The following is a 144179-nucleotide window of genomic DNA, read 5'->3' as shown; positions in this document are numbered from 1 at the left end:
TGGATCTGTACAAATCTGAGCCTCTGCGATACAACGCATAAAAAGGTTTAAGGAAAAATCCTCCTTTTTATTTTAACATACTATTTACCTCCTTACTATATAAAATGTGAGAGTTTAGTCTCGGTTCAATAGTTAGTCTTGTTCCTTTAATGGGTAGATGTCATGGATTCCAGAAAATCGTTTACACGTGGCTATTGACCTCCTCGCAAGTAATACTGTCGGTTCGAGGCGTTACTCTCGTTCAAGCGGTCGCTACTCTTGGGATGGACAGAGTATGTTAATGCAGTACCTGGTGTTACCCTATGCGCCTTTTTAGATACTGAAAAACCAGGAATTACTGACAACCACTTTGGTTTATATGTATATTATATATTGATACCACTGTGCCTTTTGCATGGTCTTTCAAGTGATTACATTTAGAATTTTCAGAGACAACAATTGTGGACTTAATGAAGTGCATCTGATTTTATTAAGGTTGGAACCCAAAGCTGTAAAAATAATAGGCCACCAGGATGAGTTTGGGTATTGCTTAAGATGATATATAGCTCTCTTTGTTTTCTTTAGTCTTCCTGAGGTGACACACTACGGTAAAATCTGAGCATAAAAAAAAAAAGAAATTAACTCAGGGCCAGCTGGAGAGGTTCCAAAACAAAGCACACGAAAGCTGCATATCTAAAGCAGCCCTTACGTTCAATCTTGCATCAAGCAGAGTTCTGCCAGCCCTCTTAATTAAAGCCAGGTCTTCATTAGGCTCCCTGCATTAAAAAAAGTCAGCAGAAGACTACAAACACAGTGGCATGTGTGAAGGAGACTTGACAATGAGCCCAGGACTTGCTCTGAGGACTGAAGCGCAAATAACCGCACCGAAGGCCCGGTCAATCTCACGAGGAAGGGCAAATAAGCACTGCGCATTGTGTCCATTGACACTAGCCGAGCAAGGACCCGTTTGGCCATCTCACCCAGCGAGATCTTCTCCCCCGAGTCGGCAGGCAGCAGGAAGACCAGCAGGGCCAGCGTGGAGATGAGAACGCAGGGGATGAGCAGATTGAGGCCATAGTAGAGGGTGCGCCTGCGCATCACGACGGTGAATGTCACATCTGGGTAGGGCTCCTTGCAGCACTCGTAGAACTTCTCATTCCTGCGCCCAGGGACCTCTGCATGACACATAGGGAAGACAGACACATTGATCAGGCGTGCCGACGGCACAGCGACAGCAGCTCAAGGGTCGTCTCCGCAGGGCTGTATATCAGCGGTGACACCAGTCAGATACACTGCTGGCTTCTGGGAACAGAGACAGTGGAAGAAAGTTGGCAGCTATTCTTATTCCGGATCGTTGCTCATGTGGGAATTAAAGTGGCGCTTCAGTGCCACACACCTAGGCTACACATCCACGATAGAGAGCTGCCTCGGAATTTTTGCTTCCCACATCAGTTATTATTAAATACAGCAAATAATCAACGTTCTTGATCTCTGATTCCTCGTCATTAGAAGCGTTCCTAATAGTTGCGTACTTGAGCCGTCTCTCTGATCAATGCCACCGACGCACTGAGCCTCCCTGGTTTCTGCAGCCCCCTGTACCACGAAACTCGAAGGAAATGCAGAGAAAAGACGACAAATACCGTAGATGAGAAGCGTCAAAGTCAGTGAGCGGACGGCTCGGCTCCAGCCAATTTTCTTCCCATAATTGGTCTAATTAGTCAATTGCTGCACCACCAGTGTATATCAGGCCATGTTTGTGCATTTCCAAAAACACCGTCTCCCCATTTTTTTCTTGCAAATTAGTTATACATCATACATTAGTAATACATCAGGTCACTGAAATGCCAAGATACTGTTTACATACAGGACCTCCAGAGAGAATTTAATAAACCTGGTTTAGTTAACAGAGAACTCCTCACTAAGAACCGCACGAGCACCTGCTTTCTGACCTCACTGAAAGCAGATTTACCTTTCCTTTAGCATGCCACAGTAAAAACACAGTAACCCCTACTCTAGAAATAACTGGTGAAATAGAAGCTCTTTGTTCTGGCTTTGCTTGAAGCACACATTTTTGGACGAAACAGCTTTTCATACGGAGAGTTAAAGTGAAAGTTAAATTTGGGAAAGTGACAGTAATGATGCCTGATCCGAGGTGCCCCAATCGTTAAGCAAATCCAGGCGGATGCGGAATATTTTAACGTCAGCAACGAACTATAGGCGTATGACTCGCAATATAAGCAAGAGCCTCTTTTGCAGATGGGTTTCTATGCTCTGTCAGCATCCATTTGGCAAAGTTTTGAGGTGTCCGTTCTTGCGCTGTCCCGTAGCTTTCCTGGCCGAACGAACCCTTTCAAGCACTACGGGTTTGTGCTGCACTCATCATTACCCCGCAGACAGCAGTCCTCAGTCACAGCATGGCCTGCACTAAAGAACTGCATCAGTCTCAAAAGTGACCCACACACACACACACACACACATTAGAATGCCAGACAAGATGTGTCCAATGACATCCTGCCAGAGACTATACATATAAACCCGTCCATTTGTCATTACAGCTGTATAACCTCATCTAAGGAATTAAATTAGCCAACACGTTTACAGAGGAAAGGACTGGGACCTCTTTGGATTAGATCTGTGTGCAATCTCAGGATTGTTTTCATGTTATTCTTTCTTTTAATTTCTAAAATCACATCGCCTGCTGCTGATGTATTGGCCCACCATCCGACTTAGTACTCGATAAGAGCGATAACCCCGACAGGCCGAGAACGGGTAAACCGTATCTTCAGTAAGTGTCACGTCTCGAGCGTTGCTGATCCCTGCAAACTGATACATATCTCCCCTGGAGACACTGTCACAGCAGTATGTGTAGTGGAGACTGCTGGGAAATAGAATTTTAATAGCTCAGGAACACATACATGACAGTGATATTATTATAGTCCCTGAAAGCCCCTCTACTCCGCGTCTGCTTGATGGATTGGACCTCCCTGTAAGATAGCATGCAATATGTTTTGACACACATGAGGGAACTACTTACTGTGCATCTGAATATTCACTATTAGAGCACAGAGGCACTTAATAAACCATGAGCACACATTTACCGCACTCACACCAGTAGATCTCTTTAAAAAAAGTTTCATGACGGTAAGAAAGCACGCAGAATTACATTCGCTGCATAATACAGTCATTTGACACTGCAGTGAATGATGGCATCTGCCAAACAACCGATCAATTACTGAACAAAAATACTCGTCTTTGCTCTCGACTTGGCAATCCTTGCGGAGGGCACTTCATCATACAATGATGCTGACTGCAGACTTGCCTACAAGGTCCCACTCTCCATTGGGAATGTACCCGGTGACGTCAGCGTCCACCATCTGCAGGTCTAGGGACCATCCGCCGTAGGTCCAGGAGCCAAACTTAAGGTCACACCTTTGAACATCGAACGGGAACCATCGGACATCGATGTAGCAGGTGCTCTTAAATATACCTGATCAGTGTGGAGGTAAAGAGAAAAAGTTAATTAGTATGCACAAAATATCATTTTCAAGGTCTATTCTTCCTTTTCATTTATAAAAGTAAGACATAATATGAAGAACATATTATAGGAATATATAATAGGTAATAAGCAATTAATAGTTAATATTACTATTAATTATTAAAGCTTAAATGATGACATAACTATCATGATAGAATTATAATTAGGCATTAATACACTCTATATTAGGAATTCAGAAAATTCAGACTTGATCCCCTCTGTCTTCTGCTAATCTTTTCATCTTTGTCAAATCACACTTCTATGCAGGCGAGACATTAATAAATGACTTTGTGTATAAATATCGAAACTATTTATGCCAGTATTGATTCCTCTATGCTGAACACTTTGGTTTTTGCATAGTGAGGGAAACATAAATAGAACCACCGCTGGGAATCACATTTACTGGCATCTCTGAACATCAGCTCTTCATTACACTGGGTGGGAGGCGATGCTCAGTGCATTGAGAGAATGGCTGAGAATCTTAAAGGCCACATTGACAGCATCACTGACATGGAACGGACTGGATCATAACAGATTATTCACGTCCAAAACCAGTCCAGTCCAAATTCTTACTTGTGCCTAATGATACTTTATAACATAGCAAACTCTTAGGTGAAATCTAATTTAAAGCAAATGCACAAGACTTTTGCAGGATGTTGTAATGTTTCAGAGAAGCTGACAACGTACTGGAACGTCAACGTGAAGATGACACGTGCAGAATTTATAGCAAAATATACAGGTATATACACAGGTATAACAATATCTTACCTGGTGGTAGGTACTGGCAGTGTCCAGAGGAGTTGATCAGGATGTTGGTGTGAAAGGTAGCATCAAACCGCTCATCGGCACTGTGGAGGACATGTCAGCTGTCACTGCCCATGGATTAATTATTGCACATAATTATTGCACGTTACCTTGCATATTTAGTGGAAGACGCAACAATAAATGACATCCCAAGACATCCCCCGCAGCAGCTGAGCGCAAGACACTGGATCAAAGCTATTTAGCACTCCAAATAAAGATATGTTTCCTAAGTGTAAAACAAAAGGTCTGTATAAGAAGGTGCAATTGTCCATATGTAACAGCAATAAATTACTGGTAAGAACAAGAACAGCAGTTTCACTCTGCTAAGGGTGAAACATATTGCTTGTCATTGCTTCGATGTAAAAAAACAAAAACAGGTACAACAAAAGTAGGCTTTGTTAGCATTACTTATGCTTGCACATGACATAATGAAATAAAAACATGCATTATCAAATATGAACAGTGATTTAAGCCAAAAAACTCTGAACACAACAAAAACATTTTGACAGAAGAGAACAAGTCATTTGTAAGACAGAACACCGAAACAGGTAAACTTATTTCATCGGTGAGTCCAATTCTCGTGGGACAAAACACAAATTGGGGAAGATAAATTTAAGATGGAAGAAGTGACTCAGAGAGAGACTAAGTAATTCACTAAGCAACACAGAATATATTCTGGAAGACAATGACTAATGAGGGCCAGAACTACTTCCTTCAACATGCAGTGTATCATATTTGCATTTATTTATTGCCCCTTAAAAATTAATCAAAGTGCAGAGTAGGGCTTTCTCAACGTTATTATTTTAAACAAGCGACTTCGCAGTGTGACACTCAGCAGTGTGTACATGCAGGTACTCAATTTACAACGCAGACGGAAGGTTCTCCGTGAGGTGCTGAGAGCCACGCCGTCTACCTGTTATACAGCAGGATGTCTGGCTTCCATATCATGCTATCAGGAAACCTCACATTGGTCACACCAGGGTATTCAGAGATGTTCCACTGCAGATAGTAATCTTGCCAGTGCTAGGGTTGGAAACATCAACGTAGTTAAGGGTTATAGAACTTCGTACTAAATCCAAATATACTTGCAAGCACTGTTACCAATGTGGATGAACTGTAGAACATCACTGGAACAACAGTGACCACAACTGACACTTTGGAAATGTAAACAAAAAATTAAGAGCGCAACGATTTAGGAAAGACTTGATTAGTAGTAGCTGTTGTTATGGAAAGTAACGGCTGTGTCACAAAAATACAGAGACCTTATGTCTGCTATACCACCGAGGGTTTCTTTGTTTTAGACAAATGGATACAGAAATAAGAACACTGACTTCTATCAAATTTGTCATCTATTTATCAGTAAGTATCCTCTTATAATAACCTGTAATATTCTCATACCCTGTAAAAGTCAGTAAGCACTTGTAATGTCTCACCACACAATGACAGAAACAAGTGGATTGAACACCAAGCCACGTTATCACGGTTTACGTGTCCTTCTTCACGGATAATTTAACCTTGACTTTTAGAGTAGCCTCCCTGTTTCAGCTTCAGCGATGTGGGTTGAATACCCGAAGCATTTGAAAGGAGAGGTGTTTTACATAGTTGAGTGTCTATTACCCTGGGTGTCACTGAAATAAATTGGGTTGTAAAGAAGACAATTAGGAATAATTCACATTTAATTATTTAGCAGATGCTTTTCTCCAAAGCGACTTTCAATAGATACTATGTAGTGTTACCAGCCCACACATCTTATTCACCGCGGACTTACACTGCTAGATACACTACTTACACTGGGTCACTCATCCATACATCAGTGGAACACACACACTCTCTCTGTCATTCACACACTATGGGACAACCTGAACAGCATGTCTCTGGGAGGAAACCAGAGCACCTCAAGCAAACTCACAGAGACACGGGGAGAATGTGTAAACTCCACACAGACTGAGCGGGGATCGAACCCACATTCTGTGAGACAGCAGCGCTACTCGCTGTGCCACCATGCCGCCCCAACTCATAATTTACCATTAGCGTGACATGTGCATTGTAATCGATGGGTTCAAGGAAGAAAACATCTTTGAATTTAGACAGGAAGATGAGAACCTGGTGTTCAACCCCTTCTATACACTTAGCAGAGATTGCTTTGACACGTTTTGAGCTTCGTAACAAAAATAACACAGAAATTTAAGCAAATAAAATGAGGTGCTACTTCTCCACCGTGTCAAGTTTTCTTAGAAAGATCACACCATTTGGCATTATGGTTCAATTTTGCACTAATCCTTAATTTATGCGGCCTAAAGAAATGTTCCTTTAGAGTGCATGAATATTTTTTTCCCCACTCTGTAATTAAGCTACAGTTTAATTTTCGTAATGTAATGTACAAGCCAAGGCAGGAGGCTGGGGGGGGGGGGATCTAAGGCAGCCTCAGTCTCATAGCTGCAGACTTTTGCTCTGGATAAAGGTCAAGACCATCCATCATGCCTTGCTCATTCAGAGGGAAAAGAATTTTCCTGTCCTTTTAAATGCTACATTTTCATTAAATAATTCCATTATTAAAAAGTGTTTCTGCCTTAGGGTGTGTCACTGTGGCTCCAGAAGGGTACACCTTCACCTGCACTGGACACGAGCACCGAGGACAAGCGTCTTACCAGCTGTAACCATATGTTGGTTGTTAAAACTTGATTCTTTTCATCCTGCAACACACACAGAATCATTAGCCTGAAGCAGAGGGAATCTGAAACAAAAATTCTGCAGATAAGGGAATAGAACATGAGGCAATTTATCAAAAATGTAAAGACCAATCCCAGCAATGAGTCATCAGTCCAAAGGGGTAAACATGCAGAAACACATTTATAATTAATCATTTGGTTCCATCACTATGAATGTTACAGAACGGTTGGAAGTTTTTTAACATACGCCTATATATACGTATTAAAAACTGAAAGATATTATTTTAGAGTTACTTTCACTCAGTCATTTCACCCTTGCAGAATAACCACACCAGAGGTCTCGTAGAACAGGAAAAGGGCTAATGGAAGGTGACACCTGCCTCAACCCAATTTTCCCTTAACACATATTGAGGGTGAGACCTCTGCTGCTGGTTTCAGTGAGCTTCTCATGAAACGAAAGGACTGCCGTGATGGAGATCGTGATGGAGATAAGGGCCTTTGTCAGGCTGCTCCCTGACACACGCTCAGCGGCACAGTCAGGAGTCTCGGATGGTTGTGACCGATACCCTCGGAATGTAGCCTACTCATTCATCAGATACAGAGAAGTCAAGCAAAATAGGCCTATCTTCTACGGTGTCAAGGAGATTTACTCACCGGTAATCTAAAGGTGATACTTTTTTTTTGCATTCTTGGGTGTTAAATATTTTACAGGGATGTGCCACACTCATGTTGCGCACCATGGCCTTGTGATGTTCTGCCATAATGGCTGTGTGAATTTCACAGATCCATCACATCTCAGCATCCTTAAACACCCTTGCTGGAGCCAAAGGACCTGCTCTGCTAAACTCTGCTGAGTCAGACCTCAGGGTTAATTGCCCTGCTGGCTCCTCGGGTATCTCGCAAGCGTTGCCCTTGTCCTGCTGCGCTTAGTCACTCCTGGGGGCTCAAGCAAGACGCATTCCATGGATTTGCTCTGCCTTCCAGATTAACTATACGGTGACCTCGAAGAAATCTATGCTTCTGTTACTCTCAGCATATTCCGTGTGCATTCTATTCATGTGGAGAAAGGATGTTGTTAGGAAACAATGCTGAGGATGATGAATAATCACACAGTAAATGGCTGAAGCTCTCACACAAAGGTAATTTCCCTGCGGGGCAGAGCTACTGTACTGTATAAAGCTCATTTTCCTTCGTGCTGATGCTAGAAGGTTTAATCTGAAAGCACGTGTGTTTATGTTTATGCAGAGCTGTTTTTTCAGTGGGTTTTCCTATACGGACATATTTTTTCACGGTCTGCACGGGATTTATAACAGTCTTCGCCCACTGCTGGAGCTGATATATGGACGCCGTAACTCACCACATCCATAATCTGCATGAGGCTGAAGCTGAAGTAGACCGTGAGGGAATGGGAATCATTAAACACGGGCCTCTCCAGCGGGTTGTAATTCCTCATCAGATCTCTGTACAGCCTCCTCTGATGCTCTCCTTGTAGTGACACTGGAAGGCAGCACACAGACAGGATGCTTTACGCACCACAATTCTACAAATGGGAATGTGCGACACCATCGACCAAATGGCAATGAGCAGCTCATCTCAAGGTTTCTACAGCTCTGGCAAATAACATCTGCTTTGTCTTTTGGGGATTATTGGAGAATGAGATCCTTTGGACACTCTCCTTCAACCCGATCAAACTACTTTTAGTGCAAAATGTTGGGCACAAGTGGGGGGCGTGGTGGCGGCGCAGTGGGTTGGACCGGGTCCTGCTCTTCGGTGGGTCTGAAGTTCAAGTCCCGCTTGGGGTGCCTTGTGATAGACTGGCGTCCTGTCCTGGGTGTGTCCCCTCCCCCTCCAGCCTTACGCCCTGTGTTGCCAGGTTAGGCTCTGGTTCCCTGCAACCCTGTATGGGACAAGCGGTTTAGATAGTGTGTGTGTGTGTGTGTTGGGCACAAGGAACTGCAAGATGAGTGTGCTGGAAACGAAAGCGGAGATGAGAAAGCATAATGAAGGCACGATCGCTGGAACACGGTACAACTGGACTGGCTCAGTGGGAGGCTGAGAATCAGACAGCTCACCCAGGGGCTACCAGCTGCTAACACGCACAGATCACATCACTCTCAAACATCTATAGCTCTTTACTTTCATTCTTACATGAACTTTTCATGAAACCGCTGACCCTTTGCACATATTCCACTGCCTACCGCACTACTTACTGAGCTGTTTGTCTTTCTAAGGCTTATGTGGCGCAAAATCATTGCTGCGTAAATGGAGATCGCCGGCACCAAATGGCAGGATTAACATTTCTTCAGCTGCGCCACAGTGAAATTCTACATTCATTACGGCATCCGCCGGGACATCTACTTTCGTTTAATCTACAATGTGCTTTTTGATTAAGTTGCCCATTTTTTCTGGATTATAAACAAAGTACTTTATGGGGACCAGGAGGCTGACAACCGCAGCAGAGTACTTTGCTTTCATTGACTCGGATCCCAAAGGGGTGTTCTCCATAAGAGGATGATTTGTTACCGTCTCCCAGTTCGCCTCTAAAGCCACAAGTACACAAATCCCTGAGCGGCGTGTTGTGGATCTCTGCAAACCCTCACTCAGAGAAATTCGGAGACAAAACAGCAGGGCCGAGTCTACGCAAGTCTCAGTCCCGAGGCCAGTCAAAAAAAAACACAGTAAACAGAGCTCCCGGTACTCCTTTTTAGAAAATATAACAATAGAAACTGGCATGCTTGGAGTCTAGGACAAGGCAGCCTGTAAATGTAGTGGACAGCATTGCATGATGTGCTGTTAGTGGTACGGCGGGCGGATGAAAGACAAAAGTGGTGAAACAAACCGTTTCCTGAAATTCCTCGATTCTTTTCAGCCCCACAGGAAAAGTCTTTCGAGAAGTAGAGAAACTCTGAAGCCGGATGACCATCCCATCCATCATGATGTGGGATTACGGAAATGTGGCAGACAGCAGGTGAGCACAAACGGGAGAGAAATCATGTGTCACAGCATCACGGACGGGACTCGGGTTAGACACCAGAGTCCACGGTCACCTCCTCCTGGTACCTGCTGCTGTGTTCTAATGACAGCTGTGTCACCACTGTACGTGGTCACGGAGGTGTGGTGTGTGTCGCCCGTTCCCATGTCATGTCCAAAATACACACTCACACAGATCTTTTACCAGCCTGCGGTCCGGCCCGGGAAACACACCTGACTGCCGTGCTCCTCTATAATTATTTCCCCCGGCTTATTGCGATCGGATCTGCATTCTCTGCATGCGGTTTGTTTGTAAACAGGACAATCGAGAAAGGAAGACAGCTGCTGGATCATTGGAGAAGATGCGGGACGAGCCCGAGCCCGAGCCCGAGACACACACAGGCACGAGGACGACACACACAGTGTTAAAAAGTAGCGTATCATTTGTACGTGTTGCATAGAACACGCGGGCCTGGCGGGGGTGGGAGTGTCCGGCGCTAAACTAAATGATCATACTGTACGAAGCGGTGTGTGTGTGTGTGTGTGTGTGTGTGTGTGTGTGTGTGTGTGTATGTGTGTGCGCGCGCGGTGCATCCTACCGTGGAGCAAAGAGGCGCAGAACGCGAGACAGCAGGAAAAACTGCGAGTCCGGCTCCCCATCGGCTCGTTCGCGCGGCAAATCGAACGAATCTGTCGTCGAACACAGCACGGACGGACTGACAGACGCACGTCGGTCACTCAGTGCACATCATCATCATCATCATCATCAGCAGCAGCACACCTGGAGCGCGGCTGCAGTCCCGAACTCCATGGGCGGAGCGCGAGAAGGAAGGGAGGGTGGGAGGAAAAGGAGCAAAGAAGGAAGGAGCGGGACGAGGAGTGGAGAGACGAGCGTTTGAGTGTTTGAGCCGGTGAAGAATGTCTGAGTGTGAGTGTGAGTGTGAGGGGGGTGGAATGTGTCTGAGATGAACAATGTGCTCCAGGGCATCCTCCTCTTCCTCCTCCTCCTCCTCCTCCTTTCAGCGGCGGTTCTGACCCGGTCGGCGTGGGCTGGAGCGGAGACAGAGAGAGACGGGAGGAGCCCGAGCGAGTCGTCCGTCACGGCCAACAGCCACACGAATCGATAGGATGGGATAGGATGGGTTAGGATGGGTTAGGATGGGAGGCTCAGATGCCGGTTCAGTACCGAACTGTATTAATCAATAACCCTCGAGTTCTCAGGTCTCAGCTGCAGAAACGGGCCGAAACGGTCAGGCGGCTGTCAAAAGCTACCTGCTCACTTCACTTACTCTCTTTCTATCTTTCTTTGTCCTGCATCGGTGTGTGTAACTCCTCAGCCTCAGGGATGCCCATATATATTGATATTCTCGCATAAACCAGTATGACAATGAACTCACACAGTTTAAATCTTAAACTTCTAAAATGAACAAATAATTACGATGTACACACCTGATTCTTTTTACCTGCTGCTTCGTTTAGTTTATTTTATTTTTGCACCTGAACTACTTACTTGTGTCTTTCTGCTGCACACAATTTCCTCTAAGGCAACATATGGAATTGTTCATTACGCACCTTATCATGTCACACGAGGAAGGCTGGTTCCATTAAATAGCCATTTCGTGGTAAAACTAAGGGACACAATGGGTTCACATACTACTTGTCACAAGTCTTGTGTCACCTCTTTAAACAGCTTTCCAAGGCAGCTGCTTCTGCATTTTGTCTCCATACTGTTACTTTCAAGATGATATTTTTCATCTGTACCTTTTGCCATGCTCACTTGCTTTGTGGACAAAGTTTTTACTAAACATTTTCAGAGGACCGACGTCATCGTCCGCCTCTCAAAAATGACATGTCACTTTCTTCTCAGAGAAGTCAACACCACTAGGGTTAATTTGCCTTAGGGAATTCCTAATCCTAGGGTCATGAAAAAGTATTTGTCCCTCCCTGATTTTCTCTGGTATTGCAATTTTTTTCATGCTAAATCTTTTCAGATATTCAGCCAAAATCAAAGGGCATGAAACTCTTCCTGTATTTCAATATCAGTCCATTCCATCACTGTAGAGGAATTTTTGTCCACTCTTCACTGCAAAACTGCTTCAGTTCAGAAATATTGGTTGGTTTTCAAGGATGAACTGCTTGTTTCAGGTCCACCTCCGTTAGATTTACGTCTGGACTTTGACTCGGCCACTCCAGAATTTTAATTTGCTTCTTTTCAGGCATTGTTATCTGGACTTGCTTTTGTGTTTCGGATCACTGTCTCGCTGCATGGCCCAACTGCCCTTAAGCTCCTGCTCAGATATGGACGATTGGAAATTCTTTAAATTCATGGTTTCTTCAATTATGGCAAGTCATCCGCGTCCTGAGGCAGCAAAGTATCCCCACACCATCACACTACCACCACCATGTTTGACTGTTGGTATGAGGTTCTTACTGTGGAATACTGTATCTGCTTTACACCAAAAAATGGGACCCACTTCTGACTCATCTCTGTATAATCAGAGGCTTGGGAAACATCCAGGTGATTCTTGGCAAATGAGAGATGAAAAGTTTATGTACTTCTTGGTTAGCAGTGGTTTCTGCCTTGCTACTGTCCCCTGAAGCCTGTTTTGCCCAGTATCTTTCTCATTTTGAAGCCATAAACACTGACCTTAGCTGAGGCAAAGGAAATCTGCAGTTCTTTGGATATTTCTTAGGATCATTTATGACTTTCTGGATGATTTTGTGCTGCACCCTAAGAGAAATTTTGGCGGGGGGCACTCATGGAAAGATTCATTGTCATTCCAAGAGTTCTCCATTTGGAGATTATGGCTTGCACCGTGGTTCACTTAGGTCCCATAGCCATGGCAATGGCTTGTAGCCTTTTCCAGAGTAATATACGTCAACAACTTTTACCTATTCAGGACTTTTTTTTCCAACTGTGGCATACTGAGCTATAACGTGCTAAGGACTGATGATAAGGGTCACAATACGTGAGGTATATACTGAGCAGCACTGGCTTTCTTCAGTCTGTTGACTAATTGTCCCTTTAGCTGGACTAATGAAACCGGGAGCAAATACTTTTTCACACTTTGCCAGTTGGTGTTGGATAACTTGAATAGCAATGACGGGACAGCACAATTCAATCTTACCGAAAAACGTTTTATTCTTTGTGATGAAAATTAAATAAGTAAAAAAGTGTAATCTGTTAAGTCATTCAGTTGCCCTTTATCTAATATTAGATAATTTGTCAAAGACCTGAAAAGCAGTTTTGAATGTATGGTAGTCCATGACTCTCATTCCTTTTTTCTTTTATTATATATATAGTTGCTATACATTGCAATACAACAACAATGATTAATATAGTCTTAATTCTCCAGTGAAAGGGGCTATGACTACAGCAAACATTAAACATTACCATAAAACCTTAACACACTGTAAAATTAAATGTCCAAAATCCAGGCAATTACATGAAGTATAATTTGTTGATCAATTGTTAATCAATTTGTAATTGGTCAAATATATTAGAAGTAACTGACTAGAATGCTACCGCACCTAACAGATGCTTTAGTCACCTTGCGTCAATTGTGACTAAATCAAAACTTGACTAAACCAACACTGCATACATCTCTGTTGTAACAGCACTCCTGTAAGCTTGGGAGACAGCTCACTAGAATGCAAGTCTTATTCACAACTGAACAATAGTCCAAACTCACAAAGTAGAGTACCTGCTTACCTGGAGCAAGGGGAGACATAAGTTAAAAAAAGCTTACCTGTCTGGCATGTGGTGCTTTCACTGTTTGCGCAGACCTGACCTGCAGTCGCCTTCTTATTATTGTCTCTCACATGGGCTGTATGGCCAACCTGTCCTAGGTCCCCTCACATCCAGTTATAGTAAGCTGGACTCTTGGGGATTTGACATCGGCTGTTGGCAAGAAATTTGGGATGACAGTTTCTGAGTTGTTATGGATAGAAAATATGGTAATGTGGAATATATTTACAGTAAAAGGTTGGTACAGCAGGTACTAATTCTGTTTCACAGCACTTGAACTGTTTGGGTGTAGGTTTGAAACCAGCTCAGTCTGTATCAAGTTTGCATGATTTCCCTGTGTCTACATGGGTTTGGTCGCAAAGTATGCAAAAATGTTAGAGAAGGTTGGCACAGCCATTGACATGGTTAGTAAAATGATCTCCGTCCATTCGGTTCGGGTTGACCGGGTGGTATTCGTCCTTCCAGGTCTGAATGAGAGCATCACACAACTCCTTCCTCAATGCATTTTACATATTTAAATATTTTGCACAATTAGCTGTCACTCTGCATTCATTCATAAAACCTTTCTATTAAAAATAAATTTGCTTGCCAAACATTTATAACACTCTAAACCGTTAATACTGCATAATTTCATTATGTAGAATTCTATTAATACAATGATTTGGAAATTCCAGAACTAAATATCGTACATATCTGCTGAAAAAGAAATTCAGTCTAGTTCAATTAAAATAACTATCAGCTAATGAAATTTCTTGATCATTATGTTCACGCTCATTTTCTAATAAAATTTCTTCAATAAAATACGCATTTCAAAATATTCTACATTCTTCTAAAGTTCACATAAGTTACTAGCATGTTGCTTGGCAACAGCAACAAGGGCTTAATAATAAATGCACACCTACAAGTTGAGGTAAAAATAAAACCACAGCAATATGGAACTGATTTGTAACTCTTCCAGTGAAAAGCATGTTTTATGGATCCTTTAGGACATAGAGAACATTAGACCAATAAAATAATCTTAAATCTGGTATCAAATTGGGGAAGATATTTCTTTTCTTTTTCCATGTATGTTAAAGAACCTTTTACATATATGAAATGCAATATGTAGCTATTAATATATTTATTCAGGGGCTTTGTGAGAAAGAAATACAAAACATTGAAAAAAATACCCAAGAATGATGAATTTGTGTATCATTATGGACTAAGTATGCTATGAAAACTACCTGAAAATATTTGGTATAAATAATATATTCCAAATATATCACTACTACTACTATTACCACTACTACCAGTATAAACTCTGGGTTGTCTCTGTCAGTAAAAGTATAAATCATTTAATCCCTAGTCAGTTTTTAATTTGTCAAACAAACCCTTTAAAAGAGTTAATTAGGGGGTTGAAACCAATCTGGTCTTGTAAACACACACACACACAAACACACAGTCTGAAACAGCTTGTCCCATATGAGGTCACGGGGAGCTAGAGCCTAACCCAGCAACACAGGTCTTAAGGCTGGAGGAGGGGATACACCCAGAATGGGACGCCAGTCCATCACAAGGCACCCGAAGCGGGACTTGAACCCCAGACCCACCAGAGAGCAGGCACAGGCCAAACCTGCTGTGTCACCACGCCCTCCAGTCTTGTAAACAACTTACTTAAAATTATGCAAAAATATTATATCTACTTAAGCCTTCATTTTAAATGCATGAATGACCATGAGTGCCTCGAATACACCACTAAAGCCACACTTAGTCCGTAAATACACCCATATTTTTTATGAATAGCAATTTGTTCAACAACAATGCAAATATTTGTCTTCATATTTGGCTTTACATGCAAAGCTTTATATTTTCTGTAATCAAAAGCTCTTATATAACAGAACCTTCTAAGAAGAAAATCCCCAGGAACTTTGGTGTAAAAAGGAAGATACTGTACGAGACTGAAAAAGTACAGTATAGCATTGAGTGGCATCTACTGATAATACATGGGTATTGCAGCTTTTCATAAAAGTGCAAAATTCACACTTCAAACGAAACCATTTCAGCTGATGACATGCAGAGGAAGAATCAAACAGGAACAATTCAGAGTTCAGCTATAGTAAAATGAACACATGAGGGATATAGTATAGGTATACTGTATAAATAGTGATGATATAGAGTGTAGGAGTGAATACACACACACACACACACACACACACACACACACACACACACACACCTGCTGAGGGACAAGGCGGAGTGTTGAGGATGCTGATTGACTGTGGAGGCTGGGGGTCTTGCTGCTGTGTGCAGTATACAGAAGAGGTACGGTATATACGTAGTTCATACACAGTTCTTCCTCACCGCCTGGGGCTCTCATTGTGAGTCACGTTATACAATTTTTTAAAAAATGTTTGTAACAAAGTTCTACATATCAAAATATGAATGAGGACCTACAATACAGACACGAAACACGGAGACATTAAAATTCAGCAGAAAACCTCCAAGTCTGTTTTTTGTCTCTTTGACAACCGAATTCTTCTTAACTAGTATACACTCCGGCATATTGTTAAAATATTAATATGGCTCCCCTTCAGACTAGCAGTGATTACTGTCTATCCAGGTTGAACTGGACACTGCTTTTGCATGGGATGCCAAAATACGCATGATTGGAAGAGATTAATGTGTCAATGATACATTTAACCTTAGCTGAGAGGATAATGTGCTTATGAGAACAGGGAACAGATGCTCTGGATTTGACTTTTGTTGTAAAATGGTCTTGTACTGTTATTTGACACATTAATGTTTCTGAGTCAAACAGCAGTTTCACAATTACATTTCAGAAGAGTCAGAGTGTCCGGATTGATATGTGGTTAGATGAGATATGAAAATGTGATGTGATGCAGTCCTATAACGTTATTATTATACATGCAGGCGATCTTGTATAACTTCAATATGCATTTTTTTAATCAATTACCAGATAACAAGATAAACAAAAAAGCTAAAATCCAGAAAAAAACAGTTTCCCAATCCAGACTCAGCAGTGCAGAACAGTTGTTGGCGAGAGGAAAACATTGCAAAAAAAAAAAAAAAAAGCAATTGCAGTGTGCATCATAGTCAGCAACTTGGGTGTTGCTTCAAGGTCAAGACAAGAATAGTGGGATTAGCAAAAGGAGATTAATTACCATATTATTATACAGTATACTGTATACATTATACAGTAAAGTACCTTTTATAATGCTAATAAGAGCAAGCTCAGACTGGACCAGAATAAGCCATGACAACTGAAGAAGACATAAGAGCTCTGCAGAGTCTTTTGACAAGCAAGAGCTCTGTATGCTTTCATGCACCTCTGGGAGATGGAAAAGGAGCTCTGGGCCTTTTCCGCTACGAAGCACTTTCCGGAAATCCTGCAAAGAGAATCCACTCCGAACGCGTTCGCCGAGAAGAACCGATTATCCTGTCTTCGCCGCAGAAATGTGGCAGAGAGGTGAGAAACTCGATGAATTGACTTTGAGCGCGACAATGCAGCGCGTTCCACAGGCCTTCAGAAGTGTTGGCACCCAATCAAACAGCGAGACGCTTTGAGGGACGGACGGGGCTACGTGGACGGATTTTACACCTGGTCGAGCGAGATGGCATGTGAGGCCAAGTCCTGTGTGTGGAATATGTGATGGAGGAGAAGCAGCAGGAATCAAAGACATAATCATCCAGAGAGCCCGACAGACATGTGGACAAGGGTGCGGCTCAGCATAAGCAGGGGGTCGGTCTCCTGGCCGGCTCTCTTGACGCGAGGGAAGTGCTAAAGAGCAAAAGTCGGAAGGAAGGACACTGGGAGAATGATGGGGTCACAGCGGTACCATCCCTGGTAAATGGATATGGAGGATGCTGAAGCTTAAAAGAGGACGACGAGCACGTCTGGAGATAAAAAAAGACACGTTAAAGGAAAGCAAATGCTGTTTCAATCGCATTCTGGGATGGGTGGACATGCAGAGCAGGACACGTGAGCCAAGGTGGAGTGCTGATTCAATTTATGGCCTGCTGAGCACATCGCACGACGTGGGAAGCCACAAGTGCAAATGCAAAGCTTTACAGCTGTTATTTTAATAATAACTGGAGCGCTTGGCAACTACCCCCCATACAGAAAAATGAAACTAACAGACATATATAACGGTAGGGGGCTCCTGGAAGGCTCCTCTGCCTGAGATCTTTAAAAGCTGGTTTTGTACTTGTCATTCACTAGCGTTTTCCTGTTCCACATCTGAAGTGCCTGTTAATGTTCAGAATAAAACTCATGGCTCGATCCATGTGGCTTCGGGGCCCTGGGGAGCGGCGAAGTGCCGGCGAAGCGGGGGCTTTAATCCGGCTTTACTCATTCGGGCTTCCTGTAGAGCCAGCGGGCCAAAGAGTGTAGTCCACTCTGCCATAATAACAGGACATGAAACAAAAGAGTGTGTTCAGTAACGTGACGAGTACTGATAAAATCGTATTTTACAAGGACTTGGCAATAAAGGGCCTGCTCTCGATTGTGATGTTGACACATCAGCTTTATTACCTGGCCCAAAGCACAAAACAAGGCCTCATCTGCACCAAATGTTTAAATAAAAGGGGAAAGAAAAAAAAAAAAAAAAACAATTTCCTTTACTACACACACACACACACACTTTCTGAACCACTTGTCCCATACGGGGTCACGGGGAACCGGAGCCTAACCCAGCAACTCAGGGCGTGGGGGGACACACCCAGGACGGGACGCCAGTCCGTCGCAAGGCACCCCAAGTGGGACTCGAACCCCAGACCCACCGGAGAGCAGGACTGTGGTCCAACCCCTTACTACACTGTGAATTATTTACTATCACAAAAACACATGTGATGTGACTGGTGTTTCAGCTGAGTCAGAGACCCTGCGTGGAGGAAAAACACACACACGACACAACACAATCAGGCCTTCGGAGGGAGAAGGCTGACTGACGCTTGTGCCGCAGAGGTAACGCTGAGCAGCCGAACTTCGACGAAGGCGCTTCTTCTTGACGTGAGCCGTTCGAGGACCCACAACACGCTCCGCATGTGTTAACAACGAAAGCAAAGTAAACACGAGTACAATGGAAACAACTCGCTGTCCATCAGCGGGCTCTCACATGTGCCTCTACGGTAATGGGACCATTATTACCACCCAGGGCTGTAAACGTATCCGTTGTTTTACGAGGACGCCTTGGTTACCTTCCTTTGTGGCTGTTCCATTAGCGTCCCGGGTCAGATGTTGTTTTTCCGCACGCTGCCCAATTAAAGGCTGCACTCTCTTCTGGCTTTATGACAATTTAGGAGGAATCTCGTGATGGCGTGACTCACTCCTTTTTCTTACTTGTCTTTTCCAGCCACAGCAGCCTCCGTGCTCTCCAATCCCAAAGGTGTAATGCTTGAGCTCTATTCGTAATGACCTTTTTGCAGAGGGCAGGTGACAATGTTTCCAGGGTTGATGGCATTAAATCACAACATATAATTTTACATCACCCACTAGATCATTGATACGTTGAAATGGTTTTTATAAACATTATGACACTGGACTGGATGGTTGGATGGATGGATGGATGGATGGATGGATGGATGGTTGGATGGATGGATGGATGGATAATTTTCAAAAAGCAAACATCTGCTTAGCATGAGGGTATTTTCTCTTTTAAAAAAAGACACAAACATAAAAAGAGGAGAAAAACCAAGATTAGCAGCAGTTTCATTCAAAAAGATATCCTGTAAGACCCCCTAGAGGTGGAAGAAGAATACTATGCCCCGGGACCCTCTTCCTTCCTTCCTTCCTTCCAACCCAGAACACATATCTGTGGATAAACACAAAAAACGACATCTATAATTGGAAAAGATTAGCAGTTGTTTTATTTTTTTTAAAGGGATGCTGATGGAGTGCAACACTATACTTCCAGTAAACTGCTTCCAATAAATCTTTCAAACCAGACATGATAAACCTCACATGTTTGCACAAACGGTACAGGAAAATATTATATCTGGTGCAAAATTCTGGAAGAAATGTTCTGCCAGCCCGATGTTCTGTCCTGCAGCTTGCTCTGCGGACTAAGGGAACACACAGAAAGTCTCGCCCTGTTTCGTACACCTTTTTCAACTGCTTCTTTTCAGCTCTGTCCACACTACCTGCTGGTGCTCCATCATACTGCATTCTGAGAGGTCATCCTAGGACAGACCAAAGTAAAACTTTAAAACGCCTGATTCTTATTCAGAGCAAGTATTTCTTTCCAGCACATTACACACACCTCAGGACGCAACGCTGGGCTCATCACGGAGGACTGCTGCCGAAACCGATGACCGAAAGGCTTCCTGTGATATACGCGTGCGGCCATTAGATGGCACTTTTTACCCTTGCTACGCCCGCATGCTTTCCGAATGCATGCCATGATGTCTCTGCAGGTCGGGCACATTATTCCATCAGCTCTGAGGGCTGACGCCACACAAAGTTTGTTGAGCTGTCGCCTCTATCAGCAGGACGGAAGAAGCCTGCAAGGGGATGTGACTGCAAATTCATTTCTGGGTTTGGTCCAAAACAACCTCGTTGGATGAGAAAATTCGGAGCGATAATTACGCCGAGAGTGGTAGGTGAGCGCGGCGGCTCACCGGCAATCTCTCGTGGAGGTAAAGGCTAATTAAAACAAAGGACTCGACTGCTGGTTGAACACCTCGGGGATGAGCACACGGCCGTGTCTTATCAAGTAAAAAATTAAAACAGCATTAGTGCCCCGGCTTATAATTATACATTTGTGAGGGTCAAGGAAATGGGAAATAGGGAGCCTGAACAAGGAGAAATAGAAATTCATCCCTTTCAAGTGCAGCATAAAAGTAACAGGGGGGCCAAGGTGATGATTCGGCTGTAACGGTACTTTGGTAACCCACTGCAAAGAGCATGGTGCAGGGAACTTTTGGCATATCTGTAATAAAATTAGTCCTTTGGTCCACAGATTGTAAACCAGATGCTTTTCTCTTACGGATAAGCATGGCCCAAGTATGACAAAATATACAAATAATATTTCAGATTATAATATACATTACCATTCTTTTAGTCAATGTGGACTCATTCACTGTTCAGGTAAGTCACTGGAAACTTTCTGAGGAAAAACATATGAAGAGTTTCTTTACACTTCTTCACACACACACATGTTACTATGAACTTGAAAAGAGAGTACTCACCAACAGTATCTGCTGGTCACACTCAGGGTTGTGGTGGTCTGGAGCCCATCCAGGAAACACAGGGTGTGAAGTAGGGTACACCCTGGACAGGATACCATGCTATAGCAGGGTAGCCACATACACACACAACAGGGCAATTCTGAGTCCTCATTCCACCCGAAACCTGTGTCTTTGGACTGCGGGAGGAAACCCACACAAAAAAGGGGAGAACATGCAAGCTCTACATAGACTGTGCTGGATTTGAACCCAGATCCAAACCCAAAAACCGGAAGCTATGAGGCACCAGTGCTGCCTGCTAAGCCACCTTGCCTCCCCTTAGGAGGAGAATAACACCAAAAAAGTACAGACGACACATTACGAGCATCTGACCTCTGGCGAAATCCGGGGTCAGAAGGTTGGCTTTTCATTCGTGAACTGGACTCCGGTAAACTCTGAGAGTGTAAGACATGCAAACTCTTGTGGATTCAAGCTCCTGCAAAATGATAAAATGGGGAAGCTTGCCTTTTTTGTGAAATAAACCCAAGAAGAAGCTCTGCACAGATGTGTTAATGCTGCCTGAAGGCCCTCCTCCTCTGACAATCTAAAGAGTTTGCGCTCCGCCATACAGTCCTCCGTGACTCACGCCGTGATCCGAGGGCCCCTGAAGAGGAGTGGGGCCCCAGCTCTCTCTCACGAAGATCAACCTCTTCTACAAATCACTCGTCTCGGTGATTTTTATGCACAGCTGTATCCGTCAACTCGGCCCCAAGGTGTCAGCTGCCTGCTATTTGAATAATCAATTCCAAGAGAGCAGCCAGACGCCTGCGGTATAGTTCTGTCACCCCCTACGCTGCTCGGCCCTGCGTGATCCGTAGACCAACGCAGCCACCCGAGTGTGGACAATTAGAAAGCAGTGAAATGAATAAACAACCAGAAAAATGTAAATGAAGTCCGAATAGATAGAACCTTATCTTTTTACCTTGAATTTCTTACCTATTTGTACATGCATCCACGTAGAGGGAAATGTAAATGGAGCATATTACCCGTGTGTTGAACACCTTGGTGTTTGGAGAAAATCGGTTACACCAAGTGTCCAGCACAACAGCACTCACATGGGATGCAAACTGCATGGAGCCTTCAATCATTCCCAGCACATGGGGTAGTTTAATAACGCTGTTATCTTTTTGCATTCAAAGCATGAGCACTAACAAGATGCATATGTCATCTTGGAAGGATGTTTTGTGCTCAGTGTACATATATGCAGCAAAGCTCAGTCATATAAACATTTTGACAAGCCATGCTTTTTGGAGAGCCCATTACACCATCATCAGCATTATTAGTACTTGTATGACCTTTTGCAGGAAGAAACGGTCCATTTGCAAAATTAAACCAGATGCATGAAAGTTCATCTAAACAAAAACACATGTATTGTTTGTCTGCGATGAGATGCGTTCCTGAAAATAGGTTCAAATTAAATGTTTTTATATTGAAAGTAGGACTTGAATTTTATCAGTTTCAGAAATTCTGAGGAAAAACTAACTGGCTTAAAAATCTATTCAAAACATGATGACAATTCTAGCAGGTGTATAGAGATTTTTGAATATCAGAAAGTTTCAACAAGTCATCTAATAACTTACTACCTGAAGATATACAATATGTTGACGTCCCTATTAAATCATGTGAGAAAATATAAAGGAGATTTATAAAAAATTACGAACACTTTTATGCAACCCTCAAAATTCATGATGAGAATTGTAATTGCTGTTATTTATTTATTCATATAGCTGACACTTTGCTAAAAAGCCACTTACAATGATAGGCTGAGACACTCAGGCACTCAAGTAGTGTAAAGCGGGAAAAATGGCAGTATCAGACAAACTGCTCTGACAAGGAGTCTCTATGTAAAGCCTTTGAAAGTCTGTGTTCAGATGCACTTTGGTTTAGGCCTACTCCATGTTGCTCGTTGTTTAAAAAAAGAAAGCGTTCGCTAAATAAATAAAAATATCAGGGTAAATGTGAGGCTTGAACAAGTAGCCTTGTACGGCTACAGTGTTTGCCCCCATCTCCTTTACTTTAATACACAAATCAAGCTGCTAGCAGGCTGTGTCCCATAACTCAGACCTTGTTTATAGTCCGAGCTGTTGCACGTTATCCACTCGTCTTGAAGATGACAACCGGCTTCCGACAAAGGGGGTGCAGTTGGTCGCTCCAAAAGCACTGCCCACAGACCAGTTGGTTGCGATTCTGATTCTGGTGAGATTCTGCAGGTTCCTGTCCAGGTGGTAGCTCACTTTGTCAGTGGGTTGTACCAAAGATGCTTTTGCCAACGATTACATAAAATTAATTAAATATACAGCAATTCACATTGTTGCCTCATGCTACTTCTCTTTTAAAAAAAAAAAAAAAAAAGACCAGTGTCAGGTCATCATGAAAATATTTGGTATCTTCAGGTTCATTTGTGGTTCCCTGACTGAAGCTCTGCTATAGCAGAGAAATCTTAATTTCATCATTTGACAATGAGGGTTGGAAGGTGGAACAAACAGGTGTTAATGAGAATCCTATCCTAATCACAGGCTGTCTAATGGCACCTCTGGACCAGTAGAAACATGAGCGAAGTACAAGGTGTAACGCTACTCCTGTGGGAAAAATGCTTTGCGGAGCACCTCATGCCAAGATCGCAGCTCACCTTACTGTAGAAACTCACGCTGTAGCTATTCTCCCTGGGGTACAATATCATCCGGTACTGGAACATGCAGGCGGAGGAGGAGGAGGAGGAGCGGGCAGCCAAAGCCAAAACTGCTGACAGAGAGCTCATGACATTAAACAGCTTCCGTTCTGGAAAACCACCAGGATCTTGATTTCGGTTTGTGGAAAATGGACGAACTTTCCCTTTCCATCGTAATCTGACAAATTGCTCTAATCCACCCGCTCACATTGAAATCAATTTGCTCCAAAACACTGATTGCAAAGTTCTATTAAGATGAACAAACGATAAATAAATAAAAATGATTCATGCGTTCAATGAATTCAGTAATTACATTACATTTAAAAATAAAACGTATAAATAAATAAAATACATTCTCTGGAACAAGTACAGTACATGCAATGTCTGCCCAAGGTCGTTCTTCATTGTGATGTGCGACAGTCCTACAGTAGGTTGACTTGCTTAGAATCTTAGGCTGGGTGTTGGCTGTCTTCAAGTCAAGATGAATCATATTGCATTCATCACGTAACACAAAGATCGCAGAATCCAAGCAGTTTGAAGGAAACGTCTGAGGACTTATGGCATCTGTAAGTACAGCTGGCTTCAAAGGTTGCTTGACAACTGGATGTCGCATTACCCCCCCCCCCCCACTTCAGACGCTACTGTCACAATGACCCCTGCATATTAACAACTCAATTCAAGGGGACCCCTGCATGTGTACAGGTACGGCCTTATGGTCACAGCACATCTACTCTTATAAACGTGAATTATAAAGATCCAGCTGCAGGTCTTAGGGAAGAACTAATTGCCTTTGAAAAGTAACCAAAACACACAAAAGAAACCTCTGGAATGTTGGGAAAGGTATAACAAAGCCACGCATAGCACTGGGCCTCGTTCAGTTTTTGAAAAATGCTGTCATTTGTCTTTCCGTTACAGTATTTCAGCATCTTATTACCATTACGTTACTCTTCACTCCATTCTCACCATTCCCACTACAAACAATAAAAACAAACACTTCATTCACTTCTTATTTTATTCTCAGGACACATAAGTGAACATTAGTGGTGAGAGAATAATGCCTTTTTCATTATTGTTCTTTATTATTAGCAATTTCAATAGTTTCTAAACATTTACATTTAATTATGAGTGTGATACTAGCCACGTCACTACTTCCAATAGTCTGATATGTCTTTTTTTCCAGTTTATATGTTTTAAAGGGAAAAGTATTTGATCATGCATTTGCATCAACCATTCTGTCTCAGCTACAAAGTGTCACGTGAATATACAATTTAACATATAGACAGTGTTTAAGTCCAAAATAACACACCCACAGTATCGCTGAAGAGCCTTCTTCTTCCAACATATGACCCCTGTTCAGGGCACAGCTTCTTAGCAGCTTTATGAAGAAATTATTTCCAATAACCATCAGACCTGCAACCGCCGAGTCAGAAGGAATAAGGCGTGATGAGATGTGATTGCATCGCCTGCACTTTCATATTGAGAATCAGTCGAGAGTCAATCACCATTACAGACAATTGAAGTAATTCACTATAAATAGATTTGAAGCAATTTTGTTTTATTTGGAGTGGTATAAATACACAAGTCAAAAAAAAATTAAGTTCCGAAATCAAAATGTACTATTAATCAAAAACCCATTGATGGTATTTCACAAAAAAAAAAAAAAAAAAAAAAAAGTCTTATTCTCAATTTTATGCAGTTTAAAGACAGATTTTGTGTGCTGTGTGCTTTCCAAAGTGAACGCTGAATCCCAAATGATGTCACAAATGCGGTTTCACAATCAAGACATTTACAATCCCTCTTGTAGATGGAAAATAACAGGCTCTCTCAAGCAGGCCTATGAATACCTTCATGCCAGGCAGTAAAGAAGCCCGCTGTACGTGTTCAAACGGACCTTTAGGACATCATTTTCACATGGAAATGCATCTCCTGGTCATCAGCCGCAAATAGAAAATGGATCTCCGGGGCATCAGCCACACAAGAACAGGGCATACTTGTGAATTCAATACCAATCAGAGGGTGTCAAAAGGTAATCGAACCATCAGTTTCACCACTGCTGCTGGAATTGGTCCAAATTAATAACTCTGAGTAAAGTGTCCACCTGCCAAATATCGAATTTGCATAAGCCACTGCACACGATCACCTTTTTTGACCTGTATATTCACAGATTTGGTCCCTGAATTAAGAATGCTGTCCTTTCCACTACTGAAGACATTACTGTCTCAGAGCTAGGACAAATGAAACTACGCTGGATAACATTAACGTGACTCATCATTTATCTGTCAGTTTTTCTCCATGTTTCAAAAATGATTTTCTAATTAAAGAACAAATGGCTGTTTATAACTACTGCTAAGCTTTTCTTCAAACGGAACGAGAAAAAAATTGATTTCAGTATGAGACAAAAGTACTATCAGTGGGAATTAAGAGTATAAAGTGACTAAACTACTGCTCAGAAATAAGGGCTCAGAATTAATGATTAAGTGGTTTTAAAAGTGGACAATCAGTACCAACATGTAAGTACTACTTGTTCATTTGGTAGTTTTTGTCATTCAAAAATGACTCAATGTTTTATCCGGTATACGATTTTTTTTTTTTTAAAAAAAAAAAAAAAAAAAAAAAAAAAAAAAAAAAACACACACACAAAGCAGTTCTTCTGAGTAACTATTATTTATCTAAAGTTAAACATTAAAAGTGCTCATATCTGCATTTAGAACGTAGACATTAAGCACTTCCAGAATGCAATAAATGGCAAGATGCTGGATGACCGAGCATTGAATGCGCACGTCTATGAAGCGAGACCCTCCAGTACACGGACAATTAACTTGCAATTAACAATTAACTCTTCATCCACACATCATGCCCAAAACACCAAACACAGAGAATGCAACAATTTATCGTTGACATCCAAGCCATCCCTGAAGAAAAACACCTGTTAGAGGATACCTGGCTCCCAAGAAATATGGATGTAACTCAATTATAGGAAATACAGGAACAATGGAATAAAACACTTCAAGTACAACAAGGCACAGGGCAGCCAACATCTGACAAGAACAGCATGGGGCAGTCAACAGTTGACAAGGACAGCACTGGACGGCCAACACATTGTAGGGACAGCACTTGACAGCTAACACCTGACAGCAACAGCACAGGGCAGCCATTACCTGATGGGGTAGGGACAACATGTGGCAGCCCGTAGCACCCCATAGGAGGGCAATTATAGCCCCTGACTGACTGGGGGTGCAGGGTAGTCTCGATCTCGAGGGGGCAGGAGGGTGTGCGCAAGTCGGCCCACAGCACCTAATGGGAGGAGAAGGGGTTTTGGGAAGCCCATAGCTCATAACAGGAGCACGGGGGCACCAATAGCACCAAACTGCAGCATCACTTTCGAGAGCTGCTTCAGGACTTCTTTCCCAGGAGTACATTGGATCTGTAGCAGTAAACAATCTTTGCAGAAACAACTGAATCATCATGTCATTTGTGCACGACTTTGTGTAAATTGGATATTGAAATTCCTTCCCTACTGGAACTATTAACATCTTTTTGCACCTAACAGCTGATTGTGATCTACAGCTACGCTCTAAATTTCACTGCATCTGAAATTAAATTTTAGCGAGCAACCGGGTCTGGTGGTAATTCTGGAACAGTACCGTACTAGCTACTCATTTGGCATAGCTCAGTGCCAAGAAAACCGCTGTGAGTCATGCAGCGATTGTCCCAACCTCACCTTTCCGAAGCACAGAATAGGAAGAAAAACATTTCAGCATGTGAGACACCAGCAGTCACAAGTAAAGGGAACAGCATAGCCTTCCACGGGCAGCTTCGCAACACGCTGCAGTTGCAGGAATGGGTTCACCTCAGTACACGCAGCTGCCGCTATAGCAGGGATCAGATTTGGCGAGCCAACAGTAAACGAGAGCTGCTCTGTGTGTGTGTGTGTGTGTGTGTGTGTGTGTGTGTGTGTGTGTCTCAGAGAAAGACAGAGAGACCGTAAGTGCACATGCACACATGGGTCCTGGCGTAGGCCTCAACGACGGGAGGAGCGCTCGTTGCCGCGGGACATCTGACCACAGGTCCTGCAACACTGTGCGCGGACGGTGGGCAGGTGGCAACGGCCCAGCCACTGCAAGGTCTGACAGAAGCGGAACGTCAAACGGTCCCGCAGACACGTCTCACCTGATAGAGGGCGGAGAAAGAGGGAGAGACAGCAAGGGGGAGATGGACAAAACAAGAATGAGATTAATACAGCAGGACTGTCTAGTGCTTCCTAGTCAAACGCGGCTCAATCGCTCACCGAAAAGGACAGGATCACAGATTAAAATAAATAACCAACATCGAAGAAAGCGTACTTTGGCAAAGCGGCACACGTTCTCCAAAGTGATGAACCCAGCACGAGACCCAGAAAAGCAAACAAAGAAGAGCTGAACAAAGGGCTCCGGAATCTTCCGTTTCGTGCATCCTCTTCTTTGTGACAAGCAAGCGGGTCGGATGACTCGGTGCGTCCTGTTGTCTTTCAGGAAACGAACGGTCTTCGCCGAGGGAAGGCCCATGTCGGAGAGCCAAGCCCACCAGGCAGGGGGGTGCTGAGATAAGCCCTGCTCTTCTGGACCTCCATTAATGGCAGGAAGGCAGCAAATAACGGGGGACTGATGGACGGGCTTCGGCACCGCACTGCGACATAGGAGGCTCCGTTTGTGCAAGACATTTCAAGGACAGAAATGATTGACTTTGAGGCCAGTTTTCATCTTTCATGTGCGCCTGTATGGAGAGCTCTAATAAGCCAGTCTTGCCTTAACAATAACACCTTCAGTCTGCTCAGCTGTGGGTTCTTTTCAGACACAGTGGCTTGACCACACAGAAAATATGGGGTGAGGTATGACCAAACAGCAAAAAATGAAAAAAAAAACGTAAGAGCAACAAGTCCTCTAGCTGTATAAAAATCAACGGTAATGCAAATGTTAAGAAAGAAAAAATGAAGCTGGTATGTTGGAATCTGCGTTTTTGTACATCGGCAACTCCAGCTTGCGTTTCTCTAATTTTAAATTTGGAGAAAAGTGTCTGATAAATAAATGTAAAGTAGTTTTAGTTAAGCAAACACAAATGTGTGTGATTTCACATGTACAATATACAGCGCGCCTCTGGCCCTGGACCTACTACGGGACCCTCTGCGGGACCCTCTGCTTTCCTCTCACAGTCCATCAAGATGAGAACAGCTACACTGCTCTTCAGAAGAGCGAGTACGCTTGTCGAAAACTGTTCAAGAGGCGTCTTGTTGACAAATTTGACGAGGAAATGAGCTGACATGCCTTCTCAGCTCTTCTGCAGCAGTTCCCAAAGATGTAGGACCCTTCAGGGTTGCTTTGCTTTCAGTTCGACCCACACAAGTACTGCCCAGGTTGCACTTTCGACTTGTAACGTGCACACAGGTACACACACACACACACACACACACACACACACACACACACACACACACACACACACAGTTCCACGTTGTTTAAGAGAAGCCCTATGTGCTTCTGGGCTCTTGAAATTCACCTCATTACAAGCACCCGCATCCTGGCTTCTAACTATTTGAATGTCTTGCTGGGCAACAGATCAGTTTCCTTATTACAGAGTGCAGCGGACGGGGGGAGGGGGGATTTGAGTAATCACTAGTCGCTCCTCTGCGATTCCCATTACGCCCGGCGCTAAGCGTAAATCTCAGAGAGCACTCCAAGCAGGTCTGCGGAAACGCGGGGCCGTGGGGGAGGGGGCAGGGAGCCGTAACGTAAACCCATTCTTTGTGCCGGAAGGGAAGGGGAGCCTGGCTCGGCAACCGGAGCAACGAGAGGAGGACAGGCAGCGGCGATGATGGCTTTACCGTGCTGCTGCCGATTGCCACGGGTCAGGCTCCGCGTACAAGGCGTGCAGAAAGCAGCCCGCTCCACCCGGAATCGGCGATATCGTTTTACCAGAGCCGCAATCGTTTTTCAGTAAGGCTGGCCCACAATACAAACCGCTGATCTGCCCCGATACGCGCTTCCCTTTGTCGACGCAAAGGAGGGGATGAAACGGGATGAGACGGGAGGCTGGCGGTCCGGATGCGGATTGACGTAGAGGCCCCTGGCACACGAGGAGCCCTGCGGTACCTGTTACCGCTGCTCATGTCAGCTGTCTTTAAACTGTCCTCTTCTTCCTACCCAGCTCGAATCATTGCTGAACCTCCTCCATGTAATGATGGTTTTACTATCAGAGCTGCAGAAGGAAATGGTTTTTGCGCTTGTCTTGGGTAACTGCTAATGAACTAGGACCGAGACGCAGACTTGCAGAGACCTGCTGGTCTCTATTGATTTTTATTTTCAAATTTTAATGTGTCTGTGCATGTATTACGCGCGCACACACACGCAGCATACGGGTTCTACGTTCTGCAAACGATTGGTTTTCATAGAATTGTAATCCGTTAAATGATCCATTCATAGTTTTCACAATCCACGACATCGCTGGTTTGCTAACCAGTTTGAAGGTCTAATTAAAAGAAGGATGAAATTCAGGCCGTTTAACAATTCTTCAAAATTCAACCTCATCATGGCTGAAAATACGGCCACGTCGGCTACGTAGTTCTGGCTCTCGACTCTAACCGCGCAATTCTGAAATGAAGGAAAGCATATTTTATTTAAGATGAGAGAGAATCAACTGTGTACAAGAACAGAAAATATACCTGCAGCTCCGATTCCTTTTAACCTGGACTATCAAAAGAATAGCTGTGTGAGAACTACAGCTTTGGCAGACTACACAGCGTGAAACATTTTCACATGCTAAAAACAAAGAACAAAAAAGTCATATTTCATAAAACTGTCAAATTAAAAAAAAAAAAAAAAAAAAAAAAAAACAAATTTGTCTGAAACTGCAAATGTCTTCTGAGACAGCAGGCAGAACACAAACCGCTTCAATAAAAACTATCAGCTGCATACATGGATAATGCTGTTCGCAACGCCGAATAAAAGTGATGGATAATCAATAATAATTCAAATATAGCTTCGACATAAACAGCACCTTTGATCTTGCGACAAAGGGATGGAATCAGACATTGTTTAGACTGCCAGTCCCTCTGCTTCCCAGCCTGATCGCTGTGGCCAGTCTTTCCCATATAACCACTTCACAGGGCAGCATGACATCAGAGTGTCAAAGGTCGCAGCTGCAGTCGCGTCTCACAATGGGTCTTGCAACCCACGCGATCCTCCCATCTCCTATGTGCCCTCCACCCTGACTTGAACCACCATTCCCCCAGGACACAACAAAAGATGAGAGAGAAATGAGTTTCAATCAGTCTTCCTCCTTGCCTTGTATATCCCCATGGAAAAACAGTATATGATGTTATACCCCCATATATATCATCGATAATTTTGGCATTAAGTGGGCCCAGATCACCTCCTGAGACTCCAGGGCATGAGCTCACATGCGCGCAGCACCGCTCGCGTTTACAATGTGGTCGCGATGGTTGCGTTTGTGCGCCCATCGGTCGCGCCTTCCGAGGACAGAGGTCTCGGCAAAGCCGTAGCGAGAGCCGTTTCATGGCAACAGCAGGTCCGTAAAATAGCGAGGATGGAAACGGCGGAGCGGACCGCACCGATGAATTACGGCAGGATCGGAGGAGCGAGGCGAGAAGGGGGCCGCGCATCAAAGAAGAGCCTGCCCCGGCCCACTCGACACCGGTGGTCTACAGCATAACAATGATCCTCACACTGGGTCTAGTTCGAAAGGCGGAGCAACTACGAGGCACGACGCGAACCCGTGTTTGGACAGCGCGTTTTAAAAAGGAATCAAAGTCCTTCATCCAGTTGATACTCAATGATGCTGGCAAATGCGTGTGTGAGTGTATATGTGTGATCACCTTACGGTTGCTGCTAGAAAACCACTCGAAGGACACAACTCGCTACCCGACACCCTTTTTGTTGCACATTTCGCTACAGGTACCTTCTTCACAGCCCTTGCTTCCCAACTAACTAACTGATGGCATGAATTAGTACGTCGTGTTCTGAAGCTAAAGGCAGATATCAACTTGTAAAGAATCCAGGAAATAAGGACAGTAGAACACACACACACACACACACACACACACAAGTGAATGCTTGCAGGACCTAGAGAGCCTTCAGAGCTTAGGTCTTGCGATCACAGTAGGGATTTTACACTGACTCCCTCTTCAGTGAATTATTTCTACCCACCACCAGAACAGAACTTATATAAGAAATGTAAGCTAATGACAAAATTTCTGCTTTTTTTTTTTTTAAAAAAAAAAAAAAAAAAAATTTCAAATTTTATTTCACAATGTCTGTTTCTGAGGTTTACTCTGGGGGGGGGGTTATTTAAACATTTTCACTCAAGGGTCAACAAAACCAACCCCCATCTCCAGTATATATACACACACACACACACACACACACACACACAGCCTGTTCCTTTCCAGTCAGGACAACCACTTCCTATATTTACGTGAACTATAACAACCCAACAGTGACAGGAAACACTTGACCTCCAGGCAGTCTCTCTAGAGAGGAGCCACTTCCCTAACTTCCCTTTTCCAGGGTGACCAGCTGGAACAGGGTGGAGTTAATACGGCCCAGGTAGTTAAAACACACTCTCAGTAAACCTTACCTTATGGGCTCTGATTCAGCAGTGCTGCCTATCTTGGTGCAAATGAGCGAGCCACGGGAGAACCACCTCTTGCTGACACCACCCACACACACACACACACACACACACACACACACACACACACACACACACTGATGTGCTGCTACCTGTCCCCTCACTACCTGCAGGATCAAGGTGCCTCCGTCATCAGCACAGACCCTCCTGGCTGTTCCGGGCTGTTCCTCCTCTTATACTTCCCGGGTGGGATTAATGACTCGCTTCCTCAGAGGCCCAACAACAAGATGCAGAAGCTTCATTTCCATACGGGTTTCTCCATCCTACAGTCTGGTGCGATACCGACACGTGCACTTTTCAGACGGATGAAAAATGTAAAGTGCTCCAAGGCAGGTCCATCATTTTCCTTTAAAATATACGGAATTTTGCAGAAGAATAAATAAACGGATTCAATTTCGTCTTTAGATAAAAAGAACATCCTCAGCAACTTGACCGCCCTCTGGATGGACTGTGGCTGAGCTTCCTTCTGTGTCCTCTGCTGTAGAACAATGCGGAAATACCGTCGACACTTAGCAGCCAAGCAGGTGTGATGAGTGCACTCTTAATGGAAATAAGTTCTGCAGTTTGAAACGTTTTTAAAAACAAACAAACAAAAAACTTGCTATGGATCCCACATGGTGACATTTTCGTCTCCCAAAGCCGCACGGCGAGTGTTTTACGTGCTGCTCCTGAGGAGGAAAGGTCGCTGCTGCCGCAGCGGGTCACCGTCATCACCGGCATCTCGGCGACGAAGCTGACAGCCTGTAAGGGCTCTGGGCTCCTCCTCAAGCCCCAGGCTGGTGAGCACACATCTAGGGCACGTCCGGAGTGCCCAAAGCCAGCATGAAATGCACCGCTCAGCCTCCATAGCATCTCCAAGCAGAAAAAGGGCAGATATATAACTGCTGCAAACGGAACATGTGGAAGTGTCTTTATTTCAAAGGCAAAGCCATTCATCCAACCCGATAAACGATCATTCTGAATCCTTTCCCAGAGTTAACCGGCATAAGCACATTTTTCTATGAGGTAATGGCTAAAGCAACATGTCATTTATGGTATAAATCAAAATACCAGGAGGAAGCAAATTGCCCCCACACGTTTACACCTATGGCAGGCCCCGGCGTGACACCAAGACAGGTGTTAAGTTTGAGGAGATGGACAGCGATGCTGGCGGAAGAGCCGTAAATGTCATGGCGGGCGCATGTCCTTTGGGCCGACCTTTTGTGTAGACGGGGTGAGGGAGATAGAGTACGCTGCGGTGCTCCGTTTCAGAAATTCATTAATTTCACCGCAGCATTCAGACGAGAAAACTGCCCGTTTGTTGCGTCAGATTTCTCGGGAGGAGCTGTGGAATAGCGAGCGGCCCACCGCTGCCAAATCTGGGACTTCGGGAAAAAACAGAACATTTCTTCTCTGTAGATTTAACAGCTGTTTTTAAAAAATAAATGCGGGCAGTCTTGAAATTATATGATCAAAATGATGCTTTCAGATAATAAGAATTTATGTAGAGATACTACAGGGAGGACATTCATGTATTCATGGGTGTGTCGAGAGGTTCGGGTGACACAGAGCCTTTTTATACTTTACCATTCGGTTTAAAACTGAGCCAAGTTTGCACACGCTGGCATCCAGTCAAACCCGTGCTTCCGCCCCACAGAAATCTCAGAAACAAAATATAATGCTAGAAATAAAGTGTGGCCCCGTTCTGAGGCCTTCCGCGGAACAAAGCAGCCACATGCTTTCAGCAAACTGGGTCAACTATATTAAGGACCTGATGTCTGTAGCACCAGGATCTTGGCAAAGATGAAAAAATACAAGGGCTGGGGGGGCTGGAGCTGAGCCATAGAGTAAAATTACTCTTGGAAGAAAGAATTTGTTCTTACTACATTACCTTTGACATAAAACACCCCCTTTTCGCTCCCTACTTGCTCCTAGGCTGCTCTCTCTGGAACTAAAAGCTTTCTTATGAGCTGCGCACTCCTCATAAGGGTCATTATAAAGGCAGTCCGAGTTCACAAAAGCGCTGCGGTCAAGCTTAACATCCCCCTTTTTCTTAATGCTGTAATTTACAATTAAAAAGAAAAATAACTATACTTTAAAAAGAAGTTTTTTAGCCCCTCAAGCCATCAGACTCCCCAATACTCAGGACTGACACTGGAACTATTGTCCAGTTTTAGTAATTATTATAAAGTCAAGCACTATTTGCACAAATCTGGCATACGAACGGGAACTTCATGCAGTCTGTGTCGGTAACCGTGTTCTATGTAGCGCCACGGTCCTGAAGGAACGTTGTTTCGTTTCACTGTGACTGTACCAGCTGTATATGGTTGAAATGACAATAAAGCCTCTCTTGACTCTTGAAGTTCTTGAAGCCATTAAAACTAGACATGCAGACTATGTGGATTAAGATCCATTATGCTGTTTTGTGCTTCATCTGTGCAGTTGCAACAGCTGCACGGCTATAAATGCAGTCTACTCTTCAGCATCAAAAGCGGGATAAATGACTTTAAACACAAATACGTTAAATATTTACATGAGCATGAATAATGCATCATCTTTGGCGAATTAAAAAATGTATTTTTCCTCAAACACTGTGTACTGAAAAGGAGTGTTTACCATAAATGCTTACTTATCAAAGGATGAGCTATTTGCATTATTGAACGGCAGGCTCCAGGACATGCCAGTTAACACAAGCAGATGGTACTTTCTGATCTGATTCCCTCTTCCTTTTGGTGTCTGAGCACGACTGACTGCCCTCTTGGCGAAGGCCGCCGCTCTCTGTCAACGCCAGGCCTTTTGTCGGTCGCTCTCGGTCCCTTTGCCTCCGACCGGCTGACGCTTCACTCGCACCCACATCACAGACTGCACGAGCGGGCAGAGCTTCAGCAGCAACCAGCTGGGACAGCGTTTACAGTCTGACCTTACCGGCACGAGACCCTCTTGCCAGGGTACCTTCACTGCTCTTACTGCAGTACTGAGCCTTTCATCCACCCAGCAGAGAACGGTTTCATAGGCAGGACTCACACTGACCACCAGGACTTTTCTTCCCACCTTGTGGTTCCTCCTAAATAACAGACTGCATGCATTCCATTTTAAATATAAAATACTGAAAATGGCCATTTAGGCTTAACTTGCATCCATCAGCATTATCCTTCTTCACCCATTTAGACCATGCACACAGATTGACTGAAACCACTTGTCCCAAGTGGGGTTGCAGCAAACTGGAGCCTAACCTGGCAACACAGGGTGTAAGGCTGGAGAGGGAGGGGATACACTCAGGATGGGAGACCAGTCTGCTGCAAGGCACCCCAAGCAGGACTTGAACCCCAGACCCACCAGAGGGCAGAACCTGGTGAAAACGGCTGCGCCACCGCACCCCCCATTTAGATGAGTATTATTTTATACACACATCAGGAATAACAAACATGTTGAAATAGTCCCATCTATCATCAACAACTGGTTGTTCAGTTCAGGGTTGTGGTGGTCCAAATCCTACCCTGAAAGCATATGGCGTGAGGCTGGATAGACCCTGGATGGCACACCAGTTCATCGTAGCGCTATTGCACGCACACACACACACACACACACACACACACACAGTTTGACGAAACTGGTGTTGAATACAGGGAGGAGATGGACAAAGAATGGCGATCGACTGCACAGCCAAGGAGCAGTTACATGGTCCTTGCGCGCCGTATCAGATATCCTTACAGTAGCGAAATAAACCAGCACTGTTCTCTACAGAACTGACACAAGTGACCAAAAACCCAATTTTAATTGGATTAGAAAAACAGAGAGTAAGGCCCCACGGGGTTCTGGGGTCAAGGGTCAAGCAGAAACTGGGCTACAGCAACACTCTGCTGGCAGCAAGTAACTGAAACAATAAGAACGCCGTTGAGCTCAAAAACAGTATCTTTATGAAGGACAAATAAGGCAACTGGTTTCTCTCCCTCCCTCAAACTGGCAGGACAAACTTTCTTGTGCCAACTGCTGCGATCCGACAAAAGGACTAATTTACCTGCTGATTTAGCAATTAATCCATATTTTGTTCAACTCATTTATAGAGAAGAGCAGCTCGGAGAAGCACCAGTAAATAAACAGCATGTCTCAGATGCCCATAATGCAAGTCCTGCTTTTAATTTCGGCGCAAAGACTGGATAATTTTCCTTTGAATTTCCCACTGATAGCAAAGTGGAGAAATTTCAAAGCAGTGATGGTGGTAATTATTTGCCTGGGAGAAGCAGAGGACCTTGATCGTTTGCGAAAGCGCAGGAAGGATGTGACTGGAATGAGTTAAATGAGGCAAAGTGCGCAGTGGGCGGGGCAAGTGGATGGTGGGGGTGGGGGGGGGGGGTAGGAGCTCGGCAACAGGGATGCTGTAGAGCCAGAGAGGCCACATGTCAGCACATCACAGGGTCGTGTTGTGTTAGCTGTACAAACAGGACCTTTGGCCTTTTCGTCTAGCTACCAGCCAGAGCACTAAGTGCACACGCCATATATTTGTAGCTAAGCGGGGACGTCGAAATTAACAAAAACACACACACACACACACACACACACACACACACACACACACACACATTTTCAGAACTGCCTGTCCCATATGGGGTCGCGGGGGAACCGGAGCCTACCCGGCAATACAGGGCGTAAGGCCGGAGGGGGAGGGGGCACACCCAGGATGGGACGCCAGTCTGTCTCAAGGCACCCCAAGCGGGACTCGAACCCCAGACCCACCGGAGAGCAGGACTGTGGTCCAACCCACTGCGCCACCGTGCCCCCTCATTAACAAAAACAATTTTTAAAAAAAAAAAAAAACTAAGGAAATGCATGTCATAGGATCTACGTGCTTCGCGTTACGTTTATATTGTTACGGCTCTAATTTAGAGTTGGGCGATATTTACGAACAGCAACGAGTCTGCGGTACCAACCCAGGTAACTCCTAACACGGAAACCGCTTCTCCCGTCTCCAGCAGCTTCAGGCCATCATTCCCAGTAGTCTTTGAGGAAGGCTTGTCTGCTGTTATGGCATTTTATTTGCAGTTGGTTATTTATTCAAGCTGCCACTTTACTGCAAAGAGACTTATGATTCAATGGCTCACATTATTTATACAGCCAGGTCATTTTTACTGTATCAGGGCAGCTACACTCACCTCTTGGTGCAGTAGTTTTGTTTTGTTCGAGTACTTTGATCACGAAGACTGCACCAGGAGGCGAGATTCAAACCTGGGTGTTTCGAGTCGAAGGGAGGCACTCCAAGCGCTACGCCACCCGCTGCCCCCGTACTTACGCTGTCTATGCGAAGCACTACAGTGAGAGAGGATTCTCTGCATGAAACAGCCCAGCTAGATTCCTCTCCACAGGTTTTCTGCTATGCAACTTTTTAATTTTATCTGCATCGACTGGTTTTGCAAAACTCTGGTTTCAAAGTCTGCAAAAATAATGTAGCATCACAGCTCTTCTGCTCCAACTATTAAGTTATTCTCCTATTAAATATCAGTCACTTGGTACGACTTGTGAAGCAAAATTACCGTTTCAAGAAAAGTGCAGCGAAAACAGTTTAACAACAAAATTAAAAATATATGTTGACTCGGGACTGAGGCATTAACTTGATGCAGAGTAAGTGGCTATTTACTATAAATGAGTATAAATGGGCACTGACTGTTTTCTCTTTCAGGCTGAATTGTTGGAAAATTACTACTTAAATATTATTATACTACTTAACAGTGCTTTGAACAACAGACTTTTTCATCTTAAAGAAAAGAAGAGAAAGGAAAATAGAAAGCACTGCACTCCTTGCAGAAAGTCCAACGAAAACAGCGTCTGTACCAGATGAAGTTATGCGTGAGCACGTCTTACGAATACTCCACGTGACGTTCCGTCTGACCGTCGGTACTCACCGGTTGGGCTGCCGCACTCCTGCACGTTGCACTTCTCGGTGTTCTCCGGCCAGGCCGTGTGGTCGCACTGCGCCGGATCTTCCTCCGGCGTCCCCTCGGGCTCCGCCCGGACGTCCACGCATTTGACGAGCCGGCGCCGCACCCCTCCGCCGCAGGAGGCTGAGCACTGGGAGGGACCGAGCCACGGGACGGGTCACGCATAGCGAAGCTGGATGGACACGGTCACACCAAACGACGTGGGCGGCAAGGTGATCACCTCATGCACTCATCCATCCGGGCCTAATCAGGGCCTCCACCCTCAAGCCACTGCTCTATATAGTAGCACGCGCCCCCCCCCACACACACTCACAGACCCTTGGAGATGTTGGTACAACACAGTACATGAGGTGGCATCAAGGTGCCATCCTCCACTAAATAAGTTACTGGTCTCCCAGTGTTGAGACGCTGGCCATTGTGCCCAGGTTGACGCACACAACAGCCGGATGAGCCGCTCATGCTTCATGTTTGTTTACGTTTATTCACGCGTCTCAGGCCCGGCACTGCCCTCGTTCCCTCTCCACATACTGAAGAACACTCAATAATTAGGAGCTGTGCGGAGACGGAGTCTCACTCTGAAAGGATGAGTGCGCTCGAGGAGATTCGAAGAACTCGGATCTCTTCGCCATTCTCAGTTACGTCCTGCTCCCTCATGTTTTTCACACCGCAGTTGAAACTAGCTCTGGTCTGAGATAGAGCATTTTCTCCCACAGATGTACACACTTCTCAGTGACTTGAGGATGATTTCAGTGGGTTACATCCATACTGCACACGTGCGACCCCGAAGTGACCCACCTGGCCCCAGAAGCCCGTCACCCACTGAGCGCAGGGCTGGCTGTTGCACGTCTGGATGCGGTTGGGCCGGAGGGACTCCTCGCACTTCCCCGGCTCCGCACAGGTGACCAGGCGCTGTTGCTCCCCGCCTCCACATACCTCCGAGCACTGAGAGAGGACCGGTGGGGAGGGACAGATAAGGAGACACCGCAGCTGGAGAGAAGCCATTTGCACAAAGCTCCCAGGACTCAGATCACTGGCATATGGATACCCACAGGTTTCCGCAGTCTGCGGAGCACGACACTGGGCATTTTGTGCAGACACCTGCTGGGAGTCTAAATAAAGCTTGCCGGGGGGATATTGCATCTTACCTGTCCCCAGGAAGAGGCGTACCAGTCCATGCAGGCCTGTAGGCTGCAGAGTGCACGAGTCGGGGGCCCTGGAGCCACAGCCTGGCAGTGAAAGGGCCGCAGGGGCCTCTGGTCCCGAACGTCAAAACACTGGATCTCGCGGTGCTTCACCCCGCCGCCGCAGTTGCGGGAGCACTGTCATTGCAGAAAAGGCACTTTCAACAAGTCCCTCCACCCACATACACAAAAACCACAGTCAGCAGTGCTTTTCTCCCTATACCATGGATGCCGACATGATTTTTTGTTCCGTCAGACCAATAAAACCACAAATTACAGAAGAGGGAGATGCCAGCTGGAAACACACGGGTGCCGCAGTTAGGTTGATGGACAGCAGAGACGCCGGCGCTCCTCACCTTGCTCCACACGCCGGCCCTCCAGGTGGAGCAGGGCCGCAGGTAACAGCGTCGGGCCGGGACGGGCCGCTTGGACGCCGCGCAGTCCGAGTCCGCGCCGGTGCTGCACCGCACTGACCTCCAGGTGGCGCCGAGGCCACAGCTGGTGGAGCACTGTACAGAAGGGCAGCAGTGGGGATCTGAGGTTAAGGGTCAGGGCTCTGGGTCGCCATAGCAATGCTGGAAACATTGTACAACAAACTCACACAAGGACTTGTGCAACACCTTAAATTTCAAATGAACACTTTTCTTTGACAGTATTTGATACTTAAAGATTTTAATGTTGTACACACTTTATGGACAACATGTCATTGTTTATGTATATTACATAACTATTTGTTAAGTGCATTCATTATTTTGATTTATAATTCCCACATCAGACTACTGAGTAAGTGACAAGATGGGATGTTCCACCGGATACCGTAATATTTTCATCTCAAAGAAGTTACACTGCAAGCCATGACTGAATTATTTTTAACAGTACATTGTGGAGGAACAAAATGGAACAGTTATGTAAGCTTCACAAGAATGTCATGCAAGAGAAATACTTGGAAAACGTTCATATAACAGATTCCTGAAACAGCGTCTTTATATTACTTTAGCAGCTACGGCGAGAGCACACTGATGCTAATTATGCAGCAATGACCATTTCTTGTTCTACAATCAAATCAATTTTGCGCCAGCTGAATGTCAGGAATGCTTGATGTATAACTCACTGTGCTCCAGTTCCCTGTGGTCCAGAAGGCCGTGGGGTCTGGCTGTGCTGTGTAAGAGAGAACAGGTCGGTTGGGCCCGGCACCGCCAGGAGAATTGCCAGACTGCTCTGGGAGAGGATGGTCGGATCCTCCTGGCCTCAACATGGGAGGAACATAGACCTCACTGAAGTTTATCTTTGGCCACGAAGGATGGGGCCAAGGACCTTCGGGAGCGGTCTTTTCAACTGTGGTGCTCACATCCGGTGCAAGTGTTGTAGAAAGGCTGCTCGCAGTGTTTAAAATGCTTGAGGTGGTCGCGGTGTTGACTGCAAGGTCCCCCAGATCTTCACGAGATACGAGCTGAGTTCTATCCTCAGAGCAGAGGCCCAGGCTTTCCCCATTTCCTGTGGCTAGATCAGAAAGATCGGAAGGAGTTTGCACAGACCCCGGCTCCTGAGGGGAACGAAGAAAGGTCGCTCTGTTACCTTCATCGATGGGCCAGGAATCGGTACCTTCACTCTCAATTTTAGACTCTGTAGCATAATATTGATTTGATCCCTGCTCACCAGTGAAAATCCTAGCTGGAGAATCTTGAACACTGGAGGCTGTGCTTTGAGAACCGTATTCGAGCTCTGAATTTGCTGGAGTCCTGGGCAGAGCCTGACTCCACTGGGGAGGGCTACTGTGAAAGAAGTTGCCCTGGTATGTTTCAAAGTGAAACACGCTATCAGTGGGAGGAGGGGATGCTGGGGCCTCCACCGTAACCCATTCTTCCCGGATTCCAGGAGCACCTCCATCCCCGTCCTTCGGATCACGCCCACCTTGAATGGGCTGAGAAAGCTCCCTGTCAACAAGTTGTTTATCATCCCATTCTTCTCCAGTTATAATTTCTGGAATGTCACCGGTGTTGCTGTGATCAGCAGGCATTTTGTGATCGGCGCCTCCCCAATCGACTTCCTCGCCACCACCTGTGACACTCCCTTTGCCAGTTTTTCCGATGCTAGTTCCGTGGTTGTGTGTAAACACTGAGGCATCACGATGAGTGAATTTCACCTCTGAATCCTCCCCTACTGTGGCATCGGTCAGCCCCCTGCTGCTAGTTCCCAAGGAATGCTCTGTATTGAGGTCATGACTCTGGCCGACAGCACTATTAGACACTTTCCATTTCTTTGAGAATCTTGTGATTGAAACCAGAGGTTTTGGTGTGGCAGAAACGGGCAGAAAATGGTCTTCTTCATAAAATACATCTTCATTCTCTGTACCGCCTTTGCCAGGGTTCCCAGCTGGCAGTTGATCTTGAACTTTGATATTTTCCAGTTCTTCAACATCCGCCGTGATCAACTGATCGTTGTCAGCACCTGGAGGTAAGGCCCTGCCGTTATGCGTGTTTTTAGAAGAGGTCACAAGTGTGTATGAGGTAGTTGTAGGCAGATCTGTTGTGGATCCCAACGAAGCGGGTTTAGGCTCTTCTTTCTGGTCAAATCCCAGACTATCTCCTGTATCGACCTTGTCATCAAAGTCATATGACAGGTCTTCGTGAAATCTTATGAAATTATAGTCATAGTAGAAATCATCCACCAGCACCTTGTTTCTGATGGAGTTGTCTGCAGTGTTATCTATGTGATTGGAATGGGACAAATCTTCCTCAAAAACATTGTTGTGGTCTCCGCGGTGCCTTGTAGGATGGATCCTCGCAGTTCCTTTCTCCGGAATGGGCAGATGATTATCGTCGAGAACGGAGTTGATGTCATTGAAGATCTCTCTGCTAGATGAGCCGCTTCCGGACCAATCGCTGCCGAAGATGTCCACCGTCACCGGGCAGTCCTGGATGTAGCAGGAGAGGTCTGACTTCGGCCTCATCCGGGGATCGCAAGCAGCCCCCGTGTTGTTTGAACAGACCACGGTCCGGCTTTGCAATCCCGAGCCGCACGTCACCGAGCACTGTGAGAAAAGAGGAGGCATGATGTTGAAACCAGCAGCACAGCGTGCACCACACGGTGATTCTAATGCCCCAAAACATAAACTTTAGCTAAATATCACATTAATGGCACATTTTACGGAAGACAGCCACAACAAAGAACGTGCAGTATTTTACAGCGGTACTTTTAAAAACATTATCAAATTGTATTCTTAGGCAGTATTTTGATTTCCAGTCTGAAAATCTAGACTCGTCATTAATGACTCACCTGTAGAAATGGACACATTATGTCTCAGTACCTGCCTTAAGTGCATCCCTCGGGGTAATCATATTTCTTTTCCAAAGCCCAGCTAATGACACGAGGACCCTCGTTAAAATATCAGTTTTGTTCAAGCTGTATCGATTTTACCCGACAGAAAGAGGTTTGGCCTTTCAATTACTCCACAGATGTAATATTGCTTACGTATTCCTTTCATTCTGATGACCCAGGTGACAGTGCTGTTGAATTTCTTGAAAAAGCTGATAAAACAAGTCATGATTTTTTCAATGAAAACTTTTCCCACTGTGTGTGTAATATGAATTTCTAAGAACCCAAAAGGTGCAATACAAGGAATTATAATCAGTTTTTCATGTCACTCAGTACTTTGCCTGAAAGGGCCCCAAGTATTTCTTTTTTCTTAAAAACAATGCATTCTGCTTAAAAAACACATTTACGTGTCAAAAAAACAGCATAAAACGTTAAAGAAAAGTGGGAAATATTAAGTCCATTCATTGTAGGTTTGGCTGGAACTAATGAGGAAAACGGAGGAATTTTAACAACGTGAAAAACCTGTACGTTGTTGACGCTTAATCCGTGGGGGTTGGGGGGGTTCGGATGGAACAAATTCTCAGACTTAAAAATAAAGGGAACTAGATGGATCCCCCCCAGATGTCCTCACCTGCGACCAGTTGCCCACGGTCCAGTTCGAAGGGCAGAGCAGGTGCCTGTTGCAGGGAACGACCGAGTCGGGCCGGGGCATGTGCTGGCACTCGGAGGGATGCAGGGCTCTCTGCTCTTCCAGGCCGACGCTCTGGATACAAAGCACCGTTCTCTTGGCCAGTCCTGACTCCCCGCAGCTGGACGAGCACTTCTGCCACTCTCCCACCCACCATCTGGGCAAAAACGTCAGGAATCTTTAGTGACCCAACACCCCGATAAAAGTCAGCCTTCACAATAGCCCCCTTCAGAAGCAGGACAAAAAAATGGCTCTATTTGGCTTTGAACAGTTTCAAAGGACCTAGGAACTGTCGCTAAATCGGGCTCAAACCGCAGTAATCCAGCTTTCCGTCAGCCTGAATAAACCTTTGCCTGTAAAAATTCAGAATTCTTTGATGCATCTTACATACATCATGCATATTTTACCATTGTACAGTGAACTTGTGCCTCTTTTTCAGTCCGTCTCGGTTTAACTCACGTCGCCGGGCAGAGCTCTTCGTTACAGCTGGCCCGCTTGTCATCGGGGCGGGTCGCCGGGTCACAGTAGTGCTCCTCCACTATCCCAGAAGTCCTTTCCATGCAGTGAACGATCTGCCTCTGGACACCTGGAGGGAGCGTGCCATGGGACAAGCGTGGCTGTTAGCAGACAGCACGCACACACATGCAGGAATAGAGAAAGGGCACGTAAGCTTTGTGTATGCTGGCCACCTGGACAAGCGAAACACACCTGTGAGTAGAGGTGATCAGGTCAGACGCAGCACCTCGGGAGGTCTGGAATGCTGTTAATTACCTGACTTTTTATGTTATGAGGAGTGACGCCTTAGGGCTGGCAAACACCGACCTGTAGTCGCACCACATACTGACAAGACAAACGACCAGTTACTCAGGCCTGAGACATTGTCTCATTGTCAGGAGACAATCTGGCACTTTTCTCCCAGCAGCACTCTGTTGGTACCCGTCCGGGTTGCGGACCGATACACACGGTGTAGCAACTCATCTTACGTCCCCTGTTTTTATCTACTTAGGGTAACTGATGTAGCTAGACACACATATGGTAACAAAACCGAACATGTCACCGTGCACATGGAATTACGCATTGTTCCCTTGGTAAAGTCTGCTTTCTAATGGAAACGAGTTAATTGCTTTGCTCGAGGGAATGTGGATTGAAATGGAATTCAAAATTGGAATGCAGAAGGAAATTATGAGCTTCAGCGCTCAGAGCTGCGGGAGGCGAAGGTGCAGACACCGCAAGCCCTGCAGGACGAGCAGAGGATCTTCTTGTGCCTCCGATCACCATAATCCCCCAGAGATGCCCTCCTTTCTCTCCGAGAGTCTGATCCGCTCAAGTCAGCCTCTGAGGTGGCCCTTCTCTCGAGTGCCGCATCGTGTTGGGGCCTCGCGCCTCAACCGACCGTCCTGCGTGGGCGCTTTCCCAGAAACATTCAAACGGCCCGTGTCCCTCAGGGAAGGACGCCGAGACGGATGAGTGACTCCAGCGGCAGCAAGCAGGGAAGACGGAAGACGGCTGGACGGCGAGGCAGTCCGAGGGGAGGACGGATGGTGGGAAACCGCCCAGGGCCCTTGTCATCAATACTATAATTGCTCTTATTTTGAGGGACAGCGCGGCAATGGAGAAGGTCAGCAACCAAAGCTCCAAATTCCACAGAAGCACAAACAAACCAGCCAGACTGTACGGACACGTGTTAAAAAGTTTTCCATCCATGACGGCTGCACACTGACAGTAAACTGACAAAATATCGCCATGTCGTGCAGTAAAGTTTCCCTACTTAAAAAAAACCCAACAAATAACTGCCTCCTTTTTGACAGTGCTAGTTTAATGATTCGCTTCAAAAGCCGTGGGTCACTTTGACAAGTCGTATTTCTTATCTATAGGCAGCGGCACGCCGCTACGTTTCAAACGGCCGGTTCCGTTCAATGGCTTCTTTCACAGCGAGGCCCGCGAAGCAGAGAGGACTCCGCTCCTGCTGCCACTCGGTTCCAGCTCCCTTGCAGACATTCACGCTGAGCCAGAAGCGGAGCTCCGGTCCTGACTGTGGGAGGCATCTCATCAACCTCCCACAGAGAAATCCTAGGAATTCACTACTACAAGTGATCTCGGAAAACAGAGACGCTCGTTCTCCGCACCGCTGCGGAACACCGAGAGTCCCGGATGAAGTCAAAGTCACTCTGGAAACCACAGAAGTCAAACAGGCAGCTTTAGGAGGTATTGAAATGCTGACATTTCCCAGACAATGACAGCTGCAGTCTCTCTTGCAGCGGAAGCTTGATTCTAATTTGAAGGCAATATTGCAATATTTCCTTACCAGATGGCTCGCTTTTACGAAATGCGGCCAATTACAGCTGTTCGAACTAAGAGAGACTAAGTGCTCGTGGCTTTAAGAAAAATTCCTTTTACTAAAGTTGACAGCTTGAGAGTTCTGCAACCGTTTGAATGAGAATACAAATCTTAAGCAGCATCAGCTACGGTCTCTCCTAATGTGGCTTCAGCGCTCTTACTCTGCTTTAGAAAATATAACCATATGGAAAAACGGTATTTCCCAGCAGGATGTGGAAGAGTGTTACCTTGCTGTCTGGTGACAGAGCAGGGAAAAACCTACTAGCAGACAACACTTGAAGAGGCCCAATAGCCCATCCACGAAACACTTGTTTGTGCTGAACTAATTTTCAAAATAAAATATTAAATTAAAAATTAATATAAAATTACTGCAATAAAACATTATTTCATTGCCCAGCCAATACTTTCATCACCATTTTAAATAAACAACAAAATTTTAAATGAATGATCTCTAAAAAACAGGCCTACAAGCTTGATTTATGTTTCCAAATAATTCCAGGATTCATTTTTTATACTTAAATTATCCACCATAAGCCTATAATTCCCCTTAATTACATTCCAGAATAAGTTAGGTGCATGTAAAAAAAAGATGTTACTCAAAGACTGAAAGGGGTTATTCACTTATTTTTCAAAGCAGCAAAAAAATGCAACGATGGCCATAACACATTTTGATGAACTGCAGTAATAAATCTAAGTTTCCTTTCAAAGCTTCCATTTCAAAAGCAGAAAAATACAATTAGAATTTAGTGGCAAACTGGACTGATACCTCTTTGTCCAGCTTACACCTGTAAAATGCGACAAAAACTAACTGGAGTGAATGAACCATTTTCATTCAACTCTATACTAGTAGCGTGGGGTGCGGTGGCACAGTGGGTTTGGCTTGGCCCCACTCTCTGCCGGGTCTAGGGCTCGAGTCCTGCTTGGGGTGCCTTGTGATGGACTGGCGTCCCGTCCTGGGTGTGTCCCCTCCACCTCCAGCCGCGACCCCGCTTGGGAAAAGTGGCTTCAGCCCATGTGTTTATGTATATACTAGTGAAACTATAAGGAACATAATTTCCTGTTTAAATATGTTCACACTGTAAATGTTAAGATGTTAACTGTATATACAAGATCTTCACAATATTGTTTACATAAAAAGAAAAATGCTGATCATACACTAGAGCACAGGCAGACAGAAGCCCTTTATCTGCTGAGATAGAAAGTCATCCCGAAGGTGTTGAAGGGCAATTATTTCTGAGAAAAATTCACATTTACATCTATTCCCTCAACTGATACTTTTCTCTAAAGCAAGGTATAACGTTCAGTTACCTACATTTACTCATTTAGCACATGCTTTTCGCCAAAGCGACTTACAGTGTTATGATACTTACAATTATTTACCTATCTGGGTAATTTTACTGGAGTAATTTAGGGTAAGTACCTTGCTCAACAATACTACAGCTGGAGGTGGACCTGCGACAGTTGGACCCAAAGGCAGCAACTCTAACCACTAGGCCTTTAACACAGGCATAAGGCAAGAAAAACAAACATCAGACAAAGAAACAAAAAAGACAGTTCACTACCACCTATCATAATATAATGCTTTTATAGAGCTATAAGTATGTCTACCAGGAGGAACAAAAACTCCCAAATGAAAATCGAGGTAGGAAAAAAAAAAAACCTCTGGGGTTCCAAGGGCTGCCCTTCGCCCCGGGCGTTCTAGATTAAATAAGACTTCTAAGCCAGTTTAATAAGCAAGTAATAATGGTATTGCTGCTGTATGGTAGCCTGATCATCCAAGGTGACTTACAATGCTAGATACACTACTTATAATGAGTCACTCACCCATGTGTTAGTGAAACATGGTTTCTTCCTGTCACATGCATACTACTGTTTACACCGCTGGGTAATTTTTACTAGAGAAACTTAGGACCAATACCTTACACAAGGTTTTTACAGCAGCAGGCAGGAGTCAAACCCGTAACCTTCATACCCAAAAGCAGGCGCTTTAATCACTACGCTATCCCGAACTCACCATGTTGTTTACAAACACCTGGGGCAGAATTTGGTTTAATTATGAGTTACATCTGCTTATGTTTCCCTGTTCAGAAAATCTACATCAAGAACATCGGCGCTTTATCCATAAAAAGACATCTGTCAAAACTAATCAGGTGAACCGCGATCAGACCCTTTCCTCATCTGGGATAAGAATAACTCACTCAGCCTCATTCATTATCAGTTTCTCATTCACACTCATTCATTATCAGTAACCACTTGTCTACTAGTGCGAGGTAAGGTAAACCCTGGACAGGACATCAACCCATTTCAGTTGAGGACATGTTAGCCGTCATTTGTCATTGATGTGAATATGCATCATACGCAGTCAACCAAACGCTCTCCAATGCCCACGGATTTCAGACCCGACCCGAGCCAGCCGCCATCCACGGCCAGCTGAGTCCGGATCATTCTAATTCGTCGGTCAAGCCTCAATCATTTTATAAGTGTGAAGAAACGAACACTGAGCACAATCACATCCAATCAGGCAGATCTGCAAACAGGAAATGACAAACAGCAGCAGAGAGGCAGCTAAAATGAGCCGAACAAACAAAAGGTGAGGAGGGGAAGGCATGAGCGGCATAGCGAAGCAGTTCCAGATGCTCTCATTGTTTTGTTTGCCTTATTAAAGTCTTATCAAAGGCAGCTGCAATTAACACATGATTTATAATTAGCATAATGAATACAAAGTAGAAATGGCTTGATCATTCATTGATTTGATAAAAGGCAACTTGAAAAAGACTTCCACCACTAATATAGTGAAAGCCAAAGAGCTCAGAGAAAACAAAATTCATAATTTAAAGAAATATTTAACCAAATCACTTTCGCGCCGCACGGCTCCTGGAAACGTGTGGCGCTATAAATGACACAAAGCAGACGCAACATAACAACAGAAGTACCTGTCAGCATACAATTAAACCATATGAGGAACAGAAGTCCTTGAGGAAGCCATCAAGCTATTTGCTCTGAAGGTGCTCTGGAGGTGAACCGGTCCCCGGAAACGCTTCGAAAATTCTAAGCTCGGGTGCCTCTCCTGCTGTTGTTTTCTAATCTCCCTGCGAGCTGTATCCTCAGCTACCAGCCTGCTTTGCGCTCTAAGTCACGTTTGCCGTCACCGCGCCGTCAGCGAATACAGATAAGCAAACGTGCTGCCTGACGCTCCCGGTGGGGCAAGTCTCCATCTGCGCACTAAAAGCTTCAAAGGACAGCTTCTCATAAGTCCACTCTGCAGGATCCGGAGTTGGTAGAGTTGGGACTGGTCACCTGACATCAACCCCACCTTCCTGACCACCCCGCTGTCCACCACAGTGGCTCATACATCGCCCGGCTTCCTGCTACTGCACAAACCCTTACCTGCGTGCATTTACCTGGGATCTCCCAACTAGCACACCATTACTATTAATTCATTTAGCTGACACTCTTTTCTAAAGAGATGGGGATGCGGTGGCGCAGCGGTGCAGCGGGTTGGACCGGGTCCCGCTCTCCGGTGGGTCTGGGGTTTGATTCCTGCTTGGGGTGCCTTGCGGCAGACTGGCGTCCCGTCCTGGGTGTGTCCCCTCCTGGGTGTGTCTCCTCCCCCTCCAGCCTTTTGCCCTGTGTTGCCGGGTTAGGGGCTTCCCGCGACCCCATACGGAAGAAGTGGTTCAGACAACCTGTGTGTGTCTTTTCTAAATCTTGGGGTTGTTTACTAAGCTGCTTACAATTATTTATCCATTTTTACAAGAGTAACTTTCAATAGAGGGGGTCTGGGTAAGTACAGCACCTTGAGCTAGGATACTCCTACAGGACATGGGATTGGAAGCCAGGCCTTCCTCGCCCACTGAATATAACCACCACGGTGCCTGCTTCTTACAATATTTATTCATTTAGACAGCAGAGTAATTGTTACTGTGTCCGTTAAGGGAAAGTACCTCGATTAATGGGATTCAAACCTGGATCCTTTGACTGTAAGGTGACAGCTCAAACCACTACAGGTTTATGTAGGCTTACCTGCTATGCGCTACACCGCAAAGTATGAGCTTCCCCTTTCAACAGAGTTTAGAGTGCATTTTGTGGACCCTTCAGTCGTAAAGGAAACCTTATTTTAAATCTAAACAATTTTTGGTAAGCCCCTTATATGGAATGACTAGCTGGAGTCAGAGCCACGAGTGAGCTATTGTCAGGATAACATTAGAACTTGTTTTGCAATCTTTCTTTCACTCACTCACTCACAATGAACATCAAGCTATATTACATACAGCCCTGTTATCATGAAAATGGGAATAAATAGGTGATGGTAATGAACACCGAGTATGTGCCAACCAGCGGAAAGTGGATGACAAGCCCAATGTCTCCGTTTTAGAAGCAGGTTTTCTTGCTGAAAGGGGACGTGAGTTGAGCAGCAGCATGCGTGCGCTGGCTCGCAGCCAACACGAGAGGTCCTTCGATGGCCACCGACTCTCAGTGCTACTGCCTCCTCCTGCACGTCCGTCATGGACCGCACCGCTTCCTCCGCAGTCGCCGGAATCTGGCCCCGGGGCCAGGCTGCCCAGGCTGCGTAGCTCCGCAAGTGTCGACAAACCCCACTTTTAAGTGGATTCAAGTGGTGAAACAACTGGCTTCAGCCGCCGGCAAATCAAGGCATGAATTCTCAAATGGGGAGGTTTCTACGCTTTCCTGTTTCAAAACACCTTTTTGTTCAAGGCTGCCAAGAGTCAATCCTCTCCATGCTTCAAAGCCATACATATTAACACATCCCCAGGTGCACTGCTACACAGGACAATTGTCCAAAAGATGCATTGTCTGTCTGCATTAGACACACTGCAACCTCATGTGATTCATTTCAAATCCCCCTAAATTACTGTCAAATCCTCAACAAATTTTACCTTTTAGTCTTCTGAGGAGATCAGCAGGTTTCCTCAAATCGCCATCTTAATTAATTATCTGAAATATATGTGGACCAGAATGCTGGCCCGCCAATTACTTGCTGTTGACGTTTTAACTTGACACCTCTTTGAAAAAACTTTCATCAACTTAATTCATTTCAACATTGTGAAGCTTTCTGTAGCAGAAAACAACAGTTTCCTGGTTAGTTCTGCGTTCTGCACCTTGCCGCTACCCACATAAGCCATTGCCACATCTAACAGCGCATCGATTAACTAAAAACCATGTATAAATCACACAATTTAGCATAATTTAGTGGATCAAGCAAAATTAAATTTGAGAAGTTGTAGTGTCTCTAATGCCTAATTTGTTCAAATCATTTCCACTGAGAGTTATAGAGGATCATTGCATGAGGTCACAGGAGGTCACTCAGAGCTGCACTCACACATCGCTGTGTTTTTAAGCTTCCATATGCAATCATTTTGCTAACATTGCTAAGAGTAGAAAGAAAGCATAGCATAAGCTTGGCAAAGCTTCGTGCATACTAACGCACCGTAAGAAAAACTCGAGCGAAAAGATGAAAGAGTAAATGCAAACTGACGGGCCGGAGAAATCATTATGGACAAGCATTTCCTCGGTTAAGGTCTTGCAGCGGAGAGTTGAGGGGGATCAAAGAGAGCATCTCTCAGAATCCTCTTCAACACACCAGATAGAACCTGTGCTCGAAATAATGCCTCAGCAAGGCCTCCATCTTGAGCCACACACCATTATAAAATAAAAGCAGTATTAAATGCATCATAACAATAATAGAAGTGTCACACGACTGCATGTTGATTAATTTTATCATTTTCTCGTACAGAGATAGAAACCCTGTAATGTGCACAGTTCCCTGTTTTTACTATCCAAATCAAAAAAGAAGGCAATATTTCTTTTGACAGGAGCGAAATTACCCATTAAACATTTGTGTTTAAAAAAAGTAACTTTCTTGTCTACGTTTACAGCAGGGAAAGGCTTCTTTCAATCATACATATTCCAAGGAACTCTTAACATATGCACCAACTTCGCAAATGTCTTTACTTATCTAAAATAAACATCAAGCAAAAACAATTTCACAATTTAAATTAAAAAGTGCTCTTTATAAATGTATGCACTTTCCTTTATAAGCACATACTTGTGATCAAAATGATTACAAAAGAATCGTAAATATTCTTAAAGCTCATCTGAATATTAAAGAAACTTTAGCCGCTCATAATGGTGTTCAAAACTTGAACGGAATATTTAGATTCCATTTTGACAAACGGCCCAACTTAAAAACAGCCTTTGCCTGTTGGACATAATGAAACTGCCGAAGAATGTGCTCACACTTTTCTTCTTTGTCTGGTCTCAATGCACAAAAGAGTAAGAAGGTGGTTAAAGGGTGGCACAGTGAGTAGTGCTGTTGTCTCCCAGCACCTGGGTGGTGCGAGAGGACGTGGGTTCGATCCCCACTCAGTCTGTGGGGAGTTTGCATGTTCTCCCCATGTCTGTGTGGGTTTCCTCTGGGTGCTCTGGTTTCCTCCCACACTCCAAAGACATGCTATTCAGGTTCCCCAAAGTGTGTGAGTAACACAGAAAGAGAGTGTGTGTTTCACTGATGCATGGATGAGTAGTTCCTTGTAAGTAGTGTATCTATCGGTGTAAGTCACCACGGTGAATAAGGTGTGTGGGCTGGTAACATTACATAGAGTTCATTGGAAGTTGCTTTGGAGAAAAGCATCTGCTAAGTGGATAAATGCAAATGCAAATGTGAAGACATAGACATCAAACCAGAAGGTTGCTGCTTCAAGCCTCAGCAAGGTGCCAACACAAGGAACCTTGAGAAAAATGCTGAACCTGAATGTCTCCACCAAAAACCAAAAAAAGCTGTTTAAGCAAGGGAAAAGATTAAGATGATGGATAAAAGGATCATCTAAAACTTATTAATGATTAAAAAATAAAAAAAATCTCAACAATACTCAATCCTTGTCCTCATAGCCACTTGTCCAGTGCAGGGTCATGGTGGTCTGGAGCTTATCCAAGAAGCATTGGGCAGGATAAACCCAATGGCAGTCCATTGCAGGGTAGCTGTGCACACGCACGCAAACAACTCCACACTTCAGAGTCACCTGAAACATATCTGTGGACCGGAGCATGTGGAGGAAACATACATGAACATGAGGAGAACATGCAAACTCCGCACTGATGGAGCGGGGATTAAACCTACATCTAAATTGCACAACCCAGGTGCTTTGAGGCAGCAATACTCCCTGCTACATCCTCATGCTGCTCATCTCAACAATATTTCTGTGAAATTTGTCATGTTCTCACACACACACACACACACACACACAGTCTGAAACCGTTTGTCACAAGTGGGCTCGCGGCAAACCGGAGCCTAACCCGGCAACACAGGGCGCAAGGCCGGAGGGGGAGGGGACACACCCAGGACGGGATGCCAGTCTGTCACAAGGCACCCCAGGCGGGACTCAAACCCCAGACCCACCGGAGAGCCAAACCCGCTGCACCACCGCACCCCCACTGTCATGTTTAAAACACGTATATTGATTGTTTCACTAACTCTGGGCAGAATGTCCACGCACAACTTATATGCACTAAGTGGGACTGAAGGTAAGTGAAAATGGTGAGGGACTGGGTTGTTCGCACACTGTTTCACACCAATTATGACCAACACTTGAGAAGGTGAGCGGTATCTTACCTGTGCCACAGGTAGCACTACAATCTGTCCAGGAGCCGTACCGCCACTGGAACTCTGGCACCGTGTCATTGTCAGATTCTACGAGGTTCTCTCGGCTGATGGTGTACTCGTAGCGCACCCCTGGGTTCGTCTCCTGGAAAAGCAGCTGCACAAAGCCAAGAAAAAAAAAAAAAAGGACAGATGCACAAACCCGTGAAAAGCAAAAAAATAGCGGCGCACCTAACAAATAAGAGGTCGAGACATTAGAACTGAGAGACTGAGGCAGAAACACATTTTCTGCCCTGTGCGTATCAACCGGCAGCCACAAGCACAGGAGCGGCAGGCGGACTTCATCACCGTGACGAGGAACGCTAGGGTTCAGGTGTTCCCAAGTTTCCGTGAATTCTATCTGCGCTCGGCGGCTCATCTACCACACGCTTGTCCCCGCGAGCAACATTTCACCCACTGAATGCACTGGCTTCAGCAGGTGTTTACTCGGTATCCAAAGGGGAGCACAGCATCAACCTTTATAAATCAGTGCTTCATCTGGCTTTGCAAACAGTGTTATCTGTTCAAATTTATTTATCTGCAAGTGGCTCCCTGATCAATTTACGCGTCCTCCGTGTCCACGGCGCAGTCGTGAGCAGAGTAAAAGGTCACATTTCATTATGACAATCTTAGGTGTCATACGCACAAACTTAATTGGGAGCGAGAGTTTGTTACTCAAAAAGCGAAGTACGAAACGGAGCGGACGAGGAGCTCGTCGTCAGTTCTTCGTGCAGCTACATGTGTAATGTACGTGGGCTAAAACCACGGTACCGGACAGACTGCTCTGAAAATGACATGTCTGCATCTGCAGCCCCTTATCTGTTGTTGATGCACTTTGGTTTACTCTGAGCTGTACCTAGCTTCTGAGAAAAGGCTCTGCTAAATGAATAAAAGTAAACAAATGTAATGTAAATGTCAGCAACCCAGACAGCTCCTTAGGGAGGGAGGAAACTATTGGGTTTTTTGGACAGGAACAGGGAATCACAGTGGACTGTCTCTCTTTCACCTTAGCAGACTGCACAGTGAGGAGGCAGACAGTCCCTGCCTTTGGTGAGGCACGATGCCTCGTGCACGTGCCCGGATATTCGAGGCCCCTGCCATGAGTATTTAGGACAGAGTGAAAACAAGAAGGTCCAGTAAAGAAGAGGACCAGGGTGTTGGGTCTCACCTGGGGCTCCTTGATCTCTGTTGTCACTCCACACGTCACGTAAAATTAATCCATACAAGCATAACATGAAAGTATGATTATATGTCATTTAAAAAAAACAGTGCAAGTTGTATGTTTACCTTGAAGCAGAGAAAACAAATGCACCACCTTGGAGCTGGAGGTATTACACGGAGGCTGAGGATGATGGCAGCGCTTCTCTGATGAGCTCAAAACTTGTAGATGTAAAAAGTGTACGATCATCTACAGCTTGTTCACTCTTTTGACCGACTGAAAGGCATCACTTACAAATAAGTATCTGTTGGTGGAACGGTTCACACTTTGGCATGCGATTTCAATTGGTACGGTAGCTCTTCTTATGAAAAGAAAGTATTTCTCAGAAAAGTTTGCATTGGTAAAAATTTGTTACTTGAAAGTTTGTAAGTCAGGGATGAACTGTACAAAAATAATGAAATGGGTTAAACGTTATATTTGACCACCCACATACAGTATATACACACACACACACACAGACACACACACACACACACACATTTTCAGAACCGCTTGTCCCGTAGGGGGTCACAGGGAACCGGAGCCTACCCGGCAACACAGGACGTAGGGCCGGAGGGGGAGGGGACACACCCAGGACGGGACGCCAGTCCGTCGCAAGACACCCCAAGCGGGACTCGAACCCCAGACCCACCGGAGAGCAGGACTGTGGTCCAACCCACTGCGCCACTGCGCCACCACGCCCCCCTACCCCATACAGTATATATACTGTATATATTTATTAATTCATACATGTGCTTCACTATCTTTTTCTTCTTAAAACTCAAAGCTGCTTTTCCAACATTTTCCCTGACTCAAACCAATTTGTCTCGAACAAACCTAAGCTGTTAGCAACCATGAAATCTGAACAGACAAAATGCAATACCTTGCATGAATTGCCAATTTCACCAACTACTGCTAGGGAGGAGAAAGATCTACTGGTACGGCGTTGGGCTAGAAGGATTACAACTAATTCAGCCGGTTACTTTACACGAGTTCATGTGTATCTGATTAAGACGTGTGTGTAACTGCCAGTTAAAGGCTATAAAAGCTGATATTAAAGCGAGCGTACTCTGCAAAAATAAAAAGAAATATGAAGTGAGAGAGGAGATGGCATGTTGTCAGCTCTGTGACCTGCGTGACTACGCTTCTGTATTTTGCGCTGCTGAGATGTCGTTCCAGAGTACAACAAACATCCACATTTAATGATGCCCAGCTGGCTCTGATCGGGAGAATCCAGGATGGAGATAAAAGAGGCCCAGCTGGGGAAAGGCTGGAGAAGAAGGAAGCTTGGCGGGATTTATAGGGGCATTGATATGGCTGTTTCTTCACATGCTCATGCCTTGGTTTAGGAAAGGGTTACTGAGGTCCTGACCCGAAAGTCCTAGCTCTTGTCCCTTTCGCTTTGGCCGCCCAAAAAACATAAGCATCATGTTAAGTCATTATTTAGATGCATACTTCATGCCTTGCTGTATGAAGCTGCTGCTGCAAAGATAAGAAAGAGTGCCAAGACCCTGCTATACTTAAGTGCTCTTTGACTCATAGCAACGTGCCGTGGCGTACGCTGACGTTTCTCCCCGGAATAGAGAGGTGCGTCATAATTTTATCCCCCGTGATGTCAAAAATGTGACCAACTACCCTGGAATAAGTCTTCCCTTACGTGCACAACACCGCTTTCAGAACTGAGGCCCTGTCTAATAACGTTATTATTGCTGCTTCCTGGCCGCAAACATGCTGCTGTCGACAGGATCTACGGCAGGGGAATGAGCCCTTGGGAAGATTTCCTAAGAAAGAGAAGATTTCCTGGCTGCTTCACACCGCGAGCCGGAGCCAGTGAGAATTAGGAGAAGATGCTGGTGATGAAAAACATCCAGGGCAATACAGGTGGCTCTCAGCTGTCTTGTACAAGGTCTTTAATGGGACAAACTGAAGCATTATCCGGTAAGATCAGTCCTTAATCCTTGTCTTCAGCGTTACAGTTGTCACGTTCAGTGTGTAGCCCGATTATCTGAGGATAATCAGATTGTGAGGATCAGCGTAAAAGCTTCCAAGATTCGGGCAGCAAACTGACACAACCATGGCTTTATACATCAAGTAAGCTTAACCAGCTCTTTCAATACACCATATCATCTTTTGGCTTTTAAAGATATTATTCTGGATAGCGTTCTCAGGTTAGAGTCAACTTGCTAAAGCGAGATGTTCTGATAGAGAATATCAGGACAACCGTGAGCTCCTGTCTTGTCTGTGGGTGCGCGCAGAGTGGGAGGTGTGCAGCGGCAGTGGGACAGGGTGTGGATTTACCGAGACAGTCCACACACACTCCTCACATCTGACATTGCAAGTTCCTGCAGTGAAAGCCAAGGGCAAACAGAGGAATTTGGAAGAGGAATTACACTATAATTTGGCTGGCGTCGAACTGGAATTCTGCAACATGCGTAGAAAATAGTGTGTTGCTTTTAAGGGTTTTGCCTTTAAAAGGCCGACAAATTAATCAGCAAAATTAAATCAAAGACTCACTCGTAGCGCAAGTGCATAGAGAGTGGTGACTGTGGTTAGGTGTAGTGTTCAGTGTATTTACTTGTTTTTACGTTAAATGAGTGGAAAAGGGATCCCTTTAATATTTGCTTGTTTAGCCTTAGAAACAAGGAGTAAGCTTTTTTGTTAAGTCCTACAGAGATTATTTTGTTAGGATTCTTTCTTATGTTAAAGCTTTTTTAGAAGCCTAACCTAAATATACTTGTACAACTATCTACTTTGGGAGACTCACGAAGAATCACTAGTTGATGACTTTGCTACGAGACAAAGACATACAGACAGTCCCACTGGTGCACAATTAAAAAGCCCTAGCAGAATTAATAATGCTTGAAGTTGAGCTCCAGTTCAAAAATGCTCGTGTCTCCACCACCGAGATGAAGTTCAATTAATATGACAGTCTATTATTACATGTGGTGACAGCTTTGAAATTTTTCAGCCTTTCCCTTCTCATACTAAATATTAGCTCAGCTCATGTATGATTCCCTTTCTCCATCAACTCCCACAGCTTAGAACTGCAGAGGGAACCATTAGCATAGAGCCAGCATTCATCTCTCTGTCTACTGCTACAGCAAACACCCCCACACTCCCACCCCTACTGTGGGATCCATGCCAAAGGGCAACGAATCAGCTCCGTGGGAAGAGGTCCTCCATCCCCTTCTCTCCTGTCACCCTGATAACCCTACACCATTAGTGAATCCAAACATGACTTTCATGTGGTTTGCCACACAGGGTGCTGGATTTAATTTAAGAAAATGACAACACTTCTCATATATTATCAAAATTGATAATAAGAGAGTATGTCAAAGCTTCTCTATTGTTCTCTGTCCAAACAGACATAAATCTTAAACAATCAAAATAAGGTGTGAAATATAAGCTTCTGTCAGTTCTTTTGAAGCTTTTGCCACCCTTTATCTGTTTTATTCCCCAGCATGTGAGAGACTGTTCATTCCAGATGCTTCTGCCACATTTGCTATTGTCTGTCCAGAAATGCAAACATGTAAGTTCACCGTGGAAAAAATGATGTGAACAATTGAGATTAAGGGAGAATGGAACCGCACATCGTGGTCCAGAGTAATTTTAACTCAAAACCCATGTTATGAAGCCTTCCAGAAGCTGTACATCATCCCCCCTACCTGTATCCACACAGGCTCAAGGGTAGGCCCCGGAGAGGTGAGGTTCTCCAGGTGGCCCGTCCGCTCGTAGGTGAACACTGTCCCCGCAGCCTTGTAGTCCCCATTCCACTGGATGGTCCAGCCTCCATTCAGAAAGTACTTGTTGGGGTCGCTGCTCCGCAGGGCCAGGAAGTTCCCAGCCTCGGCCACCTCCTCGATGCGGATGTCCCTCGCTCCCTCCGGAATTAATCCAATATCCACATAGCCTGGGAGAGGGGAGGCAGCTCAGAGTAACATGTGTAGACTACTACTGCAATTTCTTCCCTCGGTTCCCAGAAACGCACTATCCTCTGTTCCCCTTCCCTGATCTCCATTACTTTCCTGCCAAGATTCATACCTAGTCCCTCGGTCTCCTCAAAGGTCTTTTTCACCGTCTCGCAGGTCGAGCCATTGCCGTGACACACCCCACAGCGATCCTCCACCGCATTGGAATCAATCTTATAATCGCACCCCACACTCTGCAATAACAGGATCAACACAAAAGAAAATGTTCACAGATGTCTCCATAAGGGCTGTTGTAAAACAGTCAAATAATACACAAGAGCAAAAGATAATAACTGTACTATACTGAGTAATAAAACTGTATCCAGTGTTGCTTACCATTTTGTGTGTGTGTGTGTGTGTGTGGTACACGGGCAAGAGCACAGCTAAGAAACCAACAAGAGGTGGCAATCAATGGGGACCCACCATCATCCAAAGACAACTGATCACACTGGGGAAAACCAGATAACTCTAAAGAAGCTAAAATTGGACTTGAGAACACACTGAAGTAACGTCAAAAATACAATTACAGTTGACCTTTATAAAAAAAAAAAAAAAAAAAAAATTAGCCTTCACGAAAATCAGGAATGTAACATAAACCATAACACGAGGACCACATTTATAAGCTGCAAGGCTGCGTACATTAATATAGACTCTCAATGACACATTTGCCCCAATGCATCTGAATTCTGATGTCATACTGAATTTCCCTTATCGGTTATTCCTGGTATGTAAGAGCGACCTTATGCAGAGTAACACTGAAGTGATTTAAATGAAAATGCAAATGAAAAGGAAGAAGAAAGAACCACAATATAAATATTTAAGTCATCTTGAGACAGACTAAATATTTAACTATTTTCAGCTAATTTAAAAACCTACTTTAAGTCAACAAACATTTATATAAAACAGCACAACACAGGCTACAGTAACATTTTGCTTCATCCTCATGCAAATCCCCCAAAGTCTTAATTTAGAGAGAGAGAGGGGGGAACCTAAAGGCTATCGTTCAGTATGTGAATTTTCAGAATAGCACCAGACACAAAGTGTTCTAGGCAAAAAATTTGTGAAGCCAAAAGGCACCTTAAAGCCATCTAGTTATTCAGTAATAAGACGAGACCCAGACACACCAAAATATTCAACACTTGGAGAAGCAGCCTATCGTGTTTGTCTGACTGAGCAGTGTAACAGCTATCACAAGGGTGGCTCAGGGGGTAGCGTATGAAAGGCGTGTGCGAGAACGCAATGGTGAACCACCTCCGTACCCTCCCTTACCAAGAACGCCACACAAAGTGTTGCTATGAGCTGAATCTGACTTGATGGCACCGATCCTTACGCCAGGCAATACTAAATATTAATAACAACGTTGACAACAAAAGCAAGTAAAATTTAAAAAACATATGGCAGGTTCATCAATTTTATTGTATTTAAAAAATAGTTTGACTGACTGCCAGGAACTTGAGGAGGGAATCCAGCCATCTGGCTGACCTCAAGTTCACCATCTTATGCAGTAGACCGACTGTACTCTTCGCTGTCGTTATTCCTTCATCGTCGATGGCGAAAGGTGGTGTGTTCATTACTGCTACCTTACAAATGCCATTGATGCATATGTCACGGCTGGAAGTGCCCTCGTAGCACTGGGTCCCATCAATCACGGCATCCAGCATTTTCTCCGAGAAGTGCTCGTTCAGTGGTCGGCAGTGCAGCTCACACGGGTTCACTGGCAGAAACATGACAAAGGTGTGACTAAAAAAATGCCTCCAATTATGCAGTAATATTTCTTTCATAACCTCCCAGGCTGTTCACATTCTGTTGGCCATGGACATTAGTTATAACTAGAACATAAACTGTCCTCTTCCAGGAACACTAACGGTTCCTGTTCATTTGCAGCTCCGGCTTAAGAATATTCCTTCGTAGGTTTGTGGAATAAAAATGCGGTGGGAACTCTGTGGGGACCAAGTACTGCGGAAATAAAAAAAATACATAATGCGAATCCCTGACATTGTGGGGGGGAAAACATCACAAGGGAAAAAAAAAAAAAGGCAGCGTCAAGGAATGGCTCAGCATTCATGGGACAAATTAATGGTGTGTACTGTTCGGAGCGTGCTGTTCACCTCTGTTGTTGACTTGCACCCATTTGTAGAATTTGCCCTTGTAAGGCATCGTGTTGAAACGGCTGCACTGGACAAGTCGGAACGGGGGCTCGTCCGAAGGGCACGGGGCGTTGTTGCAAATGCGGTACCTGCGGCGCTCCCCCAGGCAGTACTTCCCACCGTGCACGGGGCTGAATGACAGAGGAAAAACAGCACTCTGACACGTTCCCTCTGTCGCGAGGGGGCCGAAGCCGGCAGGCCGAGGACAACTGTGAAATGGGAATGTAATGAAACCCTCGCAGACAGCTGCAAGTAGCAGGACGATCGGCCGGCTGAGACAAATCCCGGCCTTTACGCATTTAACACCGCGTATAAGGATTTTCGTAACGGGGCGACTTCCAATGGGAAAGGAAGAGGTTTCGCTGTAGAAAATACAGTATTGAGTTATGAAATATTTTTCCTGCCCAGATGTTGCTTCCTGATGTTCCGCACATGGGGAGCTCAGCAAGGTCAGCCATCAGGGTTTACTGATTACTGCAATCAGGGGCAGATTGCGGGTTGTTAGCACTGCGGTGTCTGCGGGGAAACCTGCAGCATGTCAGTCAGAAGTTACAGAGAAACACAGCACCCCCCACCCCTCTGGCTAATTACTGAGCCGGATCGTAATGTTTCAGCTGGAGGATGCTTTCACAAGACCGGCGGGCTTGCTCTGCGATTATCGCTCAATGTTCCGAACAAACCTGGCAAGCAGCCTTTTTGTTTTTCGCGTCAGTGTCACCGCACTTGTGCTGAACGCTAAACCAGTCTGTGGTAAGAATGCTGAAATTATAGCAGCAAAAGAAAAGAATTTTACGAACAAAGAGGATGAAAAATTTTGAGGACTGATAGATGCTGGCATGGTAATCGTTCCTCCAGTGTCCCATGGACCACACACACACACACACACACACACACACACACACAAATGCAACGGTATGCAAGCTAATTCAATGGGCTTTAATTCCATATATACAAAATGCAGGAGATTCTGTGCCCTATGCCTCTTTCCAGCCTTTCACACAACGATGAAGGGTTAGTGCATTTCAGTGCAAAACTCAAAGAAAACACTGAGGTGAATGGAAAATAACATCCCAAGAGCACTGATTTCTTTTTTAAAAAAAGGGCTCTTCTGAAGGACAAAGTTTCAAAGATTAAATAAAATATTACAGTGCTGGTTCCAAAGTTCCACATGTGTTTCATCTGTAATTTCCAACTACCTTTGTTGACAAAGGTCTAACCAGGACAAAAAAGTGCAGAACTGAATGTTTGATAAGAGTTGTTAAGACGGGATTTAAGGGAGAGATCTTAAACATCCTAGTGCGAGACATAAGGAATCTCCGTGCACACTGGAATAACACAGCAGACATCCATGCTTTGCTTCACTTCTATGTCCAAGATGTGCAGACAGACAAGTCTGTCAGTCAGTGGCAAGCAGGAGCACCAGAACTCATATTGCAAACCACAGAATGTGAAGAGCTGTCAGGCAAAACTCAGAAAAGCAGATGACTCTAAGCCTGTAAAGTGAAGTGCAGCATGGATCCCTTTAAATATAGCAGACCAAGTTCTGCTGGGAAAGTTACTTCAACAGGACAGAACACAATTTTCATGCCTTACAAACCTCATCTGAGAGTGGATCAGTGAATAATGCAAAAAGTTATTACCAAAAAACCAGACACGGTCTCTCTTGATCTCATTTAATCCCCATCCTACTTTGATCAGCTTTATACCAAAACACTGGTTTTCACCATCTCTTTCTTATATTTGACCAAATGACAAATAAGCATAATTTTAAAGCATTTTTAAGGTATTATTATCCAATTTTATATTCTCCACAAAACACAAAATCAGATGCAGAGTTTCAGGAAATACAGCGCACTAGGACCTAATGGCTTTTCGGGCTGGAAACATTCTCCAGTTCATTTATATTAAAGCTTGTTCTCCGTAATGACAGAACACACTTGGAATTAGAAGACTAAATCAAAGACTTGCAGAGGAAATTCTTAGAAGGGTGGAGTAGTCAGAAGATGTAAAATTAGACAAAACGCATTCTCTCACTCATCTGCATGCACACGACTTGAGGTGTCACCTGACAACTTTTCCCTGCATGCCCTATAAATGATCTCAATGCCCGGGTAATTTCAGACGAATAGCTGTTCAGGAATGTCAGCGTCACAATAAAGGACTTATTGGAGTGTGGACACACTGCTTTCCCAACAGGCCTCAGCTCCGTGTCTCATCACAACTCTTGAAGGTGTGCTTTGCCTACCGATAAGTTTGACCCGCACCTATTGACTGTAATCACTAGAGAAATACAAATCACTTCTTATGATAAGGTACAACCAAAACAAGAGAAACAAAATCTGACTTGTGCACCTCTTAATGAAATTATAAATTAGCATTTAAAAATGCGTTCTAGCACTGATGTCCAATCTGGATATCAACTGTACAGTTGCTGCTCAGCCCCAAAGGAAACCTTTAAAGCTGTGTGATAAACAAACTTATGTTAAATTATATAAATAATGTCAAAAACTTGACGGATGTCAGAGCTTCTGTGTTGACATACACAAAGACATGGGGAAGGACTACAACAACACAGATGAAGGAAACAGAGGGATGTCAATGCAAGGATGGGGTTAATTCCCACAACTATATCTGAACAAGAAGAAAATGGTCTCTCTGGCCAGAACAGTTAAGAAATTTGTGTTTTTTGCAGAAACACCTAATCCTGTATGTAAGGATTTGTCTGGATTAAATTCCAAACAATTACAGTCATACTAATAAAATAGCACACATAAACATGAAACTGCATCAGATAAAACATTCATTTTGGAGAACTTTCCCATGCAGGATCTGAAACATTTTTCAGTGTATGAAAAATATGTAAGGCATTGACTTTTGGACTGAACGACAGCAAAGAATCACAAAGATGTATTATGACTGAAGAAGATTGCATGAAATGCGAGCAGGTGGTGATGTACAGGGTCGCCGCCAGATCAGGCACAAGGGTTAGGCGAAGGGCACACTCACATGGGGTTGACGCAGTCTCTCTGTGCATTCTGCACCCCGACTCCACACGTGCGTGAGCAGGCAGACCACTTGCTCCATGGTGCCCAGCCGCCGTTCACGCTCTCGGGCCGGTAGCCTGCTGACACACACTCGCCATTGTAGCACCACTGAAAGAGACACACAACACAGTGAGGCCATCATCGCCAACAACTCAGCCCTGTTTCCTTGAGCCGTAATCAGCCATAACCAGCTAGACACGAACGCAGTAACACGACACGACAGTTTGCGGATCAAAACACCAACTCCAGCAGAACCATGAAATACAATTGCGCAGAGAGATTATAAAATATTATAACCATTTAAATTATTATACACTGCCTAGGGCAAGGATTCATATCCCTTCCTCACACAAAGGGGGACAAAACTCACCTTATTCTCTCCACACTTAGTTCCATCCACAGCTCCGTCCAATTTCGAGTGACAGGTGTTGCCTACAGTGCACCACAGGGTACTGCAGACATTCTGCAAAGTAGCAAAAAAAAAAAAAAAACCCGTGATAAATCATTTTGCCCACATCAGGAGGCTGTTCTGGAATTGCAACCTGTGACTAACACTTAGCCAATATAAAGAACAGCACACCTTGCATGTGAAAGCTTTGATAGGCTTTACTTGAAAGTCAGAACCACAGAAGTTCAACAACCTATGCCATCATGCTGCCAAGCCTTGTGTAGCATACGACTATAGATATTCATACTATTAAAGATTCATGAATTTCTCCCACCAAACAACGCTCTGCAGCCTTACGTAAAATCACGAGCATAAGACTCAGATAAGAAAATGTACTCATCAATAGACATGCTGAGTGTACAAAGAACTAAGAAACTGCAAGGCTAAGAAAAGATTAAAGGCACGAAATGTGCAATGTGGAGAATATTTCAATACGAAGGAGGGACATGGAGACATAGGAGAGACACAGGACTAACACAAACGGCCTTGGTGCAGCCCAGGGTTTCATTCTCCATATGGGTTTCTGACCAGGCTTTCACCTTCGAAGATCAACAGCTGGCTTAGACACCATGATTTTACAGAGGGGCTTCTTAACCTTTTCCAGGGCAAGGGCCTTTTAAAGAGTCTGAAGATAGCCAAGGAAAATGTCCATTAATACATTTTACACTGAATATATATCACTGAAACTTCATGATCTTCAAAGAATTATGTCATGGATACATAAAAATTAAAAATAAAACTGAAGATTTACTAAGCGGAGTTTCCAAAGCCTGTGCTTCACTGACCCTCTCAAGTCCATCCATGGACCTCCAAGGAGTGCATGAACCCCAGGTTAAGAACCCCCTGTTTTAGAGGTTTTCGGCTGTTCAGAGCGATGCTGAGGAGCTACACTATTCCAACACAAAATGGTAACTCTTGCAAGTTTTGGTTTCAGCCCCCTCGCAGAGCTCACCCCTAATGTCAGTGACACAATTTTCATAGTCCTGTAGAAATGAGCACTGCTGAAATAAGCTAAATTTTTGCTGGATTCATGTATCTGTCCTCTCCTGGGTAGGTCAAACTGTAAGAAAATTGTTCTTCACAAAATTATGCCTGTAATTAATGTTAACAGCAGAGTGCACAACAGTAAGGCATGTAAGAACATGCAATATAAAGGCTACCAGTTCAACTCCCTCATCCCACTACTGCCGTAAGTACCGTTAAACAAGGCGGTGATTCTGACTTGTTCCACCAAACTACCGAGTTATATTAGCGGATCAAATACTGCAAGCTGCTGTGGATAAAGTAATCATAAAGCAACAAATTATTTCTAGGCATTGTACATTGCTGTTAGCTGTTTGAATACAGCACTGCTCATTACTTCAGTAAAACACCTAACTTGGAAAAGACTTTGTTTTTGTAATCCTGGCTGAACCCAGCAACCAAAATTCCACTGCACAGATTGTTAATACAAAAAGGACAGCATTACTTTTGTAATCACAGAGACCAGAACAGGGACTCGATCATTCACTGATCACTGAAATGGATTTCTCTGTTTGTAGCTCAGATAATCAGAGACAGGTCAAATTCATAAGCTATCAGGTTCAGAAAGACAGAGTTGATTGCCTTTCCTGCTCAGTCCCCTATGACATTTCAACCGGTAACAGGGATTTTTTTGTCTCCTGAGAGCACAATCAACATTGCTCATCTAAACCTGGCCAGAAGTGGACTTTGCTTCTCTCCAACCCCAGCGAGCCACAGATGGTGATCGGTAGTGACGTGTCCGTCGAGGAGATGCAACACTGATGCCCTTCTTCATCCATTACTAATCCAGACATACCTTGTCGCTCCCATTAAAGAGGTCAACAAATTATTCCTCTCGACCCATTTAGCCAGGACCCATATGGCAGTGCAAGGCGGCATCATGAAAACCTTTTCTACAGGCATAGTACGCAATGGAGCGAAAGCAATCATAACAAATGGGAGAAAGCTTAATCATGCATTAAAAAGAAATATAAAACAAGAAAACATAACAATTAAGCCAGTACTACGAAACCAAAAAAGAACTGCTTTCAAAAGAAGGTTCATAAAAAAGTCACTTTTGAAGATGTCCAATCAATTTGGTTTGTTTTTTTTTTTTTTTTTTTTTTTTGCTGTTGAGATCACATTATTCACGCATTACAAAGCAACAATTACTAACTATGCATAGGTGTTTTACAGTTATAGTGAACAAACTGTATGCAGCAGTATAAAACATTCTGCCCAGCTGAACAGGATGATATGGGGGAAGAATTTACATTGTGAGAATTAAATGCAGATTATCCCCCTCCAAACCTGGCAGCAGCACAAAGAGAAAGAACCCTTGGCCTAATTTTTGCAGAATGCTTGTTTTCCTGTCTGTTGAGATCAGTCCTTGTAAGCCACGTCACAGCGAACCTCTGACATTACTAATGGGTGGCGGATTTAGAAAGGAGCTCCCGTGTGGGTGGTCCGTTCCCCGTTTTCCCATCGTGCACCCTCCTGACAGCTGCCAAACAAGACTGAATGCATAGACTTGCTTACTCGTGTGGCAGCCGTATTCCAACATCTGACCTAAGGGAATCGGAACAGATTCCGTAGAGTACGGCGCATTATTCTGAGACCCAGTGCGGCTTACTTCATACCCTGGCTGCACAATGAGATTAATTTCCAATCTGTAAACAGCAGGGAACTATAAACTGTGGAATTAAACGATGGCATTCCACCCCATCTTGAAGCAGTGGTTGCTAGAAAAGTAAAAAAGCCAAATGTGTGTAAGAAACAAACGGTTTCAAGAAGGCCGACAGATTTATTGAATTAATCTAAAGGACGGTTGTGTGACTGCTGATGATTAACGCACCTTCTCAGCTCTAGTGTTCCTTAATTGCAGATTTCACTGTTGTAGTAATTTAAACTAAATTGCTCGAGTATCTCTAACCAGTCACATATGGGGTACCTCTTGTTCTGTCACAGTCTACCACCACTGATTAAGCAGCAGAGTCTTGATGGGATGTTGGAAGATTGGAAGATATATATATACACACACAACATTTTTCCAAAGTACAGGTAGTTCAACCGAATGGTGGACGGTGAACGTTGAGTGTTAAGAAGAAACAGAGTCACTCACATCGACGTCATCGCAGAGCAGGGACCCCGAGCCGTACTGCAGGCGGCACTGGTGCGCAGCAGTGTAAAGGACCCCTGGGGGCAGGGAGCGCAGTGCCAGATCTTTGCTCGAGGGGATGTCATCCAAGCACCAACCCCAGCCTCGACTGCAGGGTAGAGCCACCATTAGGCCACGTCAGGCCACACAGGCACATACACACATATACACTGTCAAGTTTGAACTTACAGCTCTTTCTAGGTCTGATCCTGTATCCCCTCGACCAACCAGAAACAAAATCAATTAAACAAGATCAGCCCTTGTCCAAAGTGCCTTACAGCAGTAGCCTTAAATGCGCTTTGCACTGAAGCCAGACCGCTTGCTTGCTATCAGCACTGAAGTTATCTGAAACGCTCTCTTCGTCTAACATGCAATTTTCTACTTAACGCACGGCAGCCTAAGGGCCAATGTTGTGGCAAAATTGCACTTTTGACTGGTAGATGCCAAATCTTGGCAATGAACGAACATTACCTTGTAATCAGGAAGAAATCCAAGGAGGCTATTTAATCCTTAAAGTTCAAAAGAAAACTTCAGTTCCAGCTCTACATCTCTGAAGCATAATAAAAATATAGTGGAACTGCGTAATGGGGTGAATAAAAATGTGGAAGAGAAATGGCTTGCAAATTTCTACCGAAGCTCTGCGAGCAGCGTCACACCATGAAAGGGATATGGGGACAACAAAAGGAAGTCATCAGAATATAATTATTTGCACTATATCAGCATATATGTAAATAACGGGTAAATAATTGTAACCTTAACATTGTAAGTCGCTTTGGAGAAAAGCGTCAGCTAAATGAATAAACGTAAATGTAAATGTAAATATGTTTCTGGCTGTTGCTAATGGCAGCAAAACAGCTGGAACGTTGTTGATTTTGGCTTTTAGCATGGCCTAAGACATCATGCTTCTACTACACCGAGTCTGTGAAGTACACCGTTTAGACATACAGGTAATTTCATTGCTTTGAGTTCCAACAATAACTGGGGCAGTGGGTAGAATAGTGGTAAGGGTTGGCCCGTTGGTCTGAATCTCACTCCGACTTGATCAAAGAACCCTGAATTACTCTGAAAAACAAATGCTGTGTAAATGGATAAATCCTTGTACAGTGGTTTACCCAACCCTGCGTGTTGCTTTTGCCAAAAGCAGAAGCTAAATTAAGAACAACAACTCAAGGCAGAAAACCAAACAAAACATAAGGTTGAAAGCCAGCAAGTGAGCAGTTTACTGGTCCATTGTTAAGTAATCAGCGCAGTATGGTCCCAGAAACAAGGAGAACAGTTATTAGGCTGTTCCATATTGTTAAAGACATGTGGCTGCACAACAGATACCCTGGAGCACCAACAGTGCCTGCATTATGTTCCTTGCCCATTGATTTGAAGTAAAACATAGAGGGAGACAATCAATGAATGAATGATAGATTGGTGGTGATGCGGGGAGTCAAAACGTCAGAAGACCGTGCAGGAATGCTCACAGCCACGCATCATAAACTATCCTGAGAATCAATTAAGCGATTTTGTGTCCAGCTTATTGTTTTGCTGAGCAGCGTACTTCATCAGAAAGCATCTTGATTTTTTTTTCCTGCCTGAAGAACCTCCCAGAACATATTGTTTCCTTTAAATATATTTAATTTGGTTCCCATTTATTTCAAAAGGCAATCCAGCTTTCAGATTTTCCAGAAAAAACGGCCCTTCTCGATGTATGGTAATGCAGCACATTTACGCATGTGACAGAATGGGCAGTCATTGTTCTAGCAGTTCAATAGCAGCACGTCTCAAAATGAACGGATGGCAATACGCTGCATGTTTCCAAAATTTCTAACATTTATACATACTGCGGTTTTACATTTTTCGGCTGCGCATTTTTAACCAGGGGCAAGACGTCACGCTGCATTTGCGTTACATAAAACTCGTCTTCTCGCTTCGAAAGATCCCATAGTGACTAATTCATCTATGCTAAAAAATAGACAAAATTGCCGACCTTTTAACACACCCTCTTCTCAGGAAATTACAGCAGGAAATATCTAGGTCACGTCTACAGTGCAATATAAAAGCACCCATAAAAGCGAAGCCCCCTATGATTTGTCATTTAGCTCACGCAAGACGTTTTTCTTCTGAAAGCCCACAGAAGAGCTTGTCTAGACGGCAAAGAGGTCCCGTCTGAACGCCGGCGTTCTTTGCGATTACGATCTGAACTGCGCTTCTCCGCGCGTTTCATTTTTAACCCACACCTAAGGCCGGTGCCTTGTCACCGGGGATGGTCTGGCAGGCGGCACAGCTGAGCCGTCGGCTCCCGGTGCTTTCCGTCCCCCGGGGGGGACGCGGCTCAGATGAAGGTCGTGGCGCGGTGCCCGGGAGGTGGTCGCAGCCCCGCCCGCCCTCCGTTTGAGGATGACCCTGCCAGCCTCCACGCTGTCTGTTTATTCATTCAAAACAAGTTTGGGAAAATGCAAAAACAACCGATCTGAGTTCCAGAGAAGGAATTCCAAATGCGGCCTCCTCAGAACAGTTGTAAAGTGCTCCAGGGCTGAGGGCTGCCAAGCTCTGATGTGCATCTGCTGCACAGCTCCCTGCCCACTAGCTCCTCTGTGCCAACACTGCGGTCCAAACAATGATATCACAGGTGCGGGTAACAGGAGCCTGTCTGCTCCACGCAGTGGGGGTGGGGTGGGGTGGGGTGGGGGGTGGAGGTGCATCCCACTGTGCCAGAGGTGTGGGAGCCAGGCGGAAAAATAAATCGATTATTCAAGTCAAAAGGAATTAAACGAGCCAGGATCCAGTTTCAGATCCCCAGCGCCGTAACTCCTCCAGTCGTGGTGAAATCACACTTAACGCGCTCCATATGGAGCAGTCAAACCAGGGCAGCTGTGACGTGAGGCTCGACGCGCCTTCTCTCGAGCTCCACGGCCCGCTCCTGCACAGCCCCGTGCGCCCACCAGGGAGGAAGAGTGTCGCAGGGTGCGACACTGAAAGTGGCAAACGGGCAGCAGGGCCTACCGTGTTCGCTTTCTACCCGCTCAGCTTAAAGCGAAATGTAGACTGTAGAAGAACAGCATGAAAAACAATGGTTAACGCACAGAAGCCAAGGCTGCAAAATTCTATGACGATATGAACAGACCCGACAGACAATCATCTTCTGTACTGGACAGGCTGGTCACCACAAGAACAATCAAAATAACAATTTTAACATAAATATTAATATGAAAGAGTGCTGAAATGTGATCCATTATGGAAATCCACTCTGTCCAGTGCAGGTACAAGTGTTTGAGGTCCAGGAAACATGAGGCAGGATACACAGTGGATGGGACATCATTCCATTAACAGTGAGTTCATGCACACATTTATGCACCCACACACAGACACACACACAGACACACACACACACACACAGACACACGCGCGCGCTAAGGCAATGCAGAGTCACCAGTTCACCTGAAACATCTCTTTGAACCCAGAGGAAACCCACACAAACACGGTGAGAACATAAAACACTGCAGAGATTGAACTGAATTCAAACTCATGGCCAAACCCACAGCTCAGGACTTTTGAGGCACCACTGCTACCTGCTGTGCCACCCTGGCAGGAGAACTGACATTTAATTTTTAAAACATGATCAAACTATCATAGTAAATACAGCGTGTGTGTGTGTGTGTGTATCTTAAAAGGAGCTTAACTGAAGCTTCCCTAATGAAAGTCTTAGATGAGGAAGGAGAGGAGAAGAGAGACAGATCGGGAACTCACTCGAGGAAGCGGGTGATGTACTGGCGGCTGCAGCGAGACCAGTTAGGTGGTGCGGAGCCGTACAGGAGCTGTGGAGACATGATGAAAGGTCTTTTCCCAATCGGCTCACAGTCATTGCCGTTCCCATCATGCTGAATCCCAAAGCTGCAGCGTAAGAGCACATCCCACAGAGAGGGCTGAGTGAGTGGGCGCAGCAGGAGGACCTGCACATGTGACTGCAAAGGACAGCTATTGTCAAACACGCGCACACACACACACACACACACACACACACACACACACACACACACACACGGAGACCTGCATGTGACTGCAAAGACAGGCAACGCCAAACACACACATACACACAGACACATACACTCCCCAGGATCACACCTATGATATCCGTTAGAGTCTTTCAATGCCAAGACTCTGAGACTGAGTGGATCACCCTAAAGGCCCTACACTCACTGTGCCTCATCTCAGTCCTAATGACAACACGCTCCGTAAACACGTTTCGGCTTGGACCGATCCTGCAGACAGCTCCCGGTACGTACGCCACATCGTTACGCCAAGGCTAAAACGGCCAACTTCTGCAAGATGAGAAGCCAGGATAGCAGACGGACCATGTGGAATAATAAATCAAGAGTCCCAGCTTTACAAAAACAAGAAGAACAGAGCAGGGATGGTCCGACCTTCTCATCAACTCACACAGGTGAGGGATGAGCTGTCATTGGCTGTGATTAAAAGCCACGGGCCATGTATTTCCAGCCTGTTGAACTTGCAGCCAAAATTAATTGTTTTTATGCGGTCGGGACGGCTCGGACTGCGTAATTTAGTTCCGTTTGCTGGCTGTTAGTGCGGAGGTTTTCTCAGTCCCGCTACTGAAAGCTCCTGGTTGCTTGGCGACTCGAAAGGGCAATGCAGATTGCTGGCATTTCTTGATTTAACTGATGCAGCAGCTGAACATACAGACGCAGATGCCTTACGCACGCCGACGGCCTTCGATCCATTCGCGCGCACACCCGCACGCACTCATTGTTTGAGTTTCTCCCTCGATGAACCATGACTTCAGTTCATCTGTAATTGCTGACTCCAGTCCCTGGATAATATTTAGCTGGTTTAGCTCTAAAGTGAAATTTTACCTGTTCAATAAGCTCAAAGAATGAGACTGTTCCGTATACAGTGTTTTTGGGGTTTTGCTGTGGCGAATAAACCACAGATTCGACACTGCTGGGTGTCTAGGAATGCTTGTGTATGCTCGACACTCTTTTTTCAGCCAAAAGGAGAAAAACCCACACAAGCACAGAGTGCAAGTGCTTGTGAGTGGAATGTAATGAGGGTGACACCTTATTTTCTCGGTCCCACCCAAGGAGAAACCCTGCCGAGTGCGGAATTGTGCCTTTGCTCCGTTTCCTGCCCTGTCTGCTGGGACCGCTGTCCAAACGCTTGACGTTTTCATTGTTTTGACACATTCATGCACACACACACACACACACACACACACACACACACACACACCAATCACACACACACCAATCACACATTCCTGCACATACCCCAATCGCAGTCCTTCACGTCTCATCCTCGTACTCACACACACACCCAAAGAGCACATTCGTGCACGCACCAATCTCACACTCACGCATGCACGTCTGTCTCACTCTCCCGGTCACTAAGGCCGAGACCAGACACCTGGATGAAAACGCCTCTTCTTTTAGAAACTGTTTCAATAAATAATGTGGGCACGCAGGTGCTCTGGAAAACAAAACAGGATGGCGTTTCAGAATTCTGCTGAACGCCTCATATCTTGCCTTCCCGTACATGTATTGTGATGGGAAAAATAGAGTAAATATCCAAGCAAAATTGTAAACAAAGCATGTCTAAATAAGGAAAGATCGAGAGGGACAATGCGGGGAGGAAACAGGATGTCTGGTCCCCTGAAGTGCTGCTGCAGGGACAGTTTCCCTGCGGGCCATTGAATGCTGGACTCTTTGTGCTGCGAGGTCCAACAGAAGAGCTGTGTAATGCGCTCTGAGCTGTGCCAACACCGCCGTTGCGAGAGGGAGATAATTAAGACATCAAGTGTGCGGAGCGGAACTTTTTTCAGCTCGAAGTTTGTGCAAATAACTAGACTTACCAACTCATTAAAGAGGCCTCTTTAAACATCAGACCAAGGAAAGCAAATTTATACATCTTATATTTCACGTCCTCCTTTTAAAAGCACGGATTATATCTTTCAACATGCAGCATACATTTTTTTTTTCACTTCCTGAAGAGAGCAGGGCTTCTTGTTTAGTCCAGCTGCCTGGGCGTTTTACATTAACTGCTATTTAAATTAAAATCAAAAAGGAGTAAACTCTGTGGGATTCTGTGGAAATGCACTACTGGGGATGAAACACTCACACTCTTGCATTCATATACGCAGGACACACAAAACTTTCATACATTCTCTCACAACACATAACATGCACAATTTAAAATGGACTGGAAAGGCAGATTAAATCAAATATACTTCAATATTTACCTTGTTAATATTTAATCTCCTTGTATCATACATGCATTTATTACTGAAAGCAGACTAATTTGGTACTATTGACATTTCTACACAACTTTAAAAGTGTGCACAAAAAACCTAGTGAACCCCATTCTATTACAACAAATACATTAAGTATTGCGATGTAACATTGGCGCTGCTAGACAGATTAAACGAATGACCTATTTACTGAAAAAATATTAATGAATGAAAGAATGAATGAATGAACTATTAACATAAACTGCAGGAATTCTGCAGGTCAGTACAAAAGTAAATCCGGTTTCGCTAAAGACTTTTTTTCCCCCACTGACAGAAATAATTTGGTGTGTGACCAACTGGGGTAAATTATGTATGACACAGTTAACACTCCATGACCTTTCCTTCCACACTGCCTGGAGGCTGTTGCCCGCTTGGCCTGGATTAAAGGGCAGCGGCTGGAATCTCTTGCCTGCCAGGTACAGATCAGTCAGGGAAGGGGTGACCGAGGGAAGGAGGGACGGGACTCACTTGTGGCCAAGCTCATGCGCCACGGTGAACGCCAGCGGCAGGCCCGTGTCCTCGCTGATGCTGCAGCTACGGTGGGGCTGGCACATCCCAGAGACGTGGGAGAGACCCAACGTCTCGCACGGCTTGTTGATGGCAGCACAGATGTCCTTCCTGAACGCGGGAGCAAAGGGTATAAGGTGAGCCTGGCAGAGAAAGTGCCTGGACCCTCGTGCGACCTGGCTTCCTTATCTCAGCTGCACTCAGATCCACCAGATTCCCAGCGCTCCCACTAGCTGCTGCGCCCTGAGCACTGCCGAGCTGTGGCCCCACCCGTACCGCCTTTCTTCTGCCACCCAGTGAACTGCGCCCGAGGAAGCATGCGGAGCCGGATCGTGACCTTCGCTGGCAGCCTGCACGCACATCTTTACACAGCTTCACAAGCCTTCCTCTGTGGTAAAGTAACACCGCAAAATCAAGCGCTTCAGTGGCAGTTGCACGCCAGGGTCGCACGCAAGGCCACGGAACAGAACGTCGCGATTAAGTTCAAACGCTGCTGGAACTGGAGATCTGTAAAGAGAACAAGCTCATAGTGCATTGTTCATCTCCACTGAGAGCAGTAATTCTCCTAACTGAAAAAGGCTTTCTGTCTGTTAAGCGGTTAAAAACAAAACACAGATGGCTGAACCTTTGTGCGGCAGTGAATGTAGAAAACATGCCATGAGGAACAAATGGTGTTACCCACAGATGGAAGGTCATCCTGTCATTCTTTATGCCTGTAAGCAGTGCTACAGGTTAAGACATTCATCTTCATATTCACCTCTGGGATTCTGCCCTTAATGCTCTTCATTGAACTCATCACACAAATGACCAGCCAAGTAATGAACATTTGGCACAAGTGCTACAATAAAAGATAATGATAACGACAATCTGAATGATCACGTTGAGAACGCTGACGGTTTGAGCATCTATCTGCATCTTTCCTAAACCTTGCATTAAAAACTTTGAGTTTTTTTTTACCGCAGTTCCATGAAAGCATGCTGGTGGAAAAATGCCAAAAATGCAGTTTACTTAGAAGGGACCATATGAACCGGGGTTATCAGTGAGAAATACTGTGCATCTCATACTGCAAGTACTTAAAATAAAATGAGCACGTGTAAGTTGCCGATGAGGTCCCAGGTACCTGGTGAGGAGCACGGCCACATCATGGTGCACTGGGTTTTCGTCCCCCTTCACGTTCAGACGTTTCTGCCACTTGCAGAAGCTGCTCAGGCTGTGGTCGGCATGGTGCGAGATCTTCAAGTCTGCCTGGTGAGCAGAGCGAGGCCACAGTCAGAACAAAAGTTCCTTATAAAAACATGGTAAAGGAGTATTTGAGCCATGCGGGCAGCAATATCTTAATAAAATGTTATTAATAATAATAATAATAATAATAACAACAACAATAATGTTCTAAATGAGGCAAATGAGGGAAAGGTCAGGTTTCATTCTGGTTTTTTCCTGCAACAAAGTACTTGTGACTTGACACAATGTTAAGTGTGAAATCTAGCCTGCTTATGGACTAAACTCAAGAATACGGCCTGTTATTTCACTGAAGTTCAGCACGCGAGGGGTTAATGCTTTCGGAAACAGCAAAGGAGATTTGGCGTGATGTGAAATTGTACCGAGGAACTTGATGGCTTAATTGCCGCCTTACTCAGTCATGACAAAGCCAGAGAAGCGAAGCATGAAGAAAGACAGTGAATAAGTCCCGGCTTTTAAGCCTCCGCAGCACTCTGAGCGCAGGCGTCACTCGCTAACGAATGCCAATTGCTGCGGCTGCTCCGATTCTCTAGGAAAGCGGAGAGCCCTCGGCGGGACCCCTCGGCGGGACCCCTCAGCGGGACCCCTCGGTGTGGTGCAACAGTCTCCAGGATCTCAGCCCTGGCAGAACACTTGTAGCAAGAAAAAAGGGCAGTCTGCAGTGCAAACACCCCCACCCCCGAGTGCTTCAACAGTGCTGATTAGGGCATAGCGTTGCGCTTCTGTCTCTGGTCATTAAATACTTAACAGTAATTACAACAAATGAAACATTTTGCTTTCGCCGCATTAATAGTGCATTTCTCACTGTCAGTCACTGTGAGAGAGCAGTAAGCTGGTGCTAAGAATAATAGTTTGTACAGTGGTCCCTCTACAAGATAGATTCAGCTGTACAGAAGCAAAGTCATGTGAGCACAATGACCTTTCCAGAACAAAACAAAGCTTTACCAGTCTCCTCACTTAACCAGAACTAATTAAAACCCTCATATAAAACCCCATATTACCCAATGCTAATACACTGCAAGTGTAGCATTATACAACCTATATGGATATGGATATAAATTACTTATTGAATGTATTCAAAATTGGCTGTAATTTCAAAAGCTCTGCAAACCCAAGAAACATCTTATATAATACCCCAATTTGTCTTGCCTGTTCAGAGCGCCAAGGCTGCAGCTGTCATGTTTATAGCCCTGGGTATGACTGTAGAGCGAAGGATACTGCTTCACAATATGTTTACAGCCTTGGTTATGAACCTAGACCGAAAACTACTGCATCACTGCTTCATAATCTCTTTACAGCCTTGGGTATGACCCTAGACAAAATGCTATCGCTTTACTATGCCTTTATAGCCTGACGGTGTGTCTGCAAGCCAAACTGCCGCTTCATGATTCCTTCAAAGCCTTTGGGCGCAACCCTAGGCCAAAAGCCACCACTTTATGATCCTTTTATAGCTTTGCGTACGTACAACCCTAGGCTGAAAGCTACTGCTTCACTCTCTGTTTATAACTTGAGGTATGACCCAAGACCAAAAGCTTGAGTTTCGCAAGCCATTTATGACTGTAGACTGTAAGCGACTACTTCACTATTTACAATCCCAACATTATTGTTACCTACAGTGGGCAATGAATGAAATCCTTCCCAGCTTGTTCCAGGTACAAATATGCAAAAGGCAGTTGTTCTCCGCAAAGATTACACATATCAAGAGAGCTGTAGTTGGAACGGCTGGTTCATTTCCAAATAGGGATGCCCATCAAGAAGCTACATATTACCTTCAAATACTTTATTAAATTGATAAGCTTCGAGCCCATGAGCCAAGGAAAATAATGTCTGGCTTAAATCTAGTAATATGTTCATTTTCTTTCTGAGTCTGCCCTTAACTGGAGTTTAGTGGAGACTAAGAATTCTGGGAATCAGACATTAAGGAATACAGGGAATGCATTAGGTCAACCTAATAAAAATATCTTGCCTGTTACATTTTGGTTCCGTGTTACTGCAAAGTCAGTACTCTTCTTTGCCCCTTGTCAGAAGTGGAGGCCATTCTCACCTTAAGTGTGAAGACTATCAAGCAGGTGTCAGATGAACACCCAGGTTGGCGAAACCTACCTCGTCTTGCTCCAGCAGAATGAGCCGAACGACCATGATGTTGATAGAGTTCCCGATGCTGGCATCCCGGAACAGCCCCGCCACCTAAAACATGCAAACAGGTAGAAGACTCATGCTACTCTCTCGTATGACATGTCACCTATCTAATATAAGGCAGACTGACACATATACAAACACAAAAACTGAATTATACAAAGCCAGAGTGTCTGGGCCTGCCCTCTATGAAGATCACAAATTCAGAAAACTTTGTCTTTGAACTGAGGCTGTTCATCCTTGGAGGACTGTTAGCGAAAATGAATCATTGCGTACCTCCAGCATCAGACGTCTGGTGCGAAATACAAAAAAAGGGAAAGAAGGGTGAGAAATGGCACTAATTAGATAGATACTCTTTACTTTCCAACCCCTCATCATACCATGTCTGAGGTCTTCAAAGAAAGTGGGCTGAAAAAACAATGTGCAAACTTGTCAAATAAGGAAAACATACAAATTAATAAATAGGCACTTCTCTCTTTGCAAAAGGTGTCCTTTTGTGCCAGAGGGTCACTGTGTCATTTCTTTGCCCCTTCAGGTGGGAGTCCCACACACACACACACACACACACACACGCAGAGAAACGGAACAGTTGAACTTTCAACCAAACTGTGGAGGCAGCAGACAAACTTGGCATAGCACGTCATTTAATCTCCAGCAAGGAAGTCATTATCAGCAATTTGCGTGGCACTGCTGGCTTTCGGCAAAGATGAATCCTAACGTTTGCTCCACCTCCCCAGGGCACGACGAACACCATCTCGACTAGATGTGTGCAATTAGCTTTCTAGACGTGCCATTGTTGATGGTAAGCCAGATTGGCATGATGCCGCCACATGCTCTATGTATTTCAGCAAAGCCACACAGTTCTGTTCCTCAACTTCCTTTTGAAGTCCTCTTGAACGTGACCTGCAGCTTCCCCACACTATCGACGAGGATAATGTGCTGTGGGCTATGAAACCAGATAACGCTGCGCAAGTGGCTTGCTGACTAGAGTAGGCCGCAGCTTGAGTAACGTCCTCATCTTTGCACGGGGTAATACAAAAAAAAAATTGCATGCAGACTCTGTAAATACAGGAAATTTTGCTTTCAGTCTACTTGAAGGCGAAACAGGACAGAGCTGGTGCACAATTTAATTACCAGACTATGCTTGCAAAGATTTTCACCTCAAGTTTTATTTCAAATCACACTAGCTTTCATCACTTCCGTCATTATTATTTACCCATATACTGAATTTCTCCAAAGCAACTTATGTTAGGTCGGTGTACACTTACCACAATTTACCCATTTATACAGCTTTAAGAATATCAACTGTATCAGTTCAAGGTAAGTGCTGTTGGGGTACTACAGCAGTACCATTGCTCAAAGGCCCTACAGTCGGAGATGGGATGTGAACCCCAGTCCTTCAACTGTAAGGTAGCGGCTTTAACCACCGTGCTACCTGTTGCCCCTAATTCTACAAATATAACTTGTGATGCGTCATCCTATTCAGGAATTTATGATACGCTCATGTCTTTCACAAGCTGTCAGTAGGAGCTATAATGCGATGAGCTGGACCTGAGGTTCAAACTCTGAGATTGAAGGGCCTCAACAAACGCTGGCTTTTGACTTGCAGAGGCAGTAAGCCAGCATATAACATAAGGCTACACTTCATAATTTATCAGAGGGTTATCTGATGAATGTTGCTGCAGCAACCAGGTTTATTAGGAAAGAAATATTCTTAATCATGGCACAAGAATATTCTCTTTGTGTTTGGAAAAAAAGAGTCTGTTAGTTTTAAGCTGGATGTCTTATGCTTTTCCCCTGCTACCAATTTTGCATTTAAAAGGATGACTCAAGTGGCTAAACAACAGCATTAAAGTCTTCAAACAAGCCTTGCAGCAAATTCATAAGAATAACAGCTTTCCACACCTGGCAAAGGCATAAGGCTGCATTGCTCACAAATCCCTCCAAGGCACTGAAATAATGCCTCTTTTCATTGCCTTCGTTTGCCTCGCCCTCTGACAAGACTGCACAACGTCGGCAAAGCACTTGACCACATGCGTCCCGATGGGACGTTCTGCCAGCATTCTCCAACCTGACAGCACAAATCTGAGCAGCCCAGATGACGACATGGTGCCCACGAATACCAGGACAGGCCAATTCTGTTCTGCTTCATAACAGTGCCCTATGTGGTCCTCCCTCCAGGGAGGAGAACTGAGTTTTCATGAGCTGTAAACCACGATGGAGCCAAAACAAGCAGGGAAAGAGGGAGAGGTTAATGAGAACTAATCGCTCGTTCCCCTGCAGAGGATACGCTCTACATCCCCCAGGGAAAGCGAACCTCCCTGCGATTGAGATCATTTTATGGAAGCGACTTCCTTCTGTTGAGATTTGGAAGCAGCAGTTGGCCGAGTGTGTTTTGGAAAATGTGCCCAGCGAGCTATGACAGTTACAGGGAGCGTTCAGCTGACTGGGACCTCATCCAAGAAGAGTGGATAGTGCAAGAGGCTTACAGTTGTTCACGGGAACTCTGTAAGCAAGGGGGGAGGCAGATACTCGTCCATGAGAAGGAAACAGCAGCAGAGTGAAATAAGGAGACGTTTGGCAAAGGGACTGTTTTCACACATTTTCAGAAAAACAAAGTCACATATACACAAATCATGGTAATATTTGTGATAGATCAAAGCCCTCAGTGCTTGGGAAGCACAAGAGATGGGTGGGAATGGGGAGCAGGGGGGGAGAGGTGTGAGGCTCACAATGTTCATGATGGCCAGCGCATAGCTCTCCACGCCTTGGCTCCCGTGGTACTCCACCATCTTGGGGTCGGCCACCACGAGCGTCTCCACCCACTTCTCCCTGCTAACAGAACGCGGTCGAACCCTGCGCCGCTGCTGCCGCTGCTCCCAGCGCTCACGCTGCCACTCTGCCCGTCTGATGGAGTCTGTGGACAGAGAGACCTCGCTGACAGCAACACAAAACAGAACATTTCTCACAGGGCTGGTGTGTGTGTGTGTGTGTGTGTGTGTGTGTGTGTGTGACTGTATGAAAAGAAAACAACTGTTAAAACCCAGGGAGTGTCAAAAACTGAATAATGATTTCTGCAGATGGAAAAAATCAGTTGCTTTAACAAATGCATTTTACTCTTAAAAATGCAACTGCTGATATTCGTTCTTTCATGCTGAAAGGAGGTTGTGCAGCCCGCAGCTCTGCTGAAATAACCTTTTTCTCTGCAATAAAATGACAGATTGTGGGATGCTGTTTGTGAAAGGCTGGGTTTACTGCAGCGAATGACAATTTTACAGTTTTTGTCTGGGGTTCAACACATGGTCAGTTGATGTACTGATGGATTTTGTTGCTGACAAAGAGCAACGGAGCGACAAAGAATATACACATCCTGTACTTTAAATGTTACGCAATATTTCTCAAGGACGCTGTCATAGAGTTCAAGGTCCATCCTGTATTGCATGTACACAACAGGACCACCTCGCCATAGACCGCTAAATAACGAAAGGGTGCACAATCAGCGAGAGACTCCACACCACAGACTTCAGCAAAACCTCAGCCCCCCCGAACGCCAGTCTTCTCCTTCCCTCCTTTCGCCAGTGCTACGCAACATAATGTCAGCGGACCTTTACCTTCTACTCCGCACGTCCCATTGACTTTGGATCCCGCAGACAGGGGGCGTAGCAGTGGATCTCGTGGCTGCTCTGTGTGTCGCTTGTAGACCACATGCGCCTGGGGCTGGCCCTCCTCGGACACTTGTTCAAGAGGTCTGATGAAGAACTCCTCTTGAGACAGCTTGAACAGCCCCGTCTGACCAGCGAGAGAGGGATCATTGAAAAATGAGCCCATCCTCCCGTGAAACCTTCTAGGATTCACTTCACAGACAATGATACAAAAAAAAAAAACGAAGACTGTTCATTTCCAGTGTAAAAATGAATACACCCAAATGCTCTGAACTTCAGAAACTAAACTTTTCAAAATTATTCTGACTGATGGCATTAACTTACCAGCAGTTGACTCACCTCACTAGCGTTTGGAGAAGGGTGGAACTAGGCATCAATCAGCTGTGTATTGTTCTCATAACCCCGAGACCCTCCTGGTTCACCTATAAGCCTGAGCCTATGTGTGCGTTTCAGGCCTGAGCTGTCCGGCCACCCCACGTGTTTATTTTCCCATAGCTGATTCCTTCAAGTCTTTTCCACTGAAGGTGTTTCAAGGTCACTGTCAGGGCACCAGTCACCTTAATGACAGCGTCGCCCTGTGAATCTCAAGTGCGCCTTGAGGGGAGTAACAGGTGTGGATAGTGTTTCTCAAACACTGCCAACTATCATTCCATAGAGTGCGCCTGGTTTTTAGTTCCCGGGTAAGTGCAAAGTCCAAAGCCGTGGATCTCTTGACTTTCGAGGCAGCACCGCCTTGTGTGGAGTAATCAGCCTGAGGCCTCGTGGTTCATTCCCGGTCCCCTGCTGCCAACCCTTGGCTTCTGACACAGTTCTAGAGGAATCTCTCAGTGCCGTTGCAAAATATGTCTCGGGAAACAGAACAACATCAGCACATTTGTTCTACATTTCCAGACTACTAATCTCAGCGCACTGCTTTGGCAGTTTGACTTGTGAATGGGGAAAAAAAGTGATGTCTCAACAGTTACACTGGTAAAGGATTCATTAACCGTCTCCCTGTGTTATTATTCATAGTATCCGGAATCAGCGCTTGATAGCAAACTGTCCTCTAATGAGGCGTACGGAGGATAAAACAACTAAAATCTTAAATAAATAGGCCTTGTTTCTCATTTTGCATGCGATAAGAGATTATGCAGCGTGTGGACGTTTGGATTTGGAGCTAGACCAGCAGAGCACGTCTACCTTCGGGGGGCAGCACGGAAACTCGATTACAGTCTGTGAATATGTGAGGTGTGTAGATGGGATCCCAGCACCTAGCCACCCGAAACCCCGTCCCAGAAACCGGGGGTCCTTCAGGACCAGAGAAGCTCCCTATTTCAATATTAACATTGGCAAAGAGGACAGATCTTTGGGACTAGACTACGATGGCTTTCATTCCAGTACAAATGGTGTGTGAATGATGACTGATTTTTTTTAACACTGTGACTAGACATGAAATCATTAAGATCAAGAGAAATGACAAATTAACTGAGTAAACACTAAATTCAATGCAAAAACCCTGAAAATATGTTGTGATAGTTGTTAGCTTTTTTTCTCTCATGTATAGTGCTCTTTGTCACAGAAATACTGGATGCACAAGATTTGAGGTTGAACAGAGAAACAGGAATTCGTTACATCTCTGGATGTGACCAAAGGCCAGGGGTCAAATTATTTGGTACTGCAGAGCTTAATGTTCTTCGAAAAGGTGATGTGCGCCACAAAGCCCTCATACAGCCCCGGAATGGAGATTCAATTCACTCACCAGGCCATCACAGGTGCTAATGGCTGCCTGGCCCCACGTGGAAGGAGACCCCCAGACCTCTCCGAGGAAGTGGCAGAGGGAGTGGCCATGGGCTCGTATTTTGGCTCCCTCTAGGCCCCCGTACCTCCTCTCTGTGAGGAAGCCCGGTGCTAACAGGTGATGGTTGAGGGTGAGGTTGAAGAGCAGATCCTGGCCTCTGAGCTGCAGATGATAAAAGACCTGGGCCAGACTAGCGCCCGTCCTGGAGGTGTCCCGTCGCTGAACCCGATTCACGCGGTGGGAGACCAAGTTCGATACAAAGTGACCCGCTGGATCCACCCTGCTGGGGTGCACAACCTCGTACTCAAGCAACCCTTGAAGCAAACTCTCTGGGGAGAGACAGACAGCAGCAGGTCACAATGCCATTTACCGCCCATCTGCAATCATTCCACAAAGACCTGGAAATAATAACTAAAAGCACAAAATCTTCAGCACTTGGACATCTCCATTCTTCCACCACAATTGTAAAGAGCAGAGAACTGTTAAAGAACTAAGACTGAATTTTGTATTTCAACAAGTCCTGATGAAGTGATGAGTATACATAGTATTATTTGCAGATCCATTAAAGCTCTCATGTGCGTCATTTATGATCACAATTTTTATGGTAAAATTTACTTTACCCGCTTAGATACGTTCATCTAAAAAGGCTTACATAGCTGATAATTTCACAGCTCAGTACTTTTACTGTAAGCAACGCCTTGTTAAACCTTGATCAAGGCAAAAACAAACAGGGCTGTTACATGGATTCGGACCACTGACTATATGCTTCCAAATATAAGTTCTTCAACCCTCCCTACGAATCTGGTTATATTCACACGACCATTTGCTTTCATTACTTTGGGCCCAGTATATTTTATTACAGTGAGCACAAGTGGACCGGTGACCTAAAAAAACTTTAGTTTGACTTCTGCAGATGTTGTAGAACCTTGTATAAACATCTAAGAACAATAGGAAGCTCTTTACACTGCAGACTCTGGTCACTTTAACAAACAAGCCATTTATATAGCTCTGAACTAACAAACAATGCTGACATTGTCTTGCATTAATGTAAAGGCTACATCCTTGTCTTCCACCTGAAGAACTTTTTTGGAAGAGCATTGTTCTGAGCGGCAAACAAGCATTTCGTTTGCCCTTTAAGATTGGGGTGAAAACGGTTTGTTTGCCTCGCAATGGCTCTCTCAGGGGTCATCGCACCGTGACTCCCCGACACACCAAGCCACTGCCTTAGGCAGAGGCAGCAAACTCTGAAGGCATCTCTGCTGATAAAACTCCAAGCAACACTGCAACCCCCCTCCCCCTTCTGATCCCCTCAGAAGTGGAATTAAAATCCAGCCTTGGCTCTGCAACATTGCTGCTGAGCTTAGCAGTGCCATTTCCAGCCATCATTCCTAGCAGTTTCCTCTTCCATTACTCTTCTTTCCCTAATATCCCTTATCAGGGCTTTTAATGTACCAAAGCTAAAGGTATAACCTTTTATCAAACCAAAGAGGAGTGCTCAGCAAGGCATGGCCTCCGTGTGACAGGTGGTGCCTGAAACTCCCTGATACAGAGCGCTGCCACACAGCTCGGGGGTGCTTGTCAGTGACGCGCTCACAGTGATGCGCAGACACGTGGCTCCGGGACTCGGCACAGCATCCGCAGCACGTGGAGCACTTCCACAGGCTGCCGTCACCACGGCCGATAAGCAGGTCCTCCTACACGTTCAATGTGGACAACAGCGCTCCACATTTCAGAGGCCTCTGGGTTTTTTTTTTTTTTTTTTTTAACTATAATGTTTACATACGCAATTACTTTTATGTATTTATATTTATAAAAAATGTGGTACACTTACACCACACATACCTCTGAAAGTTACAGATAGGCAGCCCTGTACTTGTAATCGGATGTGGGTCTTCATTTTGCATTTTGTCAACTTAAGCACTCCATGTCCAATGGATCCTTTTCCCACTTAGGTTATTTAGCGTACAACTGACGACAACAAAACTCTTACATGTAATATACTCTTTTTTTGGCTTAAATATCTCGCTGTTGCCATTATGTACCACACTTGAATTGGTTGTGGTTTGGTGCCAAACGTGAAATATTTACAACACATGATAGTGTAGTACTATATATATATTGTAATGTAATGCACAAATTGTATTTCTCTGAGATGTACGCTGCTTTGGAGAAAAGCATCACTTAAATAAATATTTCATACATGAAATAACTGCAGTATAATTAGTTTTCATGGAACTTCCCTGTTTGTTTAAATGTAACTGCATTGTATGAAGTGGTGCCTTTCCAGGCTTAATTCCTATAGTAAGAATGATTAATGTCTGTTCTACACAGATGTCGAAAGCATCCCGAGTCAAGCCACCGTCCTAGCACTGTGGAATTGCTATCCAAAAAGCTGCCCCCCCCTTTTACCAGGCTTTTGCAGTACATTTAAGGTCATTGCCTGCGTTTTTCTTCAGAATCTTCTACGAGTCTTTAATTTACAAAAAGACATACAGTACTTTTGCAGTAGAATTTGTCTATTTATGTGGAAGTTTGAATAGTTCTTGAGTCCAAACTGGATTCTGGGAGGATCTTACATCATTTATTTTAACTGAATCTGTCCTAAATACTTGTGTTTTCCCATGTTCCTCATACCTGTAGACTGATTCATCTATTGAAAATAAATGGAAAGTTGCCCTACACAAAGAGTGTGAGAAGCATCAATGTACTGTTGGCAGTGTTGCAGGCGTATCGTTTTACTGTATACAAATGACTCATGGAGTTCTCATGAAGGGCCTGTGTGTGAAGGAGAGTTACACGGCAATTTACAGCATCTGCTATGGCACACACATTAATTATACAAAGCATTTGTAACACACAGCACTGCTCAGGTGACATTTATCTAAAGGGAACAGTGCTTGACCCATTTACACTGCGCATATTCTAACAGGAAAAATTATTCAGGGTTAAGCACCTTGCTCAAGGGTACTACAGCAGGAGTGGTGTTTGACCCAAAAACCTTCAGGATACAAAGCCATCTCCTTCACTGCTAGCACTGCCAACAAATGCGAGAGGCATATAACCGCAAGTGTCATCATTGTGCATAGCATATTTTTCATCCAGAGAAGCTCCCAAATCATGTCAGTACGTGTACGTGTGTCGGGGACGTGTACGTGTACGGAGAGCGCAGTGATTCCTGCAGGATACATAACGCGTCGCCTTCGCCCATTTCTTTTCATACTTCAAAAGACGTTCTGTAATTTTCTTTAAGATGCACAGCTACACTAATGCGAGAGCGGCGAAAAAAAGTAACTAAAAAAAGTAACTAAACAGGATAAAAGCCTGGACAAGAGTAACTGAGTAACGAAAGAGAACTGCGCTCGCTCGCTCACTCACCTGATCCTTGATCATCAACTTGCCCAAAGGTTTTGTCTTTTTCCAGCATAGTAAAAATCCCTGCCGCTACTATGAGATAAGTGGGAGAAAAAGTTCTAGGGAGAACATTGCCGCCGGTCCAGTCCGAGTGGATCAACATGATCATGCTGTTGGAAAAGAAGGATAACGGTTCCTAAAAGCTCCCTCTCAGGCTCAGCGGCCGAACGTGGTCCCATATACGACAACCGCTTCTCAACTCGGCATGAAACTCGGTCGGTGCAACTTTCTGGGGACGACGTGTCGTGTCGTGTCGTCGTGTCGTGTCGTGTCGTGTCGTGTCGTGTCTCCGAGAGCTGAACGTCGCCTGTCACTCAGTCACACAACGCAAGCCAGGGAACCGCAGTGGGACTCGCAAGCGGAGCAGATCCTGGACTGACTTGCTGCTGGAAGTGGAACTTCTGTTCTGGAAGTTGGAAGGCGCGGCGCGGCGCGGTGCGGCGCGGCGCTGCGCTGCTGGCGGGACCCCCTCCGGCCGTGCTCTCACGCGGGGGTCTCGTCTCGGCATTCCCGACCTCCTCGAGATGTTCGCGGCGGCGCCCGCTTGCTCCCATCCAGAGCCCCCCGGACACGGACACAAAGCCCTGGGAACTTTATGAGGGTTTTGTGTGACAAACCAAACTTTGGAGGAGGAGGAGGAGGAGGAGGAGGAACGCCCTCCTGCAGAACGCCCGCCGGGCTTGGGAGGACTCGTGTGGAAGCTCCTTTTCATTAAGAACCCGGCAGCTCGACAAAACGGGAACAAGAGGAGAAGAGAAAAGCACGTGTGCTTTGCTCGGTCGATCATGTTTGCGGGGAAATGATGATATGAATACGAAGTGTGTCCATGCAGCTGCAGCACGGCAGCAGGGCAGCAGCACGGCGTCTTTCACGCACAGGGTAACTAAAAATCTGTGCAGCCGCGGCACCGGCGCGCACAGACGGACGCCGCTCGCTGCGGTGAGAGCCGGCGGGAGGATCCAGGCTTCTCTCGAACCCGCTTTTGTGCTCGACTGCGCAGCGCTTCGAAATAACCCAGCTCACGTTTTAGTGCAGGAAACCACTACACATGTAAATACCATAAACTTCATTTACTACTAGTAGTAGGATTCCACCACCACCACGTGTACTGTTCATAATACATAGTATTTTCACTTAAGCAACAACTTGTCCTTCTTACATTGTTTTTACCATACACTACACCAATAGCACTACTTCAAGGCTATTCAGTTCTTTTCAGATTTATTCATCAAATAAATTTTTTATATAGAGCCCTTCACAGTAGGCTTCCTTTTGGAGGGGCGGACAAAAAACAAGTAGCAGCAATACATTTTCTATAAGAAAGCAATATCCATCATCTAACGACTAAAATATAAATTTAACAAAAGATTTGACTGATTAGGTAAATTGCATGTCAGTTGAAATTAACTGAAAAGTTTCGCCTGAAGATGATAAAACGTCAAAATAAAATATAGAGCAATTAAACTGTCACTGAGTCGATGGTCTATAACTACCATCCGGCAACTCGTTGCTTACGTTCTATATTTTTTTATAAAGTTCATAATTTATAATACTTTGCGTTCGAAAAGCAATCGCCTCTTGAAATCAGAAGTTATTCATAAAGCAAAAAGTTCTGGAACAGTAAAATCAGCCCACATTTAACATACGAACAGTCTCAGTCCACCAATTGTTAGTAAACGGTGGTATTTCATCCCCTCAGTGACAGCGCCCCCCAGTGGAAGGTCGTGACAATGTGGAATGATTTACCATATTTGATCATGAGGACAAAAAGCAAAAAACTACGTACAGTATGAAACTAGACTTAATTCCGTGAAATTTGTACTCAGCTGCCAGCCTTTGTAGTATGTGACTGTACTGGAATACTGTTGGGTTTACAGAAATACGGATATAGCATTTAGAATTGTGTACTAGAGGATTTAGATATTTGCATATTAATTATATTAGTTAGTAGCCTAGGGATAAAACCATGTGAATTAGTTAAATTCCTTAATTATGTATAAAAATTATATAACTAAAATTAAACTAGTACTACGTGTAGATTCCTCGTGCCATTCTGTCATTTATGAAAAACACTAACATTTAAATCGGTTACATTTTCAGACAGATGCCTTCTGGTTTCACAAGATCACTGTCGGTACTTTATGTCAAGGAGTCCTGCGCTCTCAGTACCAGAAAACAAAAATAATTTCTCCAGAACTTGTATCAGGTAAACACAAAAGCCATATGATTTACGTAATCTACACTCAAAGCTTTCATTTGTTTCGTACAGATGGGCTGAGTTCGTGCATCTTTTATGCCTTTTGTTTCTGTGTTCATCAAAAGAAAGATACATGATGATTTTACTCTATGTACACTCGTATGTGGAGAAAAAATTATAACAATACAGAGCGCGTTACAAATGAAACGCAGTCAGATTTTATTATTCATTATTGAGCTGACACGTTTGCCCAGTGCGACTCATATAAAGTTATCGTTACTATAGCTATAAAAGAAGTACTTTTGCTCAAAGGTGCTACAGCAGGTGTGCGGATAGGTGTGCGCCTGGCGGCTCGGCGTACCTTCGTCTAATTAACATGACTGTGGTAGCAATCCTCTGTCAATCACTGCTCTGCTGGCCAATCACAGCTCTCTGGGGGCGGGCGCTCACATCGCGCACGTTATACAAAAGAGCTGCGGGAGGCGAGACCCGCGAGGAACAGGTGATGCGGTGAAGAGGAGCAGACTGTGGTAAAATCAGAACATACTCGGCTTCTTCAGTGCATCAGCAAGATGTGCCGTCTTCTAGGTTGCTATAAGGAAACCCAAGACTTCAGTCAAGTAAGGCAACGGAGATGTAATCGGAGAACAGCTTGGCCCTAGTCAAGCCACCTGGGGTCGCATGCCCGGCCGACCAAGCCAAACAACAAAGCAAGGATGGTGGACATCATCAACCACACCGGCACCTTTAACAAATCCTTAACGAACCAGGGCAGGTTCAGTAACCTGGAGGACATCGAGGTGAGCGCGGACGGCAGCCCGGTGCTCAGGATCATCATCTCCATCGTGTACTCGGTGGTGTGCGTCGTGGGTCTGGTGGGGAACCTGCTCGTCCTCTTCCTCATGAAGGTGAAGCAGGGCGTGAAGAGGTCCTCCATCAACCTGTTCGTGCTCAACCTGGCCGTGACCGACTTCCAGTTCGTGCTCACCCTGCCCTTCTGGGCGGCGGACACGGCTCTGGACTTCAGCTGGCCCTTCGGAGACGCCATGTGCCGCATCGTGCTCTCCGTGACGGTGATGAACATGTACGCCAGCGTCTTCTTCCTCACGGCCATGAGCGTCACCCGCTACCGCTCCGTGGCTTCGGCTCTGGAGGAGCGCGCCTCGGGGACGCGCTGCTCGGCCCCGTGGGTGAGCGCGCTGCTCTGGCTGTCGGCCAGCGCGGCCACGGCGCCCACCTTCACCTTCTCCAGCGTGGTGAGCGTGGCCGGGGAGAAGCTGTGTCTCCTGCGGTTCCCCGAGGGCCAGCGCTGGCTCGCCCTCTACCACGTGCAGAAGATCGTGGTGGCCTTCGTGGTTCCCATGGTGATCGTGTCCGTGTGTTACCTGCGGCTCTTGCGCTTCATCCGCCGGAGGAGCAGCATGATGAGGAAGAAGGAGCCGAGACGCAGCTCCTCCAGCAGCAGCAGGGTGACCAGGTCCAGGGTGACCAGGTCCGTCACCGTGGTGGTGCTCTCCTTCTTCCTCTGCTGGATGCCGAACCACGCCATCACGCTCTGGGGGGTTCTGGTCAAGTTCAACGTGGTTCGGTGGGACAAGTCCTACTACATGATCCACACGTACGTGTTCCCCGTGTCCGTGTGTCTGGCCCACGTGAACAGCTGCCTCAACCCGGTGCTCTACTGTCTCATGAGAAGAGAGTTCAGGAAGATGCTGAAGGACCTGTTCTGGAGGATCTCCTCGCCTGTTATCTCCAGGTCCTGCCCAGTTCGCAGGCTCTCCGATGCGTTCAGACCGAACTGCGTAAAAACGCGCGACGACATTCCCGTGAATATCCTGGGTACAGAACACTGCAGACTGTCCACCATCCACGGACAGGGCGGAACACCACCTGCGCGTGCGGGACACCTCCGAGAGGGCCAAAACGCAGCTAATTAGTTTAATACATCAGAGAAATGGGCTTTTCTTCTGAATGTAAAACACGGTAAATGGCGGACAGAGACATATTCACTTCAAAAGTCATCAAGCCTTTTGGCTCTCCAGAGCTTTATAATAACTTGCAAGCCGTGTATCTACAATACTAATTGTTTCGTCTATGCATTTGTAAATAAAGCTGCAATTAAAAAAAAAATGCAATTAACGGTATAGGCACGCGCGGTCCTAAATAAATGGCTAAATTAAGCGCACCATTCCCTCTGCCTTGGGCACCTTTATAATCTATAAATGCCTATAAATTGAAGCACCTTGTTATTTATGCACTTTCCCGTAATTTTGCACTTTCTTTCTAGCACGACCTAGCATCTCGTTTAGCGAACAGAAACGTTTTGATTACCTCTTTGTCTACGTTTTTTGCGTATATACCCGCCTTCCCCCCCCCCCCCCCATACGCTTACGTGTTCGTTCCATAATGAAGTAAATTTGCGTTTCAACGTATTGTTTGTCCATTTGTGTTGTATATGTAAAAGGTGTACGAAAGTAAAACGAATGTAAAGACAGCGAGATGCCTGTCGGATATATAATAAAGTGTTACTGTTTAATTTAAAAATAAAATTCGGCTTGCTTAACTTTTGCAGTGAAAAAATATCAGCCATGGTGGTGTCTCAACTTCGGGTTGAGCTCGAATGCATCTTGCTCTGTGAACTTAGCATGTTCGCGTTGCTCCCCTCCAGGTGCTCCGGTTTCCTCTCACAACCCACAGGCACGATTTTTCAGCAGGAATGGGGACTATAAATTCAGGTTGCCTTTAGTGTTTGTGTGAGCCTAGGGTTTGTGGTAGACTGGCGTCCCGTGCCGGGGATACCCTGCCTCCTGTTCTGTTCTTGCGGGATGGGCTCCAGACCACTGCGAGCCTGTATTGGTTAAATTACTGAAAATGGCTGGATTGATACTGAATATGTAACCGCTTTCACAAAAATAAATGCCACCACATCTGAGGAATTCACCCTCCTGTGGCACAAGTGAACAGAGGTTAACACTGGAGAAGTAAGAACACAAGACATTACATTTTTGATTTAGTAGATGCTTTTCTCCAAAGCGACTTCCAGTGAACACGATGTGGTGTTACTATCAGCCCACACTTTATTCATCCAAGGTGACTTACACCGTTAGATACACTACTTAATGGCTCACTCATCCATACACTAGTGAAACACACTGTCTCTCTCCCACACACACACACACGGTGGGTGATTTTAGAGTCACTAATTCACCTGAACAGCATGTCTCTAGACAGTGGGAGGAAACTGGAGCACCCAAAATAAACCCATGCAGACACGAGCAGAACATACGAACTCCACAGATTGAGCAGAGCTCAAACCCATACCCTCTCACATCACCCAAGCGCTGAGACAACAATGCTGCTGTGCTAGTTCTGTGCACTCTTGCATCACTTGACTTTCAGCTCAAATAGTGTACATGGTGTAATTAAACTGAACACTGACAATTTAGTACACTAGGGAGAATTTGGTCCAAGAACACAACAGGGGCAAGGCAGCGATGGGTGGACTTACAGGGTTCACTGGACCTGTAGCTCGTAATCAGCCAAACGGAGGTAAACTATCTAGAAATTAAATTATGGGCAACTACTAGCTGTGTAGAGGTTAGTGCTGCTCTCTTTAGACCCAAAAGTCACAGGTTTGAATCCCACCTCCAGCTGAACAAGGTCCTTACTATAAGTTACAGTATAGCCCAATCATGTGCTAGTATAGCATTGCAAATTGCTTTGGAGAAAAGCCTCAACTACATTAATAAATACAAGCTTAACCAAAAACACATCTTCTCAAATGTGCCAAAAAAATAATAATAATAAAATAAAAAGACAGGAAAGCCATACCTCACAAGAAAACAGCACCACTGAAACACCTGAAAACAAACCCAAAGTGGGAACTCACCACCAAAGTCAAAGGGAAAATTAGTCAAGAACAAAACATTTCACTAGACCCTTCTCTTTCTTGTCAATGAGAAGCTCCTTTTCCAAGGAAAGCCTCATTAAGTTTTCAAGAGCAGCACCTTGTAGGTGTAGCCTAGACTTGCAACCTGTGCCAGCATGTATTTCATTAGCATTACTACATTAAACAGCTTTAGCTGCTAGCTTTACCAACATGTAACAATGCCATACTGCAAATTTCAGTTTTTTGCAAGTTGCTTGCAAAATATTTTAAAGGGAGTACGTGACATGTAAAAGCTCAAGTAGCCAACTATAACTATGAGACTATCGGCAGTAGTAGTATAGAAATCATGCAAGCATGATAACTACATTTATAAATGAGATGACCTAAGTATTAATAAAAAGCAGTAAATGCTACTCAGCAAGTCAGTTAACTGCTTTAGTGCTTGGACAGAAAAAGCCTGCTACATTTTACTTTTACATTTATTCACTTAGCAGACGCTTTTCTCCAAAGCGACTTGCAACGGATGCCGCGTGGTGTTATCAGCCCACACACCTTATTCACCGCGGTGACTTACACTGCTAGATACGCTACTTACACTGGCTTACCCATACCTACATCAGTGGAACACACACACACACACACACACACACACACTAACAATACACTGTCACTGCATTGAGATAAAGGAGACCAGCAGTGACAAACCCTGGCTCTACACTGCAAGGGTTCTGTAGCTGCAAACTGAAACAACAGGTAAATTAGCATAGTTCTAAATTATTATTTAATCACAACAATCAATTTCTGAAGCAACTTTTGCAAAAAACCACAATGTCTTCATGAATGGACCAGAGTGAATAAACTAACTTATGAGAAATGAGGCAGTTTTCAAGTTGGGCATGTAGGCCCAGACTTCCCTTTATTAGCCAGCAGTTAGTTTAGATTCCTCTTTGACATGATATATTATTTTTTCTGTGTTGTGCACTTTTAATCCTTTAAAAAGTTACACTTTATAAATTATTTGGCTTACTTAAGGTTTGTATATCACAAAATATCAAAATACACCATTTTTATTCAGGTATAAAAACTATTATAATGCTTTTAAACTGTTACTGCCCTTAGTATTTCATTTTTGTCCTTCATCTGTCCACTGCAATTTTCTGAAATTGCAGGGGTTAGAAACTAGTTTAAAATAATCATATTTAAATTATGCACTCACAGATATGTCATTTTGACATGCTTTTTTTCACACTAGCAATTTTAATTTAAAAATGTGAGCTGTTCAAATGCAAATAATTTTCATAAATGTATGAACCCCCTTTCACTCCGAACTGCACTATTTGAAAACGCTTCTGACACAAGTCCAAAGCCACGTATTTCCGGTGTGTGCAGCAGCTTTCAGGGTCCGAAATGAACCACTCCGGTATGATTTCGTTCTGCGTCGGTTGCCCGCCGGAGGAATTTCTTTGGTGGACAATTACTTCCTGTATTTGATCCCGGGCAAAGTAGCAAAGGTGAAAGGTGTCCTGGAAACGTCAAAAAAAGAAAGAAAGAAAGACATTTTTAATTTCGTCGTGACTCGGTATCTATAAACGAAATCCACGAAGAGAAGTTCTATAGTGAGACATAACCGCGTGGTTTTATTCTTTGAACGGCCACTTTTGGTTTTTAAGTTTTATTTCCCCGGCTGTCAGCGACAGGAAGACGCCGGGAGTCTGACTGACTGATGTGTGATGGGCCTTTCATGCGGGGAAACCGCGCGCAACCGACCTTGCTCTTATTTTTAGTGTTAGTGGTCTTCATGTTTTCGGCACGTTAGTGGCGAAACGAGTTGCCGGATCAGCCGCGGCTGCTTTCAGCCCTGTTTCGGCACTTTTCACCGAGAGCCCCGCATCGGTGCTCAGTCGTTCATGGGCGGCGGGCCCCGATGGAGTCGCTGGCCGGCTACGTGTACAAGGCGGCCAGCGAGGGCCGGGTCCTGACCCTGGCCGCCCTGCTGCTCAACCACTCGGAGGCCGAGATCCGCTACCTGCTGAACTATGTGAGCCAGCAGGGCGGGCAGCGCTCCACTCCGCTCATCATCGCGGCCCGCAACGGACACGCCAAGGTGGTCCGGCTGCTGCTCGAGCACTACCGGGTGGACACGGAGCAGACGGGCACGGTGCGCTTCGACGGGTCCGTACAACATCCCCTCCCTCGTCTTCTAAGTTAACGCCTCTGACTCTGAAAGTGTGACTTCTCGTTCGTTTGTGTGGTGTTTTCACCTGCTTTCCCTGTTCTCAGAAGTCTTTTTTTGCTCCCGGCGGTAGCATATAAATAAATAAGTGAACACTACATGACATGTTATTAAAGAATCATGAGGGGAAAAACAGCTGTGACTAACTAACCTGCGCTGCTGGCGGGCAGTGTTAGTGTTGAGGGTCTTTTGTAGTCTAAAGGTTGTTTGAATCCCACTCCTGCTGTGGTACTCTTGATAAGTACTTCCCCAAAACTGATATATTAAAAAATGCTGCTGTATAGCTATAGGTAAGTAAATCATCGTAAAGCTGACTCTTCAACATACAAGTTGCTTTCCAGACATACATCGGGTACATAAATGTTAATAACTTTGATTTTTTTAAAATACTTCTTTACCTTTGGTAACCTGTCTTTTCTGTAACTTCCCAGGTATGTTATCGATGGTGCCACTGCTCTCTGGTGTGCCGCAGGGGCTGGCCACTTCGAAGTGGTACATCTGCTTGTTTTGCACAATGCCAATGTGAACCATACAACTGTCACTAACTCCACCCCCCTGCGGGCAGCCTGCTTCGACGGACGCCTGGACATAGTGCGCTACCTGGTGGAGCATCACGCAGACATTAGCATTGCCAACAAGTACGACAACACCTGCTTGATGATCGCTGCTTATAAAGGGCACACTGATGTGGTGCGCTTCTTGTTGGAGCATGGGGCCAACCCTAATGCCAGGGCCCACTGCGGCGCTACAGCTCTGCACTTTGCCGCAGAAGCCGGCCACCTCGACATCGTCAAAGAGCTGGTGCGTTGCCAGGCCGCCATGGTGGTCAATGGTCATGGCATGACACCGTTGAAGGTGGCCGCTGAGAGCTGCAAGGCAGATGTGGTGGAGTTGCTTCTCTCCCATGTGGACTGCGACCCCAGGAGTCGCATCGAGGCCTTGGAGCTACTGGGTGCCTCCTTTGCCAATGACCGTGAAAATTATGATATTCTTAAAACATACCACTACCTTTATCTTGCCATGCTGGAGCGCTACAGGGACTCATCAAACATCATTGCCAAGGAGGTGCTGCCACCTGTAGAGGCCTATGGTGGGCGTAGGGAGTGCCAAACCCCCCAGGAGCTGGAGGCCATTCGGCAGGACTATCATGCCTTGCACATGGAGGGACTAATTGTGCGTGAGAGGATCTTGGGCTCTGATAATATTGACGTGTCGCATCCAATCATCTACCGTGGGGCTGTCTATGCTGACAACATGGACTTCGATAAGTGCATCAAGCTCTGGTTACATGCTCTGAATTTGCGACAGAAGGGGAACCGCAATACTCACAAAGACTTATTGCGCTTCGCCCAGGTCTTCTCACAGATGATCCACCTGAATGAGCCAGTGAGGGCACGGGATGTTGAGCAGGTCCTGCGCTGCAGTGTGCTAGAGATTGAGCGGAGCATGGCCCGTGTGGAGAGCGCCCAGGAGTCTGAGCTGCACTCTGCTATGGACAACTATGAGTCTAACATCTATACCTTCCTCTACCTGGTTTGCATCTCAACCAAGACGCAGTGCGGCGAGGAGGAGCGGGCACGTATCAACAAGCAGATCTACAACCTCATCCAGTTGGATCCACGCTCCCGGGATGGCTCATCCCTGCTGCACCTGGCTATCAGCTCCAGCACACCAGTGGATGACTTCCACACCAACGATGTGTGCAGCTTCCCTAATGCGCAGGTCACCAAACTGCTGTTGGACTGTGGCGCACAGGTCAACGCCGTAGACAACGAGGGCAACAGCCCGCTCCACATCATTGTGCAGTATAACCGACCCATCAGTGACTTCCTTACGCTCCATGCCATCATCATCAGCCTGGTGGAGGCAGGTGCTCACACAGACATGACCAACAAGCAGAAGAAAACACCTCTAGACAAGAGCACCACGGGTGTCTCGGAGATCCTGCTCAAAACTCAGATGAAGATGAGTCTTAAGTGCCTGGCAGCACGTGCAGTGCAGCAACACCAGATCACCTATCGCAACCAGATCCCTAAAACGCTGGAGGAATTTGTAGAGTTCCATTGACAGAGAACTATCTCGTTATCTCAATTGTAATTCAGATGGTGCTGGCCTTAGTAACGTTTTATTGAAATTTAGAATGTTTAACCTGTTTTATGTTTATAAAGGTGTAAGCTTTTGTTCACGTTCAATCAATGACCAGCTGTCGCAGATACCACTTTAATCTCAGTGATGGAACATTTTTTGCAAACAAAACTTTAATGCAGCATGATATTGGATCTTCAGATATTTCTCTTATCCAAATCCAAAGAAACAGCTCTTACAGAGTATGCCACCCAATTGATTGTGGACAAGTATCTCCTGAGTGTTCTTACACAGAGACTAACAAAGGCAGTGCTCAAGACTGCTATTGCAGGATAAATCCTCTGTATTTTTCTGCAGGGTGAATTTTTCTACACTAAGGCCCTTTGCAGCTTAAGGTTTTTATTATATTCTTTCGGTCTTACTGTTATGAGGTTTGTGACCCTAGAATAAAATAGAACAAGGCTCCTTTGATGATGGCCTTGTGCAAAGTATGCGTACTTGGGTTGAGGTGAGCTGAATCTCCTGGGATAGTTCAGTTCTGCCTCGATGAGAGAATGAGTGTAATTTGGATATTCCTGATAATGTCTGAAATGTCATGTCATAGGATGTGTATCACTGTTGACCAGATTCAGATTCCAATGTTGATGTAGTAAATTATGGGTACAGAGAATGCATCTGCCTTGGGGTATAAGAACTTCTGTTGAGCTGTTTCTTTTGTATTTTTAAAACTGATGTTGTTTAAAGCTTAATCAGTTGGCCTTAGTAGATTTGTCCAATCCTGGATAAACATGCCGATTTACTATTTTTTTTTAATTTTTTCAGTACTTCTAAGTATTGAGAATTAATTTTTAGAAAGGGGTGAAATGGATCTTAAAATTCAGCTGCAAGCAGAAAAAAGTTTCCTGACCTATATTTGGACTGCACTTTATTCATGATATTCTTTTTCTTTCTGTTGTGATTTTTCTTAATGTCTGAATCATGGTTCATGGCAGGTGTACTTTTGAGCCAAATTCTTGAAATACTAAAGAAAAAAAAAATGCTCTGTTAAAGCCATGTAAAATGCCTGTTTTAATTCAGTGCTGCGCGTGGGTTTGATTGTGACATTAAAAACCTTTTAACTGCCAGTGTCCTAAAGTGCAGTGAGGTGTGTCCCTTCGCTTGGAGAAACTCAAGGCATGAGGAGCTTCAGACCTGTTCTTGTTGCTTGCTGTGAGGGATAGGCAGAGAACTTGACAGTTTTCTTGTCTGTGCATAACGCTTCTTGTCTTCCTCCATCCTGCAGTCTTCGTAAGTGCATCTTAGCATATTTACCACAGTGGGCACCGTTCCATGCGTCCATGCCCTTTGATTGGCACTTGAATGTACAGTACATGCTTTACCTTCAGGCCCACGTTGTGCCGTATTCATTGTCATAGAAGTTTTTACAAGTTGTACTTATCAGCGATTAAAGGTGGGGAAAAAAGGATGTTTTGTCTCTTTAATTTACTTATCCTATGTAAAGAAATGTAAGAATACTAGAGCACTGGAACATTTTAGAGATTTGTCAATATCAATCTAGAATGAGATCATTAGGCAATCCTATTCTACTGCAGTCCAATAATACAACATTTCAGGTTGAGCAAAATCCACTGCACACTTTGATTTCCCCCCCCTCCAAAAAAGACTTTGAGAAGTATAGTAAGAACTTTACAGTTATACTTCAGGCCATTAACAAATGTACATAATTTTCTTTAAAAAGATTTGTATTCCCCTTTTTGTTATAGTGATAGTGCAAGGTTAAAGGTTGGAGAGATTCCAGCTGGGTTTCCTCTGTGTGGTGACCTTGGCAGTCTTCTAGAAACACTGGTTTGGTATCCACGAACAGATTAGAAAATGTGCTGACACCTGTACAATGCACACCCTGTCATAAAGGCTGTTTGTTGCGCAAATCAGTGCACACTAATTTTTATCACATAGCTATTAACAGCAATGCCACAATCACAGGAACACAACAATGATCTTGACAGGTTATTTACAAATTTCAAGTTTACACATGAAAGTGCTTCTGGGTGAATGTGTTTTCTGCAAAATCTTTACAGTTTATTAAGTTTATTTTTAAAAAAAAGGTTGGTGATATCTTTTAAAAAATACAGATAAAAAACTAGGAAACTCTTCCTCCTCATTAATAGAGAAGTATGGGTTATCATATAATGCTAGATCTGGATACCAGTTCCTCACAGGGATTGATAGGGAAAGTGTCAGCAATGTCATGCAGTTTCTTGTGTGCTGAAGAAACTGCCTCCTGATGCTACTGCTGTGAGATCTGAGCTGATCTGTCCAGTGCCTGAGTTCAGTCCTCCGCTGCAAGGCCACGCAGTTCCTGAAACTGAGCCAGCTCCTGCCGATCCCATCACTCTTAAACCAACGGGCTCCTCGTTTCCTGCCAGGTGCACCGGGGGCCACCAGGTTCAGATACATCCACTTGCATAAACGAAAGATGACAGAAGCGACAGGTACAGAATCGGACCGGAGGTTTGCGATGAGGGAGGCCACAGCAACAGAGCATTATCTTTAGTAGTTAGTTAGAGATTGGCGATTTACACTCAAAGCTCAGTCCTTATCTGCCCAGTAGAAGCAACTATTCTGTGGTAAGGGCATGTAGTAAGGGCCCTGCATTGCTTTCCACCACGTGGGGAGGAGAATTCAGCGCTTGGAGCGTGGAGGAAGGATGGGAACAGACTGGTCTCGAGGAAATGAGTGGGCAGGCTGAACTGTGCTTGTCTGGTTGTGGGTTGGCAGTGTGTCTTCGTGGGGGACCAGTACTCCCAGGGCACAAAGCAGTCGTCCCTCCCTTACTGACTCAGAGCTGTCTGTGGCCTCCATCCCTGATGGTCCCTGAGTTTGGGCCAGCCGCAGCAGGCGGCCTTAGCGCTCTTCCGCCAGCTTCCCATTCACCTCCTGCCCTCCCTCTTGCTGCCGCTTCTGCCGCTGGAAGAACCCAAGCTGGGAGGAGGGGGGGGGGGCAGCGTCAAAGTCCCAAACAGGCCAATTTGATGCTGTACGCAGTGCTTGTGTGTTTTTATGAGAGCTATGTGGATGCGGCGTGGTGTAATTCATTCAAGAGAAAACAAAGGCCAAGTTGCGCTGTGAAATATTCGTGGACGTACGCTAAGATGTTTCTACATAGCTGACCTACCTTCCACAAGGCCAAGATGAGCAGAGCCAGTAACAAGAGTCCCCCCAGTGTGCTTCCAATTATAATCCAGATGGGAATCCTCTGATCTTCTTCCTTTCTAATCTCTAGGATTATCTGAGAAAATCAAAACAAGAAGTAGGAACTATAGATAATCAAGCTTTTCTTGGTTTCCTAATTAATCAGCTATCGAAATGTTTAATAGACAAAATGTTTTTAAACAGTCTTGGTTCCAATTTATATGGTTAAACTGAGTTTATCACCCATTCTGATACAATTTGCTTCAGTTTTCAAATTTGGGAGGCAATGCATTTTAAAAATCAGTATTACAATATTTAAGTAATACAGAATGGGGAATAACATAGTGGTTAGAGCTGCCACCTTCCACTAGAAAGATCAAGGTTTGAATCCCACCTCCTGTCAGCTGGTACTACTCTGAACTACCCTGCCTACTCTGAACTGCTCAAATAAAAATTACAGAGCTGTATAAATAGGTGAACCCCTGTAAATAGCTTAACGCTCTAAGTTGCTATGGAGAAAAGTGTCCGCTGTATGAACAAATGTAAATGTAAACTGGATCTCAGACAGCGCAGTTGAGGAATGAACGGATCACAGCGCACAGCTCCTTGAAGGGTGCTGCGTAAGACTACTTCCCAGCAGGTGGCAGCACAGCTCCGCGTATCCGAACCACAGCAACGTGCGCCGCTGGTTCCCCTGGTTCTTAAGGTCACCGGTATTTACTGTGCACTTGGATTTCTGGCTGGACTGTAAAACTCACGGCAGCCTGGCAGGGCACCCTGATCAGTACCAGTGATGATGGCTCTGAAGACAGATATCCGGCAGTCCTGAAGGCTTGGTGTGTTGGGGTTCTCCCCTCAATGGCCTAACCAATCAAGCTGGGACTTACGTGTCGCGTGGGTCTCTCTTCCAAGAGAAACATGGGGCTGGATGGGCTCAGCTCTATGAAGGCCGTCGTCACCAGCTTCAGAGTCTTGAACTTCACCTGGCAGGATAAGGTTTAAGCTCTCATTAAGCTCTTACTCCCTTTCCACCCACCAACTTTGCTTATAAAGTGGGGGTTCAAGATGATGGTGGTTGAAATGAGCACACAGGGGACTCACAGAGCTCAGGGCATCTATGTGCAGGCTGCCACTGATTCTCACAGTGATGGTCCTGTGGGGTGGTAGGCTGATGCTGCACTGGACAGGAACTGTGATGCTGCTGGACATATTCTGCACAGACACACACAGACGGCACACTGCAGCGAATGGGGGTACGCAGACTTATAACCCGATAGTCGCCGGATCAAATCTAAGAGAGTGCCCTGTAGTAGAATCCTAAAGCAAGATACTTATCCTCAAAATTGCCTAAGTAAAATGTCTGAATTTTATAAGCATACAGAAAGGAAATAACCATAACATAATATTTTTAAGTTTGGCAATTGGGAGTATGTAGCAGTCCACAGATTGCATCTTATACGGGTGTACATGAGACCGATAGTAAGAGACAGATGGAGGATTTACCAGCTGTGGGAAAGGGGTGATGTCCTCAGGGGAGTCCTGGCTCTGAGTCACATTAAGTTGGGGGATGCAGTGTGTTCCATCTGTCTGATAGAAAACAACACAACCTCACACACCCTCTGAAATATCACCAGTACTGGTATCATACAACAACAAACCCATCGGTGTCAACAAACCCAAAGCTGCCATACTTGGAGCCGACTGAGCCAGCACTGGTTTAATGGGAAACTGTCTCAGTCAATGGGCAGCGGGCACATGGAACTGGATTTTTCATTCTAATTGTTAAAGCCAGTGTTAATGACATTTCCATCGTTCGTGCCCTTCTGTGGGAACCCTATAAATGTCAGTAGGAGTTCCATTACTGGAGTATGTTGGACATGTGGCGGTTAGAGCAGTGGTAATGACGACTGCCTACAGCAACCAGCGGGATCTGTGGTTCGGAGCCGAAAAGTGCCTACCTCGACCGACCAGGAACAGTAACAAAGGGCCTGGATATCAACCTTAGCTTCCACAGACCATAGGTTTTCCTGACAGACATACCAGTCTTTTGTACTACATACATCCGCACAGTTCCCAAGTAATTACACTTGAATACCATGGACAGGTGGTGGCATTCTTTGGTATTTGGACCCCCAGAGATTTATTTTCTCTCCTTCTTTGCAGTTTGGGAATTTTTTGTTTTCCTCTCCTCAGCTGTCAACTGGCTTATCATAATAGTGAACTATAACTGTTATAACTGCAGTACTGGATCAGTTACAGCAACTATTTCAGCTCTCTGTGTCACTGTGGTGAGAACAGTGCTCTATAAAAATAAACTGAATTGGAACAATCTCTAGGTGCATGACTTCAGTACACACACACACACACACACACACACACACTGAAACCACTTGTCCCAAGCGAGGGGTCATGGCGAACCGGAGCCTAACCCGGCAACACCGGGCACAAGGCTGGAAAGGAACGGGACACACCTAAGACAGGATGCCAGTCCATCGCAAGGGGGACTCAAACCCCAGACCCACCAGAGAGCAGGACCCAGCCAAACCCTCTGCGCCACTGTGCTCCCTCAACTTCGGTACATCAGTGTTCAAATGTGGAACCATTCTTCAGTAAACATTAAACAGCATGTCTGTCTCTCACCTCATCAGTATAGAAGTCTGCTATCTGTAGAACCTGGTTTATGCTTTTGGTCATATCAGGAATTTCAATATTCAGCTGCAAATCTCTCACAGGGAAAAAGCCAAGGTTCTGTATCTGTATTGAACAAAAAGCAATAATAATAATAAAAAAACAAACAAACATGTTTTTCCTTTTTTTCAGAAGGGGAAATGAAACATAAGAATCTTTTTTCTTAAACAGAAGCTGATCAAAAATATTACAAGTCAGCAATTAATATAAATATGTCACAGTGAAAGCTGGAATATAATGATACATGCCCGGAGAAACCAATGACAGCTGTTCATTCTCTTCCCCAGGGTGATACACCTAGGGAGCAGGTAAACTCACCTGGAAGGTGAAGTTAAAAGGTGGCCTCCAGCTGGCAGGCTTTTCCAGAGAGCGCTCAGACTTGATCTCACAGCGAGAGGGGTTTGAGTCCCTGAAGCCGGAGATCACACAGAGGTGGGGGGTGGACCAAGTTGGTTCATCGGGGCAGAAATTTCAAGGTGATCGGCCAAACTTAACCACTTCACTCAACAAAAAGCACACATCTCTTTAGCTGTGGACATAAGACTGAACAAACCTCGTAAAGAGGAGGTCAGCTTCGTATTTCAGAGGGTGAAATATGTCATTGTAGTTGTCAGCTGTGTTCACTTCTTCCCCATCGCTGCAGAGCACAAACACTTGAAAACATTCTGGAAATTCTCGGTCATCGCTCAGCTAATGTTACGTGATGTCTATGAATATACACTTTTAGGACCATGCCGTTTTTATACCACGTTCACTAACATTCACTTTAGTGACAGTGCTCAAGCTTTTCATTAAAACTCACGTTTTGAAATTGCACGACCTACCAATAGTATTTTTTTCTGCTGAGGTGGTGCAACTCCCGCCTATGCATTGCTTACCTTGACTGTGTTGTTAGTGCTTCGGTCCCTAAACCTGACGTTAAGCAAGCAACGACTATATTCAAAGTTCTCAGCAGAAGGTGACATGAAGAAAGAATAAACGCTAACAATTAGCTGGATAGCATCACCTTGTGAATGAATCACAATGCACATCACAATAGTGATGACTTATGAATGAAAAATGTCCACCCCATGACATTCTTAATTTTGTGACAGATGTGCAATTACTGTTCTGTTCATATGGTCGTTTATGAGCTGAGCACGTGCTCTTACCTGCTGGCCTGCAGTATTATTTGCACGTGGTCAAGGAACACTGTCCGGCTAAATTCAAACTCCAGGCGGAAAAGCACCTGCAACAGGTGAGAAGAAGGAAACAGATCTTCAGATGTCAGTCATACACCAGCTTGTCAGGCACACAGCGGACACACACTTGACACAGCAACAATGCACAGAGGGAAATGTGAACAGCAGTAAAATGTGTGTAAGTGAACGCTGAGAAGGTATGAGACCCACTGGAGGAGCTTCGCTGAACTTGTGCAGGCTACAGAAATCTTTCTGAAGCGCTCTTTCCAAAAACAATACAAGCTGATTTATAGCAGACTCGCGTCGGAGAGCCAGCAATAACCTGCAATAAGTCTGTGGCTTCGAACACAAGATAGTTTTTTGGCCATTTACTCCTTCCTTCTGTGAGTAGAACCTTACTTTCCCTTCTCTTTCCAGATAACAAGACATGCTTTCTAAATATGTGCAGTTTCAGCTTGACAGTGCAGCTGTCACGGAGAGCGAAGGTGACATTCTCAGTTGTGCCGAAGGGACAGGCTATTTGGTCGTACGGGCGTGAGCGAGACAGTCGACATGGTGACAGCAGCTAGCACTGGTGTCTCACAGCTCCTGTGCTGCATTTTTGGACGTGGGTTCAAACCAGTGTGCAGTTTGCGTGTTCTTCCCGTGCTCGTGTGGGTTTCGTCCGGGTGCTCCTGTTTCCTCCCACAATCAACAGTTGTATTTCAGGTGAACTGGTCACTGTAAATTGCCTTTAGAGTGCACGTGTGTGTGTGTGTGTGTGTGTGTGTATTTGTGTTAAATTGTTCTGCTATATAAATAAGTGAGTGACTGTAGGACATTTAGTGTAGTTGATTTAGTATATTTAACATCGTAAGTTACCTTAGACAAAGCTGTTAGAGCTAAATACCAATTAATAATGATAACAGTAATAACGAGCAAGAACTAAGACAATACACATGGATTCAGTTTCATTTGTGAGCTCTTGCTACTGTGTACCCATTGAGCCCAGCTGTTACTCAGCACACAACATCCCTGAACGTCATTCCCTGCAGTATCTGAAGGCACACTTACCAGTCTGGTGATTTTAAATGGGTCTGGTTTGCTTTTAGTTCGGTGGTTCTAAAAATGACCTAATTCAGATCTTTTTAAAGCAATCTGGTGACACATTGCAGGGATATTGTGGGCTGTATTTGGCAAGATGTACATTAGCCTTCACTTTCTAGCCATAAGTAATATTAGGCAATAGGCTCTCAGCTTCGGCTATGCATTTTAAAAATGAGCCCCATTCCAGAACTGCGGGCAACCACATTCCACATGCAAGCAAAATGATTCACAATACTCAAATAATTTAATTTTCTTTGCCAGTGCTGTATTACGTTAAGTTTTGAAATGTGGTTCGACCAATGAATTAATTTATGGACTTGAGCCAGTCCCCTCTTCTTGTAGTTCCTTATGGATGCCCAGAGGTTGAGTAATACCTAATAAGGTATCTCTTTCCATGAAAACAAGCCTCTAGAATAAGGGGGTAGATGCTGTTGAAACCAACGTACCCCAAATCACAGCGAGCCTAAGACATTTCGTAGGAATGCTAGTCGTGAGCGTGCCTGACCGAAATGATGTACGTTTCAGTGCCGTTGGGTTTACATGAGCTCCACGTGGGGAGAGTTAGCCATAATAGTCCATTCCCAGCTCAGTGAACCAGGCCCGGAAAATGTTGTTGTGTTGAATGTTGGTAATGGCCCCATCTCCCCCATATCCTGGCAGAGTCTCGCATGGAAAAAGCATACACTCTCCCGCTGCACAGAGTTCTCCTTGCTTCAATTGCTTTTAAAACCCCCGAGGCCACGCGTGACCAGGCAGGGTGGACTTACACAGAAGCCTCTTTGAACGTGGGACTTCTCGTGTTTCAGTGTGCCGATTCCATGTGCCAATCACACCAAATTGTTTACTGGTAATGCACGCCTGATCATTTCGTGTATTTATTTTTCTGCATTGTGGCTTATTCCACAAGCCCTTAAGTTATATCGGTAAATACAGTACATTGTTGTTGCTGAAATGGTTTGGCACACAAGGAGTTTCATAGTGAACTACAGAACGCAATAGGATTTTACAGTACTCTACTGAGTAGTAACAGAGTAAGCAGCAGTATATAGGGTTTTACAGAAAGCTACAGGGAGACTGCTGGGGTTTCCCGTTGGCTACCATGTGCTACGCGATTTTACAGTAAGCTGCAGAGCAACTACTTGCTTTCAAAGTCAGCTATAGTGCAGCTACAGCAGTTTATAATAAGCATCGGTATGCTACAGGGTTTTACAGTAAGCTACAAGGTAACATCTCAACACAAAGGCCTCAGACACCGAAACAGTGAGATGTGAGGACCTGAGTTACCTAGCTGTAGAACAGTCCGTCCATTAGTATATGCGCTAGTGGAAGTTATGAGCTGAGGGATAAGGGTTGGAGGGAAAGAGGTAGGAGCAATCCAAGTGATGAAACGAATGTAATCCGAGTGATGAGTGATGAATCCAATCCAGATGATGACATCTAGAGTTCATGTTCTAATTTCAGTGCTAAGAGCTGCGCTCCTGCACTCCATTTTTCCAATCCACTGGGATACTGCAAGAGCCAGAATTCAGCTGTATTTGCTTATCTTAGCTTTGTAATTTCGGTTTAGTTTCTTGGTTTCCTAGTAGTGTAAGCAGAGCAAGAAAACTGCTAGGATACAGTGCTCAAAGATCAAAATGTAATAACCCAGTTGTAATGTATTTTAACATTTTTTTTCCTGTTAATTTCAGTGGTATTCCCGTATAAACCCCTCCGCAGAGAAAACGTTTGCTAGGGAGCTGGATAATAATAAAACAAAGAAAAAGTCATTTTAACAGAAATAAAAACTGAGCCATGAAGTGCAATTTATCTGACAGACATCATTCTGAGAACATGTTACAGTAGTTGAGTAATGTGTAGGCAGTGTGAAGGCAGTGATGTGGTTTCCATGCTGCCTGGTTCCGAGTTTTTAGCGTATCTTCATCTGCAGCCCTGGACCCTGAACAAGATCACATTCACCTCCATGTCACATCTAGAAGATGCGCTAGATGACGCCCCTGTTTGTTTCCACGGTACACCTTTGTGTCACACAGCTGACCCAGGAATTGGTTTAACGGTTAAATACAGCAGCCACAGTCAATCAGGAAAGACTGAAGCAAAAGAATCACATCTGTGAAATAGTCCTTAAAAGATTTGTAGTGGCCTGCATGAGAATTCACACCTTTAGCGGGAAACTCAAATCCTGCTGACTTCTAAACACTTGCAGTTTTAAAGTAACATTTAAGGTAATATTTTTGTACAAAACTAAAACTAATATTAAATGTAGTAAATATCTTACCCTGTAACTTCAGCTTGTTGGTCAATTGACCTTTATGGATTATTTCTGAAGTGCAAGTTTTGGACTGAACTTTTATTTCTCACCAAAAACTTAGTACGAAAGCATTTATTCTGAAGTCAATATGCACAGTTTATGTCAATGCCGTAACTTTTTCTAACATAATATTTTGCGTCAAAGTGATTTAAGGGTTGAGGGGCAGGGTGACGCACCAGGTTTGGCCAGAGCCTACTCTCTGGCAGGTCTGCGGTTCGCGTCCTGCTTGGGGTGCCTTGCGGCGGACTGGCATCCCGTCCTGGCTGTGTTCCTCCCCCCCCAGCCTTGCGCCCTGTATTGCTGGGTTAGGCTCCGGTTTATCGTGACCCCCGCATAGGACAAGCGGTTTCAGGCAGTGTATGCGTGTGATTTAAGGCTTGGAGTCAACATCTGAATGTTTTGCTGCAAATAATTTAGCAGAATTCTGAATGTGAATCTCATGTATTGTATTGCGTGTGAATGAAAGAGACCAGTGTGATGAGTATAAGAAAGTACAATATTTGTGTCCATGTGCTTGTATATCTGTGCGCTTGATGTGGAACCAGGCAGATTGAGGGTTCAAGCCCACCTGAGCCTGGGATCTCATGAAGGGCGAACTGACATTGCAGGTCTTCTCATGCCTTTGCTTGCCATTGGTACGGCACTCAATCTTGATGTCTGAGCTGTCCTGGAAGAGCAACCATGATTTGGGAAATTATGGACAGTGCAATTCTTTACCAGCCTGTACCTTTCAATGCAAATAACTGTTACAAATATCTTTACAAGGAGACTTGAGTTCTCTGAAACAATAATGGCTTCATGGACCTGGGTAGCACCCTACCTTGACGATCAAGCTGGAGAAGCGCAGATTAGCTGTGTACGAGATGTTGAGTTGGGCACTGTAGGCATTTTCACCGCGGTTCTCCAGGCGAGCATCCACCACCATCCTCCTGCGTGATCCCTCAATCACTCGCTCGGACTCCTTCCCTGTCCACTGCTGTTGACAGACAATGGCCCCAGAGCGCACTGCCTGCCCACAGAACTGCCTGCAGAGTGGGGGTGGCAGGGGGTTGGCATCACCATCACGAAGAGAGGAAAGATCATATTTTATGTGCCGTATTTTATGTCTGCCAGTTCTTTTTAAATGACTCAGCGGCAGATCCCACTACATTAGTTATTTGGTGCTTATGGTTTCACATTGCTATATAGATGTTTTTAATCTTTTCCATCACTTCTTTTTCACAACTTGGTGCATGCCAGCTCTAAAAATTTCCACGACTTTGAAAATATGGCTGATTCATATTGTACCATCCAGCTGCTTCTGTTCATCCATTTAGCAAGTAACAAAGAGTTCCCCAGTCTTGAGAAACTTTCACTGGGAGGACAATAGCAGTAACTCTCGCCTTCTTTAAACATGTGCCAATAAAGTAGCAGAAACGCATGACGTACTTCCAGCCTAACCCTAGTGGTTCACTGAGGGCAAGGTTATGTGGTGTTTCAGTAGAGTTTAGAAACAAAGGAACCCACTTGTGGTCCGTACGATGAATCTGGGGGCCAAAGAATAACTGATTCTGACACAATTCCATGCAGTGTGAAATTACATAAAATGAAATAAAAAGGAACTCTCTGCTGTTTGTATGGGCATGTGCTGTTGTTGATTGATATTTAGGCGCGTGTGTGTGTGTGTGTGTGTGTGTGTGTGTGTGTGTGTGTGTGTATGCATGTGTAGGCGCAGGAAAGGATATCAACACAAAGGAAAATGCATCTTGAAAAAAGGATCTTATGGGAAGTTTCCATGGAACAAATGGAATTTTTAAGGTAGCTATTTAAAAATAAAACATTTTCTCATCAGCTTTTGTAAGTTTTCTGATTTTCTTATCAGCTTTTGTAAGTTATTTAGTACATTTAAATATAAGTCGGTCCATAGCTGATGTCCCCTGGGTGGCTGGACAACATAACGTGCCCCTGAATGTACGTACGTGTGTGTGTGTGTGTGTGTGTGTGTGTGTGTGTGTGTGTGTGTGTGTGTGTGTGTGTATGGAAGAAAGAGAGACAGATGAGACCTACCTACTATCCAACAGATCAGACTGACTGTGCAGGACTAGGTCAGGCATGCAGTGGTCATCATCGTCACACCCATTCCAGTAGGGGAGCTGGTGGGTCATGCAGAAGTTTGTTCACAGATCATCTCTCATACGGGACTACTTCTGGTTTCCAAACATGGACATTTTTCACCTCATCAGACAGAGATTACGCACAGCAGTTAAAGTAATCTGATGTAGAAACCTTGGAACGCAGTAGATGGGAGGCCATACAGCTCCCTTCATCATACTAGAGCAGCGAGCGGTGGTTGGGCCGTGTGCCCCTCACCTCAGTCCTGACCGTGGTTGGCCAGCTGTCGTCCAGCACGGGGCCCACGTTGGGGTTCTGAAGGTTTACTTCCACCGTGAAGACTATGGGTCGCACGTAGTCGGCTGTTTCCTGTAACAGCGAGAAAAATTGAAAAGTCGGCTCCTGACATGTCCAGCAGAAGCAATACCTTACTGTTTGCTTCCTTAGTCCTTATATCCAAGGCCATTACTTGAGACAGGCCTGGTTAAGGACCTTGTCTAAAAGATCTTTACGTCGCAAGCTGGTATCATTAACTGCTCTATTACCTGTTGTCCCCACACATCAGGGTAATTCTGCCTTTACAATGAATTCATTTGTAAATGCTTGTCAAATGCAGCCATGGTGGTCCAAGAGAAACACCAGAAACATAGGGCATAAGGCAGGGTACACTCTGGATGGCACACCAGTCCATGACAAGGCAATCATAAACACACACAGTGGAAGAGGAAACTAGAGCACTCAGAGGAAACCCATGAGAACACAGGCTGAATGTGCAAACTGCACACAGACTGAACTGGATTTGAACCCAAAGCCCAGGAAGTGTGAGGCACCGGTGTTATCAGCTGCCCCGCTGGCAGCCCTTGTCCAGCAGAACTACAGTAAAGATCTAGTAAGGTGCAACGAAGGACAGAAGGTCATTACAGCTACAGCCTTTCACCTGAAGGACACAAGTTTGAGTCCCGCTTCTGCTGTATTACACTTGCGCAAAGTGCTTATCCTGACTTGATCAAGTAAAAAGTTACCCAGCTGCATAAAGGGGTAAATCAGTGTAAGCTTAACAACATAAGTTGCTTCAGAGAAAGGTGTCAACTAAATAAATTAAAAATGTAAATATACTTTCATGGATAGACCGTTCTTACATTTTTTAGACATTGTCTTCTCACATGATGGGTGCTGGCCAATGCCAGAGCAATCTGCTCCTATGGATACTGACCAAGACATGAAAGTAGACATGGTCACAGGACTCCGTCCCAGGAAGCAGGGTGAGGTTTCGGGACTGTTGCTTCTCATTGTCATCTAGCAGAGCCCGAGGGGTGTAGCGGCGGTCCTCAATGAAGGCGCTGTAACTCAAGGCTGAAGGACGGAAGATGAAGGAAAAAAACGATAAAAGGCTGAGGAAAAAAACTATAAGGTCTTAAGGACCAATAGAGTTCTACTGATGAATAAAACAAGACACAGAGGAAGGAACAGACTATTACTTCCCAGTAAAAATTAACAGAATGATGGCGAAATAATGAGGCAATGTAGGGTTAGGGTTCGGCGAGTGCTCAACACTGCACAAGAATGCATAGGGACACTCTTATTAAGCTTAAAAAGAAGGCCAAGGGAAATAAATTCAAAAATGTGCCTACATCTGAATAAACTGAAACGCTGGAATGTGAATGAAAAGACTGAATTTTTTTTGGTATTTTCGAGGACTCCTTTCCATGCAAATATGCCATATTCAGTTGACTCAAAGCGACCACAGATTATTTGTCTTTTCCATTCTCTTTCCATTCCCTGTATTACTTACAGTTCTATACTTTATAGAGGGGTGACAATTTTAAAAGGAAAGAAGACATCTGGAACGCCATGCTGCGCCTGCAGAATTTTCCTTTCATCTAGAAATTCTGCACAGCCGCCACTGATGTATGTAACTGAAGCTCAAAGTTAGAGTTCAGACAGAAGGTATGTCAGCTTTCCAGTCTCTTTACGGTATCAACACAGAGACGTCTACTATTCCCTTATAGGAACCAGACTGGAGACAGTATGACAGGAACGACTGCAACTTTCAACTGCATTTTATTTTTCATTTTAAGATAAAACCTGACTAAGTGCTCCAGAGATGGACACGTTATAAAGCATTACCGAGGCCCCCCGGCTCACCGCACTGGGAGGGGGGGGGGAAGGTTTCCATTATATAAGGGCTGACTGCAAACTTGCTACCCCAGCACATCTGATGAGAATTAAGGGCTGACACGACAATGGGAATATGAAATAAATATGTTCCGCTCTTCACTGCAATGGTTTCATATGTCCCACGAGTTTTCCGACTGGTTGCTGTGATTTTGCCCTTGTCTCACATGTTTAGCACATCCCCTGCAAGTACCACCCCGGTGACTGCACATGAGGTGGGGACACTGACTAGCACAATAAACAGCGATGGCAGGGGTCAGACTGTTCATGGACCGCTGCCAGGGAACCCAGCCTGCCCTGAGTCGGGCCCCCAGAGGCAGATCCGCCTGCCTCTCCCTTCCCACATTAGTTTACTGCAGCACAATACCCAGCATGCTCCTGCCACTGCCAACACAGCTCTTCTGGGTTTGGCAGAGACCCTCACATGCTGGTTTCTGTGCTTAACATACCAGGAGCTTGTAGAAACAGGAATGTTCTGTCAATGTAGCACAACCCGGTGTGGCACACCGGAAGAGGCCCTCCCTGTGACCTTGCTCTTCCACTGTACAGCTCGAGTCCCTACTGTCAAAGCCAGCACTGCAGCGCAGCCAATACTGGCGTGCTTGGCTGGAAGATCTTTCAGAGTAGCATTAAATCTCCATCCGAGAGTCTCTAGCTGAGGACTGTACTCTGGGAAGATCGGCAGTAGAGATGTTGTCGTCTTCCTCAGAAGCAAGCAGGTGACACAACTGACTAACATGAAGGGCTCAGTATGACTTAACTGGATTACATGGTTTACAATGACTGAAAAAAAATCTTAATCATCTCTTAAAGGTGGTCATTTTTAAAGCCCAACTGATGATGGCTATGGCTTCGAAACTCACCCACTTTGCTATTTGGCAGAATGGGAGTCTGGGCTGTTACATTGAGACACACGATGGCTGACATGCAGGTCACTTCTTTGCCCCCTCGGTGGCAGTCCTTGTTGAAGATGTTTATCTTGGAGGGTTCAAACCGAACGTTGGCATAGATGCGAACGACACTCCTTGACCTGGGGGGAAAAGTCATCTGGAAGTCACCCGGCAATCATCAAATCAGTACTTTTTCACTCTGTTTGTGCTGAAGTGGCGGTGACAGTCCACCTACCAGAGCAGCACAGCCGCCCCGAGGGAGCCCACCGTCAGGTCCACCAGTCCGTCCTCGTTGAGGTCCATCTTTCCATGAATACTGCAGCCAAAATACTTCAAGCTAGATGAGAGGTCTGCTGCACCAATCCTCTGAGAGTGATAGAAGTGGAGGAATGAAGACTTTGACATAATCTTCAAACACCACTTACTTCATTTAGCTGACACTTTTCTCCAAAGTGATGTACAACATTAAGCTTTTCACAATTGTTTACCCATTTATACAGCTAGGCAGTTTTACTGGAGCACCTTCATGCAAGTACATTGCTCAAGAGTATTATAGGTACAAGTGAGACTGGAACCTGTGACTTTTGGGCCCAAAGGTAATAGCACTAATCACTATGCCACCAGTATGTTACCTGCTTGTACTGTTGCAATATTCCATCACGCTGGCCGAAGAAGATGTATATGGCTCCCCGGTGGTCATCCTCCAGTGGTGCGCCAACCACCACTTCACTATATCGGTCCCCGTTGAGGTCCGGGACGGGGGCTATTGAGGACCCGAATCGAGAATTCTGCCCCCTGTCCACGATCTCTAGTTCCCCGTCCAGGATAAACCGGGGCTAAGAAGACAGACATCAAGCAGATATATTTAAGGCTTAAAGCTTAAATATTCAACAAGATTTCAGTGACTTTGCCCTCATTTCTACAGGCTTTTAAAATGAGCATGAGGGTGATTTTGACATGATACAGTCTGAACAAAGTTATACACTATGATGCAATACAATGAAAACTATGTGAAACTGCTTCTTTTAGTGAGCAATCTGCTATAAACCTGAAATACAGCAGGCTGTCGAGAGTCACTCAGAGTCACTAAGGTAGAAACTATCAGTTTCAGCTTTTGCCTCTGCTGTAGTGGATATTTTTACATTTGCTCACTGATATTGTATCATGAGTGTTATTGCGGTGACCATTCTCTTTGTTCAACTGGATATTGTACGAATTGGAAAATGCGCACTTCCATTTTTAAAATTCAACAGCCAATCAACTTTCAGTAATAGCTGGCTTTTCACATTGTTTTGATAACTGTGAATTGCTGATTTTAAAGTATTCACTGCAATCAGTTAATTTCTTAAGTCCAGTGCTTAGTAACACACAGCCGGGCAAAAATATTGTACGCACAGAGATATCTGGAATCGTACCAAAGCTATAACAGTTCAAACCTTTAAAGCCTGGAATCAGACTTGGAATGAGAAGAACACACAGACTGTGGCCAAGGAGAATTGTGAAATCTCATTCCCTGTGCTCACAAAGACACCCCAAAGAGGTTATTCCAAAAATCCTAACTCTCACAGGCTATGGACAGCACACGATAAGATTGTTATCTTTAACTTCTCCAGCCTTTCCATGGTTTTGTTTGTTACCACAATTACTTTAAATCCATTCACAAATGAATGAGACAAAGAGAATGACCATAAGGAACAGAAATTATAAAAACAGAATCGTGCACAGTTATAAAGTATGCAATCCCAGAAGTAAAGTTCAAAAACAGACTATAGCACTTTCAAGCTCGGACCATTTTCCATACTCAGATTCCGTTTTCCAGCTTCTTTTCCTCAAATGGTGCACCTCAAAGGAAGTATGATTTGAAAACTGTGCCACCATGAAGCCTGTCTGTTTAATGGTGGTATGGAATGATCAAAGAAACATGTGGCTTCTTAATATTGTACGTGAAAGTTTGTCCTGCAGGATCCAGTGTTGTATGAAGTCAGTAGGAAACATTCATGTCTTAAAATACAATTACCTTCACTCTTCAGAGTTTAACCCTTGAGCATTATGCAAAAAATGTCACACAAATGCCAGGCCAGTAGTAGAAAATACTAAGTCAGCTACACTTATTTTAGTTACTAATTCATTGTTTGCTAAGCCTGAGATCCTGGAGAGGTGGGCTTTTTGAGGGATGAGGGTTGTGGAAAAAGGCCCAGTGCCCAGAAACAAGCCTCCAGGATCAAAGCCTGGTAGATATCAGACAAGAAGACAATTAACAGCAGGGGGGGTTATTTGAAACATATGGAGTGTGTCCAGGCCTAGCTGTTCTGCCTGTCCCTCTATTAGCCAGGATTCCCCTTCTTACCTATTATCCACGCTTTTTGGACTAGTCGGTCACCATGACTGGGGACACTATGGTCATAGAAAAACCCCAGGTGCTCTTCCTCCTCACAACCTTTTGATTGATCACATGTCCCTCAGGCCGTCTCTCACAACTGGGCTGCAGTTGGAAAATGACTTATAAAAACGGTTGGAGGGCATTCTGGCTGGCTTCAAGGGCTCATAATGGGCAAGAATTTCTGATCTTCTCTCCAGCAGTTTCCGCATGTTAGGGGATTTTTACCTTGGACCTCTACATAATTACTTTTGAGGGAGCAAATGCTTTCCTGCTGAGTTCATCAAGTGCTTTGTGTCTAATGAAGAAGGTCTGCTGTGGCATTCTTATTTGCTGAGCCTGCCAGCAGGTGCCCAACGTCTGTCATCACTGAGTTGTGCCACGGGGCTAATTGTGATCTGCTAGGGGAGCAGCTCAGAAGGGCAGATGCATGGAAGGGGTAGGGGACCAATGACCCAAGGGCTGCCGGAACATTTTCCAGTAACGGGGCTGAATACATGTCATGTGTGCAGGGCCTGCTGTTTGCATGCAAGCAATCTGAGCTGGACATCTGATTTACATATGGACCAACCTGCTCTGTCACCCTGTAGATGTAGACTTTGCCCCTCTCCCACCCGCCTCCAAAGAACATGGGAGCTGCCACCAAGAGGTGCTCCGTTATTCCATCTCCGTCGATGTCCACTGGTGCAATCTCGCTTCCGTAGTAGGACCCAATCTGCAAAACCACATATAGTCTACGTAAAATAACACAAGTTATGGGAAACAGCAACCTACCTGCATCACAGGATATGCAGTCCTCTACATCCTGTTGTTTCCTGATCCCATTAAAAATTACAGTTTTCCTTGACTCTGGGCACAGGTGGCAACAACAGAATCTTGACTCCTCAAAACAGTGAATCCTCTTTAAGTGTAAACAACACATATGCCTAAAGAATGCACCGTTTCTTCCCCCAAGCCGTTTTATATGATGCATTTGTTTACCCCTTTAGTCATGCAGCTCTGGGGCTTGGGGGGGGACTCTGTTTACCTAGTAACCCTGTTTTTCAGCAGCACAGATGAGAAGCACATGGACCTTCTGCTGGGAGGCAGACAAAGGGGATGTAGAGTCTAGACTGTCATGGTGTCGCTCAAGTGTTGCACACGTGTGCATGGAGATGTGTAAGAAAGAGCATGCCGTAGTTAGTCACGGGCCCAGCTTGCACCGATGCGGGTAAATGTTCTAACGTTTTTGCAGGCAGCCGGGTCACTTTTGTTAACCAGTAATTGTTCTTATGGGAAGAACAAAGTCAAAACAAATGGGCCTTTAAGCATGCTTAAGAATAGAAACCTTTTCTCATGCTGGATTCCCTCAAGGGAAGTGGTTCTGAGAAAGTTTAGTTTTCTAAACATAGCACTTCAATAGAACTGGCTGCACGTGCCAAGCGAATGCTAACATTCAAAAATCAGGCTTTAGCTAAACTCAATCTGAACTAAACATGGACTGAAAATTACAAACTTGCCAGGTTACTGGCTATGTGTATTTGCATGTGTTCAAGTCTGTGTCTTATATGTCTATGTGTGTGAACATGCTGTGTGTGTTTTTGCTCACTGTACCTGGTGTCCCTTCAGGGAGTGAATGATGGTGAGGTTGCCAGTGTTGGTCAGGGTGAAGATGATGACCTTGCCGGTGTGGTTGAAGCGTGGAGCTCCTGCCACAAAGAGCCTGCCGTCCTTGGCAGACACCACAGATGACACGGTGTAGCCTGGAAACAGAGTTACGACACAGACCTAGGGTCACACAGCTGCACGTACAGCTCGACACACAACCACCCGCACAGCATGTGATCCTTACGAGAGAGCACTCTGATTTGGTTTTCATCGACATGTTGGATGATGGCAGCTCTCCATAACCCCCCCCATTGGTAACTGGGTTTTAACCACCCCAACCCTGAAACAGACCCCCTGCTCCTTATTTTGCATGATTCTAGAAACAGCTTAGTCAGCCTAGTTTTACAGCGCGTGGTCTTTGTCTCTTTGTTGTCCAATAAATATGTATAAATGTGCCTCGTAAAGATATTTTTAATAAGGGACGTTTGATGTCACTTCAGCATGCCTTTGTTGCCAGTTCATCAAACTGGATGCTTCAATAAAAGTCCCAGCAGGGGTCTCCTTCAATCACAGCTTTCAGTGGCAATGTGGGTGAAAAAGAGCCTCTGATTCCACAGCCTCTCCCGTCTACGGTACCACTGCAAGCTGGTGCAGTTGCATTGATCGCTGCGCACAGTAAGGCCTCCCGCATTCACCCTTGATCCCTAATGATGGAGCAGTAGGTTACATTCTGGCACTCTGATGGAGAAACCAGAAACCCTGAGTGGGATGTGGTGGTGGGACCAGCAAAATGGTTTACAGAGAGGGCTGCAGCAGGACTGGTGTCAAACCACAACGCGTCAATGTTCTCGCCACATGTATCGTGAGAGAGAAAGCCCACACTGGGTGAGCTACCGGTGCGAGTACGGGTCCAAGCTCAAACCAATATTAATGAAACTACTAGCACTGCAAAATTTGTCCCATACACAGACTCAACCACAGAAAACACATAGGGAACAAAAGATTAAAAGTACTCAAACATGTATTTTATTCTGACATTTTCCTTGCTCGCACTGTCTGAAACTGCTTGTCCCAAGTGCGGCTGGGGCGAACCGGAGCCCAACCCAGAAACACAGGGCACAAGGCTGGAGGGGACAAACTCAGGATGGGACGTCAATCCATCACAAGGCACCCCAAGCCAGACTCAAACCCCAGACCCACCAGAGAGCAGGCCCCTGCCAAACCCTTTGCGCCACCATGGTCCTCTCAAGTTTGCTCAATATATTTTCTTAGTTTTAATATTTTGCTCAAAAAAAGAGAAATGCTTATCCTTGCTCATGACTTCAACAAATAACAGACTAACCAGCTTAATGGTGAAGCGCATGGATTTTTAAAGGTTGATGGTTCAAGTCTTAGGAAAGGCACTGCTGTGATGCCCTTCATCAAGGTATTTTATCCCTAGTTGCCAAGTAAGACACACAGAGGGGGCAAATGTGTTTTTCCTTGGGATACCTGTGTCAGGTACTGTATCAGACTAAATAAATAAAAATGTCACAATGAACCCTGTGTAAGTTCACAAAGGTTACTTGGGAGCAAACATCTGCAGTCCTGTTTTTCAGACTGTTGCTGTCACAAATCTTTTAGACCACACCATGTCTTCTAAAGACCCCATTGCAAAAAAATCAAGATAAATATCTGGTGAAATATCTGGGGACCTTAAAAACCATTTTTTTTAGCCCCAGCATTTATTGCATAACTGTATTCCCTGTCCATGAATATATTCCATATGGTTCCATTTACGTGGGACACCCAGTATATTTCCCATACACATGTTCTATATCAATCAAAACGGTGATCCTGTTATCAGGGTGAAATTGCTCACACAGTTATTTACAGCAGCCTCACGCTGCTGTGGCCTTAAATTTACACAAAAATTTGGTCATTTAAAAAGGTGAAGTGTAATACAGTTTTAAGATGATTTTAGACAAAAGCAAGTGAGTAAAAAATAAACATTTAGATTTATCTGACGCTTTTCTCCAAAGCATCTTACAGTATTAAGGTTACAGCTATTTACCCATTTTTACAGCTGGGTAATTTTACTGGAAGCAATTTAGGGTAAGTACTTTGCTCAGGGGTAATACAGCTAGAGGTGGGGATCAAAGCTGCAACCTTTGGGTCCAAAGGCAGTAATGCTATCAGCTGTAAACTTGCACTTCTGTCACAAAGAAAAGAAATAATGAAAAAGTTCACTGTTTTACTACTGGACGCATTTTCTGATTTTTGCTACGTATTTGCGTTCCAATATTTCTAAAATCAGGACTGTGTGTGGAAAATCTTTTTTGCTGGGTTCGGGTGGCAATGTCGGTGTGTTCCTTACCTAGGTATGCGCCATGGTTCTTCAGCTCCTCGGGAAACTCTTTCTGATAGGAGGATTTTGGAGGAATCACCCTCCCCATGCGAGTCTCCTTCAGCACCGCACCGTTCCAGTCATACGCCCCCACCGCCCCCACAAGGATCCCGTCCTGGAGAGATAGCACACAAGCGCACGGATTGGACCGAGATCAGCACCAGTCCATCATGGCCCGCGCACGTGCGGCTGTGACAGATGACCCAGACATAAAGCATTAAGCCTTCATGGAGACAGTCTTATTTGTGAGGGGCCAGGAGGTCAAGGCTCACTGAGGAGGCCTACAGGAGACAATGATGCTTTTGTCCTTTCACCACACACACACATGTCAAAATGACACAGACACAATGAACACAGAGTGCTAAAGAGGTAAAGAGGGACAGCTTTGGTAAACTGGCACAAGTTCAGTTTAACTAAATAAAACCATGGTCACACTGCACATCTCGGCAGCCGCCAGTGAAATATCCTTCAGGAGGTATACTACAGTATGTGCAGGAATTTAAAGGGAAGCCAGCCAAATGTGTATGCTGCGGTCAACAATTGCACAATAACACTTGGGGAGAGAGAGTGTGGTCCTGTTGCAGAGCTGCCCTATCAATGATGATCTTCTAATATACAGCACATTGAGTACTTTCGCAGGCTGAACACAAACACCACACAGAGAAAAATCATTTACATTGACATTCTGGAAAAAATTAACTGCATGGTTTTAAGTTTGTCAGCTATGGGACTGTATGTGAGGAGACATTTCATGTTCCTAGTTTATCAAAGACCCACACAATTTAGACTTCTCACAGCACACTATGTAAATTCATATTAATAAATTTGCTTGTACTGTATATTAATGTGTAAATATAGTACATTCTGAGACAACACAGCCAAATATTTGTTTCTGGACCATAAACATTTTTTTTTATTTAACGGTTCTGGTTCACCATATCAAAGAACAGGCAAAATTCCCAACATTTGGTGAATTAATAGAGGTTAGCTGCGCTGTCTTGAGAAGTTGCAATCAAGAATTCATATTAGACAAAGTACTGATACAACTGGTGGAATACGAATGAGCTGACATGTCTAGCCTAATGACTCATATTCACGTTATTTCTCTTTTCTGAGGTGATTAATTTCAATAAAAAACATATGTTGCTGAAAGCTGTAGGGAATCTAAAACATATAGCAAGTTAGGTTAAAAAGAAACATTTGAGATTCAGCGTCTACGCTTCAAGTAATGCTCCTTCTTTGGAAAATCCTGTATTCAACAAAACCATCTGTACCTTTTTATCCGCCTTCCAGAGATTTGTGCTCTACTTTCCAAAACATGATCCTGTAGGCACACTCAGAATTACTTTTGCTGAGCTATCGCTTGCTGATTCAGAAATTCTTGGTATAATCAAAGATATTAAGTTAGTTATAACGGAAAGAGAAAAATCACAAAATCAACGGGGGCGATCAGTAAGACAGAAATAGTCTAGCGGGTAACTCTCAACCAGGTCTAAGTAGTAAATAGTAAGCACAATATCACTGATTTAGCCAGCTATTCCTCTTACTTGAAAACAAAATGGCTCCAAACAGTTTACGCTATCTTTCTACTTTTGTTTTTGGAATGCACACATGGGAATTTAAAGCCTAAGTTGTCAAACTTTTCAAGGAAAACAACAGGAAGGAAGTCCCGAAGGACAATGATCTCAGCGTCCAGGAACGGCTGTGGAGTCTGAAGGGAGTTTTTGGATTGGAGGTAGGGGGACAAAAACCTGAAAAGGAAGATAACGGAGAGGATGGTAGGACTTACCTCCACAATGTGAGAGGAGAAACCTGCCTGGGACATCTGGAGGCCAAACGTCTCATTCTGGTTTGTTCCTGTAGAAGTATGCAAGCACAAATAAACAATAAAATGTGTTGTTCTGGTGATGCAGCTGTGTCTCGCCAATTAAAATCCAATATTTATGGTGTATGGGGTCGTACAAAGAAATTCTCTGTGTCATAACATTAGAGTCAACACCTCCTGGTCCTCTTCTCAAGACCAGTACCTTCTAAACTGAAAATCCTGTTCCCAAGTGCATCAACAATGTCCTTCAATGCAGATTCATCTGTCACATTGAAGAAATGCTTGTCATCGGGGTCGCTGGCAATGTACTTGATCTCATTCAGGAAGGCCTCTGGGTTGATCCCACGTCGGTTGTAGTAGCCCAGGACCTAGGATGGCCAGAAGAGTTCCGGTTTTTCAGACACACCCACTGGGTAGTCTTGCCCTTGGCACTTCTCCAACATGCATAATGACTCTAAAGGCTGCTGCCCCCAAGTTAAAATAGAACACTTTGGGCTGAGTTTACTGCATTTCAGTGGTTCCAGCTCAATGGTGAACCCATATCCCTGCAGTCACATATTCCAGAGGCCTAAGCCCCGATCCACACAGAGCTTAGACTAGTCATTATGAGCCCTAGAAACCAACAACAAAGGGTCCCCACACATGCAACCACGCCCTGGCTTAACTTGGCCAGAATTTCCAGCTGACCTGTGCTCAGTTAACCCCTGGCAACCCAAGACAGAAACCGGCATGGTCTGCAGCAGGGAAATGTCATTCTAAATCATATAGCTGAAGTATGTTGATGCGTAGTAAAGGTCTGGATGTGCTAGCTAATGATATGCTCATTTTATCTTCCATGAGTTTACTGCGGTACTTGGCATTCTGTGGCGATGAGAGTACCGCGCTGAAATGAAATGCACTAATTATGTACGTAGACAAAGAGCAGCCTTCCAGTGAGGAAAGAGAAAGAGGGGTGTCCTCACAGCGATGGCGTAGCGGGTGATATTTTCGTCTTCGCTCTCCTCAATCACCCGCTGCAAGTCATTGCTGTCGTGTGACTCTCCATCTGTAATAACGATCATCACCTTCTTGGCACCACGTCGACCCCCCTGCTTAAAAGCCTCCGACCTGTGAGAAAGCAAAAGGGCCCAACACAATGTTTGAGTCACAATTTTGGTATCATTAGACTGTAAGTTAGAAAATCTTGACAATATCTCCCCCAACACATCAAACACTGCCACTGCTTCTGTCAAGGCCACACATTTTCACAGGGGTTATTTTTAAATTTTTACAGAAAAGTGGGGGATGATCAAGAATTACAGACTAGAGAAACGTGATTGTTTGCGTTTGCACTGAAGGTTGAACGGTTGCCTTGAGCTCTGGGCTGACGTACAGTGCCATTTCGATGCCAAGCGCCGTCCGCGTTTCCTCCCCACCTCGCTGATCAATTTTGCGGGCTGCTTTCACCACCTCCTCCACGGAGCGGAAATCATTCAGGTGGAACTCATGAACCACCTTCTCACCGTACTGTAACACTCCGACCTGAACGGGGACAAAGGCTCTTCGCAACACTAGGACTCTGATATGTGCAGAAGTACATAAATATAGTAAGAGAGACACACACAGTCAGGCAATATGCAGCAGGTGGCATACTAGTTAAGATTTCGGACTGACTAATCATAATATAAGAGAATAATTTAATAACATGCAGTCCAGCAGTGATACTGTAATAGAATGTGATCTAAAGGCATTCAAACTACAAACACGCTGAAGACGCCAAGCTGTTACTTGTTAACATCCATTCACGTGTTATCATACATAGGGTGGGACCTTGATAATGAAGAGAAAATACCTACTGTAAGTACACAGTCCAAAAGCATGAAAAAACATGGAATTAACTTCTAAGAAGCATAATACACCCTGTAATAGATGGCAAACTCTTTACAGACACTCATATATGCGTTCATATGATTCTTCAGTTTTGAACACCTGTATTTGTCCTGGTCCAATGTGGAACTTCTGTAGGATGTTGATAAGAAACTCCTGCACATCTGTCCAAGGGTAGATAGAGTTGGATCCATCCAAAACAATCACAATGTCCATGTAGTTGTCACACCCTGTCAAAATAATTAGGATTAACTGACTAACAAGCTCATTATTACCAGGCAAGAAACTTGTGAAACCCAAGTAAACCTGTCAGGTTAATCACTGGATTTTGAGTTAATTAATAAATTCTAGTACTAATAGGCAGTTTGTACAATTAAAATATATAAAAAATGTAAATTCCCACGATGGAAAAGGGTAAAAAATGAGCACGAGACTGTGCCGATGAGTGCCGCATTTACTCTGGAACGCGGGGGCGATGGTGCGGGAGAACTTGAAGCTGGCGTTGACCCGGGAGCAGATGCCGGTGCTGTAATAGGAGCTGCCGCACTCATGGGACCAAAGGGGACCGCAGGCCTGGACCACAGCAAAGAGCCCCAGCTCAGTGCAACCACAGCCACGAGGGACCGATCGCAGCACACGTACGCATCACCACCATTCTCATTCATCAGGCTTTGGGCAAACACCGGCAAAATGTACTCCCCGTGTGCCCCATTCGGCTCTTTTTATGCTGCTTGACCTACTGTAAATACACGCGTGTGCTGTGAAACTGGCAACCATCTTCATGCTGAAGTCTAGAAACACTGGTCAACAAAGTTATTCCAGAGCATTGCATCGTTTGAAACCGTGACTATATGAAGCTCTTTTGGTTGTGTGTAACACACTGCCCACTGACCTGAAACACACGAGCGGCACGATGTCGTCACCGAAACAGCTGAAGATAATTATCGCAATGCCGTTTCTAGAGCAGTGTCCCACAGTGTTGTCCCACAGTGTTTACCCACAGTGAGCGAGCAGCGTTTACTGTGTGCTCACCACAAAGCTGTTGTCCTTGGGGTTGGACGCCAGAGTCATTCCTAGCCTCATCTTGTCCTTGCGCTCTGACACATTAGTCAAGGATATCCTTCCTTCAGGAAAGAGGACAGCAGACAGGAAAGCCAGCAAAGAAAAAAAATGGTGAGCCTGTCATGAAATAGTTGTCATGAGCAATAAATTCCGATAGTGTGCAATGCTGCTACTTGGACACATTTCAAAACCCAACTTTGGTTGGAACAGTGGACCCCACTGGTGGGATTTTCCTGGAGTATGCTAATAATGTGCAAGGTTAGCCACTACAGCCCCGCTGTGGTGTCCATCTTCACGGAGTGCAGTCCCCTGTCATCTTAACGACTGCATATGACACACGAGATGACGTAGCCATGGAAATGCACGTAAACAACAAATTGTTTCACATACTTTGGCCAGGGTAAATTTGAAAACAACATATTCATTTAGCGTTGTAGTCAAACAAAGACAGTATGATATTAACTGCACATGAAGCTGTCAGCCAGGGAAGCAGAAATAATAAGAACAATACATTTTCTTATTGTACAATAATTCATAAGGCCTTTTTCAACTTTCCAGGCCCTCAGAAACTGGAAGAAATACAAAGAAATGCAAAACATGTCCAAATACCTAAATTGAGCTTGGAGCAGCCACCTCTGGACCTCTTGCTCAGTGGGCATTTGTAGACGTCCCCTGTCTGGTATTGGCCGTTGGTTTCAAATGGAGCTCCAACTAGTAACCTGTAAGGACAATTGCCGGAGCCCTGGGTTATTTCTTATTTTCCCTTTAATTTACAGGTCATAAGAGAAAATGCGCTGAGTAATGGAGGAATGATACGGTGAAAGGAAGACACAACCCGAAAGGAACGGCTCTGCCAAGATTTACTTTCCCAGGTTAACTCAATGACCGTAATTTAAGCAGCACAAGCCAGGGGAGAGTAGGCTGCTGACCATCTTTCTCGGAGACCACGTTTGCGCCGTGTGCTGTACTGGGTCCGAGTCGTGCTGAGGGGGAATAGAAAGCCATATGAAAGCTGTGTTCCTGAGATGGAGACAGCAATGGGCAGACACTGTAATCCTGGAGCTCATACGAAAGCTCCTCACTGTCAGGTTAAACGGATAAATGGTCAGATGGAAGGAATCTCCAACCAGACTCACCACATTAAGGTTGTCAGAGGCTGTATGCCTGCTCTAAATGTTTGTTTTTATCTTGATTTAAAGATCCTTTTTATTAGCATGCTGAAATGGCTTTGACTGCGACAAACACGTGTGTGAGTTCGTAAAGTGAAAATCTTCAGAGCGGGATTATAATCATAGGACCGTCTGCTTCTTGTTCAGTGTTGATAAAGAGCCAGACGATCTAAAGTGATAGCAAAGGTTCAACACCACCACCCCGAGAAGAGAAACTGGGCTGGGTATTGTGGATGCAAGGGGATGAATTTCAGCTGGAGAGAATCACTCTGCTTTATCCCCATGTCTGCTGCTGGACTGCATGGCTGTGCTGGAGAGAAGTGTACCAGTAAGTTCCTGCCTCCCAGCAGGATGCCGTCAGTGAAAACTTACTAATTCCCTGTGAAAGGTGAGCTAATCGGACATTTTTCCACAACAGCTCCACTGCCCTGCATCAGCAGTCCAAAGCAACAGTATAATTAAGCATTATGAATAAAAACAAGGCACTTCTCCATCAGTTAATCCCATCAATTATCCGTTAACAAGACGCTTTTCTTCAAAGTTTCAAATGACATTTTTTTTAAAAGCAGCTCAGATGTGTACCATATTCCTGTAGTATTTCTGACATAGGATCAACATATATTAATATAAATAATATCTGAAGGTATTTCTTTCAATCCAAGTGGTTATAACAAATGAAAGTCAGTACCTGATTAACTGTGGCTTCACTTAAGATTTAATTACATGCTGCTGGATTTTCAGAGGAATTAGCACGATTCAGATCTGAATTAGAAGCCAAGTGTTGTACCGAATGTGCCTACTTTTGAATCAGCATGATGGCTCTTGTAGTGTGATCACAACGCAATAAACCTGCTAGCTCCATTTGCAAAGAGTTTTAGGGCGCAGGAAACTTTTTTTTCAAATTCCACTGAATCGTGGAACTATTTTCTTGTTAAACGGAAAAAGCTGCGGTGGGTCTATCCCTCCTGAAAAGCTTTTCAGAACAATCATCCCTGTGGAACTTGTATTTTAATCTCTGTTAATATTACTGTTTCTGGACCAGTGTTGCTCTGCTGGGAGATCATCTGAGGACACAGATGGAAGAATGGGAGTCATTGTTCGCGTTCAGCAGAGGTCAGTCAATGTAAAAAAAGAGCTGCTAAAATAATCGGCACTGCACCCATTGAAGTCCAGCCCTTACCACTGAATCTCATTTTTGGAATGGGTGGCAGAACCGGGGAGAATTCTTCCATACGAATGGTAAATCCTGGAATCGGGGCTGTGGCAAAGCAATGCCAAAGCGAAAATGCATTTCCAGTCTAAACGCTGAAGTGCCATCTGGCATCGAACGAGCTCTCGATCGGCGACACCAGACCAGCTGCGGCCGCAGAGTCATTTCGTTGTTTATGCTGTACAGACTCACAGATGCACTGCACACGGTGACACATTTGCTTTGTTTTACCGCAGCTCTTCTGCAGTGGAAAGGAGCTTAAGTCAAAGGTGGTGTCTCAGCTTTGGTACTCCTGCCCAATTTGTCCATGTTCCAGTGGTTATTTTACTAAGTGTTTCATCTTCTTTGTATGCAGCTGAACTCCATTCCGGAGAAGCAGCGCCCGAACTTGAGGACCTGTTGCTGTATTACAGGCCCCTCCTGGTATGTCAAACACTGCAGAATTAATGTCCACGCAGAGGTAAGGGATCAAAAGCAGGCAGAAAGAACACAGCACCAGTTCAGAGGATGGGAGACAGTGTGTCCCCTCTAGGAAGGACCTCCCGCTGGCTCTCTCCATGTCCTGCAGTAATGTGTCTGTCCTGGGCAGCAGTGTGCGTCAGCTCACACCCATCCTACAGGGAAATGCTCTCGGTGAAAACCCACAAAGTAGCGGTCAAGGTCTGCTGAGACATTTTAAAGAACACTTTCTACTACAGTTACCCTCTTTAGTAGTGCTCTGATTAAGACTGTCCCTTTAAGCCCTCAAAAGCCCTGCATTTCACCTCCCAAGACAGGAAGCTGTTATTCCAAAAAATGCTCTAAACAACGTCTTGGGGTTAAGGAGTGGCCATTTTTCAAAGAACAGAACACTGAAAATGCAGTGCAGTGGTAAACAGAGCTTATGAGGCTCTCTACTAGTCAGCTAGGAAAGAGAACTAAACTGTCTTCTGTTTACATCACTGAGACTCATAAGTTATAAAGATGTCCCACCAACTATTGTCTGCTTCCTCACCATTCAATGTCCAGTTGTTTGACATTTCTTAAGGTGAATGAGGGTTAGGATTAGGGTTGGGATTGTGGTTGTGGTTGCAGTTAGGGTTCGCTAACCCCTAACTCTAGCCCTAACCCTAAGTCCTTTGCATTACTTCTAAAATCACATTAATTTGTTTAATTACCAATTAATTTGATGTAGTGGTTAGGACAGAGAAACAAACAACTGCAAGTAAACAAGGTTTTAATTAAATAATGGAATAAAAATCCTCAGAGTTATTGCACTCAGTCTTGCATTCAAGTCTTTTAGATTTTGAAAGCTCTTATTAGGGGAGTTTAAAAGCTTGAGGACATGTGCTTATAACCTGAAGTTTTGCCCATTCAGCCCCATTTCCAGTATTGCTACAGTATATAACTTGAATTATTTGTTAAAATTCCAAGTTGCATAAATTGATTTAAGCATCTGTGAAGCAATGAGCAAATAGAAATAACACTATTAGATGCGTGATATGTACTGTTTAAGTAAAAAGAACCCAAATTGATAAAAGTAACCTAATTCCTTGATAAAAACAGCAGCTATGCAATGCTTGTTAGTTTACAAAATCACATCAATACATTACACAGCAGACTTGCATGTCTGTCACTCAGTTGACTTCAGAAAAGTCTTATATTTATGTCAAAAACATTGCACCGTCTTTGCTGGTGTAACACTGCTACAGAATCTTTCCAAAATCATAAAGGCACTGTAATTATTCAGCTATCAATGTTTAGGGGTGTGAGATCCAGGGCGAAATCAGTCCACAGGGAGGGGAGGCAGACGTGTGGCAGAGCAGCTTCCCAAGTGTCCCACAATTTCATGAAATCAGTCTCGTTTCCCATCGCAGCGAACATGTGGGAAGCTCAAATGCAAGCTACAGCAAAGCCCAGCCCTATGGAACCTGTAAATGTCTTAAAATTATCTTTTTACATATGAAAGGGATGTAAAACTTCACATGCCCTCCTGCTATTTCTTCCATTATCAGGTTGCATATCGATATCAATCTATACAAGGGGGCCCTCTATGGAATATGCTTCTGATAACTGTTTGGCTCTTTTTATTTTCCACAGAATATAATGTTGAAGTACTAAAAGTACTCCAACTATACCCTTTGGCTCTTTCCCACAGAGTATGCATGTATACATCGGGGGTTGTGGTGGCGCAGTGGCGCAGTGGGTTGGACCGGGTCCTGCTCTCCGGTGAGTCTGGGGTTTGAGTCCCGCTTGGGGTGCTCTCCTGGGTGTGTCCCCTCCCCCTCCAGCCTTATGCCCTGTGTTGCCAGGTTAGGCTCTGGCTCCCCATGACCCTGTATGGGACAAGTGGTTCAGAAAGTGTGTGAGTGTGTGTGTGTGTGTGTGTGTGTGTGTGTGTGTGAACTGAAAAAATTGTTGTGGAGCACAGTTGTCATTACTTCCTCTACTGGGTCACAAAGATCCAAAGGATGGAGGGCATATGCTCCCCTCAGGGCCTGAGATCCTGGACTTTGTAAGCTACAACCAGATGAAATCTCCTGTCCACACTCCGCTCTATGGCATTTCAGCATTAGACTGCCCCCCGTGTCTTGGAAAGTCATAACCCAATAGGCTTACTGATGAGAAAAAACAGTGGGGGAGGTGTCTGCACCTCCCATAAAGAAGCAGCTGGTAGCATAGCTGTTAGTGCCCCTGCCTTTGGATCCAAAGGTTGCAGGTTTGATCCCCAGCTGTAGTACCCTTAAGCAAGGTACTTACCCAAAATTGTTCCAGTAAAATTATCCATTTGGGTAAGTAATTGTAACCTTAACATTGTAAGGTTCTTTGGAGAAAAGCATCAGCTAAATGAGTAGATGTAAATAGTGATTTAATCTTTCCATGTTTATAACTTTATAAAGTTATTATATAGTGTGTAAGGTGAACCTTAATTAAAACCTGGAGTTAGTCGTGATGTAGGTTTGCCTTTATCTGAACTTTTTTTTTTTTTTTTTTTTTTAAAATGGAAAATGTGATTGAGAGGAAGTAACAGCTGAAGTGTAGCTGGCGTTGGAAGAACTGTGACTGAGTTACTGAACTGCCTAACAGAATATTTACCTCCATCAGTACCTATACAAAGAGCATCTCGTGACCATCTTTCAAACCCTACTTTTACATAACCTTAAACCATATCTTCAAGGGTCTCTCAGTGCCCTGCCTTCTCATCACTTGAAATGACTCTTTATGTGGAAACAACTGACAGTAAATTACCTGGGTACAACTAGAAACCAAACTGTTTTGACTGATGATTAGTGACTTGTGCATCCTTGTATGTCAACAATGTATGTTCTATAGCCAGAACTGCCATAAAGTCCTTTGTTCCTTTACGCTACCTTCACGGATAAACACAAGCTGAAGCTCACAGGACGTGAGCTGCTGTACCTCAAAAGATGAGTTGCCAGTCACACAGATACGCACTTAGATGGTTATAAACAAGCACACACATGCACTGACATACAGACCCGTGCTGTAACTCAGACAGCATAGGTGTACTGCATTTACTCTGTTTCCAGTCAGCCCCAAGCTGGACTTTTGATCAATGTGTGTGAACACAGAGCCTGATCCCACAGTCTACTGGACCCATATCCCTTCACGCAGGTTTCAGTGAGCCGTCCTGAATGCCCCATATTTGTGATGTGCACAACAGTGGAGTGGTGGGAAGGTGAAGTCCACACAGCAATGCCTGCCATGGACCGATGCTCAAAACGTAGCTGGGATTCCCCAGCGTTCCTGGTGTCCTCACCAGCCCTTCTAAAGCCCCTAAGCCTAACACTCACCCAGAGTCACATACACACAACTCTCAGAATTTCCTCCAGCGAGGGAATTGCTTCCAGATCCTCTGAAGACACGAGAAGGGTCTGTTGCTTCAGTCTCATGGAAATTCTGTTTATGCAGTTGTTGCTGATAGAGAGAGAGAAAGGCAGGTATACAAAGAATTGCATAACTAAGCTGGCAAACATGTCCCCGTTTGAATTATAATAAGTGAGAGGCGTGTTGTTTCACAAAACGAAGTGGTATTTTATTTTAAAATTCTTTGGAAAAAAATCTAGCTGGGGTATAAGGCCCTTGGGGCTGGCAACAGTAATGAAGAAAGCCTGCCACTACGGGAGTCTTTGGAAAAAGCACAAGTCATAGCTCCAGACAATCAGTCCAGCTCCACCAGTCATTGAGCGCACCGCTCTTCCCCAGGAGTCGCTCTCCTCGTGAGAATCTGGCACAATTAGCATTAAATGGAAACCTTTAATTCATTCAGTACTGGATGTGAAGTGTCTCTAAAGAGAAGAACTATTTTGAAATGTACTGTAAAAAGCACTAAGATCCACAGTGAAAATCCATTAAGAAACACTAATTCATAAACAAGCCTACATTTAGTATCAGAACCATGGAGGATGTAATGCAATACATACGTATTACACATAATTCTATTGCTGTTACATTGTATGATCATGTATGATTCATGCTGATGTTACAAAGTTGTGTTACAAAGGCATTAACCTCTGTCCTTTTCCCAGTTTGTCTAAAGCTGTCTTTTTATAACATTGTTCCTGGTGTCCTTTATGCACCTGATGTCCTGTGCCTTTAATTCTAAGCATAGCACTTAGATGTTTCAGTGAAATAATTAATCAAATTCGGTCAGTTTATTAGAGAACTATTAGAGAACATCTTGTTTAGTTCTCTCCTCGCCATGTCCATTTTGCACTCCCTTTTTACCCAAACATGACACTTTAATATTGCTTTGCGATGGACTGACATCCCTTCCAGGATGTACCCTGCCTTAAGCCCTATGCATTAGGGATAGGCTCTGTGTCACTGTAACCCTGCATTAAGAAAAAAAGGGTTACAGATTAAGAATGAATGAATGAATGAATGAATGAATGAATGAATGACAATTTCCATTGAGCAAGTACTCCTTTCATTCGCACCATTGTTCTGCTTGCTTGCACTCGAGTAGCCCCTGGCAGCTTAATGTGAGTGCTTATTATGGTGTACAAACAAAAGTCAGTATATGATGCCGTTTTATTCTATGTGCATTAAACATGAGCGGCTGCATGCGTCATTATGACCAAAAGTGATTATTTAATGATGTTACAATTAATTTCAGCTGGTATGCATGGGAAAACAAACTAAAGTGCAGAATTAATTCATTTCAGTTTATTAGTATTATAACTGGATGGCCCCGACACTGACCGTTGGTATCCAGCCGAATGATTCACAAACTCCACTGTGTGGGCTATGTTTCGCTGATCTGAGCAAGCTAATGAGCAAGGAGGGCGAAAGAAAGGTCATGGGAGCTAGAGAAGTGGAGCGGGTGGGGCTGGGCAGAAGTCCAGTGGGAAGGACAGACAGCCCTAGCCAGCAGACATGCCGAGCATGCCTGTGTCAGATCCCCCTCCAAATGACATAGAGACAGGGCGCACCCTCAGAAAATAACATGGACGGGAAGTGAAAAATAACAGAGGCCACTTTTAAACTTCACATTTGCCATCTTGATGCACTGGACTATCTATCTATCTAGCTATCAAACCTGAGCCCAGTATGATGGCTCTAACACTTCTCAGCCTGCTGCCACTCAGTATAAAGGCACAAGGGAAAAATCTTTCACTTGACGGGGGACCAGCTGAAAACCTCTGAAAATCTATGGTACATAGTGATATGACTTGACAGTTTGATGATGCATGGCAAAATTTCCATAAGTAAACAGAAATGACATGACCACATGGTATTGTGTGGATGACAGGGGCAGCAAATACCGCGTGAGGGCGGATGCAGGTAACACTCACCACTTCTGTCCACCTGCCTGATGCTGCTGCACGGTGTACCCAAACTGAGCTGTTCTGGAGCCCTTGATGATCCTGGGGTTCCTGGTGTCGATGTTGAAACAGACACGGAGTCCTGGGAAGAGACAAAGTGATTCAAACACAGATGAACTGCACTTTCAGTCAGAGCAGTGCTTGCAGCTCACGACAGCTGTTCCTGGGAAAACAAAAATCTTACCGAACCAAAGAAAACATAAGAATGACCCGACGCCGTCAAAGCTTTATTCCTATCTCAAGTTGGTGTTTGGGCCAAAAGAGTGTGCTCATAAAAATGTTGGACATGAAATTTAAGAAGATACCTTCCATGTGCTCTACGAAGCTTGACTGGAGAGCAGCACTGGCTGATACCACCAGTCACCATGTGAAATCCATATGTGAGCGCGGAGTGAATGACCGGTGTGTCCGAGGCTGCGTGTGGCAAAGCCCCGCGGGAGAAATGTTTGTCCTGACAGCGCTGTAGCGCTGGGTCAGATTTGCCCCTGGGTATTTGAGGACTGCAACACCGTGGATTCCTGTTCCTACAGTAACAAACCATTCCAACCTGTGCTGACAGACAGCGATGGAGATCGGCATTTCCCGTGAACATCTGCCCTTTCGCAGACCCTGGCACGCCGCGGTGTATACCATGTTTCCTCCAGGCAGGGGGACACACACACGCAAAGCGGCACATGTGAACTGACCTCGCAAGGATTTTAGGTGTCTGATTGCAAGCGCAGATATTCACGGAACACACACACACACACACACACACACACACACACACACACACACACACACACATTTTCAGAACTGCTTGTCCCATACGGGGTCACGGGGAACCGGAGCCTACCCGGCAACACAGGGCGTAAGGCCGGAGGGGGAAGGGGACACACCCAGGACGGCACGCCAGTCCATCACAAGGCACCCCAAGCGGGACTTGAACCCCAGACCCACTGGAGAGCAGGACTGTGGTCCAACCCACTGCGCCACCGCACCCCCAAATTCACGGAACAAAGAGGCAGAAATTTAGCGGCTGCTGCTACTGTGCTGTCATTTTAATCAATTCAATCATTTCACCACGGGATGAGAACTACGACTGAAAGCGAGTAGCTGCAGCACATCCTCACTGAGGCCACCGGTGTCAGAGTGAACAATACACAGAACGAGCTCAAAGAAGCACTGTCAGATTCCATCTGCTCCATTCATTTTTTAAACCTGGATTTCTCTCACATCGACTGTCTGATAATATCCTCCCAAAATGATGTCATTCCAGTGTAACTGAGTAAAATACCGCTGGAGCAGCACCGAGAAGACGAGACAAACTCTCCATCCGACTTAAACAGAGACGGTTGCGAGAGCTGGTGGATTCAGCCTGAAGGAGAAATCTCAGGGCGCTGAAGGCATCGCTGGCTGACGGTGGTGAAAAAACACAAACCGGCTATATCACAAGCGTGCAAAAAAACGCCATTACGTCGATACATTTCATCTGGCGTGGACACAGAGAGCTGTGACAAAGTGTGGAAAAACTACACATGTGGCAGCAGCAACGTGAGACGCGGTGATGCCCACGGCCATCCACTGAGAAAACATGAAAACACAATATGAAAATCGATCACAGACGGGGATTTCTATTCTTTGTTCTTCTTCCTCCTTTTCCAGTTCCCCACAGACACTCATCATCTGTAGACCTGGCCTACAGACTTCAGCTGAAGTCACTGGCCTGGAAAGGCTCTTTTAACTAGCTGCCAATGGATCACAAAGTGCTTTGGAATTAGACTCCTAGGCTTCACAGCTGTGACAAGTTGCAGCCTTGAGCACATGTACGTGTGGGACACCTGCGAATAAAGTGGTCCATTGCCAGTCCAAGAAAGAGGGATGCTGCCATTTCCAGACTGCCCTGACGAAACATAATGCAATAATTTGTCATGTGCATCAAATCCACTTGGAATAAAGCAAAGACAAGGCCAATTTAGCAGGATAAAACATGAACAAATATACCTCTCTCAAGCAGATTTTAATTAGCTCCTTTTCCTGCTTGTCTTTCACCCTCCTTTTCTCCCTGAAACCTGGCTTCGTATTGATACTACTGCTGTGACGTTGCTAAAAACACAGCTACAATGGCTAAAAGCCATAATATCATCGTTTCCACACGTCCAAGGAAGTTTTAGCAACTAGAAGACTGAATCACTTTTAAATATAGTGCAGAGAAAAGGGCCAGTGTTCCTCTGGTCTATATGAGGCACTGGACGAGGGACAGACAGAGAGAGGGAGAGAGAGAGAGAGAGGGGGAGGGGGGGGACAGCTTTAGAAGTAATCAGACTTAATCACATACAGATCCATTCAAGTCTGTCAGTAGTGGTTTATTATTACAGCAAAAGTATATGTTTCACATTCAAAGCCTTTTCAGCCAGTTGGCCTGATGAATTCCACCGAGAAGGGAGCACAAACACGGCCCCCCGTCTCTTTGGTACAGAGCTGGAAGCGTTCAGCAGCCGGGGGCCGGTCCCGGTACCCCTCGCCCCTCGTCCGGCCCATCGCCGAGGCCGAGGAGAACGGTCAGTGGACGGTTGCGGGGGACCTCTTTCCCCGCTCTGCTAAATGCAAGGGTTGGACAGGAAAGCGCGCGATGGAAAATACAAGGTGGTTTTGCCTCACATGGATTGGCATAAGGACGCAAGGAAAGCGAATTCCGCAGAAAGCGTTCTTCTCTGTCGGAGCAGCATGCAGCGCAGCAGATTGCCAGAAGACCTCATGTGGCAGGACGGGGCCTTCCGAGCACTTCCATTCGACACAGACTTTCGTTTGGCGCTCGGCATCACAACACGACTCGCTAGAAACAAAACGCACAGCAGACTTTCTGCCTTGATGAGCTTTACAGGTGTTTCCCATATTCCTGCATCTGCATAATTATGGGCTATAACCCAAAGATATAAATACGTATCCTTTATAGTCTCACTTGATGAGGAAAATTAAAAAAAAGAAAAAGAAGGGTCAGCTGTAATTTGTCACATATTAAAGTAAGTGTTTGCAGACAGATACGGACAAGCGCTTGTGTACCCTACGTGCCCTCGGTCACCGTGTTGTACACACTGATGTAAAACGCTGCCCTTGCCTGATGGGATGCAGCTATACATCAGCAGGTGGTAACTGAAGACTATTGTCCATCTACCAGAACCAAGGCAGCAATTCTTCAGCAATTCCCAGGATTTCACTGTCAACCAACTTTTAGTAAGCGCCTTAGTAACAAATGCGCTGAGTGGTGCAATGAGCATGACATTATAAATTACTGATGCTCATTAGCCGACAGCTTTGGTCTCCAAGTACCGGCATTCAATTATTTTGCATTTTTGGCTCAACAATAAGTCTTACAATATCACCATAACCTCTTAAATACCTTAAGCAACAGAACATTTGTTTCCTTTTAATTCCACTCATAAAACGACACCTCACAGTGGATTATGGTTTCCAGCTCTGCTGCTCCATGATTCACTTTGCGGCGGACAGTTCTAACCTACGTGGCACAGCGAGAAGTACTCTGCCAGCCGGGGCGGGCGAGGCATCGGCGATGCGGCGAGTGTAGCCAGGGCACGTGGACCCTGAGACGGTAGGGGAGGAGACCAGCCAGAGGCGAAGACGGGAGGCCCATCTTATTTTGCTTTGTCGGCGTGTCCTTTTTAAACGGACCCTTTGGTTTTGCTCCCCGCTGCTACCGACTCCCGATCACCGAAGGCTGCGCATCTGTGTTTGGTTCGTGAGGATGGGATTTTTGAGTCATTCTCCATGTCACTTGTTACGTGTCTCTCGCCTCTCAGTATTTACTGCCGTCCTTGACCGCACACAGTATGATTCATTGGGCCAGAAATTCAATTTCTCACAGTAAATCATATATGCGAACGCGTCGTACAAGACCGTTCGTGCCCTGACGTTGTTCTCGTTGTTCCTGAGCGAAGGAAAGCTATTTAGGGTGGCTAGCTTGATGAAAGCTGTTTTGCTGTGTCCTGAAAATACTTTCCGTAGTTTAGAACTGATTTCTGCAGCCATGTGTGTCCAATTCTAACGTTTGTCTGGGGCAAAACATTCGCACGTGAAGTTGGTTTCATGTTGCCCAGCCTTTCCAGCTCTGCCCTCTTCTTCTGCAGAAATCATGCGAAAATACAAAATGACGACGGAAACAGTTTATTGCCGATATAAGTTGGGCCGGTTTAGAACAAATGAGGAAACGTGCTAATCAGTACAAATAAAAGGCAGGAGGGGGATGCTGCTGAATAGCTTTCATTCCTCGTGAGCAACTTTGAAATGTTTCCCATATGTGTCTTTAGCATTTCCTCGAACGCCATCGAAACAACACTAATGTATGTGACTAGCTGGCTTGTGAGGCAAAGCAAGTAACGCCAGATATGATCAGAGAATAGCTTTGCTCAATTTGAAAAGCGGAGAACAAGGAGAGCAAAAAAGGATCCCGTTTCAGTTTAAAGCTCTAACGCGGTGGAGTGATTTAACACCCCGGGTAATATCAACAGCCACCGAAGCTCGTTGGGTCTCGCTAGCGTTCAAGTGTAAGGCTTCCCCTGCCTAGATAAACAGAGCTGGGCCCTGCAGCTGTGAGCATGGCGGGGCCAGGACAGGCAAGGACGGCCCTCTGCTGCTTTTGGCCACGCGTCAGGCTGCAGGAGCTTCGCCACGGAAACGCACGCTTTCCGCTGATCCAGGGGAATAGCGGACCTGTGTGGCCGGGGTCGGCGGAAGAAAGACAAGGGGTGGCGCACAGGGAATGCTGTCCACGTGAAGCATTGGCAAGGCCTGGTAAATCACCAGCACATCCCAGCCATAATCAGTTCCCCCTGCCTTTGCAGACCTCTCCGTGACTAATGATGCAAAATCAGCACTGCTGTCACATGCTGGCAAAAGTATCTGCAGACAGACTTTAATTTAGCAAATTCCACAGGATGGTCTAGCACCTACAGTATGATGCACCCAACACTAAGCATGGCTGAAACTTGGCCTTCTAAAGCAGACTTTTAATCTAGACCCATATATAATATGATAATATATATTATAGTAATTAGTAATTAGTAATATAACCAATGCATGGAGGAAAATCAAAATGTTATAATTAATCAAGCAACACATTTCTGACCCTTAAAAGAATGTTGCATTTTCTGTGGAAAAGGCTTCAAAGTTGTGGTGAAAAAACATATCATAACAGATGTTACTGGTGGCACGCAAGCACCCTCCAACCCGAGCAGCGCTCTACATGACACTTTACCCATGTGTGTGCCAGACAGCTGCTCAGCCCACCCAGTCCAAGCGAAACTAAATTTCAGCAAACACTTCAGGTACGGTGATCATTATTGCTATTATTGTTGCTATTACTTTGATTCTTAGCAAACACTTCTCCAAAGTGGCTTAGACTGCAGCCTCTTTTCCTCTTTGCCCACGTATGCAGCTGGATTGCAAAACATTTCAGGCCAGTGAAAGAGCAAAAACCCAAAGGTCCATCTTGGGATATGAATCACCAACTCTTTCGTTGGAAGTCCTTCACCACTGTGCTAAATGCTGTCCTGTTGGGGTTTATGACTCATGATCCTGAAGAGCTTGGTCTGAATTCATAACCTGCAGATAGAGTAACAGCACCACCTGCTTCAATTACAAAGAAAGCATGAGTACCCCCTACTGGGACCGTATCCCATCACATCTCACCACCCTGCTGGGCTGCGGATGAGAATGTGTCCATGTCCGACAAGCCCTCCACAGGTCTCTCGCACTCGGGAAAATTAGAAGATCCTTACTCATTGAAGATCAACACAACATTTGTTCTCTGGCTGAGTAAGCAGCACTGTTTTCCATCATAAAATCCATCTGCACACACAGCGTTGACCTCTACTCCCTCCACGACATAAAACAACTTCTCGACAACAAACTCCAGCAAAAAAAGGGAACATTAATATATTTCTGCTTCTACCCTTTCCAGATGTTTGCCTTCTGACACCTTCCTCTACGCAAAACATTCAAATGGAAACCAAAAAGGAACATCACGACGCTCCTGAACGAATTTCCGAGCAGAGAGACATATAGGCTGCATTGTGACCCATATCTGATCTTATGTGCCACAAGAGGTGATTACAATTTCCACATAACTGGCTTGCTTCCATCTGGGCGGCAGGGGAGGAGGGTAAATTTGGCTTCGGTATCTTTGTTGGCTGATGCATAAATGTCTCCTACAGACTTGTCAGGCATTTCCTGCCTGTTGGTTGCCAGCAGTAAAGAGCAAACACCCCGATGCCCCCTGCCCCCACCCCTTCAGCCTAACACTGGGTGACCTGTGTTGTGAGGAAAGCAACAATCTTGGCGGAGACTGGCAAGAGGCTGGATGGGGAATCCGAGATTTGGCCAGATAATTACACCTGAGTACAAGTGCCAGACCTTTTCCAATATGACTGAGCTAAACAGGATGCAAAACTGTAGACCGTGCAAATCACCTTGAATAAATGCTTTTGCTACCCTGTATATTGCTCTTCACACAGCCCGTACGCCTCAGTTGAAATTGCATGAAAACAGGGACATTATCCTTATTGTTACAGTGAAGGAGAAACATTACATATGATACCAATTCCACCATCCTGACCTCAACTCATTAACACCTCTGTTAATAAACTTCAGGTGCAGTTGATTTGTTACTTGCCTTAGAAATTATAGATCTGTTCAGCCAAATCTCCTGCGGAGTCCATGTGAGTATCTTATTACCGTTCTGTGTCCTCTACTCTGATGCAGAACCAAATAAAAGTTACTACTGAGCAAACTGATGAAGTGTCATCACATCATCTCTCTGTACAGTGGCAATCATCATCATCATCATTTAGATGTAACTGAACTCAACCTGTGTTACATTCTCAGAGTTCAGGTATAGCAGTGGTACTATGTTTTAAGCTTTCCATGAGACAAATAAAATTTGGACCGTTGTTTTCAGCTAGTGGTTGCCATTTGAATGAGCTGAACATCTGGTCTCTCTGTCATCTTCTCAGTGGTCTCTCTATCACGCACACACACACACACACACACACACACACACACATACACTTCTGTGCTTTTAGTGACCACCCTGCCCACCCACCTCACCTGGCAGCATGGCCCATGTCCACAGCAGCAGGGTGCAGTAGTACTCCATGAGTCCACGGGGGAGGGGGGGGAACGAGGCAGACAGTCCTGCAGTGCACGCTTTAAAGATCCTGCTCTTATGGACTCCACTGCCACTCGAAAGTTTAACTATATCGCTGGGAAGTAGGAGGGGAAACTGAAAGGAGGTGTGCGTGCATGCACACACACACACACACACACACACACACACACACACACACACATATACACAGAAAGCAGGAAAGCCTCCTTCCTCTCTCTCCCACTCACTCCGTCAGAGATGTACTCACACACACACACACACACACACACACACACGCACACACCACCGCTCAGCCAGCCCTTTAAACTCCTCCGGCAAACTCAGCAAGCGAATACAGTGGTGGAACACCTACCCTTTAACCTTTTAATGGCTGAACAATAGTACAGTGTTCTTGCAGCGCGTTTCACTCGGTTGCGTGTTTACAGCATACTTTCTTCTCATGGGTGTAATTTATTGCTTCCCTTTTTTGTTTTATGCTTGAATTTATGAAGTATGAGCAGCATTTGCGAGAAGAGCTGGAGCTCCGCGCCACAGGACATCAGAGCACGTCAAAGGCTTAACACACTTAATGTGTCACTGTGTCTTTGACAGTTAGCATGTGGCACCCATCACTGTCATTTTACAATCCAAAGGATGCTCTGCAACTTTTTTCCCCATACAAGGCACTAGAATTTAGAATGCACCTCTATATTTTTGTGAGGACCAGAAGTCAGTCTTTCCTCTGTGTTTGTGCAATTTCCATTAGTATTTGTGCAATTGTAATCCCTATAAATGCGCATGAAAAATAACAAAAAAAATGAATGGAGATTTCTGAGGCTGAAATTGCGGTAGATATATTGCGAAACCTCATATTTGGCAGGAACAACCATGGACTGGGGGTGGGGTGGATTTTAAGGGTAGATTTAAATGAAGTGTACATAAAACATGATTTATTATTATTACCTGCATATTCCTACCGCACTATTCTTGGCTTTGTTAAGATTCCTGATGACGCAACTACCTGAAGGATGATTAATATTAGCTGTAGGATCTTCAAAGCCAATTGTTGAAGTGAAGGATCATCGTGTTCTGCCTATCTTCGTATCCATAGTGCTCAAACTGCTAATTCACAATATTGTCAGAATAGGCATAATAAACTCAGTTTAATATTTGAAACCGGTAATTATGCAACTTTAGGTTCTCTGTGAGAATGTCAAGCACTGGAGAGAAGGCATGAAACTCCAAGCTGGCTGGCTGGCTATCCAGTGCTATATCCAGCAATGGGATAAGTATATGCAATTCTGAGTTGGCTGCTTCCCGGTGCTAAATCAAGTCATGGGTCGAACGCAAGCATAATTCTAAGTTGGCCGAACGCTTGGTACATGAAGCACAGGCAGAAGCACACAAGCTCCCGAGAGCTCCGAGAGTGTTTTCATTTGAGCTGTATGGATTTTATTTTCTGTGGGCACCAGTATACATCACCTTTTTAATGCTCTGCTCTAACTCAAAACTTTAGAGGTATGCAGCACCATTTGGAAGATTCTGTGTTGAGTTTTCAAGCACATGGTGCACCTGTTCTGAGCAGGACAAGTTTCGAAAAGATCTATTTTCCTGTAAAAATTCAGACATTTTTTAATAAACAAACAAACATATCTTAAAAACACACACACACACTTTCTGAACCGCTCGTCCCATTAGGTAATAAATTATACTGTGTGCTAATCCCAGAAAATTTTATTCATAACGAATCTGAACAATTAATTTGAGACAATTATAGTATTAGACATTTTTTATTAACATTTTATTTAACAATATCATATTAATCATATTTTAGATACCCATGCCCTGAAACAACATATGAATTAATTATTGTAGCTGCTGTAAGTGCAGTTATACAGGTACAACAGAATTTACGTATGCTGTTGAAGGTTCATTGATGTGATAATGAATAATATTTTTACTAAAGTATATGATAATTTGTGATAATCGTGTGATATTTTTATCGTGTGATAAATTACTTGATAATTTAAATGAATAATCGGGTTCAGGCTATCGCATAAATAAAGAACTTATATTTGGTTTTGGTTGCCAAATGTCTAGTTTCCACATATAGTGGTGGAGGAATTGGAATACTTACAAAACGTGACCGACCAGGCTATGGGGTACATATGTGCAACCAGGACTGCAAGAATATGAAATGTCATGACAGCACTGGGAATCTGGAATTGTTTTGAAAGAATGTTGCTGCATTCTTCTAAGACGGAGCCCTCCAATTTACGCCTGTGAGATGGAGGCAGAAACCACTGTCTCAAAACGTCTTGCCATACAATCCCACAAGCTGTCTATGCGATTGGGCTCCAGTGATTTAGAGCGCCATGGCAAATGGAAGGGTAACTTTGTGTTGATGCTTTGTAATCCATTGGGTGAAAGCATATGGCTTGCAGAATGGAATAGTGTCATCTCAAAAGTTTAAAATTTGTTTTTTAAAAAAACTGTTAGACTTTCTTCAGAGATGATGCTTACCCTTGGGCATTTCTTATGCCCCCAAAAACACATTGCAAATAATTTCAGCTTTTTTTGTTGAAGCCATAAATCCACTTCAGTTTTCAATGATTTCAAGATTTACGGTACAATTTTACCATTGTCACATTTTTAGGTCAATACTTGCATAACCTGTCAACCGGAAAGGTAATGATGTGATCTAAACTTCTATCTAAAATTAAAAAGGACATCAGGTAATTAATTTATTTTGAAGACTATTTACAGTCTGTCTCAGCATCGCACTACTTGTTGTCAGGGGTTCCCCTGGGCTCTGTGTTTGAACCAGTTATTCTCTTCCTCTGTACTGTACTAAATTTCTACATACTATCATCACTTCACATGGCTTTCGTATATTATAGGGTTTCTTCATTTTGATTTCTGTACAACAGATATAATCTCTGACATCTGCAGATGAAAGATACTGTTACCTGAGACATCTTCCAATTATCTACTAATTTCTAAGGATATTCTGGTTCTAGCCTTGAAACAGGACCTTGGAATTTTCACCCTGGACCACTGCAACCCCCCTTTTTTCTGGTCCATTAAACAGTGCTATTCCAGTAAGTGGTTGTCTGGAGCTAGTCCGTCAGTCCACTGGCTGATAACAGTTTCCTAAATACAGTTCAAGATCTTGGCAAAAGATGGTATATCTTCAAGTATTGCCAGCCCATACACCTCAGTCATAGTGTGCCACAACCGAAATGTTCGTTTAATGCAGTAACCACAGATAAATAGCCAGCTTTGTTGGGTAACATGATGAACTACACTGCACTAAAAACGCAACCTCATTACATGCTGGTTAAAATAAACATTTGTTATTTGGATAAAAAAATGGCTGGAAAAACTATGCAGCTCCCTAAACATGCAGTACATTTGATACACATTCCAAGTTTTGATTTGAAGCTTATAAACTACTTCCTCATTTTTAACTCTAATTGGAATTCTCCTGGTTCTATCTACCTTCTATGCATTACTCCACACCAAATCAAACTTTTTCATTTGCTATCTGCATTTTTCACATGTTTGATATGTCTGAAAGGAACTGAATCCTCTAGAAATGGTGAGCTATCCAGGGCAATACACTGGACTCCAGTGAGGGACAGAACATGACAACATTACTGATTACTAAAACATTGTAGGGCCTTTTTTCTGTGTATTTACAAGACAATTTTTAAAGAATACACACACACACACACATTTTCAGAACCGCTTGTCCCTTATGGGGTCACGGGGAACCGGAGCCTACCCGGCAACACAGGGCGTAAGGCCAGAGGGGGAAGGGGACACACCCAGGACGGGACGCCAGTCCGCCGCAAGGCACCCCAAGTGGGACTTGAACCCCAGACCCACTGGAGAACAGGACTGTGGTCCAACCCACTGCACCACCGCACCCCCCTTTTTTAAAGAATATGTTCTCCAATTTGTATGTTCTCTTTTAGTATATCCAACCAGAAAAAAACTGAAGTTATAAGCAGTTCCAAAAACACAATACAAAGTGTAAAAAAATGCTGTAACAGATGTGCTTCAAATTAGCGACTGATGTAGTGGGTGTATTTTCCAGCTTCTAATATGCGTAGTTAATGTACCATTTATCGATCCTTAAACTGTAAAGCTCAACGGGGTCCAGTTCTCAGGTCTTAAGCCTCTGAAACATATTTAATCCCCTGGAATACTGATGATAGTCTGTGCAATGTCACACACACACACAAATGAAAATGTTTATGAAAATAACTATGCCATGAAAACACTGTTCCCTTTCAAAAGTTAATAAATAATCTGTGATGACATTTAATTGCCTGTACTTTACCTCATGCCCAAATTGCTTCGCCAGGCAAACTACTTAGCATATTTCCAGAAACGGGTTTCTCCCTGAAGGAACTAATTAATCTACATTAGAAATTGGGTTAATAAGCATATTTCTCCTAGCAGTCAGGCTTCTTGGAAGAAAATGAGCAAGATGTGCCAGAAGAGGGAATAAGAGCTTTGGTTACTCCTACCGCAATATATAGAAAGGCCATCATCAGTGTTTTGGGGGACCTATCCTGTTTTTTAAGAGTCTCTAAGAGGTGGATGGGGAGAAAAAGAACACTGAAAGAACAAATGATAAATCAGAGCGAAACATACAATTAGAATTTGGGTCTGTTTTCCTGCATGGCGGCAAAGGGCCAAGGCAGCGCAAGGGCTCGGATTGCTTCAGTCAATATTTCCAGACGGGTTGGTGGGGGACCCTTACGTCCAGATGCTGTTCCGCTGACCAAACTTCCATGCAGATATTTTACACTCCAGACAACCGAGCAAGGAAAGTGGAGGGTGCTCTCTGAGGTCTGAGAAAACTTTGCCTTAGGAAATTCGATTTACACGAGGGAGTATGTGCAGCAGCACACCGAGAGCTGTGCAGTGATGCCTGACCTCTGGGCAGAAGCATCTGAACTACATGAAGAATTAAGAGCCATCATTCTGTGCTAGCGCACACAAGGGCTGTGTGAGTTCAGTCAGAAGCAGGCGCGAGTAGGACAAACTTCAGTATCTTCTCTGTTAAAAGAATTTATTTATGGAGCAACAAATGAATTCATGGTTTTTTAACAAGCTTTAAAGTTATTCCATAAGTTCCTGGAGCATGATGCTGAAAGCACTTTCTGCTATTTCTCCAGAGTTCAGCTTGGTCCCTTTTTCTTAGGTTATTTCACTCATTGCTCATGACACCTGCTCCTGAAGCTGTGTTGCCATGAGGGGCTTCAGCGACGTTTCAGTGCCAGGCTTATTAAGCAAATTCTGTGGTCAACCCATGCATGAGCGTAAATGCAGCGATGCTGCCTGTGT

At 44.7% G+C, this 144179-nt stretch overlaps 5 protein-coding genes across 6 annotated transcripts in view; 2 read left to right on the top strand and 3 right to left on the bottom strand.

Annotated features, from left to right (window-relative positions):
• The window catches only part of LOC108934541 (neuronal acetylcholine receptor subunit alpha-7-like), a 7170-nt gene extending 1815 nt beyond the window's left edge, over window positions 1-5355 (bottom strand). The window contains exons 1-4 of the mRNA XM_029256324.1: window positions 5232-5355; window positions 4283-4362; window positions 3288-3466; window positions 960-1152 (exon numbers count right to left, since the gene is read on the bottom strand). Coding sequence (XP_029112157.1) covers window positions 960-1152; window positions 3288-3466; window positions 4283-4362; window positions 5232-5266 — 487 coding nt within the window. The 5' untranslated portion in view covers window positions 5267-5355. The remainder of the gene's footprint in view (window positions 1-959; window positions 1153-3287; window positions 3467-4282; window positions 4363-5231) is intronic.
• A 21019-nt stretch (window positions 5356-26374) lies between these two features.
• On the bottom strand, window positions 26375-86608 carry adamts7 (a disintegrin-like and metallopeptidase (reprolysin type) with thrombospondin type 1 motif, 7). Its single transcript, XM_018752369.2, has 24 exons — window positions 86317-86608; window positions 82903-83270; window positions 81114-81291; window positions 80235-80419; window positions 77470-77553; window positions 75248-75372; window positions 74089-74238; window positions 71067-71210; window positions 67296-67440; window positions 64094-64186; window positions 63686-63831; window positions 60641-60810; window positions 60113-60246; window positions 58606-58726; window positions 58230-58474; window positions 53340-53484; window positions 43832-43958; window positions 43316-43529; window positions 40481-42400; window positions 39726-39878; window positions 39334-39507; window positions 38984-39130; window positions 38153-38318; window positions 26375-27764 (listed from the first exon to the last, which is right to left on the bottom strand). Exons 1-24 carry the CDS (start codon window positions 86459-86461, stop codon window positions 27616-27618), a joined length of 5628 nt encoding a protein of 1875 aa, XP_018607885.2. The 5' UTR covers window positions 86462-86608; the 3' UTR covers window positions 26375-27615.
• A 2442-nt stretch (window positions 86609-89050) lies between these two features.
• Window positions 89051-90919, top strand: LOC108934540 (relaxin-3 receptor 1-like). Its single transcript, XM_029256354.1, has one exon. The coding sequence runs from the start codon at window positions 89266-89268 to the stop codon at window positions 90484-90486; it is 1221 nt and encodes a 406-aa protein (XP_029112187.1). The 5' UTR covers window positions 89051-89265; the 3' UTR covers window positions 90487-90919.
• Window positions 90920-93934: 3015 nt separating this feature from the next.
• Window positions 93935-98207, top strand: fem1b (fem-1 homolog b). Of its 2 annotated transcripts, none has more exons than XM_018752367.2 (2): window positions 93935-94610; window positions 95103-98207. In XM_018752367.2, the coding sequence occupies exons 1-2, from the start codon at window positions 94363-94365 to the stop codon at window positions 96736-96738; spliced, it is 1884 nt and encodes a 627-aa protein (XP_018607883.1). In that variant the 5' UTR covers window positions 93935-94362; the 3' UTR covers window positions 96739-98207. The 2 variants fall into 2 exon arrangements, with proteins under 2 accessions (XP_018607883.1, XP_018607884.1); XM_018752368.2 differs by having other exon boundaries at window positions 93935-94961.
• Window positions 98208-98867: 660 nt separating this feature from the next.
• On the bottom strand, window positions 98868-139014 carry itga11a (integrin, alpha 11a). Its single transcript, XM_018752523.2, has 30 exons — window positions 138779-139014; window positions 131648-131759; window positions 124080-124189; window positions 123441-123532; window positions 122867-122981; window positions 122511-122638; window positions 121915-122063; window positions 121505-121649; window positions 120745-120910; window positions 120507-120574; window positions 118688-118832; window positions 116338-116486; window positions 115316-115459; window positions 113000-113203; window positions 112603-112733; window positions 112341-112507; window positions 110516-110655; window positions 109561-109671; window positions 109258-109343; window positions 108032-108236; window positions 107780-107878; window positions 103788-103864; window positions 103190-103273; window positions 102955-103045; window positions 102589-102702; window positions 101452-101535; window positions 101050-101160; window positions 100836-100931; window positions 99932-100045; window positions 98868-99738 (listed from the first exon to the last, which is right to left on the bottom strand). The coding sequence occupies exons 1-30, from the start codon at window positions 138825-138827 to the stop codon at window positions 99661-99663; spliced, it is 3564 nt and encodes a 1187-aa protein (XP_018608039.2). The 5' UTR covers window positions 138828-139014; the 3' UTR covers window positions 98868-99660.
• Between the last annotated feature and the right edge of the window lie 5165 nt (window positions 139015-144179).

Source organism: Scleropages formosus, chromosome 11, assembly GCF_900964775.1.
Source record: "Scleropages formosus chromosome 11, fSclFor1.1, whole genome shotgun sequence".
Classification (NCBI taxonomy): Eukaryota; Metazoa; Chordata; class Actinopteri; order Osteoglossiformes; family Osteoglossidae; genus Scleropages; species Scleropages formosus.
This window is presented reverse-complemented; position numbering and strand designations above follow the sequence as displayed.

What these genes read in the sequence shown, in the direction of transcription:
- adamts7 (XM_018752369.2), bottom strand. Translation starts at nt 86,461, where the DNA reads ATGATCATGTTGATCCACTCGGACTGGACCGGCGGCAATGTTCTCCCT. An exon ending in TTAGCACCTGTGATGGCCTG is followed by an intron (nt 81,292 to 82,902) that starts GTGAGTGAATTG and finishes CTCGCTGGTCAG; the next exon opens with ACGGGGCTGTTCAAGCTGTC. An exon ending in TAGTGCTACCTGTGGCACAG is followed by an intron (nt 43,959 to 53,339) that starts GTAAGATACCGC and finishes CGCTCCCTCCAG; the next exon opens with GTGTCCAGAGGCAGATCGTT.
- LOC108934540 (XM_029256354.1), top strand. Translation starts at nt 89,266, where the DNA reads ATGGTGGACATCATCAACCACACCGGCACCTTTAACAAATCCTTAACG.
- itga11a (XM_018752523.2), bottom strand. Translation starts at nt 138,827, where the DNA reads ATGGAGTACTACTGCACCCTGCTGCTGTGGACATGGGCCATGCTGCCA. An exon ending in CAGGCAGGTGGACAGAAGTG is followed by an intron (nt 124,190 to 131,647) that starts GTGAGTGTTACC and finishes TTGTCCTTACAG; the next exon opens with GTTACTAGTTGGAGCTCCAT. An exon ending in CCAAGGACAACAGCTTTGTG is followed by an intron (nt 122,982 to 123,440) that starts GTGAGCACACAG and finishes GCTGTGGTCCAG; the next exon opens with GCCTGCGGTCCCCTTTGGTC.
- fem1b (XM_018752367.2), top strand. Translation starts at nt 94,363, where the DNA reads ATGGAGTCGCTGGCCGGCTACGTGTACAAGGCGGCCAGCGAGGGCCGG. An exon ending in GGCACGGTGCGCTTCGACGG is followed by an intron (nt 94,611 to 95,102) that starts GTCCGTACAACA and finishes GTAACTTCCCAG; the next exon opens with GTATGTTATCGATGGTGCCA.